Source organism: Phalangium opilio, unplaced genomic scaffold (genome assembly GCF_054372755.1).
Source record: "Phalangium opilio isolate 3A_F unplaced genomic scaffold, DU_Popi_V2 ptg000209l_1, whole genome shotgun sequence".
Taxonomy (NCBI): Eukaryota; Metazoa; Arthropoda; class Arachnida; order Opiliones; family Phalangiidae; genus Phalangium; species Phalangium opilio.
In genome coordinates, this window is record NW_028324217.1 from 21,431,649 (window position 1) to 21,575,827 (window position 144,179).

A 144,179-nucleotide genomic window follows, 5' to 3' on the forward strand; every position below is an offset into this window, starting at 1 on the left:
ATAAACAAAACTTAAACCTCCCTTTAAGTTTTATCAGGGATAGATAGACTTTTTTAAGACGGAATAAACAATTGGGCCAATCCCAGTTCCTTTGCTATTGGTACGATCGCTGGTTCAGCAAACGCAGCGGGGGGTTTTGGACTACCGGAAGTGGGGACTGGGGAAATGCTGCAGTCACAAGAGAAATTAACCTGATGTGAGGAACCGCTTTACAATCACGAAATAATTCCTCTTTAACGCGTTCTATATCAGCTGCTTACGTCAATGATTGTGAGGGGAGCGGGTCGGGTGCCTTTTCAAAACAAATTCAACGGTCCGCCGAACACTTTACAGTCCCTTGAAACTTAGTTGAGGAAAACATTTTTTTAAGTTTTAAGTTAATATTTTCACAACCATTATCCACTAGAATTAACTAAGGTCGAGACCCGGCCGGGCCCCCTAGAGGTACGGGCCCCGGGAAAATGGATCGAATTGCCCCCCTCTCTCGACGGCACTGAACCCCAAGCAGTGATGCCAGGTGGGAAAAATGGAATTTCCCTTTCCAGCCCTTAAAATTTCAACCTAGTTTAGAGACGCGAATGTGATATGCTGATTTCTTCGTATTTATGAAGAAACAAGTTGGGAAAAACTTATTTACCTAGATATGGAATTATTTCTCTTTTTTGAAGTAAAAATTTACGAAATATTGAAGCAGTATTCCAAGCATAGCGAATATGCAGTAAAGCAGACGACATTTTACATCCAATAAGGATAAATCTTGGACACATGGAAATCGGTCGATGGAGAAAAGAACAGGAATTGAAGTCTACGCTTCAGCTGTTTACCCTATAATCTGATATCTACATTCACAACTAATTTTCAGTGTAAACACTATCGTCTCGTCTCACCAACAATATTCTTAGTTTGCCAACATGAGTGTTAACGTTAAATAACACTAAATCTCAATTGCAGCTAGACGCACCATACAGAGAATAAAAACTCTGTAGCTACTACCCGTTTACCACTAGCCCTTTTACTATTCTAATTGCCACCATGATCTTTTCTTCTATTATAAAATCTTAACCCGACTATTTAAGAGTGTATTTAACTTTCGGCTCACTCTGAACCGTTGATGTCTCTTCATTTCAGACACGAAAATCAAAACCCAAAGTTTACTTCCCCTCGGGCCTCAATTATTTACTCTTTGTTTCACTAAGCCTATTGCGGATAATACTTAATATACCCGCCGGAGTCTAGGACAGCTTTCTTCATGAAATCACTAAATCAAGAATTTTTCTATATACATATGTAGTTTAGCTAAGGTAATATATAAACAGTATTTCAAATAACAATATTAAAAAAATCTTTGGAATATCAAAATTAAACGGAACTTTATAGCTACAAAAGTACTAAATGCATCATAATTACGAAAAATATTTCCACATATTCATTTTATATTATGGAAAAAGGGAATATTAAGGTTCTGTAGGATTTCTTTACACATCAAAACAAAACGAACTTCTAACGCAGTGCACTAGTGTAACAACGGACGGACAAACACATAGAATGCTGTTTTACCCTTTCCGTATTAATTTTGTGTTGAAAGACATGATTATCTTAAATACTAAAATAAATATAATTATTATAATAAATTTTCTTCGTTACTTATTCACCTTATTCAGCGTTACATCCTTTTCAGAAAGAACAATTAAACATTCTTGAGAGACTTGACTAATGTTGACGTTTGAATTGAAGGATACGGCTGTTGTTTCGCCTTACTCAAATAGGTAGTATATAAGGGTTTCGAATCGCAGGTATGGATAAGAACAGCGCAATTGCGTGAACTTTTGGTGGAAGCCCCGCCATTGGGAGGCCAGACGTTTGTCGTAACCCTGGCCGATCGCCGAGTATGTCTTAACCTTAAGGATGATGATGGAGTAGAATCGAGGTGTACAGACTGGTGTCCATGTGGGATGCACAAAAACAAAGACCAGAAGATGGTGGTGTTAGAAGCCAGGTGTACTGACTGGTGTCCATAAGGGATGGACCAAATCAAAGACCAGAAGATGGTGGTGTTAGAAGCCAGGTGTACAGACTGGTGTCCATAAGGGATGGACAAAATCAAAGACCAGAAGATGGTGGTGTTAGAAGCCAGGTGTACAGACTGGTGTCCATAAGGGATGGACAAAATCAAAGACCAGAAGATGGTGCTGTTAGAAGCCAGGTGTACAGACTGGTGTCCATGTGGGATGGACAAAAACAAAAACCAGAAGACGGTGGTGTTTGAAGCCAGTTGTATAGACTGGTGTCCATGTGGGATGGGCAATGATCAGAAGATGGTGGTGATTAGAAGCCAGTGTGTACAGACTGGTGTCCATGTGGGATAGACAATGATCAGAAAATGATCAGAAAATGGTGGTGATTAGAAGCCCGTGCGTACAGACTGGTGTCCATGTGGGATGGACAAAAAACAGAGGCTGGTGGTGTTAGACAGGCAATGGAGTGGAATACAATTTCCGGGAAATGCGGTCCGGAAATTGAGTACACGTTTGCTCCGATTTGCAAACTGCGAACGCGGTTACGTGGGGATAACAACAGACAGACACAGACACACACCTTCAAACACCCACAAGTAACCACAAACACACACAAGCACCTTCAAGCACCCACAAGTACCCACAAGAACCCACAAGTACCCACAAGCACAACAAAAATCCCATGTTATCTCTATGGAACAATATTGTATCTTTCACCAAATGTCGGATTAATTTTATGGATTCTAAAACCACCCTTAACAACTTTTTTCTTTATAGAGTTAACTATTAGTTGGATCTCTTTGAAATTTTAACCACAAAATTAGGGCCCAAATTTTAGTTCACTGGCAAAATTTCAAAGCAGCAAACACAATGCGAAAAAGGTTACGGCCAATCAAAGAACCCTCCTTTAGCATTAGAGGCAGTATCAAGTCTTATCTAAGAGAGCGACCGCTCTCCTAGAATACACTTTTAGTAGTACGCAACGAGGCAGAAAATCATAATACTAGGATTCTGATAACCAATACACTTTTAGTAGTACACAGTCATTATACTACGATTCTGATAGCCTTCTGAAAAATAAAAACCTTTTCACATTTTAAAATATTTTAAATGGTTTTTATTTTTCATTTTCTTATGCTATACAGTATTTGCGATCAAAATAGATCAACGTGATTTTTAGTTATCACAATAGAAAAAGCATTCAATGAGAATGATCATACTGAAAATCTAAACTTATACATTTTTGAGAATAGTTTTTTTTATGCATGGTTAATATCATTAACACTATTTGAAGGTTTTGGAAGTGGTTCGGTTGAGTTCCTCAATGTTGGATCACCACAAGAACCCTTAGCCATTAAACCTGTTAAATACGTTCTATTTTAAATTTTACTTTTATGTTTAACCCCGTATAAGCACCTTTTTTTTACTTTAAAAACTGTATAACACTCGAGCAACAAGTCTAAACAGGATAATTATTTTCTGTAAATCAAACAAGAGGAAAAAAGCCGATGTCTAAAAATGGTTATTAAATTTTCAGACAGTTGTTCAAGCACTAGAACCTCCCTATGCAACTAACTGCTTTGAGTACCAAGAATTGCATAAGATGAATGGGGACTTTAGCGCCATTAGTTCAGAGGTACAAATACAAAATTTTAGACCTGAATATTTCATGGAGAGTTTTAACGTTGATTTAACTTAGACTTGTTACTATGATTGCTTATGGACAAACTTCAACCAAACTTGCGGGTGCATACCTTCTCCTCTACCATTAATTGCCAATTATACGACCTGCAACAAAACTCAAAAAGGTTTGTGTAAGATGCTAAAAAAGAGGTTACGATAGTGTTTCTTCACACCGTAACATTTGCGTTCTAGAATATTGTTTCATAAAGAACAATATCAACTCTTTTAAAAATGAGTGTCATAGTCGCTGTCCCGTGTCATGCAGGTATTTGAAATATTTAATTCCATTTATAAAGTGCTTTTCTAAAAACAAAATTTATCATTTTCCAGAGAAGAATATATTGACTACATCATTGTTGAAACGAATGGATTTCGCAAGTAAGGAATATTTTTTTAAACTTCAATATAATTAGCTATAAAATGTGAGTGCAGCCTTTGAATCGAGAGGGTAATGACTAGCATATTAAAGATACCTAGTACCAAAGAGAATACATATGAGAAGTGCAAGCTCCACTTCTTCATAAGCGTAAATCACTTTATTGCCCCTAAATAAAACTAGAGATACGAGAGTTTCCGGCTTCATTTATTTTGATTGGTTTAACATCGCACCACCTACACTTTATCAACGTGTATGACGTCATAAGCGGACACTGTTCTGAAACGTTCAGGATGCGCCATAAAAGGCCAACAAGTTCTGCCCCACTTTCCACTCTCCCTCTGTGTTCTTTTTGAACTTACAAAAGATTCTTCAAAAATACGAACTTATTACGAGGTCGTTGGTTTTTGAAAGGTTACAAATACACGACTAGGTATTATTACATGATACACTAACTTAGATAATATGTGATCTTCTGTCTATTATCCCAGATTTAAATATTAAACGATACTCCAAATATACTTCAAAAATTGGCATATTGTACGATACTTCTTATACACTTCGAAATCTAAATGTTACTCCATACCCCGAATATAATTGGCACTACAATGCTTATGGCGTTCCCTGGGCTGCTCTACTTTCAAAAATGTTAAAATTTCCTAGGGTTTGTTTCCTTTTTTGGCCTCCCTTCTTATTACGAAAAAATTATTTATAGCTTGCAAAATATCGGTTCGAGGAGAAAGACATTACAGTGTCCGTTTTCTATCACACGGCAGCGCTTAATTAATGGGAAAAATATTATGTTGAGTACTCGATGCTACAAAACTAAATGAAACATTGCGCGAGAATGCTTTATGTTCGCAACATTTCGCAAAATTTTACGATTATTCTAAGAACACCAACACACCGTATTTCGCAATATTTTTGATCTTAATCACTTGAAATGTAACGAAACCCAATGCGCACCTATTGGGAGCAAGACAATTTGGTGAAAGACATTTGGATGACGACGACTGGGTTTCCGCCAGTTTGTAGCGCGACTATTAGGTGGACTGAAAATTGGGAGAATTTAAAAATGGGTGAACAACAAATGGGTGGCGATGAAACCGACTGTCAATTGTATGATTAAAAGTTTACTTTGTAAAAATACATACTTCTTAAAAGCCACAAAAATTGGATGCTCAAAATTTATGTATTGTGAGATCAGGTTAGGTTTGGTTTAGTTCAGCTAGGCTAGGTTTTGTCTTTCGCTAAACTTTTATGGTTTTATCAGATATATGAACTTTTTGAAAAATAAATTTTCAATTCCGCTCTGACGGTTCGATTGCCTTCCAATTGTCACTCACCCATTTTAAATTCTCCCAACTGTCGGACACTTATTTTTCAGTCCTCCAAATTGTCCTGCGCCCAATTGTCTCGGAGAGAACGACTGTATGTAATAGCCATGGTCAAGTAACTTGTTGACCACCGAACCGAACATAGAAATTGAACTCTACAATTTAGATTGTTTCATATTTTGACAGTAAATAATTGGAGAGGTGCCAAATAATTATTCTTGAAATAGTTGGGTGTAGTAATTTTGATGTCCGGATAGTTCAGTGAATTGTAATGTGAATGGAGAAGAAAAGAACAAATGCTGTCGTTCTAGGTAATATAGCTCGCAAAATATATTCCTGAAAGAAAAATACCATAAAACCAATGAATTTATATTAAAAAAAATCCCACAGTTCCTTATGTTGAATTCTATTTGGCCTGCACTATATCTGTCTATTAACTTAGCTACGCGGCGTTGACCTAATGTTTTAAGGGTGTCATGTCTATGTAGACACAAAACACTTAATGTCTTCAGGGCCACCCTAATGATGTTGTTTTTTTAAAACCAAATTTTCAAAACATTCAATTTCATATAAACCATATTTATTAAGGGGCTAATCATAACTCTAAAATGTTATCTACTTCTAAAATAAAACCTTCAGTTTGGTGAAAAATAAAATTGATAACGAATTGAGACTGTGCATAAAGAACGAACAAACATACCACTTTCTAAAATATATATAAGATTACATATTCTCATTATCGTAGGTCAGAAGAAAGGTATTTGAATATATCCGAAGAACTACGTGGTCAAAATTTAATTGTTTTTAAGCATAGGCCTCAGTATAAAGTAAGTGGTGTTAATATGTATAATCTATACATTTTTGGACATGAAAAACTAAAGTGTCTTTCGCACTGTTCAATAATTAATGCTCCAGGTTATAGACTTCTTCAGCTCAATAGGTGGTTTTCTAGGAATATGGCTAGGTCTTTCATTGCCAAAACTCTCCAGTCTTCTAACTAATGTGGTTGCGGTTTTATATCTTAGAGTAAAAATGAGGTTCTTTGTTTAATAAACTGTATTTAATTGCGAATATTTCTAATATTTCCTCAGTATCTTGTAAGAAGTAAATTTCCAACCCACAACTTAAATTTAAATTACGAAAAGACTTTTTTCACAAATGAATCGAATATTTATGTATTGCGACGGGAGCTTTTAGGTGTATAAAATTTAAAAATAAAAAAATGAATTGAATTTTCAAGCGGCTCAAATAGCATAGACTCTATTAATACTAAATTTTCTTTTGTTAATTTCGCCGTTTCATGTGTTTTTGTCAATGCTTCTTGTTGGTACTGTAAATACGAACTATAATTCATGTGACTTAATCTGAGCACGTGTTACATGATAAATTAATATATCCTTTTATTGTTGCTTAATTACATCACGCTGATGTGCGAAGGAATTGAGGGGGAACAACGTTGAGCGCAATTTCAACGTTCTTAGGTTCTTATATGGGTTCTTGACAAGAATAACGTAGCAAAACATTTTTTAAAATAAAAACTACAGTGACATACTTTAACGCACTCAAATCAATCAATAACCTGACATATTTTTCTAGATAAAGACTTCCATGCATTTAAAATTCAATCGACCGAGGTATATCTAGTAAGATATTTCCTTTCGCTGTGAACCACGCAAATGGTCAACACACACCCACAATGGTCCAATCGATGGAAAAAGAAAGACATACACAGTATAATTGTAGATAGCTGCTTTTTTCTCAATTATGGCTCTGTCGCAACCGAGGTGTGGCGTGTTATTTTATATTAAAATAAATATAGAGAAACAACTGACACAGTCCATGTTGTGATCGAATAGAATAAAATAATTGATACTATTTAATAATACTGGAAATACAATTATAAATGTCAGCTCTAGGTGTTTCGATAATTTTAATGTTAATGCTTCTACCTTACAAAGTTAAAACTCAAACGAAACGGAAAATGTTGTATCGTAACCGATTTCGAATTAAGCTTGTGGTTTCGATTCTGTGTACAATCTTGTGCGTTTATCAGTTGGTTGAATTTTTCGTTGTCTACTTTTCATACGAAACGGCAGTGGATGCGGATGTTCTCGTTCAAAGGACCCCAAAAATTCCAGCCACAACTATATGCTTCAATCCCATGTTCGTACTTTTTTGGCAAATTTTTTATTTTTCATAATGGTATCGAAAACCAGGTACTTATGTCGTTAATGTACCAAATTTTCTTAAATATCACTTTTCGTTTTTAATTTTGTCGTTTGCATTTTACTGTTAGAATCTAGGGAATTTATTTTCTTTAAACGTTTGGATGCTCTCGCTTTCAGTATTTTAATGGCTTTACTAGCAAATGTTTTGGTGTCTAAACTGTTCAAAAAGTACGAAGTGAAACCAAATATAACCAAAATTTAAATATTTTAAGGGTTTGATAGTAATTTCATTTCACTATTATGATAGATCAGACTATTATAAAATGAACCTGCAATTGCCTAATGATTTAAATCTAATCCATTCTAATTAAATTTTCAAATCAACCGAAATGAAACATTAAAATACACCTTTTTTAATAATAATAATAATAATATTTATTTCTCAAAAACTATACAGAAAATGTAAATTTATGTGTTCTTGGAAATTACTTTCCCGTTATATGAACACTTAAATGGTACAGACACCGAAACGTCACACACCGAATATTCTGTATACCATCAAGTTCAAATAGGCTCAGAATGTTCACGTGTTCTTTTTTTTAAGGGAAGCTTCTAATTTATACCAAAAAATATTATGGTCTAAAAGTGATCTTCAGTATATAAGCTCGAGTGTGAAGAATGTATATTTTAAAGTATTCAAATTTGCATAATTTCTTTGACATTGAGCCTCTTTTTACAGAATTTTGTTCAAATATTTCTGCGGAAAGAACGAGGGGTTTTGCAAAATGAAGGTGATACAATTATATTCATTAGATTAACTTATATCTTCATTCAATACATATATTCGAAAGAATTCACCAAGAGGGGATGACGCTCTCTCGTTCATGAGTAATCGAGAAAACTACTTAGACGTTTTATACGACTGCCAGTTCATTACCGTTGAAAATAGAACAAGTATTCCCATAAATCAGTGTAGAAGGTAAATTACGATTTTAAATGTGTAAATAAGTGTATTACCTGGTTTACACATCATTAAAGCTCATGGGTATCTTCAGGACACGAGCCTTGCGTTGTTATTAGTGTGATGTGGGGTGTTCAGTTAAATATTTTAATGAACTACACAGGTAGTCGAACGATACATGATTGTTCATCTTCCTAACTAATATTTCCTTGGTACATTTGCAGAATTTATGATTGGAGTTAAAATGCCAATTTTCACTTCTGATAATGATGAATACGGAGTTGATATATTTGTGCACAGCGCCTACATAGTGCCCAATAGAAACATAAGATCCTTCTATCTGACATTTGGTAATGTCTACAAAATAGTTTTCCAAAAGGTGCCTACACGTCTCAATATTGGAATTTCTGCTTGAAAAACTCAGAAAATGTTTTTCCAGTCAGTCATATACTCTCTTGAAGCCCCCTATAAAACAAAATGCTTGAACTACAGAAAAATGTACCAAAAAAGGAGTCAATTCAAAGCCGTCAGTGCTAATGTAATTGTGGTATTGCCTTCTTTCTATTACGTTTGCATGATTTTCGGTTAGGCAAGGAGTTGACCAAGGAGATCCACCGTCAACTCTGAGTAAGAGCAAAAGCCAGGTTATTTTAGAGATGTTTCAAGACTACACCAAGTCTGTAAAAAATAGCGCCACCTATACTAATTGGTGGCACGAAATGTATAATTAGGTATGGCCGCATATGAGCGGACCGCATAATAGCGGTTCTCACAAACACTGTCCCTAATAGCGGTTTCCCGAAATCGCAGTTTACCCGTTACTGCAATTCTCTAAACAGTGGCACAGCCGGGATATGAAAAATACTCATGTGATGATGTGAGCTACATCATATATCACTATAGCGTTACTATATAATTATTATAGGTAAAAATCGTAGTGTCATGGTTCAGAGTCGGACGTCTTTTAGGGTTATGACCCAATTAGCAACCCCAATATATTATGGCAGTAGGATTAGGTTGTGTTATTTGAACTCAAAAAAATTGTAGGTCAGTTTAGGTTGAGCTATTTGTACAAAAATATTAATAATAATAATACTCAAGTTACATTAGATCAGAATAGGTTGGGCTATTTGAAGTCAAAAGTAATAGGTCAGTAATAGGACCCTATGGTCAGGTTTTGTTATTTGAACCATATTTATGTCCGGTATAGGGTTATGTTGATTCATTTGAAGTTTTGAACCCCAATTAGGACAGTTTGTTTATTTGAACCCCAATTAGGACAGGTTGTTTATTTGAACCCCAATTAGGACAGGTTGTTTATTTGAACCCAAATTACGTCAGGTAATGTTATGTTGAACTCCAATTAGAATTATTCTTTTATATCATTTAGGTTAGGTGTGGTTATTTGAACCCAAATAACGTCAGGTAATGTTATGTTGAACTCCAATTAGAATTATTCTTTTATATCATTTAGGTTAGGTGTGGTTATTTGAACCCGCATAGTAATAGGTTAGGTGTGATTATTTGAAGCCGCATAGGTCAAGTCAGGTTTGAAACTACAAAAGTAATAGGTCAAGCAAGGTTTGGTTATTTGAACCCGGATATTACTACGTGAGATAAGGTTAGGTTAGATTATTTGATCCCCAATTCTACTAGGTGAATTAAGTTTAGGTTAGGAGTGGTTATATAACAAAACAACAACCGCTATTTCTAACAAAGCAGTTTTATTTACACCGCTATTTTTGGAACCGCGGTTGCTATTCAGGAACATGCGTTACAGGGTAAGCCAGTATAAATACTGCATTGAATTTATACATATCCATAGTGCCATCAACTTGACCAAATGCGCAAGATTTAGCGCGATTACACGAAATGTTATAGGCTTTAATATTACTTCATTTTATTTTCTGTCTAAATGATTCTATGTTGATTTACCGTGATCACGTTCGTTGTAATGAAACTATTTACACATTAATACACTTGTTTTAATTTAAGACATGTTTTTACTATTGCCTGTGGGGCAAACTTAATGAAAAATGTGGATGTATACCTTCGCCGACTCCTTTCATAAGCGGATACTTGGCTTGCAACGAAACCCAAAAAGGCAAGTGTGAAATAAGAGTGTTGTGTTGATTTGATTGGTTGCCAGTTCGAAGCGAGTGCAACTTCGTCGGTTCACAATTTAAGACGCTTCTATTTGTGGTTTGTGATAAGTATTTCCGTTAATATATCCAAAAATACCCTTTAAAATAGTCTCATCCCATGAAAAATACCCTAAAAACTCGGAACTATATAGCTTCGAAATCAGCTTTAAGTTGGTTCACGAAGCAACTTCAAAAATCCGGGTTTTCAACTAGATTCTTGATTACAAGTTTTAGTCTAAATTAACTTCGGAAGTGGCATGAATCGCTTCGAGACAGTTTCCCCTGTAACTCTAAATATGGGTTTAATGTAGAGTTGGACAAAGGTTTCTTCTAAAGGGCCAAATTTGAAAATTCTAACTATGTCGCCGGCTGCAAGTTTCAAATTCAGGCCTGAAACTAGGAGTTGATAAATAAAAACAAAAAATACGCTTTGTTCACAGTTTCCAGCCCTTGGCTGTAGATGCCTTATAAAAAGAAGCAAACACTCTCCTCTCAGCACCTACACTAACCAACCATTCAATCAGATATCCATGTGTTTGGTTCACTGTGCATACAGCCCAATATTTGGGAGATTAAATTACTAAATAAGAAATTTTAGTTAATTGCAAATCTTTTCGATACTAGTCGCATTGGATAATTTTCGACAGCATTCCTTTCGCCTCCGTTTAAAATATTATAGACTCAATTCCAAATGCGAGTTTTGGTACCCACGATACTAATATTTGGTGTATAATATTTTATTTGATGCTAAAATTTTGATTCAATTCTATTCGGTGCAATTCCTCGAAAATAAATTTCGACACTATTCTGGTTGGACTCTAATAATACGCTAAAAGTTAAACAGTTGTTTCTTTGTGATTTTTAATTTCTTGGCTTTCTTTTTTGAGAAAGTGGTAATCGATTAATAGTTTTTAGCATCATGGATGTGTATATAAAGTACTTTTCGTATTATCTACACTTAGTATTTATATAAATTAATGCTAGCATGTAGGATTTAGAAATGATGTACCCATATTTTTGCAGCGAATTGCTTTTCAGTCAATAAAAGAAATATTAAGGAAGGATGTCAATCAAAATGTCCATTGGACTGCAGAGTTGAGCATTTTGACTACAGTGTTGTTCAAACAGGAAAATTAATGTTAGTACCTTTCTAGTAAAATTCTATGATTAAATTTCAATAACTCTTTCTTACAATGGCAGGAATAGGGAAAGATTCATGGACATTTATCAGGAGCTACGTGGCCACACCATTATAGTTTTCAAGCATCGACCCCTAATTGAAGTAAGTTTCTAAATAAAACTTTTAAGGCAGGCTCATGCACCTTATTTTCCCAATATTTTATTAATTACCTATTATTTACGTTTATCTAGTACATATCTTAAAGAACGCCCCATTTATCCTTTTAAGAATTTTTATTCTCGAAACTAGAATTAAGATTGCATATCATAAAGTTTATATATTAAAACAAAGTCTTTATCAAGCAGGAGAAAGTTTCCCTAATTTCCTAACCCGTTTAAAGGCGTTTTAAATCGAGCCACGGTAATTCGATACAATAAAGAGAGATACGCCTAGACCTACTTACCGTATCTCTGGTTTCTTGTATATTATTCAACTGATGCCGAAAGGGGCTTTATGGTTCGCTAAACTTTAGTGAAATACTTTCAGTCTAATTTTTAAGATGTTTTAAATCTAAAAATCAGGGAGTTTTTTATAGTTTGGATTTTAATTAAAAGCTAAATTGCGTTTCCTTCGTATTAAAGTTACGAACCTTTGTAAAAGACGTATTGAATTCCCTAAAAATATTTACACTTAAAGAAATTATTTCACATAGAGATCGCAATCACTCATTCTACCCCATGAAATGAACAAGAACAGTACCGCCCAAAAACGTTTTCCAAATGACGTAGCTAAAACTGTTATTGGCAAAGACCTTGATTAGCATCGTCTGCTTCGTGAATATGATGGCGACACATGCAACACTCCTGCCCATACTGACACATTTTGCGCGTTCGCAGCTTCGCTTTGCTTGTTTGCAAGATCGCACTACTGTCCACATTGGGTTTTCGCTACTCTGCGTCCTCACCTCGCGAAATTACAAATTTCTTGCGACAAGGCCAAGAGTTTCGCGCCTTCGCGAGAAAAGCACCAATCACAGTCGAGAGGAAGGGTGGATGTGGACGCCGTCCATTAGTTTCCTTTTTGTTACTTTTTCACAATGGCAGAATTAAGCAGCTTGCAGCTCAGAAACTCCGTCGAGTCACTATTAATAAATATGGATAACTTAGATGGTAATGATTGCTTAAATTTCATCGACTATCAAAATAGGAAAAGCCAAATATTAACAAATATCTGAACAGTATAGCGAAAAAAGTTTCGTGATCTGTGCTTAAATTTCATCGACTATCAAAATAGGAAAAGCCAAATATTAACAAATATCTGAACAGTTTAGCAAAAATAGTTTCGTGATCTGTTGTGAAGATGAAATAGTCGAAGGTGCGAACACGCTAGCGGGAGCCTAATGTAGACAAAGCTTTAAACCGACTGTTATAACATATTCCTTTAAAAACGGGTTATTATGAAGTTAATTTATTTTTTGAACAAAAGGCTCTCAAAGGCAATTTGCTCGTTACTGTTTGACCAAGATTTTTGAAGACAGATATAGCTTATATGGTTTTGATACATATTTATTTTTATAATTCACAGGCTATAGATTTCTTCAGTTCTGTTGGTGGTGTTGTAGGTATTTGGTTAGGTCTATCCGTTCCTCGACTTTCGGATATTATTGTAAATGCAATTACTCTAGTATTTCTTAAGATAAAATTTATGTTTGTTGCATGATATTTCAATCATATGTCGTCACTATATCGTATCTGTTAATATTAAGTGAAAACAAACGTTAAATAAAAACTACCGACAAAACGTATCAAGAAGATATTTCTCCTGTAAAAAACATTATTGGAAAATGAAACCAAACTGACTGTTAGAAACAAAGTGCAAAATTCATATATGGATCAATTGAAATAATCGAAAATAGAGGTTCTGAACTTCGTTTCATAAGAGGACGAAGCCGAGTTTTATATTTCAGACTAACAAAAAATATTGAATTAAATATGAAGTATAGTAAATTTAGTCCATGGAGGGTTAACAAGTTGGGGGAAAAAATTTTGCCTCTCCTAGTGGAATATTACCGAACTATTAGTGTAACCACGGACGCACATAAACAGACACAAAGATACACTACTACATTACTTTTTCTATATTAACTCAGAGATGAGAAACAAGATTATCTTAAATATAAAAATAAATATATACTTTCTTCTTTAATTATTCACATGATTGTGCGCTACATCATTTAAAGAAAGAAAATTGGCAGTATCAGAAGGGGACAATAGAAGAACGATGACACTCAGTATTCTCTTAATACTTTAGTTATGTAACATGATTCTTCACTGGCTCGCTCTTTTGGTTTGCTCTACTGCTCATCAAACTTCAGATGGGGTGAGTTCTATAACTGAAATCCTCAGCAATCAACCCACAAACCTATTTCTCAGGAAGAGAAGTATTATATACTTCTGGTAGTATGCACCGGTTTCGAAATATAGTTATAGTTTTCGTCACGAACAGCGCAATTGTGTAAACCTTTGATGGAGGCTCCGCGACATCTAGTTTTTAAATTAAGAACTAAAAAAAGTTCCAGAATTTTGAATAACATACGGGGAACTTGTAAATGCCTAATTTGCTTCAAGAAAAGAGTGTCCAAAGTGCTTTTGGTGTGTGTTCGGAGTGCTTTTTGCTAGTTTTCGGAGTGATTTTCGTGAGTGCTCGAAGTTCTCAATTTGACGGGTGCAGTGTCGCACATCCAGATTAGTTGATTTATACTTCTCGTTTTCATTACGCTCCGTCAAATTCTTTACTTAGCAATCCTGCGAGTGCGAAATAATAGTGAGTTTGTTAATCGAATATTTATCTAATGTATGATGACGTCAATACCCTTTAAAACACTATCTACTCCTCTAATTGCATCACGTCTAGACTTTAGAAGGGAAGCCGTTTCCACCCCCATGTATACTAAATAAAAGGGAGCTTTCGGAAAATTTTCATCATCAACGTCGGTCACAGACTCACAGTATCACTTACACCTGATAACGTCGATTGATTCGATTCTCATTATGTATACTGGAATTTTAGCAATTTATGGGTTGCCTAACAAAAAAAATCAGAGGAAATTCTAATCCGACCAAGAAAAAAAGTTGATAATATTCTTATTGAGTTAAAATATTACCCTGTACTTGAAGATGACAAATCGAGGGCTAGGACGTTTTTGAAAAAGTTTACGGGATTTCGAAATCCAGCGTAATTTCTTCGAATTTCGTTTAATATTGTCCGATTTCTTTTGATTTCGTTTGATATCAAAATTCGATTAAATCCAACGAATTATGAGATTTTTCCGTGATTTCGTCGGATTTTGCAATTTTTCTCGTGATTTTGACAGATTTTGCGATATTTCCCTTGATTTCGTTGGATTTTGAGGTATTTCCATTGATTTTGTCGAACTTTGTGACTTTTTAGTCACATCGTAGTATACGATGAAGCTCTTAGTTTGACCCGAGCCGTCGTCGTCGTCGTAGTAGTAGTAGTAGTGGCCGGGGTTGTCGCTTCGTTATCGTTAGATTTTAGCTTAAAAGGAACTCTATAGTACCTCAACTCACCAATAGGGATAACTGAGGTCGGTTAGAGATTTTATATTAATTAAAATTTTTTCAGGTCAGACCCGGGAATCGAACCCGAGTCGCTCACACAGTAGTAAGACACTCTACCACTGCTGCCATAGAGACTTGGTAGAAAAGATGAGATTTTATGGTTTAGTTTTATCTCTTGGGGTTTTTATATTGATTTTTAAATTTATTTTCTTTTTGCTTTGCGCCATCTATCGGATGGTGCAAAGGTTTAGTCCGACTATTTGATTACGGCTGGGCGCGCCTTTTCCCTCCATTTCCCCCCTTTTTTCCCGTACGGAATTACAGAATTTTTTAAAAAGTACTCAGTATCACACTTAGGTGGCTCTGCAACGTGGAAAAAATATTTTTCTTTATGAAATTATTTTCCTCCTCGACCGGGTTTCAATCCCACACCATCGCACAGAGCTTTCACTCCACGGATTGACGCCTTTACGCTCTCGGCCGTCTAGTCATATTAACAAGCCCGAGTTATGTTGCTTAAACCTAGCCTTTCTCTCACGTCGGCGGCCGGCACGTTCCTCTCACGTCTTGCTTAGTTGGGGCAGGGAGGAGGGAAATTTGTTCGAGGCGGCGAGTCTCGCGTTTCCATGGTAGCGCGCCTATACAACTATACATGCCGATAATTGAAATCTCTTGGCGGGAAATTCGCGAATGGTAGATAGGCAGTTTAAAACGGGTAGCGCTACAATTATAAAATACGTCGCGTTTTTAGCATTAGAAGGTTTACAAAATTATTTTAGGAATTGTACTCGTCGGAAAGTCTGAAATATAATAAAAACTAAACACATTTTTAAAGTAAGAGATATTTGATTTGTAAGCCAAAAGAAATTAATAACGTAGTCTCTGGAGAGTGTATCAGGGAAACCTCTGTAACTAAGCAAGTTTATGATATTACCATCTCTGTAAGTGTTCGAATTAAATAAATATACAGGGTGTTTCTGAAAAGTCCATCACAAATTAAGGGGCGTGTTTATGGGACCAAACTGAGCGGAAAGTACCAAAGAACATGGGGTGTACAACATTTTGTTACGGAGATATGGCCTTCCAAACATTCGCCCCTAAAACAAGGAAATATCCAAAAATGAGGAGTAACACTTAAGACCGACTAACCAGCTTGTTTAAAATTACTAGACAATTTCAATAGCCTTTAATCGAACAATTGATTTCTACCTTTACTAATCAGAAGCGTATAAATGAGTAGAAGTATGCCTACGGTGGTAATGTAAAATTAATCCCAAGTGACATGATGTTTCAAGATCTTCCCAGCACCAAGTAAAATGGTTCTGATTGAAGGGACTTTTATTAGCACAGCGTAAACAACGTTATTTTCAGGAATTAGTCCAAATGTCCACGGGCGGCATTACAAAAACGAGGCAGTCTTTCGAATGATACTTGGACATGTTGGAAGATCCCTGGCTTGTTCCTGTTATCTCAAACCGTAAAAAGCTACGCAAATCTTCATCATCACGGACAACACTCTTGTACGTTAGGTATGACCTTGAGAAAACCTAAAAGGACATCTCGAATGTATTTGAAAAACCCATCTCCAATTAAGGGGCGTGTTGTTTGTTTCCAACAGAGTAAACTCGCCCAGAGAACAATTACAATGCAGAGCCACGTTTCGGCGTTAATGGCCCACAAAGGTGGTCCCAAAAACAAGAACAAACTTTAATTTGTTTCGTTCAGTAAGTGTTTCATGTGTCATAGATAAAACGCCATGATTAATGCACGAAGAAAATGAATTTATTGACAAGTTTTAACATTTAATTGCAACTAGTTACAAAAATTGTTCAAAGTGTTCACCACCCGCGTTAAGGCACACATTAGCACGTCTTACAAATGATTCCCTTACACGTTGAAAAATGCCTGGAGTTTCGCGAATTGTTTGACAGCCGTGAATTATTCGTCGACGTAGCTCTTCAACATCGGGCACTTCAGTCTGATAAACTAAGTCTTTCAGGTGGCCCCAAAGAAAGAAATCACAAGGGTTCAGATCGGGTGATCGAGCAGGCCACTCCACAGGTCCACCTCGACCTAACCACCGCAAAGGGAAGGTCGCGTTAAGATAATTTCGGACCGCGATGCTGAAATGTGGTGGTGCACCATCGTGCATGAACCACATTCTGTTTACCAAACCTAAGGGTACGTCTTCGAGTAGTTCCGGTAAATCGTCCCGTAAGAACTGCAAGTAAGCCACACCGTTTAACCTGGGCTCTAGGAAATATGGCCCAATTAAATTGTCACCCACAATACCACACCACACGTTTAAACTGAATTGTACTTGGTGACTTCTAACGCAAGTTGCGTGGGGGTTTAGCTGGGACCATTGATGTTTATTATGTAAGTTAATAATACCATCCCGTGAAAAGTTAGCTTCGTCAGTAACCAACAAATCCCGTGGGAAATCGATATCGTTTACTTTAGCCAGAAACCACTGACAAAACGCCGTGCGTCGTGGGTAGTCCGCTGGATTCAAACCTTGAACTTTTTGAACATGGAAAGGATGAAACCGGTGGCTTCTGAGGATTTTCCACACGAGCGTGTGGTTTACGCCTAATCGGCGACCAACTTGGCGGGTACTTGATTCAGGCTCGTCCTCGAAAATGGTGAGAACTTCGTCTTCTACGGCCTCTGGGATGGCTCTCGCTCTAGGTTGAGGTCCAGCCGGTTGGATTCGTCCATCTTGCCTCAAACGTCTGTCCACAGCCTCGAACGTCAGTCGATTTGGTAGTCGCCTCTGCGGAAATCTTTCCTGATACAAGCGTACAGCTGCAGCGGCATTCCCCTCGGCTAGTCCATACATTAGGTGCATATCCGCATATTCGGCATTTGTGAAGAAAGGCATTGTAACAGACTTCGTTGAATTATGAGTTTAATAAAACAAACACATGTACGTGAAACCTCTTTTATTCCTTTCTTAAAAAACATAGTGCTCTGTTTTAGTGCTCTGTTTTTTAAGAATAGGCGAAGTTCTCACTATTTTCGAGGACGATCCAAAAACAAGCAGCCGCCAATTGGTTTGCTGATTAAGAAAAAACCACACGCAACTTGCGTTAGAATTCACAAAGTACAATTCAGCTTAAACGTGTGGTGTAGTATTGTGGGTGACAATTTAATTGGGCCATATTTCCTAGAGCCCAGGTTAAACGGTGTGGCTTACTTGTAGTTCTTACGGGACGATTTACCAGAACTACTCGAAGACGTACCCTTAGGTTTAAAAACAGAATGTGGTTCATGCACGATGGTGCACCACCACATTTCAGCATCGCGGTCCGAAAACTTGTCAATAACATTTTCTTTGTGCATTAATCATGGCGTTTTATCTATGACACATGAAACACTTACTGAACGAAACAAATTAAAGTTTGTTCTTTTGTTTGGGACCACCTTTGTGGGCCATTAACGCCGAAACGTGGCTCTGCATTGTAATTGTTCTCTGGGCGAGTTTACTCTGTTGGAAACAAACAACACGCCCCTTAATTGGAGATGGGTTTTTCAAATACATTCGAGATGTCCTTTTAGGTTTTCTCAAGGTCATACCTAACGTACAAGAGTGTTGTCCGTGATGATGAAGATTTGCGTAGCTTTTTACGGTTTGAGATAACAGGAACAAGCCAGGGATCTTCCAACATGTCCAAGTATCATTCGAAAGACTGCCTCGTTTTTGTAATGCCGCCCGTGGACATTTGGACTAATTCCTGAAAATAACGTTGTTTACGCTGTGCTAATAAAAGTCCCTTCAATCAGAACCATTTTACTTGGTGCTGGGAAGATCTTGAAACATCATGTCACTTGGGATTAATTTTACATTACCACCGTAGGCATACTTCTACTCATTTATACGCTTCTGATTAGTAAAGGTAGAAATCAATTGTTCGATTAAAGGCTATTGAAATTGTCTAGTAATTTTAAACAAGCTGGTTAGTCGGTCTTAAGTGTTACTCCTCATTTTTGGATATTTCCTTGTTTTAGGGGCGAATGTTTGGAAGGCCATATCTCCGTAACAAAATGTTGTACACCCCATGTTCTTTGGTACTTTCCGCTCAGTTTGGTCCCATAAACACGCCCCTTAATTTGTGATGGACTTTTCAGAAACACCCTGTATATTTATATTGTAAGTTAATTAAATTAACTTGCAAGTGCTTCTAGACAGACACATTTTTGAGGTTAACCATACCTGTACATTTAATTTGGGAATTTAGGTTTTGGGATTAGATAAGCTAAAGTCTAAAAACTTATTTTTTCTCTTTAAGCGCGTTACAATGTTGGACAAACAAAAATGATAATTTGATGTAATCTTTCTATTAACGTTTGATTACTCAAATAATCCTAATAATAAATTTTACGAAGCACAAGCACTTTTTAAGGTTCTTTTCACTTTTCAGTAACAAATTTTGACAAAGAAAAATTATCATTTCAAGTTTAAATTTGCCTAAAAACGATAATGATAATTTATTTAATTAACTCTTAATTGGGTTCTTTTCAGTTACATATTTTCCAAAGACAAAATATCGTTTCATGTTTATATTTACCTATAAACGTTAATGATAATTTATTTAATAAACTCTTAATTTTAACTAATAAGAGTAATCAATTACTAATCATCACTTATGATCACTAACTTAAAGAAAAAAAAGTTCAATATTATTTTTATAAACGTAATCAAAATAAGCATTGCTAACATGATAATTGAAAACCTAATACTACAACTTCACATTAAGTAATGAGTTTAGAAATAAATGTACTTGTTTCTCTCACCAGAAGGAAAACCTCTATCTAGACATCAAGAAACAATATCAATATCATCATCCCATTCGTAAACGCAACAGTTATGAACCAAATTTCAAAATTTGCAAAAAATTATCTTCGAACTCACTTCCTTGCAGATTGCAGACGCTTTTCTATGCCTAGCAGCCTACCGGCCTTTCCCTATTGTAGCGTCATCTACGTACACTACTATTTTAGCAACAATTTGGAAGAAATAATTATTCATTGTTAACTATCTATTAAATTTAGATTTTTAATTATAAATTTTATGTATGAGCAAAACAGTTTAAAATTACTTTGGCATATGTATTAAAATTAGGCCGACATGATGGCGCTAAATAGAGCCTAGATCTGACTTAGATAACCAGCCTTCATTCCGACTCTCAGAGTATTCCACCCCTATTTTTCCTTATAACTACTCCCCCAGTTCAAAGAGTTCGATTTACATGTATAAGCGCGACTTTTGAAGAAAATTCGAAGGAACCGAAAATTAACATTAAGTTTTATGGGAGGAGGTAGGCATTTTTGCCAGATCCTTCCTTTGTCCTATTGATTTAAATGACCTTAAATTGTAGTGAGACTTGTGTTTCCATGTGTTTTATTATACTAAGAAAGATTAAAGCTTTTTTGTGTAAAAATTTGTTTCCAAGGCCAAACTGATGATATCTTCGGATCTACTGATCCAAATGTCCTGAAATTTTATCCTGAGGTGTGTTACAATCTATTCTATTATATTAAATAGGGTAAATATTTGAATAAAAATGAATTTCTAATGCAAAAATTTTAAGTTCAGTATTTCTAATGTAAAAATTGTAAATTCAGTATTTAATCCACAATTCAGTACTTACAACCATTTTCCAAGAAAGAAACCCATCCCCATCCTTGTCCAAAATAGGCCTTTTAGAGAGTAATAGATTATAAAACCAAGACCTCTTGAACCAATATTCTTAGATTTTTAAACGTGCAGAGGGGCAGGTCTCGCGAAACCTGATTAGTTGAATAACACATATAATGAGAACGTTCTGCGTTCGTTACCAAATGATACTGATAAAAAATTATTGCATTAAAATGTAAGGTCTACCTCGCAAGAAGCTTCAGAATGTCATCGAAAAAGTAGAGTACCGCTGCGAGGAATCTTTTTTCTTCTTGGACCTCCTTGACAACTAAGTATAATTTAAAACTATATCTCAAGTAAATCCTGTTTTATTTACCAACAGTAACTGATATTGTGATACTTTTCCCCCACCCTTTCAGTTAGTTTCTTAATCATGATTTTTCTACTCTTCATTGTTTTTCAAAATATGTAATATTTCCAATAAATACAGTTTTGAAATAAAATTGCGTTTACATAGTAACGTTTACTTGGTAGAAACACAAGGGCTCTTCTGAACTTTCCCATTTAGATGTGTTGTAAGCATAATGGTCTGTAATTTGGTTTAGTTACAGGATTTTTAGTGCCATGTGTAAGCGATATGTTTAATCTTGGAAAGGGCCTGAAAGTACTAAATTTATCATTTTGACAAAGCTAATTAATTTGAAAGACCTAAATATATTGTGGATTGAATACTGAATTTACAATTTTGGCATTTTATATTATTTATCAACAAGTGGAAAAAAAATGATACTTGAACTTATTTGTGTTTTTGCTTTTGCGTTTCGAGTTGCAAAACTATTGGCCTGACCCTTACTGGCAGGCTGGGTGGGTGCCTTTCCGCCCTTTTTTCGCGCGCGGAATTAGATTTAAATTTATTAATAGCATTTAGAACCATACTTATGTGGCTTTGCAACGTCAACGTATTTTATTTATTTAAGAAACTATTAAGATTAGTCATGGTAAGTAATTGACTACTCTTATTTTAAGTTAAAATCAACAGATTATTAAATAAATTATTAAGAATGCTTACAGGCAAATTTAAACTTCTAATAATAATTTTGGTTTTTCAAAAATTGTATGTGAAAAGAGCCTTACAAACTGCCTGGTCCAATTTATTATTAAGGGTTATTTGAGCAATCAGACGTTAATAGAACGATTTTGTTGCGAATACTAATGCTTATAATTTAATCTACAAATTATCATGTTTGTTTATAAAAAATTGTAACTGAAAGTAACCGTTGAAAGTGCTTTGTCGAAACTATCATTAAGTTTATCAAACCGCACAAGAAAGATTTTATTGTGAATACTAATAGGGGATTGTAAAAAAGAAGGAGGTCACGTGAAAGTGTTTTCAGTACTGCCAGATAACTTTGAAAAGAAGGCTGGACATATTTAAAACGTCCTACTACACCCCCTCCTCCGCCCACAATCTTTTTTTTTGGTGGGACAAGGTCTAACTGAAAACTTTATTTTGTGGATTTGGGCGCTGCAGATAATTAAACGTTTTAATTTAAAACTGAAGGTGAGTTTTTCTTTTACTGCGTGCAATATGAAGTACGTTTGCATTACATTGATGTTCATTTTTTATAAATAAAGGTCACACTAAAGGAGCGTCTGCTCAAAGGCTCAAAGCAGCTGCACCACGTGACGAAACACTTTTTAGTGCCTTCCCCCTATTTGTTTCCCCTCCTAATCTTTTTTACAATCCCCCATTCAAAAAAGGTTTGTATAATATAAAAACAACTGTAATAGTTTTTGTTAAAGAATTTATTTTAAGGTCAGTTTTTGTTAAAAAAATTATTTTAAGGTCAATGATTATATTAAACCAAAGCCATACTAAATTGATTTTGTTCATAATCGAAAGGATATTTGATAAAGAAAAAGAGAATACCGCCAAAAATATTTGCCGGAATCACACCAGTTCAAGCCAATAGAGGGCGCGCCTTGCATAACATGGCCGGGGCCATCTTGTTATTTATGTGCTAATTATATAGATACAGATTTTCCCCGTTTCCTACCGCACTCCTCATGTGTTTCGTTCTCTTTCGGTAGCTCTCGCCATCTATGTTATGTTGGACTCAACGTTTTGGCGGTTAATTCAAATATGGGTTTAGATAGAGCTAACATAGTGTTAAATGAGCGTTATGCGTTTGATCATTTTAGCATTGCTAAAGGTAATTCGAGGGGATAATCACTATAACTAAACTTTCTCTTTCAAACGTTTCTGGGCATAAGTCCTTGTTAGAAATTTATAAGATGCGAGAAGTGTGCATCGGCATTAGTCTATGTTGTAAACTCATCGAGGTGATTATCACTAAAGCTATCTGTTCTTCGATTCGCCGGAATATTAGAATTACAGCATAAGTAAGTTTATACGGTTATAATTTTTATCACTGTTTAGAGTAGGGTATCGAGGGGCTATTAACTCTGATTTTATGCACGGAAATCACTTAAGCATTGTAAAAGATAGCGCTATTCACTCATTAGGGTAAGGTATAGAGGGGCTATTCACTCGTACTATGTGGCTACTATTACGAGCCCTTGAGCCGTCTTGATTATTTTAGATTTCGCAATTTCATTACTGATTTTATGATTTTGCTTCGGTTTTTGTGAATTCTTTTTTGATTTTGTGTTTTTTTACTGATTTTGAGATTTTGTTACTGATTTCGGATTTTTCATGGAATTTCCAAAATCTGTTTGTTTTCTTTCCGTATTTCCGATATTGTTATTGATTACGGATTTCTCAAGTTGAATTTCACAGGTAGCGTACGGGATTTTGTGAATGACCGACCCCTCGGGACAAATGAATAAAAAACGAAATTCCACTCCACAGTGCTACTGATGATTTCTAGTGTCAATGAGATCCTAGCAGAAATGAAACCAAACACCCAGCGATTCAAATTGAATAAGTTTCGTTTAAACAGTATAGTTTACTTCGTGTGCATCGTGTTTTGCATCAGGCAGTTGGTTTCGTTCATGGCTGACTTCTTTGCATATGAAACGGCCGTTGATGCGGAAGTACTGATACAAAGGATACCAAAACTTCCAGCCATAACCGTTTGCTACAATTCAGCGAAGTAACAATTTTTATTTCAAATGTGTCAAGCAGTTTGTGCATGTTCAATTAGCTGCGTTGGGCTGTGGAACTCTTAAAACTCATCGTAACTCCTTGGATCTAATCGGTTTTTTTAAAATCGTAAGTAGTCCCACCCATAGTTACCTATGTAATATTTCACGAAATAATTGTCAGAGTTTAAAAACGTTCAGATTAATTTATTTTACATTGACATACCTTTACAGTGCGTTTAAGATACGAGGTTGAAATTACTTAACAAAACAAACAACTACGACTGACTCTCCTTCGCGATTACATGCCTAGACCACAACTCGGAATGATAACAAAAAATTAACGTTATCTAAATCACGTGACTGAACTTAAAACATTTTAAAGTCTAAGATAACAATTCTATATATTTTTAGACCTAAAAATATTCTATTTTTTGTAACAATATTTTACACTCCCCACCGATGGCGAAATGCTGAGTCCATCTTCTTGAGTTCTAACCAATTTCGAGGGAACATATTAGGTTAATTGGACGTTTGACGATGACACTGCTTGGCAGCCGGATTGAACAAGATCGGATTTTCCCGTCTCTGCCCTCATACACCTCTTCGACTCTGACCAATTTCCAGATGTGACGGAGAAGACTATCTTCTTTAAGCAATGCCATCTCGCCAGGTTGAATGACATGAGTTGATGTTCGTCTGGATATTTCGTGTGATGACTTTAACTCGAGAAGGTACTCTTTCCGCCATCTCGTCCAGAATTGAGACAGTAATTTTGTTGAACGGACTAAACGTTCGTAAAAATCGCCCCACCAGGCAGCACGCTCTATAATGTATTTTCATACGATTCCTTGTTGGCCAAAGAATTCCTTGATCTCGTCGTTTTTTATTCGCTTCCAAAGCAATCTCAACTTCCGATCCGCTCTTTTAAATGATTTTGCGTTATCGCTGTATATGACCTTGACAATGCCTCGCCTTGAAATGAATCTTCGAAATGACAGAAGAAACGATTTAGTCGACATGTCAGAAACCAATTCTAAATGGAGCGCTCTCGTTACACCGCAAGTAAAGAGTGCTATGTAAGATTTGCTCTTTTCCTTCGAATCCTTGGTGTAGATTGGTCCGGCAAAATCGAGACCGGTGACCTCAAATGGCTCAGCTTGTCGTATTCTGTCCGCTGGTAAGGGCGCAGTATCTTTTATGACCGGTTTTACACGAAGTTTCTTACAAATTAAGCATTGGCCGAGTCGTTTCTTGATCTGTTGTCTTGCTTTTATGATCCAGAATCGTTCACGAATTTGAGTTAATGTTGAAGTCGTTCCTAGATGCATCACTTGTTCATGAGCCAGGTCAATTTGCAGTTCAGAAAATCGGTTTCCCCCTGGTAAAATTATGGGGTGCTTTTGGCCAAATGAAAATTCGGAATGTTGTAATCGACCGTCATACGTATAACTTGGTCGTCGTCAAGAAATGTATTGTATTTCACCAATGAAGAGTTTTTAGGCATGATTTCGTTGAGCTGTAAGCATTTTACAACATCTGGGAAACTTTCTCGTTGAGTCTGTCTAATCCAGTAAATTTCCGCTTGCTTCAGTTCTTCGGCGTTCAGAACTTCGAGATTTCTAGCTTATTTGCGACTTCTTAAATTAGAGATGTAACGAAGAATCCATGCAGTTATTCTATTGATTTTCCTTATTGAACTGTACTTGTCCAATTTTAGCAACGGCTCGCGAGTTTCGACCTTGCAACATTTAGTGAAAGGGCGTCTTGATTGACTCGCAGCTCATGAAGTACTTCGTTTTCATCTTCTGAGGGTTTATTCTTCGGCCATTGAGCTTCCGGTTGTTTGAGCCAAATAGGACCATTCCACCAAATTTCATTTAATATTAAGACTTCAGCGCTTTGTCCTCTGTTAAGATAATCTGCAGGATTATCCACTCAGTTGCAATGATTCCAGGACGATTTGTCGGTCAACTTTTGTATTTCAATTACTCTGCTACTGACGAAAGGTTTCCAACGGGTAGCTTAACCTTTGATCCAATGTATGGTTATGGCAGAGTCGCTCCAAAGGTACATCGTAGGATTCTTGACATTGAAGTTTAGTTTCAGTCGGTTGGAAAGTCTTGCTCCAATTAGGGCGCCCAGTAACTCTAGTCTTGGGATTGATACTGGTTTGATTGGCGCCACTCTAGATTTAGAGCCTATGAGCCTGACATATATTTGACCATCCTTAGATATGCTTCTTAGATATTTGCAAGCTCCGTATGCCCTTGTGCTCGCATCCGTAAAACAATGTAATTGCAGCGAAGATTCAAGATATTGGATTTCTGATAGCAGGTAGTTTCGTGGTATTCTTAATTCGCTTAAATTTGACAATTATTTACACCAACATTTCCATTGTTGAGTCAGTTCTTCGGGTAATTCTTCATCCCATGTGCATTGTTTTTCCCAGATGGATTGAAAAATGATCTTAATTGTCACAGTATGGGCGTAATGAGTCCCAATGGATCGAATATTCTAGCTGAAGCGCTAAGAACACATCTGTTCGTGTTTTGACGCGATGATAAGTATCCCAGAAGTCCTTCAATGTTAAAGATAAAATGGTCCCTAATCTTGTCCCAAGATAATGCCAGTACTTTAAGTGCACAAGGCGATGAGAATAAGACTTGTTCTTCCTTAGATTCTTGCCAACCTTGTTCCTTCCACTTATATTCAAGTATTCTGAAGTTAGTGTGCCATTTTCTAAGAGACATTCCAGCTTCCGACATAAACTCCTTTGCCTCCTTGGAGTGTCGAAATGCATCGCCGTCACAGTGAGCGCCGGATATCAGATCGTCAACATATAGATCTTTGTTCAGCTTTTCACACGTCTCGCCATATCGTTCCTTATATTTCTTCAAGTGTATTCGGACTGTTCCAGCAAGTACAAATGGACTTGATGTTGTACCAAATACGATTCTTGTGAACCGATACGCGTCTATCTTGAGATTTTCCGTCGACGTTGTCGGGTTATCTGACCATAGGAAGCGGACTGAATTTCTGTCTTCTTTCTTCAACGATATTTGTAAAAAGGCTTGCGCAACGTCGGAAATAATTGCTACTTTGTAGGTTCTGAATCGTACAAGGACATCCAATATGTCAGGATTGAGGTTCGGTCCCGACAGAAGGCAGTCGTTTAGGGACGGACTTCCAAGGTCATGAGCGGATCCATCGAAGACAATTCTAATCTCACCAAAAACATCTCTGTAAAAATATGCCAAGTTGTTTGGCCGTAGAAAGAAGTGAGATCTAAAATACGGCCAAGTTATTATCTCCACGTGAACCAACATTTTATTCGACTTAAAACCTTTCAAGAATGTTTTTCTGACTTGGCCATTTGCATATCAAGTTTTCGTTTAATTCCAGATATGGATCGAAATTAAAATATTAAATCAAATTGGTTAAATATTCTTGATAAGCCTTTGTGGTTAAACTTGTAATTTCCGTTATTAACCTTCACGGGTGCAAAGAAGAAGGATGCAAGTTTGGAGTGCTAATGGCCAAGTCAGAAAAACATTCTTGAGAAGTTTTAAAGGGATAGGTTCAATGTTTTCCGACTAGTACAAGATGAGGGCAGTTTTAGGTAAAAAAATGTGCCTAAAATTGTGTGTGCCAAGAAAAAAATCGAATTAAAACGTTTAAAATTAAGAAAAGTACGTTAGATATTTTGAAATTCAAACTAGCCGCGAAATACCGCCCAACTTGTTTTTCACACTATGACGTTGCAAATGTCTCTTGATTCATTGGTTGTTTGGAAATAGGAGAATCAAGGGAGCTCTAGACCACTGTATAGTAGCTTTTCACTTTCACTATCACTGGGGAAGCGGCGCATATTTGAGAAGACCTTTGTAAACATAATTCTGATTTTTCATGTTTATTATCCTTTGTTCTCTTAACTTTCGGTTACGTTGTAGTGTAAGGATGATAGAGATTTGTCAAAATTGTTACAGGTAATGTCCAAAACACCACATTCTTGCGCTATTTTGGCAAAGGCTTAGCTTCCATGTATAATAATGGTATGGCCATATTTTAGCCTAATGGCCCTAATCTAAGCTTTAACATATTTTTAATTGTAAATAAACATAGTAAAACTATTACTATGAACACCAAAATTACAGTGAAACTATTTACCTTCCTTTATAACTTTCAAAGCATCCCCGTATCGAAATGAGTTATATTAATTTGGCGAAAATGCAGAATAGTATGAAAACTACTTTTAGGAGTAAATCTACTGTACCTCCGAGCGAGAGGAAAGTCGCGGGAGTAATTTAGTTTTTTCGCTCGTGTTTTTGCAAACGCCTGTAGAGGGAGCAGTGATCGGAGCGGCCCCGAAAACTAATACTTTTAAAAATTAATTAAAAATAGTTAAGTTATTAAAACTATCAATATCTATATATTTTTGAAAACGTAATTTTAGGTTCTATCTGATTTAAAAAAATGAAAGCTTTTCATTAGTAGTCAAAAGATCGATTCTATCCCTTTAAGTCGAATAAAATGTTGGTTCACCTGGAGATAATAACTTGGCCGTATTTTAGATCTCACTTCTTTTTACGGGCAAACAACTTGGCATATTTTTACAGAGATGTTTTTGGTGAGATTTCACTTCTTTTTGTACGTGCATGTTCTTGTAGATAGGATTATGAAGTGAAATAAACATTTGTACTTTTAGATTTTTATTTGTTCTTTCCAAGAGTTTTACTTGGCTTTGCCTTTTTCAACTTTTTTGCATTCAACTTTCTTTTTTTTCTCAGGCTGTGATAATTGTTAACCGTATTTCTATTCGAAGAACACAATATTGTGGCAAGTAACACTTTTAATCAACAGAATAGATTTAAGAAAAACTAAATGAATCAAAACACGCTTAGAACCATTTCAGACGAAATGAAAAGGAAATGAGTAAAAAATTTAATTACTAAAACATTATATAAAACACATAAATTTTGCAATAATACGAAAGAATCATATTAGTAAAAAATATTAATATTAAAAGACGAAAAAATTAAATTATAATGTCCTATTACGAGGGGAAATAAATTATAAAACCCCCATTTCAGGGGCTAACAGGGGAAAATTCCCGCTTTTGGGACTTTTTCCTTTCTTTGTATGCTAGGTTCTACTTGTATGCCAAATTTTATCATTCCCGCAACACCGGAAGTGCCCTAAAGGTTTAGATGATGACTCTAATTCTAAACCCCCATTTCAGGAGCTAAAAGGGGAAAACTCCCGCTTTTGGGACTTTTCCCTTTCTTTGTATGCTAAGTCCTACTTGTATGCCAAATTTTATCATTCCCGCAACACCGGAAGTGCCCTAGAGGTTTAGATGATGACTCTAATTTTAAACCCCCATTTCAGGGGCTAAAAGGGGGAAACTCCCGCTTTTGGGACTTTTCCCTTTGCTTGTATGCTTAGTGGTACAAGTATGCCAAATTTTATCATTCTAGCACCACCGGAAATGCCCTAGAGGTTTTGATGATGTGTCAGTCAGTCAGCCAGTCTCATAATGTGTCATTTTCACATAGGATTATCACAGAAACCAAATGAGTGAGAAAGCTGGAAGTTGGAGGACTTCCTAGGATTAACACTGTGCCCTTGAGGTGCAAATATGAGTGGTGTACTATTCCCCAGTACCGAGTTAAGAGGGGGTCAAAATGAGGCTGAAATGTTTCGGGTAAAGGATTGCTGGTAGTGCACGACAACTTGGCGGGTGCACTGCCGTGCACCCAGACCTTCGTTGTTAATCGATCTTCTTTGATTATAGGTTCCAGTATCTTTAATATAAGAATTGCAACGTGTTTATACGTCCACCATATCGCCCTTTTTCTTTTCGACGGAAGTCCCAGCCAACGTAAGTTTTGGAACGAAAACCAAGGAGCATAGATACCACTACGATATACTGTAAGGTTGTATGTCCATAAACAGGCTAATCCATTCTATGCGCAACGACAGAATCTTGTTGTTCGCGATTTTTACCATTAGCTCTATGGCCAGTTTCATACTTCCCCTCCGAAGGGCGGTTATTATGAACTCCTGATATTACTAACCAAACTTAACCAAACCAAACCTAACCTAACATAACAGCAATGTTTTGGAAAAGGCATATTATTTGAGAAGTCAATGAAGCTAAACTTCAATATTTTGGAAAAGGCTTACCCTAGTTAAATGATTTATAAAATATTACTAACATAACATAACAGTAATGTTTTGGAAAAGGCATATTACTTGAGAAGTCAATGAAGCTAAAGATCAATATTTTGGAAAAGGCGTAGCATTGTTAAATGATTTTTAAAATATAATTAACTTAACTTAACAAAACCAAACCTAACCTAACATATCAGTAATGTTTTGGAAAAGGCATATTATTTGAGAAGTCAATGAAGCTAAACATCAATATTTTGGAAAAGGCGTACCGTAGTTAAATGATTTATAAAATATTATTAACCTAACATAACCAAACCTAACCTACCTAACCCTAACTCAGAATTACTGGGGAATATTTTCCTTTCGAAGTTTTCAGCCATTCGACTACCATATTTAATAAATTACACTGATCAACAGTCTCTTATATACTAATTTTAAAATATTGCTTTTTTAATGGAAAATACGAATTAATAAAACGGGTATGTTATTTGTGCCAAATTCCTGTGTTATCGCCTTTTGTGGCAAACGGGAATTGGGAGAAATACATTTGGGTGAATCAGGAATATATGATTTAGGTTAAATTCTTCTGATCGGGACAAATTAGATTGGGTGAAATTACTAAACAAAACAAACAACTAGGACTGAAGGCCCGTTCACATTACCCAACTTTAGTCAGCTGACAAACCATAGACTTGTCAGGCCGACTTGTCACCCAATTTAGTCTAGTCAGGTCACTCGTTCACACCACCCAACCAGTCGGGCCGACTACCTTTGAAATAAGAGGGCGTAAAAAGCGGTACATAATAATAAAAGTGATTTGTTTTGGATTAAAAATGAACTCATATCTTGAAAAAATTTGACTACTTTACGCGCATCAAAACTATTCCCACTAAATTTCTGCAGTTTAGAGCATAATAAAGGTCAATAACATCGGAAGTAATATAGTAGGGAAGCTTCTTATATTACTTCTGTTAATATTCAATGAGGAACAACCATCAAAACGTAATACTTAACCCATGTTAAAAAATGGCCAAGGCCCGAAATAATTTTTCAGGCTTTCATGGACAATTAAATAATGGCCGATACTCTTGGTTCTCTCTCTCTCGAGCTGAAAGAAAACCAGCACGTGTCCCATGACGTAATAGCCAAGGCTTATTGTGATTGGTTTGCTTCCTCTCTGACTTTAGTCGGCCCGACCCGGCCCCGACCCGACTCCAATCGAATACCTACCCGATTAAAATCCGAGCTTGAACCTGACAATAGTACGGTTGGGGGAAACATTCATATTGCCTGACAATCTGGCCTGACTGGTCAGATCGGCTTTGTCAGATGACTAAAGTTGGGTAATGTGAACGGGCCTTGAGTTTAATCTGTACTTTGCAACTAAATTAGTTGGACGCGCAAAATTTATAATGACAATTAAGCTAGCTAATTGCCCTACCAATTTGATTATCCGCAGTTAAACGACGTAAGTCCTAGAATGACTTTCTTTATTACTTAACCCAAGCAAGAAAGTCTTAAGTTCCACAGTTTAAAGGTAAACCACGTAATTCAGAGCAGGTACTTAAAACTATTAAAAACAATACTTAAACTTTGTTTTTCTTAATGAAACAAAAATTGGCGCCCACTTTAAAAATGAGGCTTTCATTTAAGACCGTTTTCAAATCTATCAAACGTATAGTTATTTTTGTAAGGGTAGTTACAAAATGGGTAAGTTTGGAAAATTTCCCATGTTATTTCTATGGAGATTCTCTAGTTTTTCGCCAAATCTGTGATTAATTTTATGGAAATGAAAACCACCCTTAGCAACTTTATGCTTTATAAAATAAACTATTGGATGGATCATCTTGAAATTTTTACCACATATTAAGGGCCCGGATTTTAGTTTAGTAGAAAAATTTCAAAACAATAAACTTAATACGAAAAAAATTAAAACCAATCCAAAAACCTTCCTTATACATTAGAGCCGTCATCAGGCCTTATCTTTAGTGTTTCAGACCTTAGTATTTCAACCTTTTCAGAAAAATGCAATATCTGTAACCAGGGATAGATTTAATTTTAGAAGTAGGAATGGAGAGCAGAGTAATGTGGGCGCTTGTCAAAGTCCCGGACCCCCTTCCACGGGACGGAGGGGTATGAAAGAAGAGGTGGGTCATAGCGACAGAGGTATAAAGGAACTACGTATTTTTCGTCGTCCCCGTCAGCAACGTCATCAAAACGTAGTTTAAGTGAGCCAATAAAATAATTTACGTGTTGGAGGGAAGGGCTCCATACTGGGCTAGGAGTCAGACTGAAGTAAATACTAACCGTTCTCCATTCCTACTTCTAAAATTAAATCTATCCCTGGTCAGGTTTTATTGAATGCTTTCAAGCCAATATTACAATTTAATCTTTCAACTTTTTGAGAAAAATGCAATATCTGTAACTTCCTTGACTCGTGTGAAAAATAATTTTTCGTAATTTAGCTTGGTATGCATCTATCTTAATTGACTCTTTTTTAATAATGATAAAAATTTTAGACATGAAAAAGAAAATATAATTTTCTTATGACAAATTTAGAACAAATTCAATAATCAATCATTTCGGTATCCTCCATGTGAACAGAATTACGATTGGACTGAATTCTCATTCAACTGATATGCCAGTGAACTGGCGGAAAGTATTTGCTTAAAAAACTGAACATATATATTGAGTGGGTTTTTTACTGCTCATAATGTTAATCAATTAATTGAACAAATTACGCATTCGAATCACATAAAAGTCTGTGAATTTGACGCTTTATATGTAATGTTTGGGCAATAAAATTGTACCCTGTCTATGGACTACACATCAACTTTTTATTGTGACAAAAATATATATTCAATATAATTGAATAAATCGTGTGGATTTAATCAATAGATTTGTCCAATAAAGTTTTTAGGTTGTTTTTTTCTAAAAATTGGGCATTCAACATCATGATTTATTTTGGAGTATAACATGAACAATATTGTGCACATAATTAGAAAAAAAACTAAAAATGCCGCGTTGAGAACTTGAGACGATAACCCTTAAAATTATGTAACGCTTTTACCACGTTTTTCTGATCTCTATGCACGGCATAACACTATACATGATTGCCTAATTTAGTATGTGAATGCTACATCAATGCATGAATGAGGAATTCTTCATATATGCACAATTACAATTTCCACGCATTTTCCAGGTTTTCCTAGACATTTAAAACTCTGCAAGAACATGCATGTTTTGCGACTAACAATTTTACTATATATTTTTAATGACTGTTTATAATATCTAATCACATTCATATCCTAAATAATTATCCCCTATATGTGAAAGAGTGTATTTAAAATTACGTAACAACCAGTGATTTCGTTTCGAAAGAAATTGTAATTCCATTTCATGTTCTAAGTTTCTAACCTATTTAATGTTTAGCGATTAACGGAAGGGTGAAGAAGAAAATAACGTGATTTTTAATCGATTCTTCTACTAATTATAAGGCCAGTTTGCATAGTGAAACATTCAGGAAATACTTCCGAATGATTTTAAAATTTAAATTAGGTTCAGATTTTAAGGATAATTTTAAAGAAGGCCCTCCGACCAATCGCGTAACGCCCTGCCTTTTTGTAAGCAAAATTCTCGTGGCACGTGCTCCGTGTCTCGCGCCACGATTATCACTTCGCGCGCGAATTTTATCAAATCTCGTGATAAATTTCATTCAACACGGAACGTGCCACGAGAATTTTGTTAATAAAAAGGCAGGGTGTTACGAAATTGGTCGGAGGACCTTCTTTAAAATTATCCTTAAAATCTGAACCTAATTTAAATTTTAAAATCATTCGGAAGTATTTCCTGAATGTTTGACTAGGCAGACTGGTCTTATAATTAGTAGAAGAATCGATAAAATATCGCTTCATTTTCTACTTCACCCTCCCTTTCAGGGAGTTAGTAGAAGATTATTTCGGTAATGACAACGGCTACTGTTCCTGACAACAGCATGAGAAGAAAGTAGAAAGGAACACTGACGCTACTCAGGTCCGAGGCTTCAGTGCTTTTCAATGGTTTCTTCCACATGAACTGTTCAGCAAAGTAATCTCTCGCTTGTTCCTGATACTTGAAAACTTGCTTTTCAAACATCGGTTCCACCCTGAAATAAAAAAGGCCTTAAGGCTTTTAATTTTTGTATGAAAAAATTGGTACTGACATCAATTGTTTGTTCAATTGTGGTGTGCTTCTGATCCAAGAGGCGTTGAAAATGATGTGTTTGTAGTCGAATTTAAGAACTTGTCGTGAAAAGTAAAATCCTCCGTTTCTCACCATGAATTCTTCTATCCCAGGATATTGCAGGAAATATCTCATCAGCTGAATCATGAAGTCTGCTTCTACAATTAGCGCTTTTTCCCCCGAAAAAATAATATTGAACGCTTGGATCAATGATGCCACTGATGATGCTTCGACATAATTGGGCCGTTTCTTCTCATCGAATGAGTCTAGCCATTCCTTAACAACTGGGTCCCGGGCCGCCTGATATAAACCAATGACGTCAGAATAATAGTGGACTTATTAGTAACAAGATTATTCACCAAATCTTTAATATATGTGAAATCGTCTGGGTTTATAAACGCAGGCTCAATTCCCGATTTGATCAAGTCCGAAAGAGTGTCGATGCAGTTGTAGCTTTCCGTCGAGAAGTCCGTACGCAAGTGACAACCCAAGAAGAACAGAATGAAAGTCACTCCGATAAGCCACGACGAAGCGAGCAGACGGCAAGTAATGTGCGGCAGAACAGCAGGAATCGCTACAAAACATAATTATCCTATATTCTTTTATGTCTGATTAAAGCGCCGACCATCTTTCGTAATTAAGGGGATTAATTTTATCTACTGTACGAATTTGAATTACTTTTAAATTTTATAGGGATGGCCTATAATTGCTTACGTTCGGCGCACAAGAGTGACGCGTTTTCCCACACATTTTCCAGGGTTTCTTCGGCCACTTTCTTGGCAACTTTCTTGTTGGGCACCGATTTGTATTTGTTGGTTACGATGGAGTGAATGACGAGCAAAATTGACAGAAGGACCAACGTTAACACTAATAAAATCAGCACCTGAATGAATCAAGAAGAAAAACTTAATCAAATAGGTATCAAGTAAATTGTTATTGAGAAAATTTTACTTCGGTTTCCATATTTAAGAAGGACCAGGAAGTGGACTTGACTGTCACTTGGGGGCTGGACACGATAATCAGGTTGCTTATTTTAACGGGCGGAGACTGAGTGAAATGGTCCAATCGACTGCGGAAAAATGAGCTTGACATTGTTATCGGCAAAATATGAGATTTCTAGAACCGTCATACGAGTTAAAATATTTGTACTTTTATTTTATGCGATCTCTTAATATTAGCCGTAAAATCACATACTTTAAAAATATTTGGCTCATCGTACATTTTAAGAAAGTCCTTTGACTCAACATAGTTCCCTTCGAATTCCATCCTAAAATTCATCAACATAATATAATTACAAATCAATGTTAACATCGGTTTATTGCGGTCCATAAGCTGAGATACGTTTTTACCTCTCCGAGTGACGTATGTCACGGAGAGGTATTACACCGGCCGTGTCTGTCTGTGTGTGTGTGTGTGTGTGTGTCTGTCAGACCCCACGTGGCCGCGTTCGCAGTTTACAAATCGGAGCAAACAAATACCCGATTTCCGGAACGCGTTCGCGGTTCACGGAAATTTGGCCATTCATCTACCAACACCAGTCTTTACTAACTGGCTTCTAAGGACCACAATCTGCTAGTCTTTGTCCATCCCACATGGACACTAGCCTGTACTTGCTGGCTCGTAAGCACCACCATCTTCTGTTCTTCTTCAATCCCACATTGACACCAGCTTCTATGCACCACCATCTTCTGTTCTTCGTCAATTCCACATTGACACCAGCTTCTATGCACCACCATCTTCTGTTCTTCGTCAATTCCACATTGACACCAGCTTCAACGCACCACCATCTTCAGCTCTTTTGTCCATTCCACATGGACGCCAGTCAGTACATTCTGGCTTCTTTTCCACCCTCATCGTTTGGTTTCAAGATATACGCGGCAATCGGCTAGGGTAACGAGAAACGTCTAGCCTCCCAATGGCAGGGCTTTCACCATCGGTTCACGCAAATGCGTTATTATCTATTATTTGGTTTTAAGATATACGCGGCGATCAGCTAGGGTTACGAGAAACGTCTAGCCTCCCAATGGCAGGGCTTCCACCAAAGGTTCACGCGAATGCGTTTTTATCTATTATTATAATGGAAACGAATCGTATATATACCCCAAAATTTGAAAAAAACGGGCAAGAGGGGTACCCTTCACTTTAAACGTCAATATTAGCAAAGTTTCGAAAGATAATATGAACAACTTTATTTTAAACGATTTAACTATTTTTAAAGTTATTTGCTGGCGATTAAAATAATTAATATCATTTATATTTAATTAATTATTTAAGATAAACATATTTCTATGTAATGAAACAAGTGAGAGTTTATATAGAACGAGTAATGAAGATTGCATCCGAATCGAAACACTACACGCACATTAAAGTTAATATAAAGCGAGTAGGATCATAAGATCTCTTACAAAACGATAACATTTCCTTTTCGCAGAATATTAAATGGAAATATTTTAAATATTTTTCGGCATTACGATTCTTTAAGTATTTGTGTAGCTATAAAGCTCTGTTTCACCTTAATATTCCAAGAACATCTTTTGATATTAACATTTCAAATTTGGTGTTTACTTTTTAATTCAGCTTTACTACATTTATATATAGCGTAAACGCATTTTTTGTATTCATTAGATAATATGGATGTTAATTCTCCATCTATACACATGTGTTGAAACGATAGGGTCTGTGAAATAAGATACCCTAGATTTAAACTAGAAATGACCTTCTTCGCCTCCTTTTATAGGAGGTGTTAACGGTTCAGAGTGAGCCGAAAGTTAAATGAACCCTTCAGTGATACATTTTAGGTCCTCATTAGAATTATTGGGGATACAAAGGAATTTGTTAAACGCTTAAGCCTTTGCTAAAGACTTTGGCAATATTTCGCCAATTTGAACTACGTATTTCCGGTTTTTCTCCTTGGCTGGTGGACCTGTGTTTAGAAAGTAAATTCGTATCGGCTCGGAGAGGTTTATTTTGGTTTCCCAACTTGTTTAACGTTGCGTAGGGAACTTAGGCAAACGCTGTCATGAACATTTGAGGTACGTTCAGTAACCCTCTTTGATGACAGCGCTTACTAAGCGATGCCAGATTTTCCCCACTGTACGCTTTTTCGTGCTTCCGGTTTTGACGTCATGATTCTCAGCGCTTGCTCATCAAAAAAACCATCTAATCGATATGGTTTTTTGATGGCGTGACGTAGCGCTTGACTGTTGAACATTTGACAGACGAAAAGTTGGCGCGAGATTTAAAAATTAAATTCCAATAATGCTATTGCTACAGTAATTGTATTAGTTTGCTTTACAAAACTACTTCTACCATTCAAATAGACATAATTTTCTTAAACAATTTCATCATTTGCGAGCTCGTTAATAATTTAATAGAGCCATTTGCGCTTCGTAACGTTTTGAGGGCCAGTAAGACGTTTCCCCAACTCCAGTTTCGAAAACAGCGCTAACTTCAAAATGTTACTTTTCCGTACAACAACCTTTTACGTCACTGTGACGTCTTGAGCCCATCAACCAAACATCAAGAAAACAGCGATTTCCTTGAGATTTTCGTTACTGAACGTACCCTTGGTATATAACAACGAACCCAGAAAGCAGATATTACCCAAGCAAGGTTCGCTTTTTACTCGTGCGGGGGAGAATCCCCCCTCGCACGAGTATTAATCCCGGTTTTCAAGGTCTCTCTAGCATAGCTTTGGCAATACAAGGCGACAGGAATACCGTGTGTTTGGGGCTTTTCATCCCCATCACTCCGATTTCGAGTTTTTAAGTAAACACTTATTTGGTGACTCCACCAGAACGAACTCTAGTTGAAGACAGAATAAAGGATAAATAGACTCCGCCTCCTCCCAAGCCGGCGATGGTGTGGTGGTTTAGTGATGGTGTCGCACGATGGTGCGGTGGTTTAAGGATGGTGATGGGAAATAACATTCCTTCTGAAGACTTACGCTGTCTGCTACGTGTTCTACTGTTAAGCTAATATTTATTTCGCTCAAAACTGAAGTTATGGTGTCTAGTAAAGAAATTTTCACCTCATGCTTGCTTTTTTAGCCCCTATTTTTTCACTTTTTTATTATCTTACATATCCCGCACGAGTGTCCTTTCTGCTGGGGCAGCTTGTTTTCTTGCAATTTATTTTAACTTTTACCTCTCCGTGTGACGTAGTCCAGGAGAGGTATTACACTGGACGTACGTGTGTGTGTGTCTGTCACGCCCCACGTGACCGCGTTCGCAGTTTGCTTATCGGAGCAAAGGTGTTCCCAATTTCCGGACTGCAATGACAGTTCACGGAAATTTGGGTTTGTCTCCTCCGGCTATTCTACTTGAGTTCCAACACCACCAGCTTTGGTTTTCGTCCACTCCACGTGGATACTAGTCTGTTCTTGCAAGCTTCCAAGCACCACCATCTTCTGTTCTTCGTCAATTTCACCTTGACACCAGCTTCTATGCACCAACATCTTCTGTTCTTCGTCAATTTCACCTTGACACCAGCTTCTTCTGTTCTTCGTCAATTCCACATTGACACCAGCTTCTTCTGTTCTTCGTCAATTCCACATTGACACCAGCTTCTATGCACCACCATCTTCAGGTCTTTGTCCATTCCACATGGACGCCAGTCAGTCCATTCTGACTTCTTTTCCTTCGTCATCGTTTGATTTCAAGATATACGCGGCGATCGGCTAGGGTTACGAGAAACGTCTAGCCTCCCAATGGCAGGGCTTCCACTATCGGTTCACGCGAATGCGTTTTTATTCTACAGGGCCGGTAGGCCCTTGTAGATATGACATGACACCCTTCCGTAATGTTAAAAGAAAATTCACAGTTTTTAGGGTTAGCGTCCCATAGAAAAAGCATTAAAAAATTTTCGGTTTTTTAAGGCAATTGAGACAGGCCATACGGAAAAACTATAGCGAAGTTAGTTTTCGGAATACTTCTAAATTAACAAGCACTTCTTAAATGAGAAACTTACCTGTTTCAATTTTTAATTAATGAATTCTAATTTTTGTAATTTAACTAATTAAGATAGTACGTCAAAAAATTACTTTTGGGTCAGATGTCAGCCTAACCTTATAGCGCGCTTAAACCTATTTCTTCATTTCGTTCTCGTTGACAACTAGAAGGGCCTAGGTTTGTGGGTGCTAACAAGTTACGTTGACAAATTTCAAATGTTGGATTTCTTGCTGATTTTCCTAATTTCTTAGCAGTAGACGCTAACAAATTACTTTGGTATTTCATCCGAGCTTGAGCACCTTTATATGTATTTTCTAATTAACTATAACACCCTTAATAAGAAATACGTCGTTATCAGGTCGAATTTTCGTCTAGATAAATAACTCAGGTAAATAATTACAGTTAATAGAGGTTTTTATATCATTTAAAGTAAGCTTTTCGACGTTCTTTACGGCCAAGGCTTAAGTTTTAGTTTGTCTATGTAATATAGTGTCTTTCCTTTTAAAGATTATAAGAAAGTTTATTTCCAGCACTGTTTTGGATTGGAATTACAAAAATACGCAGTCTGCTTCGATTCATGCTACAAATCCTAACCCTAGGGCCTAGGTTTTACGCTACGTAACGTAACTTAATACTGTATTCATCATGACTGTTTGTTGGCGCTTCTAGTTTTAAGTAAAAAATGGCAAATCTATCCAAGTTATTATGGTTTAGAAATCAACGGTAGTGTTTTCACCTGTGAAGAATTCAACTTCAAAATATTACAGGAAAGATGACAAAATGCTCAATGTGTTTTCCCTACGGCGGTTAAAAGAGTGGTGTTTTCGTTAGTGCTTTTAATTCAACATTCTCATTTGAGGACAGGTATACACGGTTTCATTATTTGTTAATCTCACTAAAATGCTACTAATTGTGAAGGTGTGTGATATAATTCCTGAAACTAAACCAATGTTGAGGACCAGATTATTCGTTAAAACAATTTTGATCCTATTGAGTCAGTCATACAGTGATGTTACGTTATTATTTTATAAACTATTTGTTACCAACAGTGGATTGTTTAATTCATAAGTAACAGTGGTACTGGTTAATGCAGGAAGACAGTGTCGTTATATAATTTCATTAGTGAAATAATTTTCAGGTTTACATCACAGATTCTCATAACGTAACCACGTTAGAAACGGAGGGCTACGTTGTTTGCTATTTCCACAGTCCACATTGCCGTTTGTTTATTGGTTTAAATTGCTATGAATTGTATAGGTATTTGATTTAATTACTGGTATAGAGTAAATTCTTTCCTATATACGGCAACGTCATAACCCTCTATCTCTTACCTTAGTGATATCCCCCCTCCCATTCCCTTCCGGGGGCAAATAGTATTCTCTAGTACAAAGTTGCCCTTAACGTAGGGGATACACAGTTCACTCCCCCTCTCAACCGAAATTACTCTATTCAAGCTAAACTATAGAATAACATCATTCATTAACATATTGTACAGATAATCTTTACCACAAACCTAGCACAAGATAAAAATTGAACGCGATGTGTTGGAAATAATCAAAAACTCCTCTAAACATTAGAATTAAGGTGAATTAATTGTTGAAAGTCATTTAATAAGCTTAATGAGCACTGACGACAAGTTAATTTCAACGTAATTAAGTATAATTAACGTGAAATTAAACCCCAAATATACATTTTTTGGATGAAAACTCCGATAACTCTTAAATGATGTTCTTGATTACGATTGTATCTTCCCAAGCCGTTAGTAAAGCCCCATGTTTTCTCTTTCACACTTAAGCTAATTTAAATTATCTCCAAAGTACCTTAATAGGCGCGAAATTCAAAAGTTTAGCGTAAAATGAGAATCGAAAACTCCACTAAAAATTGTAATTAAGGTGATGCATACATTTAAACTCATTTTATAACCTAAATGTACACTGCCAAAACACAATCCTACGTTAATTTTAACACAATTTAATATAATTAACGTGAAATTAAACCAAAATATACATTTTTGGATAAAAGCTCAAATAACTTTTAAATAAACTGTTTAATTATGATTAAAACTACCCAAGCCATTGGTAGAGCCCAATATTTTCTATTTCACACTTAAGTTAATTTAAACTATCTTTAAAGTACATTAATTGCCGCGAAATTCAAAAGTTTAGGGTACCATAATGATGAATATTTCAGAGCTGTGCTAATTAATTAGTTAGCTAATTTAATTTCTAATTAATTAGCAACATTTACTAATTGAAAATGGTAATTGAATTTTAATTACCTTAGTGCTAATTGAGAAGTAATTCTAATTAATTAGTATGAATCGGAAAGGCAATATTCTAATTAAAATTTAATTAGATTTAGGATTAACTAATTCGCCAATTGGATTTTCAATTAATCTTTTACGCCAATTTGTTGTAAAAAAATCGAGGAATTAGCTCTTGATTCATCTATTTGAATATGAAAAAGCCTTATTATATCAATGAGGAAACCTTAGTGCTACTCTAAATTTTTCAGCTCCTCAAATATGAGAGAATAGTACTAGTACTAGTAGAAAATTTCGTAGTTCGCAACTGTCCCATTTCGAAATTTCGATTGTTTTACCTACTCGAATTAATAGCAGTGCGCATGTATTTACTACTCAGGAGTCCAATATAGGTAGGGCTGTGCGAGCCTTGAATTTTCGGTTTCGAGTCGAGTCTCTAGTATTGAAATTTTCCCTTATCGAGTATCGAGCCGAGTCTCGAGTACTCGAATCGAGTATCGAGTAGTTGGAAAATTTGTTTCGAGTATTTATCGAGCAATTTGGAATTGATTTTCTAGTATTTTCACACTTTCTGTTAATTTATTGCTCTCATAATAGACACTTGGTGTAATTTTGATCATCGACAACTACTTCAAACAATTCCCAGACGGTATTAGTCTTCTTCCTTTTTAATTTATCTAACTGAATTCCTCATTAATATCTTCTTCGGAATCTCATTCCTCACCGAAGTCACTTCTAGCCATTGTTATACTTCGCGCAAAGTTCCAAACGAAAATTACTAAACTAAACTTAAAAAAAAAATAAATTAATTAATAAAATAATAATAGTAAACGCGCCTTTAACTGTATTTCATTACTTTTACTTCCACTATTTTACCAGCTAGGAGCTAATACCCTACTACATTGCACTGGCATTATGATCTAACGTCCCAAATGAGCACTAATGTGTGTCTGTTAACCAATAAGCGTGACTTTCTTGTAGATTTTTATAGCTACTACATCCTATTTTCAGAGTTGAAGGCTTTCCAAAAGCAGGTTCGAGTATTTATCGAGCCTTGGTTTGATGCTCGAAACTTTTTCGAGTCTCAGAAAATCTCTTATCGAGTACTCGAGTCTTATCGAGTACTCGCACAGCACTAATTATAGGAACTGTGGCAAGAAAATGAAGAAATGAGAAAAATTTTAACATGACGGAAGGCTCGAGGCTTGTCTCATTTTTCGAGAATAATTCATGCCTTCCGTACCCGTTTTTCAATGGCATTAAAACATTAAACTTGGCATTACCAAAGTACTAAAACCATGGGCACTTTTAAACTTTTATGTTTACTTATGGTTTCTTTTTTACCTTAATTAGAAAATAGTAATTCTAATTAATTAGTTTGATAAATAAATGTCTAATTTCTAATTGAATTGAATTAGTTTCTATGTCTAATTGCTAATTGGCTAATTAATTAGTTCATAAATATTTCCCTAATTGCTAATTTGCTAATTAATTAGCTCATCCATATTTCCCTAATTGCTAATTTTAATTCAATTAGTTGTCAGCTAATTAGCACAGCTCTGGAATATATGGCAAAAATATTAAACTTCACTAAACATATCAATTAGGGTAAAAAATTCAAATAAATTTTAAGCTTAATCCACTCTCACGAACCACGCTCAAATTAAGATTAAAACCTCACAAGTTTTTCGTACAGCCACAGTAGTTTCCTATTTCACTTTCAAATTAATTTAAATGATCATTAAAATACAGGGTGTTTCTGAAAAGTCCATCACAAATTAAGGGGCGTGTTTATGGGACCAAACTGAGCGGAAAGTACCAAAGAACATGGGGTGTACAACATTTTGTTACGGAGATATGGCCTTCCAAACATTCGCCCCTAAAACAAGGAAATATCCAAAAATGAGGAGTAACACTTAAGACCGACTAACCAGCTTGTTTAAAATTACTAGACAATTTCAATAGCCTTTAATCGAACAATTGATTTCTACCTTTACTAATCAGAAGCGTATAAATGAGTAGAAGTATGCCTACGGTGGTAATGTAAAATTAATCCCAAGTGACATGATGTTTCAAGATCTTCCCAGCACCAAGTAAAATGGTTCTGATTGAAGGGACTTTTATTAGCACAGCGTAAACAACGTTATTTTCAGGAATTAGTCCAAATGTCCACGGGCGGCATTACAAAAACGAGGCAGTCTTTCGAATGATACTTGGACATGTTGGAAGATCCCTGGCTTGTTCCTGTTATCTCAAACCGTAAAAAGCTACGCAAATCTTCATCATCACGGACAACACTCTTGTACGTTAGGTATGACCTTGAGAAAACCTAAAAGGACATCTCGAATGTATTTGAAAAACCCATCTCCAATTAAGGGGCGTGTTGTTTGTTTCCAACAGAGTAAACTCGCCCAGAGAACAATTACAATGCAGAGCCACGTTTCGGCGTTAATGGCCCACAAAGGTGGTCCCAAAAACAAGAACAAACTTTAATTTGTTTCGTTCAGTAAGTGTTTCATGTGTCATAGATAAAACGCCATGATTAATGCACGAAGAAAATGAATTTATTGACAAGTTTTAACATTTAATTGCAACTAGTTACAAAAATTGTTCAAAGTGTTCACCACCCGCGTTAAGGCACACATTAGCACGTCTTACCCTTACACGTTGAAAAATGCCTGGAGTTTCGCGAATTGTTTGACAGCCGTGAATTATTCGTCGACGTAGCTCTTCAACATCGGGCACTTCAGTCTGATAAACTAAGTCTTTCAGGTGGCCCCAAAGAAAGAAATCACAAGGGTTCAGATCGGGTGATCGAGCAGGCCACTCCACAGGTCCACCTCGACCTAACCACCGCAAAGGGAAGGTCGCGTTAAGATAATTTCGGACCGCGATGCTGAAATGTGGTGGTGCACCATCGTGCATGAACCACATTCTGTTTACCAAACCTAAGGGTACGTCTTCGAGTAGTTCCGGTAAATCGTCCCGTAAGAACTGCAAGTAAGCCACACCGTTTAACCTGGGCTCTAGGAAATATGGCCCAATTAAATTGTCACCCACAATACCACACCACACGTTTAAACTGAATTGTACTTGGTGACTTCTAACGCAAGTTGCGTGGGGGTTTAGCTGGGACCATTGATGTTTATTATGTAAGTTAATAATACCATCCCGTGAAAAGTTAGCTTCGTCAGTAACCAACAAATCCCGTGGGAAATCGATATCGTTTACTTTAGCCAGAAACCACTGACAAAACGCCGTGCGTCGTGGGTAGTCCGCTGGATTCAAACCTTGAACTTTTTGAACATGGAAAGGATGAAACCGGTGGCTTCTGAGGATTTTCCACACGAGCGTGTGGTTTACGCCTAATCGGCGACCAACTTGGCGGGTACTTGATTCAGGCTCGTCCTCGAAAATGGTGAGAACTTCGTCTTCTACGGCCTCTGGGATGGCTCTCGCTCTAGGTTGAGGTCCAGCCGGTTGGATTCGTCCATCTTGCCTCAAACGTCTGTCCACAGCCTCGAACGTCAGTCGATTTGGTAGTCGCCTCTGCGGAAATCTTTCCTGATACAAGCGTACAGCTGCAGCGGCATTCCCCTCGGCTAGTCCATACATTAGGTGCATATCCGCATATTCGGCATTTGTGAAGAAAGGCATTGTAACAGACTTCGTTGAATTATGAGTTTAATAAAACAAACACATGTACGTGAAACCTCTTTTATTCCTTTCTTAAAAAACATAGTGCTCTGTTTTAGTGCTCTGTTTTTTAAGAATAGGCGAAGTTCTCACTATTTTCGAGGACGATCCAAAAACAAGCAGCCGCCAATTGGTTTGCTGATTAAGAAAAAACCACACGCAACTTGCGTTAGAATTCACAAAGTACAATTCAGCTTAAACGTGTGGTGTAGTATTGTGGGTGACAATTTAATTGGGCCATATTTCCTAGAGCCCAGGTTAAACGGTGTGGCTTACTTGTAGTTCTTACGGGACGATTTACCAGAACTACTCGAAGACGTACCCTTAGGTTTAATAAACAGAATGTGGTTCATGCACGATGGTGCACCACCACATTTCAGCATCGCGGTCCGAAAACTTGTCAATAACATTTTCTTTGTGCATTAATCATGGCGTTTTATCTATGACACATGAAACACTTACTGAACGAAACAAATTAAAGTTTGTTCTTTTGTTTGGGACCACCTTTGTGGGCCATTAACGCCGAAACGTGGCTCTGCATTGTAATTGTTCTCTGGGCGAGTTTACTCTGTTGGAAACAAACAACACGCCCCTTAATTGGAGATGGGTTTTTCAAATACATTCGAGATGTCCTTTTAGGTTTTCTCAAGGTCATACCTAACGTACAAGAGTGTTGTCCGTGATGATGAAGATTTGCGTAGCTTTTTACGGTTTGAGATAACAGGAACAAGCCAGGGATCTTCCAACATGTCCAAGTATCATTCGAAAGACTGCCTCGTTTTTGTAATGCCGCCCGTGGACATTTGGACTAATTCCTGAAAATAACGTTGTTTACGCTGTGCTAATAAAAGTCCCTTCAATCAGAACCATTTTACTTGGTGCTGGGAAGATCTTGAAACATCATGTCACTTGGGATTAATTTTACATTACCACCGTAGGCATACTTCTACTCATTTATACGCTTCTGATTAGTAAAGGTAGAAATCAATTGTTCGATTAAAGGCTATTGAAATTGTCTAGTAATTTTAAACAAGCTGGTTAGTCGGTCTTAAGTGTTACTCCTCATTTTTGGATATTTCCTTGTTTTAGGGGCGAATGTTTGGAAGGCCATATCTCCGTAACAAAATGTTGTACACCCCATGTTCTTTGGTACTTTCCGCTCAGTTTGGTCCCATAAACACGCCCCTTAATTTGTGATGGACTTTTCAGAAACACCCTGTATATCAAAAGCGCATACATTAAACTTTTAGGGTAATTGCAATTAAAGTTAATATTTTATTGAAACTTGTATTATAAACTAAATCCACACTAGATTACACAAGATAAGCCGTTAAATTAAACTCGATCAAGTATAATTAATGTGAAATTAACCCAAAATACGAATGTTTTGGGTAAATTCATGGATACCTTATAATTAAACTAACAAATTAAAATTAAAACTACACTTATCTTTCACCCAGCTTCCACTTTCCTGTTTAATTCTTACGATTAATTAAATTGTCATTTAAAAGCATTTTTCCCCATTTTGAAAAGAGAGCCATTGAAAAGGAGCGATATTTAAAAGTTTTGGGGCAAAATAGTGATTGTTCCGCAAGAGTCAAACAGTCACGCCTCTAAAGTTTGCAGTTAGGGAGAATTTCTTGTTCAAACTCGTATAATAAACTGAAATAACACTAGTAAAAGAAGATAAGCCGTTAATTTCAACTTAATAACCATATTTAACGTGAAATAAATCGAAAACAATAGGTTTTTTGGGTAACTATAGATAACCCTGAACTGAAATAATAAAATAAGATCAAACTACGCGAGTTGTTCTTTCAGCCTAAATTTTTTCCTATTTAACACTAAAATTAATTACATTATCACTATAATACATTAAAGGGAGGGTGAAGTGGAAAATAAAGTGATTTTTTATCGATTCTTTTACTAATTATAATACCAGTCTGCATAGTGAAACATTCAGGAAATACTTCTGAATGATTTTAAAACTCAAATTAGGTTCAGATTTTAAGGATAATTTTAAACAAGGACTTCCGGCCAATCGCGTAACGCCCTGCCTTTCTGTTAACAAAATTCTCGTGGCACGTTCCGTGACCGGCTCAAGCTGGCAATCTTTGAAAACTCAACTTTGAGGAACTTCCGGTCTCTTTAGATATACAGGGTCTTTCAGTGTCGCAGCTAAGTAGTAGAATTACTGTAGTTAGTCTCGTTTCCTAGCAAAATGCCAACCTATTCTAACCAGGACAAATTGGACAGCACGTTTATTTTGGGTGAAGGTCGCGGTAACGTTCAACTAAAGGCAGTGCTTTATGCCGAGCGGCATAATCATATCCCCCTACATCAAGCCTTAACGGCAATACCATTAGTCTTACCATGTGTCATGAGTTTAGTGGTTGCACAAGTAATGAAAGACACGGACAATCCTCTGGAAGAGTGCCTCAACCACAATGGTAGACACTTTGAATATTTACGTTGAGTTGTTTACCAAACAGTTTAGAGGTTGCAATTTGAGACCCAGGTTCTAAGAGACTAAGACTAATCGTAGGACTGTGCTTTAATATATTTTGTTGCATTCAGACATACAATAAAACATGAATTCTAAACATTTATTTACACCCTGTATAATTTAGTATGACATCTCCCGTTGGCAGTATTGGGGGTTTTACATAAAGGAAGCTGTTGGTCTGATCTCGACAACACTGTATATGTATACAGTGTACGAAACAAACATTTTTCTTACATATTTCAAATACCGTCGTTTTAAACTTCTTTCATAAATAAAGTACAACATTATTTGCTTATCGAAATCAATGTTTTTGAATATAAGTTAAATGTAATTAACGATACTTAAGTACTTCTTTAAGCAATTAGAAATAGACCAACCCCAAATGTACGACGGTAAAGGAAAAATAAAATTATTCAAATTTTAATTACAATAAGACTGAAGTGACAGATATTATAAAAAAACGTCTTGGTTTGGACCAAGGCCGAAAAAACAAACGATATGTGTGAGGTTTATCATTTGACTGAAGTTTCAGATATTGCAATTGTTTTAGTTATTTTTATCCATTTAGTCCTTAATCAATATTAAATTCAATCAAATGATTTTACCGTTAATCGATCCCTTCCCTCTAAATTAATTGAAAAAATTACATATCTACGCTTTTTCAAGAACAATTACATTTTCCGAAAACATTTTATCATGAAATTAATTATTTTGAAGGGATTTCGTGTCGTTGATCACTAACTTGTAAGCACCTTGACGGACATAGTTTTAATTGTTGCTGGCTTAACAAATTTTCAAGTTTGCACCAAAAAAGTTTAAATCTGTAGTAAGTTTCTGAGAAGACTGATGTTAGAGAAAATATGATAAAGAACTTTTTTCTCAAACTAATTTATAAACTAATGTCGTCTTTTTGAGACAAAGCAAAAATGTTTATCCTGTGTGGTTTCGTTTAGCAGGTGGCTCTCTGTAGCACAGGAAAAATATGATATTGGTATAAATATAACCAGCAGTAAGATAAGGGACTAGAATTAAAGTGCCCTAGCATTGGTAATAGAGCCTAGCACTAGTGAACAAATTTGACGATTTTATGCCGCTTCCATCGCCAAGTGAAGAGTTTGGTTACCTCGTTACATCTAGTCCCTTATCTTACTTCTGATATAACCAAAGGTAAGGGTAAAGATTACATAAAAAGAAATACTTCTCAGTACCAATGACTTGTTATATTCATTTCATGCGGAAATAATATGGGTATACACATTATTCATTACCAGTTATGCGAAGGTCACACTTTACTCCGACCCCCCTTCCTCTATTTTCCCAATATAAAATTTTTTAAAAGCACTAGTGGTTCAAGTGTATGGGTCATCTGAGCCGTCGCAACACACTCAGCCAATAATACCATATAGTTCGAAACCTTTTCACATTAGTGAATCTCCGGACTTCCCGCCAACCTTAATAACCTAAAACTATAAAACATTCATTTACATGAGTGATTATGGTTGTGGCTTGTTACTCGCTAGCGCCTGAAGGACCGATCACTAAGTGTAATTTGTGTACATTTGTAAGTGAGTAGACCATTTTAGAAATTACATACAGAGAAACTAAATCACAAGGGTGATGACGCCATTGGGGTCTTCATTCTCTCGCCTAGAAGCACCGCTATAGGCAGAGCGAGTTGACTAGCCTCCTGCCTCTAGTGAACTTTGGCACCGTCTGGCGGTGACCCTTGGTGCGAGGGAGAATACCCCAATGGTGGCCTCGCCCCTGTGTGTTTTCCGAAATGGTCTTTAAGCGTGCTAAAATGATTACGCGTAATACGTAACCGGTGTTCAAATGAAGACTGAGTTTTGACCAAGAAATTCTAAAGCACGGAGAGGGAAATTGCAGTGCAATGCAATCTTTTCTTCATAGAGGCGACAATAGAAATGTAGCATTTCGATTAAATTTTTTCATTTTCCTTTCGAATTATGTCAAAGTTCGCTTGCTCTTTTTAGAAAGTCAATAGAATATTTCAAATATTCTATGTTGATTTCTCAACACGTACTCCCTTCAAAATAATTAATTTCATGATAAAATGTTTTCGGAAAATGTAATTGTTCTTGAAAAAGCGTAGATATGTAATTTTTTCAATTAATTTAGAGGGAATGGATCGATTAACAGTAAAATCATTTGATTGAATTTAATATTGATTAAGGATTAAATGGATAAAAATAACTAAAACAATTGCAATATCTGAAACTTCAGTCAAATGATAAACCTCACACATATCGTTTATTTTTTCGGCCTTGATCCAAACCAAGACGTTTTTTTAATTTTACACGGAATTTTTCCGTGTAAAATTTAAGAAACGGCACCAAAACCCCTGTCCCTGTCCCTGTGCCGGACGCGTCCGCGAAACGAACGCTTACGATAAGAGAGGGAAACCGGTCGCGTCCGCGAAACGTACGCTTACAATGAGAGAGAGAGATCGCTAGCGTACGCGGTGGCGATACGAAGCTCCGCGTAGAGAGAGAACTGCCTGCCTGGTATATTAGTGAGAGGGGGAAGAGGGAGAGGGGGCATCCCGCTCGGAGAGAGAGGAAAGAAAGGTAGTTTAAATCTCGCGGGAAACAAGATGATAAACGTACGCTTACGATGAGAGAGAGAGATCGCTAGCGTACGCGGTGGCGATACGAAGTTCCGCGTAGAGAGAGAACTGCCTGCCTGGTATATTAGTGAGAGGGGGAAGAGGGAGAGGGGGCATCCCGCTCGGAGAGAGAGGAAAGAAAGGTAGTTTAAATCTCGCGGGAAACAAGATGATAATTTTCGTGCACTACTGCACTTTGTGCGCGTGATACATCAGAGATTATGCTGGATGGTTAGGTTAGGTTTCGTAAAATAGAGGGGACGCTTTAAGGTCATAGTGATTTCTGGTTTAGGGGATCCAGGATTTTGTTTAAATACCTTATTTGATTCGTATGGTTTTTTAAAATTATACTTTAGTGGGGTGCACAATATAGTTTCATTAATATTATTTGAAATGTGACGTTGGCTTTTTTGAGTGAAGGGAAACAAGATTATAATTTTCGTGAACTACTGCACTTTGTGCGCGTGATACATCAGAGATTATGCTGGATGGTTAGGTTAGGTTTCGTAAAATAGAGGGGACGCTTTACGGTCATAGTGATTTCTGGTTTAGGGGATCCAGGATTTTGTTTAAATACATTATTTGATTCGTATGGTTTTTAAAAATTATACTTTAGTGGGGTGCACAATTTAGTTTCATTAATATTATTTGAAATGTGACGTTATTAGAAATTAAAGGGATACACGATTGTGTTTCAGAAATGTTTTTAGTTGTACGATTTATTGGAAATCAACTATACGGGGGGTCACGTGAGCCGTGTAAAATTACTATTAAGGCCCAGCCCTTGGCCCATCTTGTTATATCTATTATTGGTTTCAAGATATACGCGGCGATCGGCTAGGGTTACGAGAAACGTCTAGCCTCCCAATGGCACGGCTTCCACCATCGGTTCACGCGAATGCGTTTTTATCTTTTATTATAATGGAAACGAATCGTATATATACCCCAAAATTTGAAAAAAGCGGGCAAGAGGGGTACCCTTCACTTTAAACGTCAATATTAGCAAAGTTTCGAAAGATAATAGGAACAACTTTATTTTAAACGATTTAACTATTTTTAAAGTTATTTACTGGCGATTAAAATAATTAAAAATAATTATATTTAATTAAATATTAAAGATAAACCTCTCGTGCAAAGAGAGAGATTAAATCATTGCCTCCTATATCTACCAAGGCCCGTGAAAGCGATATTTTTCTTTCATTGCCTCCTATATCTAGCAAGGCCCGTGCATTGTGATATATTTCATTCATTGCCTCCTATATCTTTCAAGGCCCGTGCATTGTGATTATTTCATTCATTGCCTCCTATATCTTTCAAGGCCCGTGCATTGCGAAATATTTTTCAAAACAACAACCAAAATGGGAAGCTCCTCTCAGAAACATAATAATTTCTTTTCTCTGTATATGAAATGAAAATATGGATAATATTGCGCTCCTTCTTTAATGGTATGAATCCTTGCCTGTCTATTAATATTTTACGTAGGAGTAATACGTTTTTAGCGAAGTCTAGAGAGGATAAACATAAGCGAGATTGTTTCGGAAAAAAAAAATACTGCTTCCACTAATGGGTTTATACTCCTTGTTACTGTTGTATAGAGTAATCATGATACAAGCTTAAAAAATTACGAGTGGACAGACCTTTTTTATCCTCTTGTTTTGTTCTTAATAAGAATATAAAACATTTATTTTGTATTAAAAATATTTTTTGGTGCTAAGATTGCTTTGGAAAAAATCCAAACGGTTAGGCATTGGTAAAAAAGACATGTGTATTGTGTAAGCTATTTGCAGAGATGATAATTGTTTTACATGTTTTAAATAAGACTGAAGCTTCCACTATTGTGTTTATGCTCCTTGTTTGTTTGACTGAAAACCATCTAGGTGTAGATAATAGTTAGACCAAAAATTTCAAAATTATATATTTTAAATCTAATCAGATACGCCCAACTAGTTGAAAATAGACCTTTTAAATTTGCGGGAGCCATTCTTGAGAATTTTTCTTTGCTTGTAGGTTGTCAATTTATCTACCAGTAAATATTTGTGTTTGGAAATTGGATATTAAGTCAAATTAAGTGGTTGTAAAGAGCCAGCAGGTTTTTGCCGCTTCTTTTTGTGAGTATTTGACTTTTGTATGTAAAATGGAGGAAGATAATGTTGAGAGTAAGGATGAAATGCGGAAGCGCAAAGCGCGGGGAAGGTTGGGGGCAAAAAGGTCGACGTTTTCATTGGATACTTAAGTTTATATAATCTTCTCGACACACGGAGAGGTAATATTTTGGTTTTCCCAACTTGTTACCTCTCCGAGTGACGTATGTCACGGAGAGGTTCTGTAACGATCGTGTGTGTCTGTGTGTGTGTTTGTCTCTCTGTCTGTGTGTGTGTCTGTTGTTACACCCACGTGACCGCGTTCGCAGTTTCCAAATCGGAGCAAACGTGTTCGCCATTTCCGAACTGCTTTCACAGTCACGGAAATGGCACCTCTACTTGAGGTTTCACACCACCATCTTTTGGTCTTCGTCCATCCCACATGGACACCAGTCTGTACATACTGGCATCTAATCACCACCATCTTCTGGTCTTCGTCCATTCCACTTGGACACCAGTCTGTACATACTGGCTTCTATTCATCACCATCTTTTGGTCTTCGTCCATCCCACATGGACACCAGTCTGTACATACTGGCTTCTAATCACCACCATCTTTTGGTCTTCGTCCATCCCACATGGACACCAGTCTGTACATACTGGCTTCTAATCACCACCATCTTCTGGTCTTCGTCCATTCCACTTGGACACCAGTCTGTACACCTGGCTTCTACTCCATCGTCATCGTTGGGTTTAAGACATTCGCGGCAATCAGCTAGGGTTACGAGAAACGTCTAGCCTCCCTAAGGTGGGATCGCCACCAAAGGTTTTCGCAATTGCGGTTGTTCTTGCTTTTAGCTGTAGTTCGACACCCTTATATACTACCTATTTGAGTAAGGCGAAGCAACCGGCGTATGCTTCATTTCAAACGCCAATATTAGTCAAGTCTCTCAAGAATGTTTAATTGTTCTGTTTTAAAACGATGTAACGTTCAATAAGGCGAATAACTAAAGAAGAAAATAATAAATATTAATTATATTTATTTTAATATTTATGATAATCTTGTTTCTCAATTCAAAATTAATACGGAAAGAGCTAAAAAGCAGTCTATGTTTTTGTCTGTGTGTGTCCGTCCGTTAGAAGTTCGTTTTGTTTCGATGTGTAAAGAAATCCTACAGAACCATAATATTCCCTTTATCCATAATATAAAGTGAATATGTGGAAATATTTTTCGTAATTATGATGCATTTAGTACTTTTGTAGCTTTAAACCTCTGTTTCATTTTGATATTCCAAAGATTTTTTTAATATTTTTATTTGAAATGGCTGTTTATATATTACTTAAGCTATACTACATCTGTATATAGAATAATCCTTGGTTTAGTGATTTCATGAAGAAAGTTAAGATCTAGACTCCGGCGGGTATATCTAGTATTACCCGCAATAGGCTTAGTGAAAAAAAGAGTAAATAATTGAGGCCTGAGGTGAAGTAAACTTTGGGTTTTGATTTTCGTGTCTGAAATGAAAAGACATCAACGGTTCAGAGTGAGCCGAAAGTTAAATACACTCTTAATTAATCAGGTTCACATTTTATAATTGAAGAAAAGATCATGGTGGCAATTAGATTAGTAGGGCTAAGCTACAGAGTAAACAGCTGAAGCGTAGACTTCATTTCCTGTTCTTTTTGCCATTGACTGATTTCCTTGTGTCCAAGATTTATCCTTATTGGACGTAAAAGGTCGTCTGCTTTACTGTATATTCGCTATGCTTGGAATACTGCTTCAATATTTCGTAAATTTTTACTTCAAAAAAGAGAAATAATTCCATATCTAGGTAAATAACTTTGTAGTAGTAGACCTCTTGACTAGGAGAGGTAATATTTTGGTTTTCCCAACTTGTATATATTTAATGCCCTGGAGCATTTTGTGGGCAGACAGAGTAAAGTCAAGAAGTGATATCTAGTTTATTGGGGAGAAGTGATAAATTCGCCACATTTCTAGCTTTATCTCCATTCCAAACGTAGGTCCGGAGTTAATCCACGCCTCTAAATTACAACCAGCATCTCATTGGTTCTTGAAAACTCACATCAGCGCGACGCGAATGACGAAAATTACGTATTTTCCGACTGAGGAGAGGCGAAATAGCCCGGCCTCCTTTTAGGTCCCCCCCCCCCATGTATTTTGAAAGGGGGACTGGCACTATGTCGCACGAGTACTTAGGCATCTTAATCTTCTCCCTAATAAACTAGATATCACTTCTTGATAACAATTAATATGGTGGGTTTCCCGAATATTTTATAATTTCACTATTTTTCTCGAAAATCAATGTCATTCATTTTGATAAATCGTTGAAAATATCTGTTATCATCTTTGGTAAGATTATACCATCAAATATTTCTAGTTTTCCAATTTTTCACACCCATTTGCTCGAAGGTGACAGCGAGGAATAGGGAATTGAGTATAATTAATATTCGAATCAAATTTAAAGTGTAAAATTTACTTTATGTTGAGGAACCGTTTTAAATATTCTGCCATAAACTTCAGCTGTGCATCAGTCACCAAGTCCTGATAACAAATGAAAATAAAATTGTCATCACGAAAGCAATCTTTATTAAGAGAGACTCAAGACTCGCTTCAACAACGCCACCGATTTTGAGAAACTCACCTCAGTAGACTTAAGTGTCGAGCAATTAATAGTTGTCTCATGGATGTACCTTTAATAATAAAGTTATTTTCAAATCAACGAAAACATTTTGGATTTGATATCTCAAGTTCTACCTGTATTTGAAATATCGATCATTTCCCACAAATTCAATTTCGTTCAGTGCCATTTTGTCGTCCACTTAAATAATGCTAACAAGAACAATTCGAAAACCTCAACGGCTGTAAAGAGATGATGAGAGTTTTTTGATGGTTCATCAGTAACAGAATGAGACTAGTTAGTTGTGTTTGGTTTGAAACTATAAAACCTCTCTAATGTTAATCAAGACAGCGTTACAAGATCTGTTCGATAAAATGAAGCCAAGATAGTCTTGTTTTTGAGTATTTTAAACTTACCAGTGATGGTGATAATAATTGAAAAGTTGGTATCCGGTGTTTTTAGATGCAGAATTCGAATGATACGTAACTCCCTGATCACGTTAACTATCGCTCACTAAAAATCTCGCGAAGGTTCAAATCGAAACGGTGAGTAACTTTTAAATCTCTTGGAGCTTAAAAGAAATTATTGGATTTCCATGATTACTTTTTTGTGACAATTTTTGAAATATAAAATAAACCAAGATTTGAAATGTTGGACGTGTAAGGTCCAAAAAGAGAAAAAGGGGTTTCCATGGGAATATTTACCATTCAAAGACTGAGTTAACAAAATACGAAATTCAATCACGAAGAAGAAACATAACGGTTGGAAGCTTTTTCATTAATTTTACTTAATATCACGAGTTCATAAGATTTGTTTCCATAAGTTTGTCACTGTTTCTGACAGCTTGTCATGACGTGACGTAGGTGAAACGTCATAGATTCTCGTTAAGCGACGCCTGGTGAGGCGCTGTCAAAGGCTTAGAACAGACTAAATATTAAGGCGAAATAATGTAGGTCAGGTTTTATTGAACGACAAAATTTGGGGTCTCCTTATCAAAGACTGCAAATTTTCGCTCATAGATTTACCATTTTTCTCGAGTAACAGAGGAAACCGCTTCAGACTAGAAAATCGTTGGCGTTAAGCACTCAAACTTTGTTGACTGCAACATCAATAAACAAGTTGGGAAAGCAGAATAAACCTCTTCGGTCCATACAAGGGCTATCTACCCAATTAAGAAGTTTACTAGAATCAGGGACAGATTTAATTTTAGAAGTAGGAATGGAGAACGGTTAGTATTTAGCTCCAAGGTGGTATGGGGATAGCCTTAGTCGGTTTCCATCTGCACTGATTTTTCTACCCGGAGTTCACCCAAAAACACACACACACACCCAAAACAGCAGGCCAAGAAATTTCACATCGATCAGCGCCATTTTGGGGTCTCCTTATCAAAAAGTTGTAAATAGCTGCTAATAGATTTACGATTTTACTCAAGTAACAGAGGAAAACGAAAATCGCTCGCTTTCAAACTAGAAAACTAAAACATGTTTTCAAGCTTGTCTTTAATTTCCTTTCCGAGTTCTACCCACTAGACTACTGAAACTTGCTGTATCTCTTATACCAGAAGTGTGATGAGACTAGAAGTGAAGGGCTCTAGCATTGGTAATAGATCCTGGCATTAGTGAACAAATTTGAGGATTTTACGCCGCTTCTATCGCGCCTACGCTAGAGAGAAAAAAATTGGTCGAGTTCCAAAAAACTTTCTTACCCCTTTCCCCTCAACCTAAAGCGGCGAAACACGGACGCGGGTGCTTGAATCTAGTTCGGCCGTCTACCACCGCGAGCGTCTCACGTTTTGGAGGGGAAATTCTGAAACCGCCACTAGAGGGCCAACCGGTGGTGTGTTATCAAGAATATTCACTTTCGCCGAGTGAAGAATTTGGTTAGCTCAGTACTTCTAGTCTCATCTCACTTCTGCTTATACTTACTAGCAAATAACTGAAAATTTGGTGTCAGGTGTTTTAAGAATGCGGAACTTGCGTGACACGTAACCCCGTGATCACGTTCACTCTCGAGAACTGAAACTGTTTCGCGAGTTTAAATCGAAATTGCGGATATCTTTGAGAAATCTCGTACCTTAAAAGGAGTTATTGGATTTCCTTGATTACTTCTTTGTTAAGCCTAAACAATTGGCAAAATATTTTTTTGAAATAAAAGTAAACCAAGATTAGAAAGGTTAGACGTTTACGGTTCAATACGGCTAATGGAGTTTCCTGCTTGAATATTTACCTTTGAAAGGCTTTATAAACAAAACACTAAATTCAGCAATGAAGAAGAAACAAAATGGTTGGTTGCTTTTACATTAAATTTATTTCAAATCAAGGCGAAATAATTTAGGCCTAGGTCAGGCTTTATTGAATGTTTTTACAACATAATCTTTAACTTTTAGAGAAAAATGCAATATCTGTAACTTACTTCACTATAGTGTGAAAAATATTTTTTTGGTAATTTAGCTTGGTATGCATCTATCTTAATTGATTCTTTCTTAATAATGATAAAATTTTAGACATGAAAAAGAAAATATAATTTTCTTATGGCCAAAATTCTTTAATCAATCATTTCGGTATCCTCCATGTGAACAGAATTACGATTGGACTGAATTCACATTCAACTGATATGCCAGCGAACTGGCGGATTTTCTAATAATCCCACTCTAATCCGAATGCGGAATATTTGCTTTCTAATCAATAAGTTTTATGACTTAATCCCATCGATATAAAACAACAATAGATCAATGCAAGAAGTGATATATAGTTTATTAAGGAGAGGGTATAAAATCGCAACATTTCCAGCTTTATCTCCAGTCCAAACGTAGGTCCGGAGTTAATCCCCGCCTCTAAATTACAACCAGCATCTCATTGGTTTTACAGATAGAAATATAAACTATGAAAGTACATAAAGTAATTAAACGCTGTTAAAGTAAGAAATAAAATTTAATTCGAAGGCCTCTATAGGCACGTTTTTAAAAATTTGGAGGCCCCTCAAGTAGGCCAAAATTTTCCAACGTAGGCACGTGCCTACCCGTGCCTACTGCTGGCGGCGCGACTGATTGGCGCCCAGAAATGTGAAATTTCTTCCCTATGCAACAAAGTCCGCGCGTTTCAACCGATTTCGCAAATATTTAGTACACTGGTTTCCTTTAACCATAAGTGGATCATATTACAGCTCCCTATAAGTACTGGACGTAGGTTGTGCTTTTGTAAACAACGTTTTCTTCCAAGACATCCAAGCCCGCCATCTATAGCTCAGTTTTACAAGTTTAGTTTGCCCGTTAACCCGGATCTGGAGTTACGTTAGCCTACGGGAGTTCCGGTTGATGGTAATGGCTGTCAGACCGCCGCCAGTGTCGTGATTAGTGTGAAGCTTGTTATCGCGTTATAATTTTGTTTAGAATGGCTTATGATTCTTTGCTAATTAGGAAAACGCCTAGGATCAATGTAACTAATTACAATCGTCGCATGCCCAAAAAGAAAGACACATCTGAACGCGATTTGTGTGATATGAAAAGCCACTAAAACGCTTTGTTAAACTGAAAAATATTGACCAGCATCTGTCACAAACGGAAAACATTAAAGCATTGAAAAAATTTGTCAGACTTAAAAAAGGAAATCAAATTTCTGTCGACGCACATAACCTATTATTATAGTCTGTCAAACGAAAGAAGAGCCCTGAGAAATTTGTCCAAATTGGTGTCGCCACCATCGACCCCATAGTACTTTATCAACTTGTTTTGTTTTGTCATTAGTCGTCTGTAATATAGTCTGCTATAAACAGATAGGCTTAATCGCAATAGAACCAATACATTATGCAATATATATTTAATATGTTTGTTTCATGGTTTTTTACGATCATCGAGTATTAAAGAAAATAAAACAAAATTAACGACAAGACACCAGTCTTATCTTTGTTGAACTAGCATTGCAATATATTTTAATGACATAAGTTAAAGCATGAATCGTTAAAGTACTTGTCATATATTGCAAAATGTATTGGTTATATTGCGATTAAGCCTATCTGTTTATAGCAGACTATATTACAGACGACTATTGACAAAACAAAACAAGTTGATAAAGTACTATGGGGTCGATGGTGGCGACACCAATTTGGACAAATTTCTCAGGGCTCTTCTTTCGTTTGACAGACTATAGTAATAAGACGGTCCAACTATCCCCGCTAAAAACCTTTAAATCGGTGGGAACTGAGTGCTGTATTAGGTATATATTAAAAATGTGCTAGCTTGATGAAGGCTATTTTGAACATTTGAATTCATATTAATTTTCTTTTCAACACAAGCGTTTAAAAATTGCTCGAAATACCAATAGACCGTCAGTTATTTTTTGAAATCGGAAAAATAAAGTGGACTTTTACAATAGGCCTTTCTATAAATTATTTCGCGGGAGGGTACGAACGCCCTTCATCTCTGCTTTTTCCCCCGGCAACATTTTCTTTTCGCGGGAGGGAAGAATAGCCTTCGTCTCTGCTTTTTCCCCCGGCAACATACGGATTTTATGTAAAGGCCTATTACATTCACAACCCAACACTATTTATGGAACAACTTGTTTCCTTTCGCGCTCTTCTCTCTCGAACCTTTCCTCATTGGCTACCACTTACTTCCGTTTGCTTGCCCCGCTTTTTAAAAATTTCTTTCGCGCCAAAATTATTCCTCTGGTTTAGTTCACAAATTCGCCGCTGCGTTTCGCATATACCCTTTAAACTTCAGTGCTGGGAGACAATGCTGATGCACAGCGATGTTATATCGTCCTGTACTTCTAGGGAGCTGTAATATGATCCACTTCTGGAAGAAGCTATCGGCGGGCGGGTAAAAATTATTTGAAATACGTCACAGGCACCACCTGACAACAACATACAAAGACTCCACATAGAGTGGGACTGGACACCTTGTCCTTGTTTTTCACGAGATTGCAGCGCAAATTCCATGAAGTGCTAGTTTTCGAAATAAAACGAATTAAGCTTCTTTGAACCACGCCTCTCCTCTGACGTATTTCAAATAATTTTTACCCACCCACCGATGCTTTCTTTACAGTCCCTTTAACCTGGTCTCGTTAATTGCAACTCGGTCATTCTAATTGAAATTAATTAAAAAAATTGTTTTTTAAGGTACAAAAAAGTTTTCATTGTTTAGTTTATATACAGAATCATCAGAATGCAAGCTTAACCCAATAAACGTATGATAAAATATACGTGACAATATGAACAAACAGTAATATTCAGCCATTAAACCTCTATACGTGATACACCTACTAAGTACTGAAAAAGCAAGAGCATGAATTCAACGGTAAAGCTTTAAGCTAGATTCCCACTTGACCAAAAAAACCGGCGGAAACCACACAGCCGACGGTAGAAATTTTAACTTACGCCGGCGTCCGGCGGTAGACCGTTCACACTACGACTGAATTTTGAGTTTGGCGGTAGATATTTTTGGGTCACGTGACAGATTTGAGTTTTTTCCTCAATATCTCTTTCACACTCTGAATTGGTATCTTTGTCCCCTTGTCGCTTAGATCGTACAAGAAGGGATATTTTCTAACCTTCACAGTAAAGTCTTCCTTATTGACATCTAATCTGTTTGCTTTCATTATTTTCATTTTTATTTCTTGGTTGCATGTTTCCGATAACGATAAGCCTTGGTTAACCACAAAAAAATGGCGGCTATCAATCTATCTCGCGTATGCGTGCGCTCTTAAAATTTATGACGTAGTCAGTGGGGTAATTTCATTGGCTGAGACACCGGCGTAACGCCGAACACGACCGAAAAAATAGAACACAACTTACGCCCGGCCGAACGGAAATTCCGTCGGGCTCGGCGTAAAGATTTTTCGGTCGAAGCCCTTTCTGCCGGGTTTCCGTCGTGTTTTCCGTCGAGTGGGAATCTAGCTTTAGCGACAATTTTCCTGTATCTCTGGTTTCTTTTGAAACCATCTACTACCAGAGCTGATGACGAAGTTAAAGTAATTAAAGACGCAAATGACGATCTAGGACACTTAGCAAGGACTACGTCAAAACCTGAAGAAACTTCAGACAATTTAAGTGGTAATGAAAGTTCCGAGGAGTCTGGTGGCAAAAATGGAACTCGTTCGAAAGAAGAAAAGCACAAACGTTTGGAAAAGCGCTTGGAACAATTCGAAAAAAGTATCCAAAATCGCCAGGAAAAGGTTATGAAAAAATTTGAGAAGAGATTGGCAAGAATTGAGAAAAATATCAAGGATGATAGGGGGTGGACATGAATTCTGAGAGAAATACAAGCCGTAACTTCGGAAACGATCGGGTCTGGTGGGACGCTATAAATGGGGGAGGAATACTCGGGACAAAAGGCAGGTGGGGTACCACAGAACTAGACCCTATTTGGCGCCATCGTGTTGGCCTAATTTTGCATACATATTGCCAAAGTTATTTTAAACTTTTTTCTCATAAATAAAATTTGAAATTGAAACATTAAATTTTATATAGAGTTAATATTTAATAATTATTGTTTCGAAATTATTGCAAAAATAATAGTGCACGTAGATGACGCTGCAATTGGGAAACGCCGGTAGGGATTTATTTGAACGCGCTGGGCGTCACCTAGAGTTGTTACTTCCTATTTCAAGGACAATTGAAAAGATTAATCATTTGATTAAAAAATGGAATTTAACTTCTAACGCATAGTAATGAAACCAAACATGATTTTACTATGTTTGAAAAAACTTACATTGATTATTAAATCTTCTCTTCTTTCGCGCATAAAAATTATCATTTTACGCCATAGTTAGAAGTTAAAATCATTATTTAGTCAAATTTTTTATCTTATAATCCTTTCAATCCCCCTTGAAAGCGGAAGAAAGAACTCTAGGTGACGCCCAGCGCAACAATTTGAGAAACAATAATTATTAAATATTAACTCTAGTAATATTGATATCGCCAGAAATATATAATACTTCTCTCCGAGAGAAGTGTACCACAAAGCGGGGTAAGTGTAACGTCATTATTCCCAACATCAGAACATTTGTAGCAAGGTTACTAAACCAAATCACATACGCGATAAATAGTTCCCTCATCATTACTCTACTACGCTTAATTATTTGCCAAGGCATGCTTGTGAAGTCAAGATGAGGATTGTGGGTTGATTGCTGAGGATTTAGTACCAAAAAGCTATAGAATTGACCCCACGGTGCGATTCCCATCTGAAATTTGATGAGTAGGAAAGCAAACAAACAGGGTGAGCCTGGAAAGAATGACCTTACATAACTAAAGTATTAAGAGGATACAGAGTGTCATCCTTCTTCTATTATTCCCTTCTGATATCACCCATTCAAAAATATATTAAGTATATCGCAGGTGTGTTTCATTTCATCCTTAACTTTGTATTTTGTATTGTTTGTTAAACGCTAAACCTTGGCGAAATTTATACAAGCTGTCAGCGGACAGTCGCTACTCTCCCTGGCACCACGAAGATGGCGGCCTGGCCTCCTCCTTTCTGTTCCCAAAAATTTCGACAAATAGGTGAGAAATCCCTCCATGTATGTAGACTGTACACTTGTGTTTGAGGCAATTTAATTAAACTTACGTTTTACTCCATTTAAACTATTCCACGGAAATATAGCTTGCCAATATGGAGCAGTAGAAAGGAGACAGAGATACATTTAAGGCAACAGGGACTTAAGCAGTAATACGACACGCAACGTCACGCTACCTTCCACTATTGCTAAAATTTTACCAGGAGGAGTGGCTTAAATAGCTTTTATTCTGTAAAATAACATACCAAAATGGCGCTGGAGGTGGAACTAAGCTCAAATTGCCTAGTCCCCATTTTTAAGGAACTTTCGTTGTCACTGCAATAAAATTTCTCAATGGAAAATACCAACAGAAACGTCAACGGTTTTTCGTGTGAAAACGTTTGCTTTTTACAATTGCAATATTTTCGTGAAGTAGTTTTAATGGAGTGCAAACAAGTTTCAATTCAGTGCCACAGTAGAGCAATATTCAACGAGACGTAAATGCATTAAAAGAAACTTAATTAAACTTTAATTAAAAGACAATTTAAAACAAAAAACAATTTTTATTTTGACTTCTTCTGTACTGGATAATAAATGTAGTTTCTCATTAAGGAAATATTGCGTTTAAAATTTTTCTTAAAATTACATTAGGACTAGGTCTAATATCGCTCGGAATTACAGTCCTGCAAAGGGAACACTCGAATTGTTTTGATTTTAGTTGCTTTTTTATACAATTGAAACAGAAAGTGTGGCTACACTTTAAACTCACGGGATCTCTATTCATTAAAATGCCACAAATAGTGCACTGGAATTGTTCGATCACTTTTTCAATGAATTTCTTAAATAACAATAAATAATATCATAAGTTAATTATACCTCTAAGTACACAAATCGCTTCCACTTCTATGGCAATAGTGTTTGTCTGGCTCCCTTTAATGAAACCCTATACTATCTCCGTATCATTTATCACCTCAACTTCAATACAAAATTGTACTGCCTAGCCTAGCGTTTCTTTTATCCCTTTTAGAATGTTTCAGGACTGAAACCGCCTCTATCTCACGAGAGAGAGAGGGATTTGGGGTTGCTTAAGTAAAATTCGTTCCCCCCCAGTGCCTGCCTATACGAAACGTAAAACTCTCCTTTATTCCACTGGATGATTTTATTTTTCGTCTCGACCGCTTGGTGGCTGCACCGCGACAGAAATTTTAAAATTTTCTCTCTTCGGATCTTAGCGCTATACGAGTTCTGACGTCACAGTAGCCTGCCAAAGATGCCCAGTCGTTCCCCGAATTTGTGTACTTAGAGGTATAATTAACTTATGATAATATTAATTTCGCAAAAACAATTCGCTGGCAAGCCTATAAACGGGAAGGTAAATTATAAGTCTTTAACGGGTGGGGGGGGATAGAGAATGGTCATTATTAGGCCTGGGCTGGTACTCAGACTCGGACTGCAACTTGTTTTCCCTCTAGAAATTTGCGAATACTCGCGCGAGTACTGGGTAAAGCTAGTAACTCTACTCGAAGAGTTCATTTTTCTTTGAACTAGTCTAATTTTGTTGGGCAAGTCCATTTCTTCTTCGCGAGGAAACTAATCAATTAGGTAAGACCTTCTTGACGTCATGAGTTTATAGAAAGTATAGTACACGATGTTGGCGATCCAAAGGTTAATTAATTTTTAAGAAAAAGGGGCGATTTCTCATATTACACAGCGCGAACAAGTTTAAACAACAATGTGTAAGTTTACTTTTTATTATATCTATATATTTTTTGGTATAATCATTAATCTCAGCTAGTTTTGATGGAAAGGATAAATGAAGAGTTCAGGGGTGTGGCTTAAGATTATAAGATAACTCCTCCTACTGAGGGAATGTGCCTAATTGGCTTAGCGTGGAATTTCACCATTTTACTACTACCTAGAGAGACAATTCTAATTGGGGGATAGCTATTTTCTTAGTTCATTAAAGAATGGGAGTAAGGGAGGGCGAATACTCGTGACCGTCTATGACGAATAATTCGATCGAATATCGAGACGAATAACAGTCTCGGTATTCGTTTGAACCCATTTTTACTATTCGATAAATATTCGACAACCAATTTCGCAAAGGGCCTTGGTACATCTTTGTACCAAGGTGTGTGCAAAATCAGTCAAATATTAACCCCTAAAAATGTACTTTCACTAAAAGCATAGTCATTTTGTAAAAAATGGCTACTAACAACCTCCTTTAGTACTGATATTCGCCAAGTATTCGCGAATAATAGGCCTAATATTCGACGATTAGTCGATAAGACTATATTTTCGTTAAGCCTAATTATTCGATATTCCATTAAAAAATCATTATTCGTCTCGGTATTCGATAAGAAAATTTTTGGGTATTCGATATTCGTCTCGATAGTAAAAAGTGGTATTCGCCCATGCTTAAATGGGAGCCAATGAGTGATCAAATTGTAATAAAATATAAATTTACTAATTCGCCTTTCTCACAAACCAAGCTGCACTCTTCCCAAATCCTTTTATTAACGCTATCCTTTGACATCAGGGCCGCTACTCTTTCGGGTATAACGTAAGGAATCGGTTTCGTTTTCTTCGGTTCGGGAGCATCAGAGTCTTGAGGAGATCTCTTCCTTTTCCGATTGTTACTAGAAGGTTTTTCCTCAATTTCTTCGTTAGTTTGTGAAGATGCAGATTCATTTAACATCTACAGAGAAAATATTAATTGAGCTCTTTGCTAAAAAAATTAGTACTATTTATATTCAAACCACAATATTTCGTTGCTTCCAAATTAATTTACCTGCATTTCTATTCCGAGATCTTCGATTCTTTATTTCCCTTCTTCAGTCCATGGGGCTGGTGTTGGATCGTCCCTTTGTAGAAGAAATCTCCAAATTTTAAATCCAGAAAGGCCTTTCTCGGGCCAGTATTTCACCACCTACAATTTTAACTTCAGTTAGCTACAGCTAAACACTAAATAGGTTCATAAAATACGAATCTTTATGTTATTTCTTCACCTTGTATATTCCATCGTATCGATAACCTTTCTCGGGACAATACTTGGAGTGTTTAAAACCCTTGAAACCTCTTAAAACCCTAATGGGTTTCCCTCTCCGCCAGTCTTTGGCTTCGGCTCCCTCCTTATCATTAAACGGCGCTGCGCAACTTTTGGCTAACGCTCTAGAAAAGTAAATTAAATATTTTTTGGTTATTTAAATGATGGCGACTATCAACTAATGTTAACCATAAAGTGCTAATAGCGTGTAAATCTGTCATTAAATTTGAAATTAGTTTCTCAAGATAGAATATAAAAATAATACATTTTATATACACTATGAAATAGTGATGTATACCGATGACTGATATCACAATTTTACTGTTTAATCGGTTCGAGGTTCATTTTATTTAAGGTGCACGGTTAAAAAGATAAAATAAATCAGTCGAAATCCGATTCACTGGGTTTAAGTAATCGGTTAAAAAAAATCAACATTGATTCATTTACGTGGACCGTCATAGATTCTCGTAAAGACTAAAGCGACGCCTGGTGAGGCGCTGTCAAAGGCTTAGTGTAGAAGGAAGTGTAAATGGGAAGATGGACTGCAAAACCGAGTGAAGTCAATTCTCGCTTGTCGTTCTCGAACTAGCTCTAAATTAAGCCTCTAGCATTATAAAAATTTTTGGTGTTATCTTGATGTTAACGACACTGTTATGACATCAAAAAAGTAGCAATAATAACAGTTCACCCGTGTTTAAGGCCAGCGCGAACTACAGATCTTTAAACCGGATGGTGACAACATATTTATGATGTCATAAGCTTGTATGCCTAAATTATTTTCCCGTCTCGATTTTCAAATAACAAAACTAAACTCGAATGAGGCTCAGTTTCCATATTTTCTTTTTGGTAGATCCCCAAGGGGGGGGAAACGTCACAGTTGGGCCTGCCAATAAACGGAGCCGCTTTTCACCCTCCCTCCGTGCGGGCCGCTGAAGAACTCTATGCTAAATTTCCCGCACAATATGGCGCCTAGGCGGGGACTGGCGAAACCCCGCCTCAAAAGCTCTTCTTTCCCCCGAATTGAAATAGCTCTAAGCCTATACTTACTTGTTATCTCTGGTTAGAACTTGATCGCAAGATTGCTCCGCCGTTCTCTTATTGCCCTCTAAACTTCGGCCTCCACTTCCGGTGTAGTAGAATTGGTCTCCTTCATCCTAAAAAGAAATGAACCTGTTCATATATCCGTGATGAAATGGGCCAAAAATGTTGCGCTTCTATCAAATAGGCGTTTCCCACACGCAACAACAACCACATAAGTGAAGTTCAAGCTGAGTATTTTATTCACTAGAGGAAGTGATATCCCGTAGAAACGACTGTATGCGGGAGAAAATAGCGACTTAAAGGGGCTGGCCGGAGCTGTTGGGGTGAAGGGGGGATCAAACTGTTGCTTAGCATATTGCATACCCGCCCACCGCGACGGTGGCGCCATTTCTTATGGCCAAAGAGCTGGGTGTTTTCCCCCTGAACTAAGGGCGGACTTCACCCCAACAGCGCCGGTTAGCCCCTTTAAATCACCAGTAGCCCTTTTGTGAACATTGCAGCAACACTTACTACGCTAAAGGTGGGTTTCAATAATAATAATAATCTAGGCTTTCTCTATGAAGGTATTTACACACTAAGCCTGTGGCTTGTTTACAATTCATAGAGGGGTGGTGGCTAGCCCTATGCCTCACAGCTAGCCTACAGCGCCCAGTATACTAACTATTACCGTTAACCTCGGCCAGTTTTGATGGAAAGGAGAAACTAGGTTAGACCGCGGAGGAAAACTCCTTTTAACAAGCGGGAAGAACTTGCAAACTCTACGCAGAAGGAAATCATTTGTACCCAGATTTCCACCCGGTGCCACAGTCCGGGCTCGAACCCGGGACCTCTTGCTGCGAGACGAAAGCGCTGGTTCTTGCTGAGGATAAAATCGACCGGGTAGGATAAATTTATTTGAATTTTCGCGATAATTTTTAAAATTTCCTTGCACTCGCTAGATTTTTGCCCTCAACACACGCTTTTGAAAATCCATCTTTAGATAGAGCTCGGCATTTTCTATCCATTATCCACAAAGTGGTGGACAACCCGATTATTTATAAACTAAGTTGTGGATTATAATACGATTTAACACATAAGTTCTGTGGATAATTTTCGAGTATGGATAAAGATAAAATAACGTGGATAATGGATAGATATTGCCGAGCTCTATCTTTAGAGAACAATGCATTAGAAGCGCAATACAATTAAGCTTCGCTTGAAATTTCTACACGGATTTTCGATCTACGCTGCACTTGAAAAATGGGCCATTATTTTGAGAGCAATCTAAATACGTTATGATCGATCAACATTATTTTAAGACTAGGCGTTGCATTTGAGCCAACACATCATGAAACGATCTTCTAATTCTAAAGTCAGACACCCATTTTCCCCTCTCACTGGAATTAAGAGACTCCATCAGGCGTCCTATTTTTTTCAACAAGCTCTTTTTTCCAAGATAGAGCGTACATTGAAAATCGGGACTCTACGAATACTAACAAGATCGTCTTCATAGCCTCCAGAGAGCACTATCGAAAAGGCGCCGTCCTCTTCCCGTCCATGTATTCCACCAACTGGTAGGCGATGAACGCCAGATCCAGCGGCTAGATTCCTGTACTGCCAGGACATTCCTACTACTATTCCCGGTATGGGTCCAAAATGATCCATGGGCACAATCGTGCATTCTTTGGTGCTTCCGGCGCAAGCCATGCCTTTACCCCAATCACGAGTGGATGGTCCGATGGACACTCTCGAATTTTTTTAATTTTTCCCTTTTTGTCCGGGTCTGACAATTTTGCAATCTCGGCAGTAATAATCGTCCTCTGGTACCGAATCCAGTTTTGGTTTCAAACACCAGAGGTGAAAGAATTTCAAACAGCGATTGCACTGGATTTGTTGCTCAGGTGCTTCTTTACCACCACACAGTGAACACGAACATTCACGGCACTTAACATCCGGTTTATCATCGCAATTATCACACTCGGGTTTTTCAAGTCCTATATGAAGGAAGGATAAAGTGAAGAATTTAAGCGATATACTAAAATTGGCTGACAACAGGGTTGGCACGCTGGTATCCAGTCCGGTTTTATCCACCTGGATTAAACCGGTTTAAACCACGATGAAAAATCCAGTGGATTTTTCAAAAAATATAATAATAGAGTACAGCGCAGGCACCATAAAGTGAGATGGAAGGAAACGTTTGACCCACATGTCTTTACCTCTTTATTTCATCGAAATGGTCGATTCCCATACATTGTGGGTTAGTTTGACGCGCCCTCCTCCCACTGACCCACCCGAAACTCGTGAGACTGAGTTGAATTTTTCGCAACGCTATATTGTTGGGTCGGACCGCGCATTTAGAAAAATCTTTATCAGACCCTACCCTATTGATGATCACAAAAAGCCTACCCGGGCCCGACCCTAGCTGCCCTATTGAAGATCACAAAAAAGCCTACCCGGGCCCAACCCTGCCCTATTGAAGATAATAAAAATGTCTACCCGGGTAGACTTTATGATAACCCTACCCGACCCGACCAGCAAAATATTTTAAGTAATTTTCTCACCCAACCCGACATAGGATTTTCCGACCCGGTATGGGTCGGGTTGGATTGAAAATCCCGATTAAATCAGGGGCCCTACTCATCTCTAAGGGAAATGTCTATAGTTTTATCAACGTTTATGTACAATAAAACTGATTCTCAATTAGACGGCCTAGCAGAAGACAACTAGCGCACTAAATGTAAAAAGAAGTGCTAAAATTAAGCACTAGAGAGTAGTTTAAAAAAGCCAGATAAATCCAATAAAATCCGGTTTAAACCAGCAAAAAACCATACCAGTGGCTTTTTCAAGAAAAATCCGGATTTTTGCCAACCCTGGCTGACAAACAAACAAATTGTACTTTTTAGACTAGAGCCCTTGAGCATCAGTTCATTTAAGGCGGCGTCTCTATCTGCCAAGAGGACATTTTCTTCTATAATATACATTTCATCCACTAGATGAATTTTGCAGTCCTGTAGCGCAGTGTCGTCAACTCTGTTGGGAAATAAAAATACGATTGAAGGAACTGAAACCTTTTTAAATCTTTTTTCGAGTCTTAACATAAATTAAGTATTGTTAAGTTTTGTTTTTCTTTCAAGGAAAGATAGGATTTTATGGGACTTCATCGTGAATGAAAGGATCAAACCATTAATTTAGGAGTTTCAGAAGCGATTAAGATGAGAAATAAGTGAAATTAAAAACTATAACATCCTCTTTTACTCTAGCGCGTGCGTTAACGGTGGACTAAATTAATTAGCTCAATCAGCAGTTGCTAATTAACTCTTAGCTATAATTACAAAATTCATATTGAGCCTTTGAAGCTCAGCTTAAACGCGCAATTGGTTTAAAATATGAAACTAGGAATTTTAGAGAAAATATCGGGGGGGGGGGGAAACTGGGGTTGACAAGAAATTGGGTGTTCGTTGATTAAAGCAAACCTGCCAATAATTATGATAAACGAGAAAAAAATAAAATACCCAAGCAAGACGGTTCCAAAGACAAATTTCAGTCTCCTTGCGCTTTTACGGTTGACGATCATATCGTAATAATATCCAATTTTAGTTGGAGCATCATCGTTATAATTCACCATAACCTTCGAGCCAGGCGTCACTTTGTCAAATGGCACCTTTCGTCGAGCTCTTGGGCGAATACTTTTTAAAGGGAGATCAGCCTTGGTTTTGCTAGAAACAAAACGAAACCAAACCAAAAAAGGGGGTTGGCATTAATTTCGAGAAATGGCCATGAATATGGAGTAGGCAAAGGGGTGCAAATCTCCCCTACTAAGCGTCAGACCCTCACTTTGCCAATCAGGAGCCTTCCCCCCCCACTAGCCTTTCACTCTGAGAAGCTTGCCGCCATTTTGGTGGAAAGGGGAGGAGCCATTTTAAGCCACACCTCTCTGGCGGCTCCCTATAGCTTCTGAATATACTCACTCCAGTTCAAACTCAACGGAGTAAATCAGTGAGTCTCCTGTACTGTTTGAGGTTGAAGGTTGATGGGCTTCCTCGGCTTGTCGAGCAATTCTGACAATTTTGGCCTCAAGCCAAGCCCCTTTAAACTCCTCCTGGAAGTTTTTTGCATCAACGAGTTCACCAACATTAAAGTACAGACTGGTTGCTGGTTCAAGAGTTGGCGAGTTACTAATCTCTTCCTTCAAAGCAAAAAAAAATAAATAAAGATGTGTTAAAGACTTGATGCCATCTTTGAGCGCAAAATTAACTGAAACGCGACAAGGAAAGTCAACTTGTTGTAGGGGAAGCACGTGGCCCGCGCTTTGCTTTAAGCCCGTGACTATTTACAACAACAAATAATGTAAAGTTCTCTAAAAGGGGGCGCTGCTTACAATCTACTCTATAATGGTATCTTTAAGAATTGATGCCAGTCTGGGAATTAAGAATATTTTTTAAACTAGTTCTTGGGATCAAAAATTTTGATCTAGTTCCCCCCCATAGTTTTCCTACAGATTTGCAATTAATAAACTGTTTCCCCCAGGACCAGTAACCTCCACTTTTTTAAAAACTGGTCCAATCAATTAGTTTAACAGGTTTTGCTCCAAAGAAAGACCTACGCAATTTCCCCCAGCGTACTTGATGCCATCTTTGTGAGAAACGCGACAAAATCTTAGAAATGGTATTCCTAACATTAAACCCTACTAATTACAACAAATAATGTTAAGTCAAGAATTGGGGCGCTACTAGAAAATACTCAATTAATTTTGGCAACTGCAACTTGTCTAAATGCAATGTTGTTACATATTGCCCCTTCATGAACTAAGTATGATTAAATTTCAGTTATGATACGTGGTTGGTTCCATTACTGCCCAAAATGTAAAAAGTTGTAACGTTACGTACAATGTCGTTTGTAGTGGCTTCTTCATTAATGGCGGTTTCATTGTCAGTTCCAGTTACAGAACTACTTCCCTTTTTACATCTGACTTCAGCATCGACATTAACCTTTACGAAAACTTGCAACGTATGCCTTTCTTCAATCCCATAATGATATAGAAAGGCGTCTTCGATGGTACCACATTCATCGGTGTGCTTATCGGTAAGCTGTTTTCATTCATATTAATTTAATTAATAAAAAAAAGGTAGATGAATACCAGGACAACAACGGAAAAAGCGCAACTTACCACTTTCCCTTGAAAGATTAAAACAAACCTATTTATAGGAATATCTATAGTTTGTGATACATCGTTCCTGAATGTAAGAACCGTTTTTGTTTTAGAAAAATCACTCGAATTAATCTTAAATATTTTGCCCGAAACCGAGCCATCAGCGTAGGAGACTTTAACCCGCATGTTAAATGAACCAAGTCCAAGCCGCGAGTGTCGGAGTGCGGGTTACTTCGCGTGTGTTTCGCAACTGCCGCCGACCGCCGTGCGCTTCGCCCTAGGCTACAACAGTTGCAGTTATGGAATTTCCCGCCTTTTCTAACCCACCAGGGCCGCGCCCCGGAATTCAAATCGCCGGTAGCGCTAGGGGAATTTCCCGCCTTTTTAAAAGGAGAGCCACGGCCAACTCTAATAACGTGCAAACTATAAAAGCAACCTTAGCAACAGTCTGTAGTCCAAAATAGCATTAAAGCCGCAGCTTCGCAAAGCAATAAGCGGGTCAATGATCTTAAGCCTTTTTCCATTTTGCGTGATAGTGAAAAGAAGTTATTGTGCAGCGAATTCTAAATTATCTGACATTGTTTTAATTGTTATAATTATTATTATTTAATTGTATAATTATTATTATTTAATTGTATAATTATTATTATTTAATTGTATAATTATTTTTATTAATTGTTATAATTATTATTATTTTTTTAATATTACATTATTATCCGTTTTTTGTTCTCATATTACTGTACTCCCTTAGTGTCTTTCCGTAACATGCCTAATGTATCGATTTACGATGTTCACACATACGTCACACCAGTTGACTTGTGAACAACACATTCAAATAAATAAATAAAACCCGAACACAATGAGTGTGGGTAAATGCCTACGTCATTTCATGACAACCTTTCAGTAACCAGTGACGAAGTTATGGTACATATATTATGAACTGATGCAAAAATGTAATAAAATAGGAAAATTTTCTGAGAAAAAGGTTTAGGGATAACGCACCTCGCCAAAATATGGAGCTTCATGTTTTCGATGTCTAGTCAAATTTAATCGCGATAAAGGAACGAAACTTTTGTAAATTTGATATTAAACTGTACCAGAAGTATATAATACTTCTCTTCGAGAGAAGTGTACTACAAAGCGGGGTAAGTGTAACGTCATTCTTCCCAACATCGGAACATTTGGAGCAAGGTTACTAAACCGAATCACATACGCGAAAATAGTTCCCTCGTCATTAGTCTATTTGCTTTAAACTATTTGGCAAGACGCACTTGTGGATTTTTGTCTCACCCCAAGACGAGGTTAGGGAGTTGATTGCTGAGGATTTAGTACCAAACAGTTATAGAATTCACCTTACGGTGCGATGCCCATCTGTAGTTTGATGAGCGGGAGAGCAAACAAAAAGGGTGAGCCTGGGAAGAATGACGTTTAACGTTACATAACTAATGTATTAATCCCCTTCTGACTGTACTAACATTTCGAATAAGTCTGAAATTAGGATATTAAAGGACCTTTCGTAAAATTAATGGATGATATAGGACAGGTTCAAACTTTAGGATTTTATAGGAATTATAGGACCGCTGGGCTTCCAGTATTGAAAATAGTTTTCTGAAACTCATTTACTATTTTTGAATTATAAGAAGGGCAAAAAATTTTTTTGCATCACTCAGTGTGGTTTCCAATGTGCTAAGGTTGTACAGCACCATAGCCCACTCGATCACGCACTCGACAACGCAAGCTGCTCGCGTCGTGTATGCGTGATCGAGTGGGCTATGACAGGACTAAGGCTATTAATAAAAACTGTCTTTGTAGACAAAGATGGGAAAAAGTAAGAGATAAGTGTAGAAAATTAATTGCCTGAAGTACAGATATCCAATTTTCACTTTTGAACACATGATTATAAAACATCAATTATTTGAAAAAATTCTTATCTTAGTTTTTTTTCACCAAAATTACTTCAGTAAAATATTTTAACAGGAAACATGCGCTTCATTTTAAAAATAGTACGAGTTTACATATTATTTTCTATGAAAAATTTACAATTAGCATGAATCTATATAACTATGAATATACAGCTGCGTTACGCTGTCTAACCTCTCGATAAGGTTTGGGCTGGACTTGTGCACCAACACATGTCTTAGACTTAATGTGCACCAACACATGTCTTAGACTTAATGTGCACCAACACATGTCTTAGACTTAATGTGCACCAACACATGTCTTAGACTTAATGTGCACCAACACATGTCTTAGACTTAATGTGCACCAACACATGTCTTAGACTTAATGTGCACCAACACATGTCATATGCTTACCGGTAATCTAGCTTAATTACCTGCAATCGGTAATCTAGCTTAATTACCTGCAATCGGTAATCTAGCTAAATTACCTGCAATCGGTAATCTAGCTAAATTACCTGCAATCGGTAATCTAGCTAAATTACCTGCAATCGGTAATCTAGCTAAATTACCTGCAATCGGTAATCTAGCTAAATTACCTGCAATCGGTAATCTAGCTAAATTACCTGCAATCGTTAATCTAGCTAAATTACCTGCAATCGTTAATCTAGCTAAATTACCTGCAATCGTTAATCTAGCTAAATTACCTGCAATCGTTAATCTAGCTAAATTACCTGCAATCGTTAATCTAGCTAAATTACCTGCAATCGTTAATCTAGCTAAATTACCTGCAATCGTTAATCTAGCTAAATTACCTGCAATCGGTAATCTAGCTAAATTACCTGCAATCGGTAATCTAGCTTAATTACCTGCAATCGGTAATCTAGCTAAATTACCTGCAATCGGTAATCTAGCTAAATTACCTGCAATCGGTAATCTAGCTAAATTACCTGCAATCGGTAATCTAGCTAAATTACCTGCAATCGGTAATCTAGCTAAATTACCTGCAATCGGTAATCTAGCTAAATTACCTGCAATCGGTAATCTAGCTAAATTACCTCCAATCGGTAGTCTAGCTAAATTACCTGCAATCGGTAATCTAGCTAAATTACCTGCAATCGGTAATCTAGGTAAATTACCTGCAATCGGTAATCTAGCTAAATTACCTGCAATCGGTAATCTAGCTAAATTACCTGCAATCGGTAATCTAGCTAAATTACCTGCAATCGGTAATCTAGCTAAAATTACCTGCAATCGGTAATCTAGCTAAAATTACCTGCAATCGGTAATCTAGCTAAATTACCTGCAATCGGTAATCTAGATTAATTACCTGCAATCGGTAATCTAGATTAATTACCTGCAATCGGTAATCTAGATTAATTACCTGCAATCGGTAATCTAGATTAATTACCTGCAATCGGTAATCTAGCTTAATTACCTGCCATCGGTAATATAGCTTAACTACCTGCCATCGGTAATCTAGCTTAATTACCTGCCATCGGTAATCTAGCTTAATTACCTGCAATCGATAATCTAGCTTAATTACCTGTCATCGGTAATCTAGCTTAATTACCTGCAATCGATAATCTAGCTTAATTACCTGTCATCGGTAATCTAGCTTAATTACCTGCAATCGACAATCTAGCTTAATTACCTGCAATCGACAATCTAGCTTAATTACCTGCAATCGATAATCTAGCTTAATTACCTGTCATCGGTAATCTAGCTTAATTGCCTGCAATCGTTAATCTAGCTAAATTACCTGCAATCGTTAATGTAGCTAAATTACCTGCAATCGTTAATCTAGCTAAATTACCTGCAATCGTTAATCTAGCTAAATTACCTGCAATCGTTAATCTAGCTAAATTACCTGCAATCGTTAATCTAGCTAAATTACCTGCAATCGGTAATCTAGCTAAATTACCTGCAATCGGTAATCTAGCTAAATTACCTGCAATCGGTAATCTAGCTAAATTACCTGCAATCGGTAATCTAGCTTAATTACCTGCAATCGGTAATCTAGCTAAATTACCTGCAATCGGTAATCTAGCTAAATTACCTGCAATCGGTAATCTAGCTAAATTACCTGCAATCGGTAATCAAGCTAAATTACCTGCAATCGGTAATCTAGCTAAATTACCTGCAATCGGTAATCTAGCTAAATTACCTGCAATCGGTAATCTAGCTAAATTACCTGAAATCGGTAATCTAGCTAAATTACCTGCAATCGGTAATCTAGCTTAATTACCTGCAATCGGTAATCTAGCTAAAATTACCTGCAATCGGTAATCTAGCTAAATTACCTGCAATCGGTAATCTAGCTAAATTACCTGCAATCGGTAATCTAGCTAAATTACCTGCAATCGGTAATCTAGCTAAATTACCTGCAATCGGTAATCTAGCTAAATTACCTGCAATCGGTAATCTAGCTTAATTACCTGTAATCGGTAATCTAGCTAAAATTACCTGCAATCGGTAATCTAGCTAAATTACCTGCAATCGGTAATCTAGCTTAATTACCTGCAATCGGTAATCTAGCTTAATTACCTGCAATCGGTAATCTAGCTTAATTACCTGCAATCGGTAGTCTAGCTAAATTACCTGCAATCGGTAATCTAGCTAAATTACCTGCAATCGGTAATCTAGCTAAATTACCTGCAATCGGTAATCTAGCTAAATTACCTGCAATCGGTAATCTAGCTAAATTACCTGCAATCGGTAATCTAGCTAAATTACCTGCAATCGGTAATCTAGCTAAATTACCTGCAATCGGTAATCTAGCTAAATTACCTGCAATCGGTAATCTAGCTAAATTACCTGCAATCGGTAATCTAGCTAAATTACCTGCAATCGTTAATCTAGCTAAATTACCTGCAATCGTTAATCTAGCTAAATTACCTGCAATCGGTAATCTAGCTAAATTACCTGCAATCGGTAATCTAGCTAAATTACCTGCAATCGGTAATCTAGCTAAATTACCTGCAATCGGTAATCTAGCTAAATTACCTGCAATCGGTAATCTAGCTAAATTACCTGCAATCGGTAATCTAGCTAAATTACCTGCAATCGGTAATCTAGCTAAATTACCTGCAATCGGTAATCTAGCTAAATTACCTGCAATCGGTAATCTAGCTAAATTACCTGCAATCGGTAATCTAGCTAAATTACCTGCAATCGGTAATCTAGCTAAATTACCTGCAATCGGTAATCTAGCTAAAATTACCTGCAATCGGTAATCTAGCTAAATTACCTGCAATCGGTAATCTAGCTAAATTACCTGCAATCGGTAATCTAGCTAAAATTACCTGCAATCGGTAATCTAGCTAAATTACCTGCAATCGGTAATCTAGCTAAATTACCTGCAATCGGTAATCTAGCTTAATTACCTGCAATCGGTAATCTAGATTAATTACCTGCAATCGGTAATCTAGATTAATTACCTGCAATCGGTAATCTAGCTTAATTACCTGCCATCGGTAATATAGCTTAATTACCTGCAATCGATAATCTAGCTTAATTACCTGTCATCGGTAATCTAGCTTAATTACCTGCAATCGATAATCTAGCTTAATTACCTGTCATCGGTAATCTAGCTTAATTACCTGTCATCGGTAATCTAGCTTAATTACCTGCAATCGACAATCTAGCTTAATTACCTGTAATCGGTAATCTAGCTAAAATTACCTGCAATCGGTAATCTAGCTAAATTACCTGCAATCGGTAATCTAGCTTAATTACCTGCAATCGGTAATCTAGCTTAATTACCTGCAATCGGTAATCTAGCTTAATTACCTGCAATCGGTAGTCTAGCTAAATTACCTGCAATCGGTAATCTAGCTAAATTACCTGCAATCGGTAATCTAGCTAAATTACCTGCAATCGGTAATCTAGCTAAATTACCTGCAATCGGTAATCTAGCTAAATTACCTGCAATCGGTAATCTAGCTAAATTACCTGCAATCGGTAATCTAGCTAAATTACCTGCAATCGGTAATCTAGCTAAATTACCTGCAATCGGTAATCTAGCTAAATTACCTGCAATCGGTAATCTAGCTAAATTACCTGCAATCGTTAATCTAGCTAAATTACCTGCAATCGTTAATCTAGCTAAATTACCTGCAATCGGTAATCTAGCTAAATTACCTGCAATCGGTAATCTAGCTAAATTACCTGCAATCGGTAATCTAGCTAAATTACCTGCAATCGGTAATCTAGCTAAATTACCTGCAATCGGTAATCTAGCTAAATTACCTGCAATCGGTAATCTAGCTAAATTACCTGCAATCGGTAATCTAGCTAAATTACCTGCAATCGGTAATCTAGCTAAATTACCTGCAATCGGTAATCTAGCTAAATTACCTGCAATCGGTAATCTAGCTAAATTACCTGCAATCGGTAATCTAGCTAAATTACCTGCAATCGGTAATCTAGCTAAATTACCTGCAATCGGTAATCTAGCTAAAATTACCTGCAATCGGTAATCTAGCTAAATTACCTGCAATCGGTAATCTAGCTAAATTACCTGCAATCGGTAATCTAGCTAAAATTACCTGCAATCGGTAATCTAGCTAAATTACCTGCAATCGGTAATCTAGCTAAATTACCTGCAATCGGTAATCTAGCTTAATTACCTGCAATCGGTAATCTAGATTAATTACCTGCAATCGGTAATCTAGATTAATTACCTGCAATCGGTAATCTAGCTTAATTACCTGCCATCGGTAATATAGCTTAATTACCTGCAATCGATAATCTAGCTTAATTACCTGTCATCGGTAATCTAGCTTAATTACCTGCAATCGATAATCTAGCTTAATTACCTGTCATCGGTAATCTAGCTTAATTACCTGTCATCGGTAATCTAGCTTAATTACCTGCAATCGACAATCTAGCTTAATTACCTGCAATCGATAATCTAGCTTAATTACCTGTCATCGGTAATCTAGCTTAATTACCTGCAATCGGTAATCTAGATTAATTACCTGCAATCGGTAATCTAGATTAATTACCTGCAATCGGTAATCTAGCTTAATTACCTGCCATCGGTAATCTAGCTTAATTACCTGCAATCGATAATCTAGCTTAATTACCTGTCATCGGTAATCTAGCTTAATTACCTGCAATCGATAATCTAGCTTAATTACCTGTCATCGGTAATCTAGCTTAATTACCTGTCATCGGTAATCTAGCTTAATTACCTGCAATCGACAATCTAGCTTAATTACCTGCAATCGATAATCTAGCTTAATTACCTGTCATCGGTAATCTAGCTTAATTACCTGTCATCGGTAATCTAGCTTAATTACCTGTCATCGGTAATCTAGCTAAATTACCTGCAATCGGTAATCTAGCTAAATTACCTGCAATCGTTAATCTAGCTAAATTACCTGCAATCGGTAATCTAGCTTAATTTCCTGTAATCGTTAATCTAGCTTAATTTCCTGTAATCGTTAATCTAGCTTAATTACCTGTAATCGTTAATCTAGCTTAATTACCTGTAATCGTTAGTCTAGCTAAATTACCTAAAATCATTCAGTTTTTGCAACGAAAGAGAGTAAAATCATATAAAAGTCCGCGGTAAAACAGCGTATGTGCAAGAGTGGCTTTCTCCTCGGCTTTATCCACGGTAAAACGCCGTAAGTCCAACAGTATGACATATAGGGTGCAACAAAGCATTATTAAAAAAACATGAAATGTAGCACTTAAACTTAATTTTTCTCAAAAATCTTAAATTTATTCCTAGAAAAAGGTTTATATTTTGATATAAAACCGTTCCCAAACGTAAGAAACGAATATTTCATTTCAAAAGGGTGGCGACAAAATGGTTAAATTTGAGAAAAACTCCATGATATTTCTATGGGAAAATTTAACTTTTTCCCCAAAAGGGCTGATTAATTTTATGGAAATGTAAATAATGGGTGGATCTTTTTGAAATTTTAACCACATATTGAGGGCCCGAATTGTAGTTCTGTGGAATTTTTTCGAAACAATTTATACAATACAAAAAAAACTAGATCCAAACAAAAAACCCTCCTTATACATTAAGAGCAGTATGAAGTCTTATCTAAGAGAGCTACCGGCTACCGCTCGCATACAGTGTCTCGCATACACTATGAAGTTACGAAGAGTGGCACGTAAATCCGAGAAATGCTTTCTAAATTCAATACTCGTGGGGGTGGGGTACACTGACAACGACACTATGAGGTGGAATTTCTAGTTTAGCATACATTTTTGGTCTTTCTGTAACTCATAAATAAACCCTTGCAGTAAGAAATTTCACAATTTCGTTTGCCAGAACACTAAATCCATCAACATACGGGTCAATTGAAGGTATTCCCGATATCTAAGAAAGTTCGAAGCCAACCTCACCGTGTCTAATCGCTTCCAGTGAGGAAGGCTTTCTATACATATACATGCATACAAAATCTGGCTCAGAAGACAATATAAACTCATACGGGACTAGCAAACAATGCTAAATTCTTCATTTCTAGGAGGAGTTCAAAAATGATTCTACACTTCTACAAACTCTTATCAGAAACGTTTCAGAACTCCTTTTAGAACCCTATCTTTACACTGAACTTCAAAACTAATTATTGAACTATCAAAGCCGTAACTTTTACCAGTCCCTTTTACGATTGAAATATCCATGGCATCGGGTACATTGCCTTTGTACGTTCACACTAACTAAATAACTAGTTATCAGCGCATTACTCCGTTGGTTATTAGTACTAGCAGAAGGGGATAATAGAGGAAGGATGCCACTCTGTATCATCTTAATACATTAGTTATGTAACGTCATTCTTCCCAGGCTCACCCTTTTTTGTTTGCTCTCCAGCTCATCAAACTACAGATGGGCATCGCACCGTAAGGTGAATTCTATAATTGTTTGGCACTAAATCCCCAGCAATCATCCCACAAACCTCGTCTTGACGTGGGACAAAAATGCGCAAGCGCGTCTTGCCAAATATCTAAACGCTAATAGAGTAATGATGAGGGAACTATTTATCGCGTATGTGATTCGGTTTAGTAACCTTGCTCCAAATGTTCCGATGTTGGGAAGAATGACGTTACACTTACACCGCTTTGTGGTACACTTCTCTCGAAGAGAAGTATTATATACTTCTGGTACTAGGGGTGTGCGAATACCACTTTTTGGCTATCGAACCGGTTACCGAATACCAAAACATTTTCCTAATCAAATACTGTATCGAATAGTTTATTCCAAATCGAATACCGAATAGTTAGGCCTTGGTAAATTTTTTACTAAACGATTAATCGTGAATAGTTAAGCACAGTATTCGTGAATAGTTAAGCATAGTATTCGCGAATATTCGCGATTAATCGGGTAGTAACGCTAATATTAACGAATAGTTAATACAAAGCAAAAGATTTAGAAGCTTCTAAATTTCAAAATACCTCTCCTCATTGGTGGCCAAGCAGTTCTTAAAATTTTCCTAGGCAAATGGTATTTTTTGATGAGAGACAAATAAAATCGGGATGATTTATTTTTAAATAAGGTGGGTCTCTCAATTGTCCAGGACCTAAATTTATGGTAGTCGAACTTTAACCGAATAGTCAGTTCGGTATTCGATATTCGTATCGAATAGCGAAAATCGGCTTATCGAATACCGGATCGAATTATTCGGTTCGGTATTAGGTTGGAACGGTTAACCGCACACCTCTAGTTATTACATAACCACACGGAGTATGATAGAAATTGGTTGTAAATGAAATAGTTTTCTTAAAATTCAAGTAAATTTTAATACTCGTTAAAATTTTAAATAAAGAACAATCTACAACTTATAAATTTATAAAATTATAAATCCTTTCTCCAGCCATTTTTTTTTTCTCGGTAAATTTTATACCACGTTTTAGATAAACAAGTTATTTTAAAAATATTCCACTACTTGGGAAACGTTCAAGATATTTTGTTATTTTTTTTCTCTCCAAAGTGAATACGTGAGTGAGTACGTCGTTACTCAACGGATTAAATTTCTCAAAATTTCTCTTAACATTTCGTTAATGGTAGGTTGGAAGTCGTCGCGTAGAACGTCTCTACAATGTACGCATTCATATTGCTTTACACTCAACTGTCGTTTCACGCATGTTAAACAAAAGGAGTGGCTGCAATTTAGAGTCACGGGGTCTGTAACAAAATCTTGGCAAATTAGGCAATTGAAGCTCTCCATTACTTTTTTCTTAAATTCCTGAAACGAGAATAATGTATAAGCGTGTAAGTAAATTTCAAATGGTTTTAAGGGGAAGGGGTAATACTGAATTGATGATTATTTGATTAATTTTTTCATGGTAGTTGAAATTGAACGCTGCTATATTTCTAAAATAACAAGTTGGGAAACCAAAATAAACCTCTCCAAGTCCGGACGAAATTAAGAGGTTTTTCTTGAATAATTTAATAAATATAATTGATATTAATTATTTTAATCGTCCGTAATTTACCTTAATTCTAGTTAAATCGTTTTAAGGGACTTTATTCCTAAAATCATTTTAAACATAGCTATTGTTGACGTTTCAATTCAAGCGTATGCCTCTTTAAGAATTATTGGAAATTTAGGGTATATAAGGCACATGATTCGCAATAAATGATGAGAAAAAGCCCATTTGGTGGAAGCCCTAGCTGCCATTGGCAGGCTAGACGTTTCTCGTAATACTAACCCTAGTATTTCTTAATCCTAACGAAGGGAGTAGAAGCCAAAAATTGCTTTCTGAGATCAAGTTTGTTCCGATTTGCGAACGCGGTGACAGACACACAGACACGTCCAGTGTAATACCTCGCCGTGACGTCATCGTCACTCGGGGAGGTAAAAATCTAATCTTACTTGGTTATTATCCGCTTATGTTAATTTTAATATACGGAGCTCTCTTACAACAACGTGAAGTAAGATTAATTTTACAAGTGGGAACAGAAGTTGCAAACTCTACACAGAAGGGTTTGTTCCCAGGATGCCATTGTCCAGGATCGAACCTGGGACCTTCTTGCTGAGAGGCGAAAGAGCAAACTCCACACCACCGTAAAGCAAGAGGTCAGGGGTATGGCTTAAGATAGCTCCTCCTACTGAGGAAATATGCCCAATAGACCCAACCAACGAATAAACAAGTTGGGTTGGTCTAGTCTCCATCAAAGGGATAGGATCACGTGACTAGCAAAGTTTACTGTAGTACCATATGTCGTTGGGTGACGAAAATAAATCTTTTATTTTATTAGAGTCTGATTCTTGGGGTAAAACGGGTTCTGCGCGTGACAATTTCAAGCCAATCAGGTTATCCCTTTCTCACCTCAAAACCCGAGCTCGAGATCTTGAGCTGTTTTAAAAATTAAAAAGATTTGTTGGTTGAGTCTATTGGCTTCGTTTGGAATTTAGCCATTTTGACACTGCCTACAGAGATAATTCTTACGATTCTAAGATTTGTTGTGGAAGAGCCTTATTTTCTTAGTTCATTAAGGAAAGGGAGGGGATGTGTGATCAACTTGTAATAAAACATAAACTTACCAATTCGCCTTTCTCGTAAAACGAACTGCACTCTTCCCAAATCTTTTCATTAATACTATCCACCGACATCATGGCCGCTACTTTTTTGGGTGGAACGTAAGTAACCGGTTTGTTTTTCTTTGGTTCGGGAGCAACAGAGTCTTGAGGAGATCTCTTCCTTTTCCGATTCTTACTAGAAGGCTTTTCCTCACTTTCTTCGTTAGTTTGTGAAAATTCAGATTCATTTAACATCTGCAGAGGAAATATTAATTAAACTCTTTGCTAAAAAATTAGTAAGGATGGTCGACCTAAGTATTTCTTCGCTTCCAAATTAATTTACCTGCATTTTTATTCCGAGATTTTCCATTATTTTCTTCCCTTCTTCAGTCCATGGGGCTGGTGTTGGATCGTCCCTTCGTAGAAGAAATCGCCAAACTCTAAATCCGGAACGGCCTTTCTGGGGCCAGTATTTGACGACCTACAATTTTAACTTTAGTTAGCTACACCTGAACACTAAATAGGTTCATAAAATATCAGTCTTCATGTTATTTTTCACCTTATAGATTCCATCGTATCGATAACCTTTTTCAGGACAATACTTGGAGTGTTTAAAACCTTTGAAACCTCTTAAAACCCTAATGGGATTCCCGCTCCGCCAGTCTTTGGCTTCGGCTCCCTCCTTATCATTTAACGGCGCTGCGCAATTTTTGGCTAACGCTCTATAAAGGTAAATTAAATATTTTATGGTTATTTAAATGATCGCGACTATCAACTAATGTTAACCATAAAGTGCTAATAGCGTGTAAATCTGTCATTAAATTTGGAATTAGTTTCTCAAGATATAATATAAAAGTACATTTCATCAGGAATAGATGTAATTTCAAAAGTAGGAATGGAGAACGGTTAGTATTTACTTCATTCCGACTCATAGCCCAGTATAGATCCCCTCCCTTCCACACGTAACGAATATTTTAAATTATCTTATTGGCTCACTTAGACTAGGTTATGATGACGTTGCTACTAGAAAAATGTGCTTAAAATTATAGATTTTGGGGGGACATCTTGATTATAACCACACTGTTATAACATCAATAAAGTAGCAATAATTGCAATGCACCAGAGTTACTTCGAAGCAAACGACAGCGCGAAATACTTATCTTTAAACCGGATGGTGACACCATTTTGACATCATTAGTCTTTATGCGTAATTTACTTTCCTGTTTCTAACTAGTCTCGATTTTCAAATAACAAAACTAAAATGAGGCTCAGTTTCCACATTTTCTTTTAGGTAGCTCAAAACCTTATATTTGTCGAAAAATGCTATCCCTAATGGTTCCCCTTAAAGATGGATTTTCTACTACACAGTGTTTAATCTTTCTAAAGGCTAGTTAAGCCAAAGGCAGGAATCAATGGGACCTAGTGTATTAGGTCTGATTGGTTCCTGCCTTTGGCTAGATAAAATTCGTGTCCAGAAGGCTAGGGGCGATAATGGAGCCGCCTGTTGCTTTAAAGGCTTTTTCAAACGAAACAACTTCCGACACAACTAGATGGGTCAATGATCAGTTTTTAATTTGGTGATTCAACTTGTCCAACTTCTGTTCATAAGCCCCAACAAGTTAACTCGGGTTGACTCGTCTTAACAAGTCAAAAAGTTGTGTCGTCTGAAAAGGCCATAAGAAGAAATAATTATTACTGGTTTTTATCAGTTAGAACTTGATCGCAAGATTGTTCCGCCGTTCTCTTATTTCCACCGAGGTCCCTGCCTCCACTGCCGGTGTAGTAGAATGTGTCTCCTTCGTCCTAAAAAGAAACGAATCCGTTCATTGCTATCGTTCCGTGATATTGTGGGCCAAAAATGTTGCGCTTCTATCAAATAGGCGTTTCCCACACGCAACAACAACCACATAAATGAAGTTCAAGCTGAGCATTTTATACACAAGAGGAATTGATCCCGTAGAAAGGACTGTATGAGCGAGAAAATTGCGACTTAAATCACCAGTAGCCTTTTGTGAATAATTTTTAGCACCACTCACTACACTAGTGGGTTTTCATAGGCGCTTATTCCTTGCTTTGTATATACATCAACAGGGTACGAGAAAAATTTAAATTTTTACGATAATTTTTAAGATTACCAAGCACTCCCTAGAATTTTGCCCTCAACACAAGCTTTTGAAAATTCATCTTTAGAGAACAGTGCATTAGAAGCGCAATCTTTATGAGAAATAAACTTTGCTTGAAATTTCTTCACAGATTTTCGATATACGCTGCACTTGAAAAATGGGCCGTTATTTTGAGGCCAATCTTAAGTCCATCTAACAGACCGGAGTTTCAAAAATACGTCATGATTCATCAACACCATTTTAAGATTGAACCAAAAAACATCTTGAAACCTCCTTTTTTAAGTAAGCAGGCTTCGGACGAAATTTTTATATTGAAAATACCTGACTTTTCCAGCTTATCCCTGACGAATTTTTGAAAATATCCCAAATCATTTTAAGGTGTTTACCAGAGCCCACTTCATCACACCTGACCCATATTTACCATTGCTAGAAGCATGGTTTGATATACCAAAAGAAAAACTTGACATATCCTTGACATTTTAGGACAAAACTTAGGACAAATCCCTGACTTATTCAGGTTCTGGTGGTAACTGGTAACCCATTTTCCCTCTCATTCGTATTATGCGCGTCCAAGAGGCGGATCTTAGCATCACTTTTTTCAAGATAGAGCGTACATCGAAAATCTGGACTCTAAGACTACTAACAAGATCATCTTCGTAGCCTCCGGAGAGCGCTATTGAATACGCTCCATCCTCTTCCCGTCCATGTATTCCACCAACTGGTGGACGATGAACGCCAGCTTCTGAGGCTAGAATCCTGTACTGCCAGGACATTCCTACTACTATTCCAGGTATGGGGCCAAAATGATCCATGGGCACAATTGTGCATTCTTTGGTTCTTCCGGCGCAAGCCATGCCTTTACCCCAATCACGAGTGGATGATTTCATGGACCCTCTCGAATTTTTTTTGCTTTTCCCTTTTTGTCCGGGTTTGCGGATATCATCCTTATTTTTGCAACTGGCGCAGAACCAATCACCCTCTGGTACCGAATCCAACTTTGGATTCAGGCACCAAAGGTGAAAGCACTCTTGACACTGATCGCACACTATTTGTTGGTGAGGTTCATCTTTTCCACCACACACTGAACACGAACATTCTCGGCATGTAACGTCAGGTCTATCCTGACAATAGGAACACTCGGGTTTTCTAAGTCCTATTGGAGCGCAAGAAGAATAACGTGAAAAATATATATACTAAAATTGGCTGATCAACAAGCAAATTGTACTTTTTAGACTAGAGCCCTTGAGCATCAGTTCATTTAAGGTGGCATCTCTATCTGCCAAGAGGACATTGTCTTCTATAATATACATTTCATCCACTAGATGAATTTTGCAGTCCTGTAGCGCAGTGTCGTCAACTCTGTTGGGAAATAAAAATAACGATTGAAGGAACTGAAAGTTTTAAAACCTTTCTTTGGAGTCGAAATTTATGTGTTAATATAATTGATTAAAGCATTATTTAGGGCTTGAATCAGCTTTTAATTTTTGATTCCGGTGGGTTGAAGGGTCACCAGTCGACTAGCTCAAATCTTTTTAAAGGAAATGCTATTTTTTTAGTGGAAATGAAGGATTTCACGGGACTTCTTCCAGAATGATATAGGATCAAAAATTTTAGGACTTTAGGAAGCAATTAAGATGAAAACAAAGTGAAATTGAACTTTGACAGGATCTTTAACCCTAGCACATGCGTTAATAGTGGACCAAGGTAAGTTAATTTCCTCAATCATCAGTTGCTAATTAATTCTTAGCCATAATTACAAAATCCCCAATGAATGAGCCTTTGAAGTTCAGCTTTAATGCAATGCGTGCCAATAATTATGATAAACGAGAAAAAATAAAATACCCAAAGAAAACGGTTCCAATGACATATTTCAGTCTCCTTGCACTTTTGCGATTGACGATCATGTCGTAATAGTGTCCAATTTTGGTTGAATCATCAGTGTTATAATTCACCATGATTTTCGATCCAGGTGTCACTTTGTCATATGTCACTTTTTGTCGAGCTCTAGGGCGAATACTATTTAACGGAAGCTCAGCCTTGGTTTCGCTTGAAACAAAACAGAACCGAAAATATATAAAGGATGTTTCTGAAAGTCTCACAGAAATTAAGGGTGATGTTCTTTGAGCCATTTTGAGTCGAAAATGTTCTACGACATTTTACCGTCCGAGTCACTGTTTTCGAGATATGATTGGAATGTTTTAGGGATGACCCCTTAATTAAATCAGAAATCATGGTCTTTAAATTTCTTAATTAAATTTAAGGGGTCTTCCGTAAATTACTCCAATCCTTACTTGAAAACAGTGACTCAGACGGCAAAATGTCATGGAACATTTTAGACTCAAAATGGCACAATAAACAGGCTCCTTCATTATTGATGGACTTTTGGATTAAAGAAATGAATAGCTTTCAAATATTCTCACTCTGATTCAAATTCAACGGAATAAATTAGCGAATCTCCACTATTAGTTAAATCATGAATGTTGCTTCTCACTGCATCTTCATTGCCTGAGGATGGTTGAGGTGGCTCTTCCGTTTTTCGAAAAATTCCAATTATTTTAGCTTCCATCCAAGCTCCTTGAAAATGCACGTTTTTCGCGTCAACGAGTTCCCCAACGTTAAAAAATTGACTGCTAGTAGGTTCCAAAGTCGCTTGGGATTCTGAAGAATTGCTATCCTCTTCCTTAAAAGCGGGAGAGAAAAAGTTGTGCGTTAAGACTTGATGCCAATCATGCCATCTTTGTGCGCAAAACGCACTAAAACACAACAAAACCATAGAAATGGTCTTCGTGACATTAAATATGACTAATTACAACAAATAATGTAAAGTTCAATAAAGGGGCCCATTGCTTTTAAACTACTTTGTAAATCTTGGTATAGTTAAGATTTGATGCCAATCATAGGATTATATAGGACTCAGGAGTGTGGATATCTTTATTTTAAAGTGATCTTACGTCTCACCTTGATCTATTCAAATATTGAAGGGCAAACACAGACACAATTATTATTTACTTGAAAAAGCGACTAATAATTAAAAACACTAAAAGGTACTTTCAGACGATCCAACTAAATGACTCAAAACGTTTTATGAACTTTTGAAGCGAAAAGTTGAGTAAATCCTTTTTCACGCGACTAAACTTTTACCACCAAATAAAAGTGCCACCTACTTCAATAATAACCCGCGTTTTTTTTCTAATTCGTTTTGAAGAAATGAAATCAAAGAGTTGAGTCGACAGAAGTTGGATCACTGATACAAATTTTCTTAGCTTTCTTACTTTTTAGGTGACTCAAATCATACAGTTTCTATTCACACGATCAAACTAGTTGATTCAACTCTAGTTGACCCATCAAGCTTAGTCAAAAAGTTGGATCGTCTGAAAGAGCTTCAACTTAAAAATATAGGTTTTTAATATAGGAATTCGTAATATAATATGGGACAGATTCAAAAATATAAGATTTTATAGGAATTATAGGACCGCTGGGCTCCCTGAACTACTCCTTGGAATCAGTGACAACCCTAGCTTCCAAAATAGTAAACTGGTCCTTAGGACTACTCCCCCTTTAGTTTTCCTATAGATTTCTAATTAACCAGTAATTTAAAAACAGGTTCGAACAATTAATACTTCTCCCAAACCGCTTGATGCCATCCCTTGTGCGTTAAAGTCAATCATTGGAACACTGCTAAAAATACTCTTATAAAGTTTGGTAACCTCAATTTTTGTGAATGCAATGTTGTTACGTATTGCACCTCCATGAAATTAGTAAATGCGAAATATTAGAAAAGGTTAATTTATGTATGGTAAGTTTCAGTTATGATAAAAGGGTGGTTGGTTTTCCGTCTTAATTACTGCCGAAAAGCTAAAAAGTTGTGAAGCTACGTACAATGCAGTTAGTGGCCGCTTCCTCGTTATTTCCATTTACGCCACTAGACAAGTTGATTTTCTTTTCATCCTTGACATCAGCATCGAGGTCAAGCTTTACACGAACTTGAAGAGTATGCCTCTCCTCGATACCATAATTGTGTAGGAGTGCTTCTTCGACGCTACCACTTTCATCGGTGTGTTGATCAGTCAGCTGTTTTTGTTTTGATTCATTTTAATTTAATTAGTAAAAATAAAGGTAGATGAATACCAGAACAACAAAGAAAAAAGCGCAACTTACCACCTTTCCTTGGAAGATTAAATCAAACTTATTTATGGGAATATCTATAGTTAGCGATACTTTGCTCCTGAAAGTTTTGACCCTTTGAGTTTTTGAAAAATCCTTGGAACTGAAGTGATAAATTTTCCCAGAAACTGAACCATCAGCGTAATCTACTTGAAGTCTCATTTTTTTTTCTCGACTTTAACCGCTAATGTTCTCCAACCTAGCAACTTTGATATTGTTAAATGAACCGAGCGGCGAGCGCGTAGTCACTGAAGTATTCCACGTGCCTCACGATTGCAACAACAGTTGCAGTAGTCGAATACCCCGCCTTTTCTAACCCGCAGAGTTGCTAGACTAGATTAGAAGATTTCGCCCAACCAATGCAGAAACCAGCCCAAATTACCGCCTGCGGCCCTAACACAATCTTGTTTTTTACAGAAAACCGCCCAATTCCTACTACCGACAGATAGTACTACTATTTCATCACCACTTCTCACTTAAAAAAGTGTAGTTTCCACCCCCCCTCCTTCCCTACAACGGTAAAACCCCTATTTACATAGAGATAAGTGATGTTGAAAGTCCAATTCCCCCTTTCCTGGAATTTCAGAAGGGTTGAAAACCGTCCACAACGTTATTTTACTAACAGTAAAAAAGCAGCGGTTGGCCAATTTATGGAATATCTCCTTGGGAATATGGAGTCTGATTTTTTAAGAGGAGCGGCAATACAAGCCCGCGAACCAATCGCAGTATGAGGTGGAATACAAGGTCATTTTAGAACAAGTTGTGAAACCGAAATAAACCTCTCCGAGGCGAGAGACCAGTGAGCCCCCCCCCCAGTGTCCGAAATCTCTGACCTGATCCCAGCCTTTGTTCTGCTATAGATTTGCAATTATTAAACTGGTCCTGAGGACCAGTAACCCCCACTTCTTGAATTTAAAAACTAGTCCAAGCAATTAATAAACTGGTTTTGGACCAGAGGAAGTGTGGTATTTCCCAGACTGATTGGGAGGCTAACGTTTCACCCGATCGCCGCGTACTTCTTAATCGAAACGCTGGGAGAGTAGAAGCGAACATGTTTGCTCCGATTTGCCAACTTCGAAGGCGGTTACAGACACACGCACACCACGTCCAATGTAATACCTCTCCGTGACGCTACTCCTTGACAAGTTGACAGTCACACAGGGCTAGAACTGATCGAATCGAGGGGAACACAAATTTTACTGTGGTGGCCTAACGCTGGTGGCGCCTCTACACGCTGCGAGGTGAACTAAATTATTACAAACCATTTGAAGTTAAAGCGTCGAGCTCGGTCAGTACCCTGGTTCGAAGTTCTTCGAACCCCACCAGAGACGTTTTATATAGAGAATGGGTAGATTTTACTGATGATTAGTATTTTTGTAGCACCCTAGGAGCGAAGGCACTCGGTGTTGCCCGTCAGCCCGTCAGGACATTTTATATTACTTTTCATGCGGACATTACTCCACAAAGAAGGATTTTTAAATTTCTGTACGCGCTTACTACTTATGAGTAACGTACCTGCAAATTTTCAGCCTCCTAAGGAAAGTGATTTGGGCTGGGCGTTGATTATCAGTCAGTCAGGACTTTGATTTATATAGATATAGATAGATTAAATTTATTTTTTTTCCGTATTATTTAATGGAAGAAAAAGTGTTTGTAGGATGCAGAGAGGTCAATTAACAGAGAATTAAAACACTTGCAAGACGCAACGCCACACCATTTGTTTGGAGTAGAGATTTCGGCCACAAAAAGGCGCGAGATTGGCCTAGAAATAGTTTTTCTAGGATTCCTAATACACGTTCAAATCATAAAATGTCTAGGACAAGGAAAGTCAATTTGTAGGGGAACCATGGCCACTAGGGTTCTAAATCGGTTAATTACCATGGTAATTTACACGGTAATTTACCACGGTAACTGTAATTTACGATTTTCTCGGGTAAATTACCACGATGGTAATTTACCACCGAATTTTCATTTCTTTCACTTGGAAAACGGTCTAAAAGCTCCATATTTTGCTCTACCCGTGCATGCACACATTTCTTCCCATGAGACATGATTAAGTCATAAAAGGTCGAACGGCAAGCGTGGGAAAAATTTGATTAAGGAAATGAAATTTGATTTTCTCGTCTATTGTTGTTGTCGAGTTCGTTTACGTCAGCTGGAAAGCTGTAGTTGTTAGAAATTTCTAGAGATGGGTCAATACCAATATCGGTACCGAAATTTGACTAAACCGATATATCGGTATCAGTTTAAACTGGTTTCGGCCCTACTCTATAATTTTGATCTAAAATCGTGAAATAGCAATAATTAGCAAAATTGGTAAGAAGAAGCAAGTGGATGTTGCTGTTCAAAAGTATTTGGAGCTGCAAACATCAAAACTCGGTGTTTAAATAATGTACGATACTACGCTATAAAATAATAGCTGTGTTCAAGTGATATTTTTCATTATTTAGCTTAGAAACGATCAACATAATTTAATTTTTGAATTTCGTAAATTACCGTGAATGGTAATTTACGAGGTAAGTTACGGCGTAATTTACCATTTTCCAAAATTACCGTCATTTTCGAACCCTAGGAACCACGTGACCGGCGCTTTTCTTTAATTAGTCAGTGGCGTAAACTGATTAGATTTTGGAAATCTTGCAAGACTAAAGCGGAGGGGGAAACTGATTTGGGAAGGCAGAACAGGTACTTGTTCCACCCCCTTTCATAGGAAGAATTTCAGAAATTTGATAAAATTATTTGAAAACTTTTATTTATAAAAAAATACGCTAGTCACAAAGAGGCGACATTATGACTTTGAACACCTCGAGTATCTAAATGTTAATTTTTTCCCTCGTTTTGAAAAAAAAACAAAAATGAACGCGAACAGTATCTTGTAACGTTAACGAATATTCACTATTTACATATTAACGCGCGACCGCACTTTTCACTCGCGCTTTTTCGAAACTAGCCAAATTTTTGCATAAATTAATATAAAAACACTTTAGGTTTGTCTCTGAAAAAATGTTCATATCTCTCAAATTCGTAGGAAGTCGTGTATCACAGTTATTCGTGCCCGAAAAACAAAAAAAAAATCGCTGTTAAAATACTTTTGTTAAATTAAATTTTAACAAATTCTCTCGTACGCTGGGGAAAAAATATCAGATTAATTAATAATCAAATTAAAAACGTTTTAAGTACATTTTACACTTAAAATTTCCTTATAGAGTTAGTTTAAAAAAAATAAAAGAGAAAATAAGTTTAAATATTACATAATAAGCGATACAGTAAATTCTTTGGTTTTATATTTCATCAATTAAACTTTCGGTTCACGTTTCAAAAAATTAAAAACTGCTGCTGAGTTATTAAGAATTGAACCTATTTGTATTTGTTCATGACCCACGAAAGGAATGATCATTTATTTAACACTCTTCAAACTCTAAAATTAATTACTTACTTAAAAAAAAGTGGTCAAGAAATAAAATTTGCATACTTTTTGTTACCGGTAGAGTGATTTCTACATTCGGATTTCTTTTATGCATAGGCACATTTTTTTAAAACCCTTTTTGCTCCTTTTATAGTTTATTACTTTAATAAAATTCAAAAGTTGCCACGCACGCATTTCGAATAATGTTTGGCACTTTTAAAATTAAAATTATCTTCTTTAAAAACCGGTTGTTAATTTCTATAAAATGTTCATCGTATATCAGCAAAGCGAAGTCTCTTCGCCTTCCAGGGTAGATGCTACCGATTCTAATTTGGCCGATAAGTGCATTTTCACGCAATAGGGGTCTTGTTCTAGCGCTTCCAGTAACTGACAAAGAAATTACGGACAAAATCAGAAATCAAGATCGTGTGTTAATCAGTGGTGTGCGAGTCTCATCATAAAAAAAATTCATATCGAGCCGAGTATCAATTCTTTTTTTGAATATTTAGATTAGGTAATTTTTTACTTGTCTATTTATCGAGTCCCAAATATTTACGCCTCGAGTATTAATCGAGTCCCAAATATTTACGTGTCGAGCATTATTTAGTCCCAAATATTTACTTGTCGAGCATTAATCGAGTCCCAAATATTTACGCCTCAAGCATTAATCGAGTTCCAATTATTTACGCCTCGAGCATTAATCGAGTCCCAAATATTCACTTGTCTAGCATTAATCGAGCTCCAAATATTTACGCCTCGAGCATTAATCGAGCTCCAAATATATACGCCTCGAGCATTAATCGAGTCCCAAATATTCACTTGTCGAGCATTAATCGAGCTCCAAATATTTACGCCTCGAGCATTAATCGAGCTCCAAATATTTACGCCTCGAGCATTAATCGAGTCCCAAATATTTACGCCTCGAGCATTAATCGAGTCCGAAATATTTACGCCTCGAGCATTAATCGAGTCCAAAATATTTTCGCCTCGAGCATTAATCGAGTCCCAAATATTTACGCCTCGAGCATTAATCGAGTCCAAAACATTTTCGCCTCGAGCATTAATCGAGTCCGAAATATTTACGCCTCGAGCATTAATCGAGTCCCAAATATTTACGCCTCGAGCATTAATCGAGTCCCAATTATTTACGTGTCGAGCATTAATCGAGTCCCAAATATTTACGTGTCGAGCATTAATCGAGTCCCAAATATTCACGCCTCGAGCATTAATCGAGTCCCAAATATTTACGCCTCGAGCATTAATCGAGTTCCAAATATTTACGCCTCGAGCATTAATCGAGTCCCAAATATTTACGCGTCGAGCATTAATCTAGTCCCAAATATTTACGCCTCTAGCATTAATCGAGTCCCAAATATTTACGCGTCGAGCATTAATCGAGTCCCAAATATTTACGCGTCGAGCATTAATCTAGTCCCAAATATTTACGCCTCGAGCATTAATCTAGTCCCAAATATTTACGCCTCTAGCATTAATTGAGTCCCAAATATTTACGCCTCGAGCATTAATCTAGTCCCAAATATTTACGCCTCGAGCATTAATCGAGTTCCAAATATTTACGCCTCGAGCATTAATCGAGTCCCAAATATTTACGCGTCGAGCATTAATCGAGTCCCAAATATTTACGCGTCGAGCATTAATCGAGTTCCAAATATTTACGTGTCGAGCATTAATCGAGTCCCAATAATTAATTTGTCGAGTAAGTATTTCAAAATAAATGCTCATGAGCGCATCGTCTGCTAAAGTTACAATTAAGCCTTGGTTTCGAGTATTTAAGAAGTTAAAAACTACTCTAACCTTTCTCGAGTATGTTGAAATACCGAGTATTGAACCGAGTACTCGAACTTAACGAGTACTCGCACACCACTGGACTGTTAATACATTAAAAAAAATTTGAATGAAAATTTCCTTACTTCGTCGTTATATTTCGCAGCATAAACATATAGTTCCTTGAGTGCACTGAGAGAATCAAATTCTCCACTATGCGCCTACAATTATACACATTTAATATTAGAAAAAAAATAATTGATCTATATGAAACTGTAGAAATAATTTTACGTTAACGTAAAACTTAATTTTGAGTAATTATGTTATTTATGGTATTAGTTATCGAAGTGCCCACATAAGATCTTTGTTTTAAAGACATATATTTTAAAGCAGAGGGCTGGTGATGTGGTTCCCCTACAAGTTGACTTTCGTTTATAAGGAACGTCAACTTGTAGGGGAACCACGTGACCGGGCCTTTGCTTTTCCCAGGTTCAAGCCCCGGCCACACTAATGCTATGTTTAACCGTTACTAATCATGTTTTGCAAGGTTAGGTGTCAGTGTTATTAACAGACAGACAGATTAGATTTATTAACAATCGCAACATGTGTGCATTCATGTTTAAAGGGAAAGTTTAGCTAACACGACATTATACCTCAAAAGAACAGCATTTTTCAAAATATTAAAGGAAAAACTTCGATCTCTCTATTACAAAATAATTAGCAATTAATTAGTCTTGAAAACGAGGGCTACTGTGCCTCCATTGCTTTATTGTAGTCTGCTAGCCAGAACCCCTTACCCCTAGTCCCCTACGCGATTGGTTGAATTTTAACAGGCTGAGGGAGGTAAAGGGTAAGAGAGAGGGGTTTAGCAGACGACACTAAACCAAAGGCGGCGTAGTAACAGGGTTCATACAACTTTTGGAAAACAAATTTCCCTGAGATTTCCAGGTTTTTCCCGTATATGGAGTATCCTATAGAGCAAATGTTAACGTAGGAGGGGGGGCAAATATGACTATAACATAATCAAAGGACATCCCCGTATCTCTAGTAGAACCAGAGTTATAAGCCTCCAAAGTATAGTGTAATGTTAATCCTACGGAGGGGATGTTTATGGACATTTTGCTTAATTACTCTCCCCCTGTTTGACGCAAATTTCCCTGATTTCCCTGAATTTTACTAAAAATTATAAATTTCCCTGAGTATTAATTCCCTGAGGTTTTTGTCAACTGTTTATTTCCCTGATTATTCCAGGTTTTCCCTGAATTTTACTAAAAATTATAAATTTCCCTGAGTTTTCCCTGAGGTTTTTGTCAACTATTAATTTCCCTGATTATTCCAGGTTTTCCCTGTTTTCCAGGTTTGTATGAACCCTGGTAGTAGTCCTCATTTTAAAAACTCGTTCTTCTTTTAAGGCATAATGTTGTGTTACGTTAACTTTTCCTTGAATCAATGGATAGATAGTGCCGAGCTCTAAACTTAAAAAAATGAAAGGAAATTTACCAGTGACAAAGCTTGCATAGTAGCGCTCATTTCTTGGTCCGTGACGGGTGGTAAATTCGTGATATCATGATAAAATTGTAAAACAGCTTTTCGATAAGAGGGAATGTCTTTAGCAAACAATAATTTATTGGATGGAGAATCCTAAAACAGAACGAATATAAATGACTTAATTGTTTTTGCAGAAATTATCTCTTTTTTAGAAGACTTACTTTTCCTAGTCGGTGTTCCGTCATTGAACAGGCGTCCATCAAAGTTTGGGCCACGACAGACAAGCAGGAATCAACGATGGGTGTCTTTTGAATGTCCAAAATGAAATCGGGGTTTTTGATGAAATTAACCCAAAATCGTAATGGAAGGCTGTTGCTTTTCCAAGCGTGAACGACTTCGGGGTCTGTTATGTTATGTTTTAAAGCAGCGTCATCGAGCAAATCAAAAACCCATTTGATGGCAGGAGGGAGCATTTCATTGGCTGTTAAGATTGTCTGCAGGAAATCATCTACGAATTTCTGGACTGTTCCCTGCATTAAATAAATCGTGTCCATTTCTCAGATATTTCATAAATAATTAAAAAACACTTTTAAAATAACTATAAGGGATATTAGATGTTTAATGAGGGATAAGCAGCTCGAGCCATTTGGCGTATATTCCGACGCGCCGGCGGTAAAAGGTTATTTCGGAGCCTCTGAGATGATTTAGGCCCGAGCGTATCGATTTTTATGTAGGGAAATATCCATTTTCATAGAGGAAATATTTTCACACAATATGTGTACCAGATGGCGCTTTTATTACCGTTGCGAAGCGCAGGGTTCGTACGAAATTTTTACATTGAAAATCCCTGACTTTTCCAGGTTATCCCTGACCAAATTTTGTCAATATCCCTGACCATTTTAAGGTGTTTATCTGAGCCCACTTCATAATGACACCTGTCTCATATTTAGCATTGCTCGAAGCATGGTTTGATATAACAAACGAAATCCCTGACACTTTTTAGGAAAATGTTTTAAATCCCTGACTTTTTCCCCTTTTTTCCATATCCCTGACTTATCCAGGTTTTCCGAACGAACCCTGGAAGGGGGTCTTCCATAACTAAATTGTCGTTGATATTTTAGGGGTCAATTATAAAACGTTTATGAAAGAGAAAGGTTTCGCCCTTAAATTAACGTAATTGTTTTTGGGGCTATTTATTTTTTATTGAACCTTTTGGTTAGATTGTGTGGACAACAAAATTAATTAATTATGAGATTTTAACATTGTTGTTTTTTTAGAAAAACAAAACTTCTTGAAGTTGCTAAGTCACAGTTTTATTATACTATAAATGCAATTTTTTGACCCCTTCATAACCTTTAACTTTTTTATCCTTTACTTCTTTGGCATGATTGTTTAATAAAGGTCTTTGGAAATTTTCTAAAACATTTTCTTACTATCCGCGACCTCGGCTTCACCGCTCTACGTCTATGCCTTGCCCTAATATAGTAGCAGTCGACGCGGTCACGAGGCTGAACTTATTTTTATTTTACGACACTAAAAGCGCCCCCAAGTGAGAAAACACGGCGAACTAAATGAGTTAAAAAAATATTCTCGTTTCGAGATAGGCACGGGCCTATATCATCTCGGAGACTCTGGAACTTATTTTAACAGGAGTCTAAAACACAGGCGTCAAATTGTTTTTCCCCTTTTCAAGGACAAATTGAGGTTGTATTCCGAGTATTGCTCCCCCATTTTACGCGTCCCACCGGACCTAAGCCATTCCACAGTTAGCTCGCCTATTTCTCTCAGATTTCGCATCCCCAGCGCTATCGATAACGCTTCCACAATTTCCCTCTCCCTTGAAACGGGCGTCTTGTTTTCCCCCTTTGAAGGACAAATTGAGCTTGTATTCCGAGTATTGCTCCCCCATTTTACGCGTCCCGCCGGACCTAAGCCATTCCACAGTTAGCTCGCCTATTTCTCTCAGATTTCGCATCCCCAGCGCTATCGACAACGCTTCCACAATTTCCCCTCGGTATGGTCCCATTTCTCCCAATTCTGTGTTTCCCAAAACATATTTTTATCCCAAACTTTCCGATTCCCAGTTCTCCCAATCTTATATTTCCCAATCGGAATTTTTATCCCAAAAAATTCAATTCTCATTTCTCCCAATCGAATGGTTTCGTCTAATATTTTATGCTGCAAAGGGTTGCTTTCAAAACGACTTTGATTATTTTTAATGCGAAAAGATTAGGTTAGGTTAGGTTAGGTTTCGTTAGGTTAGGTTAGGTTTGGTTAGGTAAGGTTGGGTAAGGTTAGGTAAGGTTTGGTTAGGTTAGGTAAGGTTTGGTTAGGTTAGGTAAGGTTTGGTTAGGTTAGGTAAGGTTAGGTTAGGTTAGGTTAGGTTAGGTTAGGTTAAATAATTTTCCTACCAATTAATGTGAAGTGTTATTCTAAATGTATTATATTTTCTGCTAGATCCACGAGAAAGTTCGTGTTTTATAAATCATTTAACTATGGTACGCCTTTTCGAAAATATTAATGTTTAACTTCATTGACATCTCAAATAATGTCTTTTCCAAAACATTACTGTTATGTTAGGTTAGGTTTGGGTTGGTTAGGTTAGTAACATTTTATAAATCATTTAACTATGGTACGCCTTTTCCAAAATATTGACGTTTAGCTTCATTGACTTCTAGCTTCATTGACTTCTCAAATAATATGCCTTTCCAAAACATTACTTTTAGGTTATGTTAGGTTAGGTTTGGTTTGGTTAGGAGGACGTCTCTTCCTCTTTGGAGCAGTTATGCACTTCAAGTAAGTGTATCCCTTATGAAATGAAAAAATAAATTAAACCATCAAATTCTACTCTATTTGGGTATGCAATATTGGGTTAATTGGAATAGGAGAACTGGGAATTGGGTTGAATGAGGTTTGTCTAAATGGAAATTGGGTGTTTTAAATTGGGTGAAATGGGGGGAACCTGTTCAACCACCAAAAAGAAAATACAAGATTCAGGAGGAAAAAATAAAACAACTAAAAAGGAAACTGGATGCGGAGAGAAAAACTCCATTTGAATATCTAGAAATCATAAAATGGAAATTCAAACTAAACTGAATATGTAAAACATATCATTGTTAATAAAACAAAAAAAATTCTCTTTGAACTTATTAACATATGTTTTTTGCTGAATTGGGAGAAAAGAAATTGGGGGAAAAGACATAGTGTTGGGTCAAATGGGATTGGGAGATATGGGAATTGGGAGAAACGGTTTGGGTTAAATGGGAGAAAATCTTTCCCTCTCCCTTGAAACGGGCGTCTTGTTTTCCCCCTTTGAAGGACAAATTGAGGCTGTATTGCGAGTATTGCTCCCCCATTTTACGCGTCCCACCGGACCTAAGCCATTCCACAGTTAGCTCGCCTATTTCTCTCAATCACTATTCGCATCCCCAGCGCTATCGATAACGCCTTCGCAATTTCCCTCTCCCTTGAAACATCTAATATCCCTGGTACAATAAAAGACTTTCGTGTACGAATTAGTTTGATCAGAATTAATTAAATATTCATACCTTTGTTGATAGTAGACGAGTTAGGAAAATTTCGGGAATTGACTTGTGATTATTGTCTTTGCTGAACTGATCGTCGAGGCTTTTGACTAGATGCCAATATCGAATTCCTTGTTCCATCTCGTAGGCACTAACAATTGGGCTAGCCGAGTTCAGGGAGGTGTTTCCCGTACCTGGTGGGCAGTGTAACAAAGAGCCTATAAGAGATACGGAGATCCAGCCCTTACTCAAAAAAACAACACGATCCGTGGTGGCAAATAAAGAAAACCTCGTCGACTTACAATTTGAACTAAAGCTGTCATTCTGTTTAGTCACCAAGCCCATAATGGCCGTATCTTTCACTCCGTAATGTTTCAGAGTGTTTATACGTCTCCAACCGTTTTGGACTTTTGTCGTTAAGTCTTCATCCGCTAAAGTTAAGTGGCCACCTCGGCCATGCCGCCATTCTGAAGGTACAGACAGAACTACTCGAATTAAGGTAACGGGTTTTTTTTGCAAAAGCGAATTTATAATTTACATTCAATAGTACGTGTTTTAATTCAACTATAAATTTTGTTAGCGACATATTTTTAATTAACTTTGTATAAGCTGAATTCGTTAATTATTTGCAGGTTTATCCAGTGTTTTAAATATCAAAAGTTATATTTTCCACTTTTTACCGTTATTTTACCACAGGGTTCGAAAAAACCCCCGGCTCATTAGATTTTATTAAAAAAAACCAGCCAACCGGATTTTATTAAAAAAAAACCAGCCCACCGGATTTTATTAATAAAAAAACAGCCCACCGGATTTTATTAATAAAAAAACAGCCCACCGGATTTAATTAATAAAAAAACAGCCCACCGGATTTAATTAATAAAAAAACAGCCCACCGGATTTTATTGAAAAAAAAAACCAGCCCACCGGATTTTATTAAAAAAACCAGCCCACCGGATTTTATTAAAAAAAACCAGCCCACCGGATTTAATTAAAAAAAACCAGCCCACCGGATTTTATTGAAAAAAAAACCAGCCCACCGAGTTTTATTTAAAAAAAAACCAGCCCACCGGGTTTTATTTAAAAAAAAACCAGCCCACCGGGTTTTATTTTAAAAAACCAGCCCACCGGGTTTTATTTTAAAAAACCAGCCCACCGGGTTTTATTTAAAAAAAACCAGCCCACCGGGTTTTATTTAAAAAAAACCAGCCCACCGGGTTTTATTTTAAAAAACCAGCCCACCGGGTTTTATTTTAAAAAACCAGCCCACCGGGTTTTATTTTAAAAAACCAGCCCACCGGGTTTTATTAAAAAAAGAAAACCAGCCCACCGGGTTTTATTAAAAAAATAAAACCAGCCCACCGGGTTTAATTAAAAAAAGAAAACCAGCCCACCGGGTTTAATTAAAAAAAGAAAACCAGCCCACCGGGTTTTATTAAAAAAAGAAAACCAGCCCACCGGGTTTTATTAAAAAAAGAAAACCAGCCCACCGGGTTTTATTAAAAAAAGAAAACCAGCCCACCGGGTTTTATTAAAAAAAGAAAACCAGCCCACCGGGTTTAATTAAAAAAAGAAAACCAGCCCACCGGGTTTTATTAAAAAAAGAAAACCAGCCCACCGGGTTTTATTAAAAAAAGAAAACCAGCCCACCGGGTTTTATTAAAAAAAAGAAAACCAGCCCACCGGGTTTTATTAAAAAAAGAAAACCAGTCCACCGGGTTTTATTAAAAAAAGAAAACCAGCCCACCGGGTTTTATTAAAAAAATAAAACCAGCCCACCGGGTTTAATTAAAAAAAGAAAACCAGCCCACCGGGTTTTATTAAAAAAAGAAAACCAGCCCACCGGGTTTTATTAAAAAAAGAAAACCAGCCCACCGGGTTTTATTAAAAAAAGAAAACCAGCCCACCGGGTTTTATTAAAAAAAGAAAACCAGCCCACCGGGTTTTATTAAAAAAAGAAAACCAGCCCACCGGGTTTTATTAAAAAAAGAAAACCAGCCCACCGGGTTTTATTAAAAAAAGAAAACCAGCCCACCGGGTTTTATTAAAAAAAGAAAACCAGCCCACCGGGTTTTATTAAAAAAAGAAAACCAGCCCACCGGGTTTTATTAAAAAAAGAAAACCAGCCCACCGGGTTTTATTAAAAAAAGAAAACCAGCCCACCGCGTTTTATTAAAAAAAAACCAGCTCACCGGGTTTTATTTTAAAAAAACCAGCCCACCGTGTTTTCTTTAAAAAAAAAACCCGGATCACCGGGTTTTATTGGGTTTTTTATATTTAGCACCATTTTTTAATATTATTTATCACAAAGTTCGAAAAAAACCGGTTTTATTAAAAAAAAAATCCAGCCCACTGGGTTTTATTAACAAATAAAAAAGAACCAGCCCACCGCGTTTTCTTCAAAAAAGAAAAAACCCTGATCACTGGGTTTTATTAGGTTTTTTACATTTAGCAGTTCCGTGCATTATAGAAATTTTCACTCAAAAGTCACTGCTTAGTAAAAAAATGTCTTAAAATGTTTCATAAAAAATAATAAATATTATTGAAAAATGCTTTTGAAGTTGAAACTATAAATATCTTAAACTGTCTTCAAAATTAAATTACTCTAGCATTCGAATTCATCAAAATTCAACATCATAATGATGGGTTTTATTAAGTGGGTTTTTTTTTGTGGGTAAAACATAGAAAGACCCGTGGTTTTTTTAGTTCGAACCCTGATTTACACAACATTCAAAAACAGCGGAATATTTGGAACACTGGCTTTACCCTTAAACCTAAATAGACTTATTTTACGACACCTTAAACATGTAGAAGCGGCCAAGCCCGCGTTTATATACTTGATACGAAAAAAATAAACAAGACTTACCTAAATCAACATCGTGAACGGAGGGACGTAAGGAGAACGGAGTGTTTTTGTATAAGGCATCTAAAATTTTGCTTTTCACTTGCGTGATCGTATCACAGTCGTTCATTTTGCAAAGTACTTTCTCATCGAGATCATCTTGGACCACTTGCACCGTCTGCAATTAATTGCCAAAATTTAACTTAGAAACTTTTACAAACCAAAATAACATGAGAAGCTTCGTTTGAAAAACCTCGGATTTATATAACAAAAGATAGAATTAATTTTGGTGAATTCAAAAATATCAAGCTTTAACTTCTCCCTCCGATTTCTGGTTATTCTAAGGGAGCGGTAGCTCCCTTAGATAAGGCCTGATGACGGCTCTAATGTATAAGGAAGGGTTTTGGATTGGTTTTAATTTTTTTCGTATTAAGTTTATTGTTTTGAAATTTTTCTACTGAACTAAAATCCGGGCCCTTAATATGTGGTAAAAATTTCAAGATGATCCATCCAATAGTTTATTTTATAAAGCATAAAGTTGCTAAGGGTGGTTTTCATTTCCATAAAATTAATCACAGATTTTGGCGAAAAACTAGAGAATCTCCATAGAAATAACATGGGAAATTTTCCAAACTTACCCATTTTGTAACTACCCTTACAAAAATAACTATACGTTTGATAGATTTGAAAACGGTCTTAAATGAAAGCCTCATTTTTAAAGTGGGCGCCAATTTTTATTTCATTAAGAAAAACAAAGTTTAAGTATTGTTTTTAATAGTTTTAAGTACCTGCTCCGAATTACGTGGTTTACCTTTAAACTGTGGAACTTAAGACTTTTTTGCTTGGGTTAAGTAATAAAGAAAGTCATTCTAGGACTTACGTCGTTTAACTGCGGATAATCAAATTGGTAGGGCAATTAGCTAGCTTAATTGTCATTATAAATTTTGCGCGTCCAATTAATTTAGTTGCAAAGTACAGATTAAACTTAATTAAACAAAATAAGCAATTAAAGATAATTACCAATTATAGGTATTTAAATTTTCACACGAGTCTAAGCTATAACATCTGTTTGTGTACAAGTCTACGGAATCTGTTTAAGCGCAGACCTACAGAATGTTTTTGTGCAAAGGGGTATAAAATCTCTTTGTGCAGAGGCCTATGCAATCTTTTTGTGCACAGGTTGGTGGAATATTTTTGTTTCCAGGTCTATGGAATCTTTTCGTGCACAGGCCTATGGAATAATGTTTTACACAGGTCTACGGAATGTTTTTGTGCAAATCTGCATGGAATCCTTTTGATTATAGGAGTATGGAATCTTCTGTGCACAGGTCTATGGAATTTTTTGTGCACAAGTTTGAAGAATCTTTACGTGCACACAAGTCTGAAGAATCTTTATGTGCACATAATTCTGAAGAATCTTTATGTGCCCAAGTGAAAAATCTTTATTTGCACAGGTCTACGACTTCTGTTTGTGCACAGGTCTATGGAATCTGTTTTGCTCATATCTATGACATCTCTTTCTGCGCAAGTCAATAACATTTGTTTATGCACAAGTCAAAAACATCTGTTTGTACACAAGACAAAAACATCTGTTTGTGCACAAGTCTAAAACATCTGTTTGTGCACAAGTCTAAAACATCTGTGCACAAGTCTATTCCATCTGTGCACAAGTCTAAATCATCTGTTTGTGCAAAAGTCTAAATCATCTGTTTGTGAACAAGTCTATAACACCTGTTTGTGAGCAATTCTATAACACCTGTTTGTGAGCAATTCTATATCACCTGCTTGTGAACAAGTCTATAACACCTGTTTGTGAACAAGTCTATAACATCTCTTTATGCACAAGTCTATAACATCTGTTTATTCACAAGCGAGTGACTTCTGTCTGAATGACGGGTCTACGGATTATTTTTGTGCAAATGGGTATGGAATCTTTTTTAACATAAGGGTTTGAAATCTCTTTGAGCATAGGGGTATTGAAAATGTTTGTGCATAACTCTATGGAATCTGATGTGCACATGTCTATAACATCTCTTTTTGCGCGTGTCTACGACATTTCTTTGTGCACAAGCCTGTGATTTCTATTTGTGCACAAGTGTACGAAAATTTTTTATGCACAATTGTATGGAATATTTTTGTGCACAGGTGTACGAACTGTTTTTGTTCACAGGTGTACGGAATATTTTTGTGCATAGGTGTACGGAATATTTTTGTGAAAATGGATACTGAATATTTTTGTGCACAGGTGTACGAGATATTTTTGTGCACAGGTGTACGTGATATTTTTGTGCACAGGTGTACGTGATATTTTTGTGCACAGGTGAACGTGATATTTTTGTGCAAATGGGTAAGTAAAATTTTTGAGCATAGGGATATGGAATGTTTTTGTGCAGAGGTATATGGAATATTTTTGTGTTCATGTGTTCAGGTATATGGAATGTTTTTGTGCAGAAGTCCGTGGAATATTTTTTGTGTACAGGTATATGACTCATGTTTGTGCACAAATATATAGAATGTTTTGTACACCGGTCTAGGACATATGATTGTGCAAAAGTCTAAGGGATGTGTTTTTGCACAAATATTTGACATCTATTGTTGCACAAATGTTTGACATCTATTTTTGCACAAACATTTGACATCTATTTTTGCACAAGTCTATGGTATCTGTGTGTGTACAGGTCTACAAAATATGTTTGTGCACAAGTCTGAAGAATCTTTATGTGCACAAGTCTACGGAATCTCTTGTGCAAATGTCGATGACATCTCTTTTTGAGCAAGTCTATGAAATCAGTATTTTACACAAGCATATGACATCTGTTTGTGAACAAGTCTATAACATCGGATTGTGCAAAACCGTGTGACTTCTGTTTGTGTACCATTCTGTGGAATCATTTTGTGCACGAGTCTACGTAATATATTTGTGCGCAAATCTATATAATCTATTTATGCGCTAGTTTAAGGCATCTGTTTGTGCACGGGTCTACGGAAAATGTTTGTGCAAATGGGTGTGGAATATTTTTGAGCATATAGGGGTATGGAATGTTTCTGAACAGGTCCAAGGCATGTTTTTCTGCACAGGTCCATGGAATATTTTTGTACACAGGTCTATGTCACATGTTAATACAAAAGCCAATATAATATTTTGGGCATAGGTCAATGGAAGCTTTTTGAGCACAGTTTTATGAAATATTTTTGTGCGCAGGTCTAGGGAATATTTCTGTGCAAATGGTTATGGAATAGTTTTGTGCTATGGGTATGAAATCTTTATGTACACAGGTCTATGGAATCTTTAGTGCGCAGGTCTAAGGAATCTTTATGTGCACAAGCCTATATAATGTTTTGTGCACAGTTCCATGAAATCTTTTGTTCACATCTCCATGAAATCTTTTGTGCACAGGTCTATGGAAACTTGATGAGGACAAGTCTATAGAATGTTTTTTGTGCACAGGTCTATGACTTGTGTTTGTGCACAAAACTATGGAATCTGGTTTGAACATGTCTATGACATCTGTTGTGCACAAGCCTGTGACTTCCACTTGCGTACAAGTCTACGGAATTTGTTTGTGCACATGACTACGGAATCTGTGCTCAGATCTCCGGAATCTGTTTGTACACAGGCTTACGGCATCTGTTTGTGCACAGGTTTACGGAATCTGTTTCTTTACAGGTCTACGGCATCTGTTTGTGCACAGGCCTACGGCATATTTTTTTGAGCACAGGTCTAGGGAATCTTTTTGTGCACAGTTTTATGGAATCTCTTTGGGCACAGGTCTGTGGAATATTTTTGTGCACAGGTCTTTGAAATCGTTTCGTGCAAATGGGTATGGAATCGTTTCGTACAAATTGGTATGGAATCGTTTCGTACAAATTGGTATGGGATCTTTATGTAAATAGGTCTATGGAATCTTTTTGTAAACAGGTCTATGACTTCTGTTTGTAAACAAGTCTAAGACTTCTGTTTGTGCACTAGTCCATGGAATCTGATGTGCACATATCCATGACAGCTCTTTTTGCGCAAGTCCATGACATCTGTTTGTGCACAACTCTGTGACTTCCGTTTGTGTACAAGTCTTCGGAATCTGTTTATGCACATGTCTACGGTATCTGTTTCTGCACATGCCTACGGTATCTGTTTATGCACATGTCTACGGTATCTGTTTGTGCACATGTCTACGGTATCTGTTTGGCACAGGTCTACGGAATATTTTTGTGCACAGGCCTACTGAATCTGTTTTTGCAAAGGCCACTGCATCTGTTTGTGCACAAGTCTAAAGAACATTTTTCTGCAAATGGATACGGGATATTTCTGTGCAAATGGATATGCACTATTTTTGTGCACTGGTGTACGAGATATTCTTGAGCATATTTTTGACCATAGGGGTATGGAATGTTTTTGTGCAGAGGTCCATGGAATCTTTTTGTGTACAGGTATATAACATCTCTTTGTGCACATGTATATAACATCTCTTTGTGCACAAGTTTATGACATTTGTTTGTGCGAAAGTCTATGACATCAGTGTGTGCGCAAGTCTATGACATCATTTTGTGCGCAAGTCTATGACATCAGTTTGAGCTCAATTCTACGGGATCTGTTTGTACACAATTATATGACATGTGTTTTCACAAGTCTATGGTATCTGGATGTGTACAGCTCTACGAAATATGTTTGTGCACAGGCAGGGTGACCACAACAAAGCCTTGTAATAGTTATAGGAAAATAGGAAATTTACAATTGATTTACAGGAAATTATAGGAGACTAGCTGTTACCCGCGGCATCGCTTCAGTGTAGTAAGAACTTCCATCAAGTATGGGTACATTATACTGATTCGACTAATATTTTTGTAGCATCCTAGGAGCTAAGGCACTCGGCGTCGCCCATCAGCTCGTCGGGACATTTTTATTACTTTACACGCAGTGTAAAATATCTAAGCGTCCTTAACTAATTAAGCTTCATGATGTAAAATTAAATAAATTAAAATTAACTAAAATAATTTCTCTTCTAAAATTTAAAGTAATCTTTTAAACTTAAAAAGAATCTTTTCTATTTCATTGTATAAAAGCTAAAACTTTCCATGTTTTCTTCAAAACCTGTATCAATGTAAACAATCTTTTTTTTCTGTAAAAGTTTCAAAAAAAAACGGTCTCTCTTGCCAGCTCACCTCTACTTCTTAAATAGAAAAACCCCCAAAAAAAGAGAGGAAAAGTACCCAAAAGGCCACCTTGTAAAAGCAAATAAAAGGATTAACAAAAGGCTAAGAGGTGAGCGGGCGAGGGGGAGAGTTTTTACCTTTTATAAAATCAGAATACCAAAAACTGTACTCTCGCTAGGACCTAACTGGTCATTCTCCTGCAAAAGCGGAGCAAAGAAAATAAAAACAGAGTTCAAGAAAACTAACTAAATTATTTCGCCAACAAAACTTAACTTAAGCAACAGCAGTTAACTCTTTAGATTATCACAAAATATTGCGGTGTTTCAGTCCGCCGTAATATTCAATCCCCAGCTCTCCCAAGAACCAGAATAGAGAAGAAACAAGCCAAAGCTAAGGGGCAAAAATACCCCGATTCTTCACGCAGACATTCTATAAAGAAGGGTTTTTAAATATCTGGTCGCCATTTAAAATGATGGCAACAAATCGATCCTGAAAGACCATTCAGCCCGTCTATAGGTTAAAGGAATCCAGTGTACTAAATATTTGTGAAATCGGTTGAAACGCGCGGACTTTCTTACAAAGAGAAGATTTGTTACATTTCTGGGCGCCATTTAATAAGATGGCGGCGGATTGGAAAAATCTTTCTTAGTACGCGCCTACTACTTAGGAGTAACGTTCCTCCAAATTTTCAGCGTTCTGGGGCCAGCGGTTTGGGCTGGGCGATGATTATCAGTCAGTCAGGACTTTGATTTATATAGATATAGATGAATATTTAAAAAAACAGGAAAAGACAGAACTACTCTTGAAAAAATAGCAAAATACATAGGTTGCAAATGCTTTGAAAGTAATAAGACAAGATTTACAAAGGAACTTTGGTTTAATTATAATCATAAGTTCGTAAGATATGTTACATAAATTTGTCACTGGTTACTGAGAGCTTGTCTCGAAGTGACGTAAATGAAACGTCATAGATTCTCGTAAAGCGACGCCTGATGAGGCCGTGTCAACAGTGGCGCCGCTAGAAACTTTTGCGGGGTAAGCGGTATTTTGTGTATGGGCCCCCTACCCAGCCGTGATCCATGCGTGGTGAAAACGGGGGTAAATCTAAGGTGCACCGCGGTGCCTGAGCGCTGCTTTCTCGCGCACAGTTGACGTAGAGGATGACAGAGATAGGGCGAGGAGGTCAATCCCCCCTGCGCAAAGGATGTGCGTCCTAAAACTAAACGTACCGAAAATTGTTTTTACTACCCCCCTATTTTCCCATTTTTCGGCGGATTTTATAAAGCGCGTTTCTATCTCCCTCTTTCTCTCCTCTTCGTATTTACTATTTCGAAATAAGAAGTAACAGTAGAGAGTTTAAGTTGCAATACGTGTAAGGTTCTACAGTGCATTGGACAAATGCACCGTAGAAGCCTAAAAGTAGTGCAGCATAAACTCTCTAATAATAATCCTCGAGTCAGCGCCGTCCCGTTGACGATCCTTATCAGTACACAAAAAGTAACACAATAGAGCTGGTCGAAGTGAAAAGTGCTCGGTTTAGCTACCTCTTTCGCTTCCAATAAATTCCTACCAGAAGGAGGTTTCGATCAAGTGAAAGTATTTTCGCCTCTCACTTCTAGGCCCGGTAGGACTAAAGGTCCCCATCCCCAAAGCGCATTCTTTACTAACCTAACCCGATCCCATTATGATAGCGATAAAAGTCGGCCAAACCTGTAAAAGCCACCGCGGTATTCCACCTGCGACTCCAGGACTAAATTTTGAATATTTTCAGTAAAATCGTATTTTTGTAAATGAGGCCCTTCCTCCAAAATTAGGCCCCCTTCAAAATTTGAAGTAAGCAGTCGCTTACCGCGATTACCTCTGGCGGCGCCACTGCGTGTCAAAGGCTTAGTACAGACTAAATAGGAAGATGTAGTAGAAAATCGAGAGTAGTCAATTCTCGCGTCGTTCTCGAACTAGCTCTCATTAAGTCTCTAGCATTTCGAAATATAGGAAGTGTCATACTTATGGAACGTAATCTTAGAAACATATGCTATAACCTTAAAACATCACAGACTTCCGTGACAAGTATTTTTAGAGGCTTCCATAGCTTTAGCTACATACCTCATGGAATACTAAACTTAAACTTAAAACACGATCGGAATATCTGAATCACAGAAGCGTTAGCCTGTATTGTAAATCCACGGTATCTGATTGCTAGTAGCTAGTGGAAATCGCCATTACTTTCTGTCAAATTTCTGTTTTGAGTGATATATAACAAAACCAAAAGCGAGAGCGCACAAAATATCTACAATTTCAAAAAATAGGAAAATATAGGAATATTATCGAAATTATGAGAACTAATATAGGAAGACATCCGAAAATTGGAAAAATTATAAAATTTAGGAAATGTGGTCACCCAGCACAGGTCTATGGAATATGTTTGTGCACAGGTGTATATATTGTTTATTTTTTTTAGCCTAAGTCTAAGAATTATTGCATCCACTGTGCTTTGCACGTGAAAACGACGGGAAGGCAATTTGAGTTGGACTGGGCGTTGAAGCAATCAAGATTAATACTTCTATAATAGATGGTTAGGGCCTTGTTAGTTCAAACGCGGTAACTAATAAACGCGCAACACCACAAGACTTAAATAGAGCGCCTGCTTTTCAGTACAAGTTTTAAAATAATAGTTTCTAAACAGTTTTAATTCATATTAAGACTGAAGTGACAGATATTAATAACAAGTTGGGAAAACCAAAATATTACCTCTCCGAGCCGAGACGAATTTACTTTCTAATATAAACACAGGTCCACCAGCCAGTGTGAAAAACCGGAAATACGTAGTTCAAATTGGCCGTATGTCTAATCAGCGCCACTAGCGGATGGTCTGAGAACTACTCCCATAGAGACTAGGTATATTTAAGACGGTTTGCAGAATTATAGCCAGGTGGCTCGAACGCCGCGCCATCTGACGGAAATTTTGCAAACCCGCTTAAATATACCTAGACTCTATGGGAGTAGTTTTCAGACCATCCGCTAGTGGCGCTGATTAGACATATGGCCAATTGGCGGAATATTGCGAAGGTCATTTGTAAAGGTTTAATTGTTTAACATTTCCCTGTGTATCCTCATAATTCTAATGAGGACCTAATATCTATCACTTAATTGTGTATTTGACTTTCGGCTCACTCTGAACCGTTAAAACCTCTTGTAAGAGGACACGAAACAAGGTCAATTCTGGTTTAAATCTAGGGTATCTTATTTCATAGCCCCAATAGTTTCAACACTTATAGAGGGCCGAAGTATTAAAACCCATATTAAGTAGTGAAGTTAAAAGTTGTGTTTACACTATATATAAATGTAGTAAAGCTGAATTAAAAAGTAATCACCAAATTTGAAATGTTAATATAAAAGATGTTCTTGGAACATTGAGATGAAACAGAGCTTTATAGCTACGCAACTACTAAAAGAATCGTAATGCCGAAAATTATTTAAAATATTTCCATTTAATATTCTGCTAAAAGGAAATGTCATCGTTTAGTAAGAGATCTTATCATCCTACTCGCTTATTATTAACTTTGATAAGCGTGTAGTGTTTCGATTCGGATGCAATCTTCATTACTCGTTCTATATAAACTCTCACTTTTGTCATTACATAGAAAGAAGTTTATCTTAAATAATTAATTAAATATAACTGATATTAATTATTTTAATCGTCAGTTTTTTACGTTAATTATAGTTAAGTCGGTTTAAGAAACTTAATTCCTAAAATAATTTTAAACATAGCTATCTTTAACGTTATACCTCTAGGGAACACCTATATCAGAACTTTTGTAAATTTAGGGTATATAAGGCGATTGATTCACATTAAGTGGTAAGAAAATGCGCAATTGCGTGAACCTTTGGTGGCGATCCCACCTTAGGGAGGCTAGACGTTTCTCGTAACCCTAGCCGCTCGCCGCGTACATCTTAAGCCTAACGACGATGATGGAGTGGAAGCCAATGTTACAGATTGGTGTCTATGTGGTATAGACGAAAGACCAGTAGATGGTGGTGTTAGAAGCCAATGTTGCAGATTGGTGTCTATGTGGTATAGACGGAAGACCAGGAGATGGTGGTTGTTAGAAGCCAATAAATACAGAGGGTGTTGAGTGAAAGAATCTGCGGTCAGTCAGCAGATGAAGGCGTAACGACTAGTCAATGATTGGCGTTAAATAAGATAGATAAAGTTTTTCGGAATTTCTGTGTACTGCGAACGCGGTCCGGAAATTGCGAACACGTTTGCTCCGACTTGCCAACTGCGAACGCGGTGACAGACACACACACAGACACACACACACACACAGACAGACAGACAGACAGACAGACAGACACACACACAGACAGGTCCAGTGTAAAACCTCTCCGTGACGTCATCGTCACTCGGAGAGGTAAAAACTGTCTTTGTACACAAAGACGCGAAAAAGTAAGAGATAAGTGTAGAAAATTAATTGTTTGAAGTAACAGATATTCAAATTTTCATCTTTGAAGACGTGATTATAAAACATCAATTATTAGAAAAAATTTCTTATCTTAGTTTTTTTCACAAAAATTTCAGAGAAACTACCTTGATACTACTGTTTATTTTCTAGAAACATTTGCTTCGAGGAAGTTCAAATACTCGGATATCTGAAAAATAGAGCTAGAAGCATTTATTTTAAAATTGAAAATATTTCGAACCGAAAATTACATTCGCCCTTTGACTGTGATGTAGTTATTAGAGTCAAAAGGATCTGTAGCTTGATCATGATCTTTGGAGAGATATATAACACGTCAATTTTTGAAACCTCGAAAACTTTAAAATTAACGAACACGTTTTGTTAAGTTTTCATGCTTATTTTATTTTGTCTGCTATCAACGATTTTCTGTCCATTTTATTCTCCTTTTAGGCCCGAATACTCAAACTAACTCTAAATTTTAAAAATAAAATAAAATGCGTACGTTTTCTATTTCTAAAATGATGCACATGTTTAAGGATAAAATATTTTACTTAAGGAATTTTGGTGAAAAAAACTAAGATAAGAAATTTTTTCTAATAATTGATGTTTTATAATCACGTCTTCAAAGATGAAAATTTGAATATCTGTTACTTCAAACAATTAATTTTCTACACTTATCTCTTACTTTTTCGCGTCTTTGTGTACAAAGACAGTTTTTATTAATCAAAGAACGACTTGATGCCTTGCGTAAGATTTAAAAATAATATTAAAATTTATCTTCTTCCTTACGAAGATAGACGAAATTATTTTAGAATTAATCAAATACATTTTAATATAAAAATTGAAAATGTATCTTTAATATTAAAACCTATACTTTTAAAGAAAATAAATAACTTTTCACTTTATATTATGGTCTTCATTTTTTTCACTTTATATTATGGTCTTCATTTATAAGCCTACAAATTGAGAACTTATCTTTAATATTAGAACTTTTAAAGAAAATAACTTTTTACATTATATTATGATCTTTATAAATTTACTCCTACCAAAAATCCTTTAAGCATACAAAATCAATCAAAGATTGACAGGTATTCCTCCCCAAAAAAGAGAGAAAACGTAGAAACTAGGCTCCCCCGCCTTAACAGTGGCCGCCATCTTTGTAGCTCATACTGGCGTACTACTCTCTAACCGCAAATCGTACCGTACAAAATCAAAGATTCCATTGGTTGTTCACTTACGTCCGGTGCTGTTTTCATCAAGTATTGACGCAAATCTTCATAGCGTACGAAATTGGGACTGACGTTATGATGAATAAGGTCGTCGATGGTGTCCAGATAAATGTAATTCGTTTCGCAAAACTCTGATTTCAAATGACATCCCATCTCGACGAGGAAAAACGTCATTCCAATTAACCAAGATATCAACAATAATCTCTCGGATAAAATTCTAGTGATGACTGGATAAGCTAGAAGGGATTATGTTTATTTAAATCATTCCAGTTAGTGTTGGTCTATATAGGGGTCTAGTTTTTGAATAACCTTATTACGTTCTAATAAAATGATGAATGTGACGTCCCACAGGGTTTGAAAATACTTGTAAACGCCCATTTCTCGACGACTGAAACCCGGCAGCGTGTTTTGTCCAGTACTTGTTTTACTTAATCTTAATAGAACAGAAATTATAGCAATGATTGAAAGAAGGCAAATTATTGTCTGAAAAGATAAAATATCTCATTTTTAGTTTAGATCAGTACAATGAGATTTACGCTTTACACTGAAATACAAAACGATTAAGTACCCTGAAAACTAAGTGTCGGAATTGACATACTTACGATCGAATCAATATTTAAAAAAGCGAAGGACTTCGTCAAAATTTGTTTCGGTCTGGACATGATAAATGATTCTGTAAATCTGCATAAACCTGTAGCTGAAATGTTTGAATTATTAAAGAATGTGTTCAGAGAAAAGGGTGCCATCACCAAATGGTATCGACCACTCTCTTTTTGAGCGTAACGAAGAGTCTAAAATTTTAAATATTCCTGCTTATTCTTTATGTAAGCGTATACAAAACAATAAAACTTACCTGAAAACTTTCGGCATTCATTCCCATAAAAACAGTCAGTTGATTTAATCTATTAAAAAAATTGCTCGTTAAGACATTTGAAGTTGCTTTCGGAGTGGTTAGCCCCTCGATATGATCTAATTTAATTTTTTTTAATTGTAGCTGTTAAAGTAAGTTTACTTACCTACTAAATTTGAAGAGACTTTTTAGCCATATCGTAGTATACGATAGGCTCTTAGTTTGACCCGAGCCGTAGTAACAGTAGTAACAGTAGTAATAGTAGTAACAGTAGTGGCCGGAGTTTTCGCTATCGTTATCGTCAGATTTTAGCTTAAAATGAACTTTATATTACCACAACCCACCCATAGGGGTAACTGGGCTCGGTTAGAAATTTAATTTTAATTAAAATTTTTTTGAGATCGCAGCCGGGATTCGAACCCGGGTCACTCACTTAGTAGACGGAAATTCTACCACTGAGCTATAGAGACTTGATAGAAACCCCGAGTTTTTTATTATTTATTTTTATCTCTAAAATGTCAGGGTGATGTGGGGTGGGGTACCTCTTAATCTGTGGGGTCGGATACTTTTGAATTTTTATCTGTGGGGTCGGATACTTATGAATTTGTATGTTTGGGGTTTTTATATTTATTTCCTTTTTATTTATGTGCTAATTAAATAGATAACGATTTTCCCCGTTTCATGTGTTTCGTTCTCGTTCGGTAGCTATCGTCATCTATGTTATGTTTGACTGGAACGTTTTGGCGGTTAATTCAAATGTGGGTTTAGATAGAGCTAACATAGTGTTAAATGAGCGTTATGCGTTTGATCATTTTAGCATTGCTAAAGGTAATTCGAGGGGATAATCACTAAAATGCGTAATCACTATAACTAAACTTTCTCTTTCAAAAGTTTCTGGGCATAAGTCCTTGTTTGAAATTTATAAGATGCGATAAGTGTGCATCGGCATAAGTCTATGTTGTAAACTCATCGAGGGGATTATCACTAAAAACTATCTGATCTTCGATTCGCCGGAATATTAGAATTACAGCAAGTAAATTTATACGGTTATAATTTAATCACTGTTTAGACTTTAGAGTAGGGAATCGAGGGGCTATTCACTCTGATTTTATGCACGGTAAATCATTTAAGCATTGAAAAAGATAGCGCTATTCACTCATTAGGGTAAGGTATAGAGGGGTTATCCACTCATTAGGGTAGGGTATAGAGGGGCTATTCACTCGTACGATATGGCTACTATTACGAGCGCTTGGGCCGTCTTGTTATATATTGCATTTCGAAATCGGCCTTTTGTTTGATGCTTCGTCGAGGCATGGCGAAAAACTGAAATTAGTATTATTTTTGCATTGATTAAACTGATCTCATCAAGTTGTAATAGAATCGGTTACTCTCGTATATATCACGAGAAATTCAAGGGCAAGTTAATCGCTGTTTTTTTAACTATTATTTTAAGGATAAAACATCTTTAGGAATAACAAGTGGATATTCAGATTCTAAATGGGGGGTTCCCATTCAACCGAATCTCAATGGACAGAATCGCATTCGACAGAAAATGTTGGCTAGAATTTCAAAATCTAGCCCAATGGCTATATTCCCGATGGACCGAAATCCCAATCGTCCGAATATGCCCTAAAAATACATCAATATAACTTGAAACACGATAGCCGTCAGCGATTTGGTGGTGTAGTTTTAAAATATATAAATTAAATGTTTCGTGATACTAATTAAAACGCTCACTTTCATTCCTTTCAAGGCAAGAGATATTTAGAATTAATTTAAAATGAAGTATAATCTTATTGGTAGTTACATCAATTTTTAATTTTTAAATTAGAATTTTAATATTTTGGTTTCGGTTAGGGTAGGTTAGGTTCAGTTCGGTTAGGTTATTTTCCTATTCATTAGCTACCACCTTTTCCAAAACATTCTCCTACTAATTAGCCAGAGCTGTGCTAATTAGCTGACAACTAATTGAATTAAAATTAGCAATTAGGGAAATATTGATGAGCTAATTAATTAGCAAATTAGCAATTAGGGAAATATTTATGAACTAATTAATTAGCCAATTAGCAATTAGACATAGAAACTAATTCAATTCAATTAGAAATTAGACATTTATTTATCAAACTAATTAATTAGAATTACTAATTTCTAATTAAGGTAAAAAAAGAAACCATAAGTAAACATAAAAGTTTAAAAGTGCCCATGGATTTAGTACTTTGGTAATGCAAAGTTTAATGTTTTAATGCCATTGAAAAACGGGTACGGAAGGCATGAATTATTCTCGAAAAATGAGACAAGCCTCGAGCCTTCCGTCATGTTAAAATTTGTCTCATTTCTTCATTTTCTTGCCACAGTTCCTATAATGGACTCCTGAGTAGTAAATACATGCGCACTGCTATTAATTCGAGTAGGTAAAACAATCGAAATTTCGAAATGGGACAGTTGCGAACTACGAAATTTTCTACTAGTACTAGTACTATTCTCTCATACTTGAGGAGCTGAAAAATTTAGAGTAGCACTAAGGTTTCCTCCTTGATATAATAAGGCTTTTTCATATTCAAATAGATGAATCAAGAGCTAGTTCCTCGATTTTTTTACAACAAATTGGCGTAAAAGATTAATTGAAAATCCAATTGGCTAATTAGTTAATCCTAAATCTAATTAAATTTTAATTAGATAATTGCCTTTCCGATTCATACTAATTAATTAGAATTACTTCTCAATTAGCACTAAGGTAATTAAAATTCAATTACCATTTTCAATTAGTAAATGTTGCTAATTAATTAGAAATTAAATTAGCTAACTAATTAATTAGCACAGCTCTGTAATTAGCTACCACCTTTTCCAAAATATTATCCTTATAGTTAGCTGCCACCTTTTCCAAAACAATGGTTCCAATAATTCGTTGCCACCTTTTCCAAAATATTCTCCTATTAATAAGTTGCCACCTTTTCCTAAATATTTTCCTATTAATTAGCTGCCGCCCTTTCCAAAATATTCTGCTATTAATTAGCTGCCACCTTTTCCAAAATATTCTGCTATTAATTAGCTGCCACCTTTTCCAAAATATTCTCCTAATAGTTAGCTGCCACCTTTTCCAAAATATTCTGCTATTAATTAGCTGCCACCTTTTCCAAAATATTCTCCTATTAATTAGCTGCCACCTTTTCCAAAATATTCTCCTACTAATTAGCTGCCACCTTTTCTAAAATATTCTCCTAATAGTTAGCTGCCACCTTTTCCAAAATATTCTCCTAATAGTTAGCTGCCACCTTTTCCAAAATATTCTCCTATTAATTAGCTGATAACGTGATAAATATGACTTAAAATAATTAAAAAAAACTACAATTCCCTTTAAAAAGTAGATTTTCGGGGATCTGAAAGTATTTGGTTCTTCTAAACTAAAATAGGTGCTTAATATTTTACAGAATGTTCGCATATGGTGCTTAATTTCTTTGACCATTATTTTATTATAAGTCCCGGGAATGAAATTCCTTTTAGTTCCATCGGGTGTATATGCGCATGCATTCTTGTCCCAATGAACCGAATCCGAAACCCGGAGAAGTGCGGGTTTTCTCTCCAATGGGACTGTCCCATTGGACCGAATCCGCCAAAAGTGCGGGTTTTTCGGTTGATTGGGACTGGTTTCGGCCGAATGCGATTCGGTCCAATGGGGCAGAGCCTTCTAAATACATTAAATAATCTACTTTCAAACGGAAAATAAGAAAATTAATTTGCCAAAAATTGATGTGTGAATATCCCTTCAAACTGCATGTAGGAACTACTGTCGTTGCTGAATTTAATGGAATGTGTTTAGCAAGAACATGGATTTCTACTTAATTAGCTAACCTCAATCTCATTGAGGAAAGAAACGAAACGTTTTGTGACGTAATAAATTAAAAATACTCACGTCATCCACTAAAATAGTCATTGCACTTTCGCCTGTAATCCTTTAACGAAATATTAACAATAATTAAGGCATTGTAGGTTGAATTAGCATCAAGAATTAATTAGCTTTTAATATGTATCAATAGAGATTCAGTAATTGTTAAAACATTATAGTACTGTAATGCACTGGCTAAATTACCTCGTTAAAGATTGGAGATCGGAAATATGATTTTAACTTAATAACATTTCTTTAAATCTTTTAAACCAAACATAATGAATTCAGAGTTTCATTAATAATCTTGAAACATACCTGTATTTGAAAATGGGGCTTTCGTTGGTCAAAGTGTAGTTTAAGGGTTTTATGAAAGGCATCTCCCATTTTGGCATTTAAATAAATTTACACTTAATTAGTTTGAATATAAAATATTGACGTTTGAGGAAAAGATTTGTTGGACTACCAATGCCAAGTGTCTTATTCAATACTCTGGCACCATTATGGTGTAAACCAAGTATTTTTTATTCAAAAAGCAAAGACACAACGATATCTGTCGTTAAGTGTGCATGTCGTTAGCGTTCGCTAATCGCATTTATCCGTTTCCCCAGTCGATTACTTTGGAAATCAACAAGTTTAATGGTACTTGCAAGTTGCAACACAATATTTCGAAACCTTACATAAAATTAGCCCTTGCTAGAGAACTATATTTTTATTTCAAATTGCACGCGTACCACTTAAGTTCTGTATTTGTGGCATTTATTATGTAAAGTATGTATAAGTAGGATTTCGAAACGATAAACACTGTATTTTTCGACGATCTCAATTTATCAAAATACAGAAATAAATAAATAAATTGGCAAAATAAGCGTCGACATTTTAAGAATAAGTAGAAACTGTGAAACAGTTATGTAACCAAGAGCAGTTGCTATGAATCATTATTTCGGCAATCGATACCCTCGTTCTTGACAGTGAGGGGGTAGGCTGGGTAGGCTACAGCCTACCCGTAAATTTCAGAGGGGCCCCGAAATTAGGTTCCCATAATATTAAAATACCATTATTATAATAATTTGATCTAAGCCTACAAGGCAATTCACTTTAGATAAAGTTTCACAAGGATGACGAACCTTTTGGCATCTGATTTTTACAATATTCTACAAAATGGGAAATGGGTTCACACTTTCGTGTTAAAAGTTTTTGACTATAGCCAGAAAAGTGAGGTTAATGATTGTGAATTGTGTTTTACGTTTTCTCGATATATCTAAGGCGAAAGAAACGATTATTGGATTGCCTTAATATAATGGAAGGTGTTAAACTCTCCCTTTAAAATTTCTGTCACCCGTCGACAATAAGGATTTCACGCATTCAATCCCGCTCCTCTATTCAAGGAAATAGAGGCTAAACTTTAAATTCAAAAGCAAGTATATACTGATGTTATATTTTTTTCAATGGTCTTAAGGCGGTGTTTATCACGATCCCAGAATTTACGTGTATTTCTCCAGAAAGCGAAAATAATTTTAAAAGCAAAAGGAAGTATACAGGGTGTATCTGAAATGGACGTAGGAGTGGAAGTATTTGGGTTCCTGGGGCCAATATAAGGCGAAACTGTTTTATGACATTTTGTCGTACGCCAACCCATTTGCAAGTTACTTGAACCTAGCCCTTGCTAGTTTGCATAAATCACAGCATGTTGACTTCGTCTAAAACAGTAGGAATTAAGTAGGACTGTTCACGAGCACGAGCCAGCTCGGGCTCGTGACGAGCGAGCCGAGCCGAGCCGCCACTTTTGCGGCTCGATTAATTAACGAGCGAGCTTTTTTATGGTCGAGCCGAGCCGAGCCGACAGGTATCGAGCCACTACGACTCGCGAGCCGGCTCGCGAGCTTAGTCACTGATATAGTGCTTTCCTTTTAGTTTTTATTCTCTCCACCAATAGCGTTCCGTTGTATTTTTACATGAAATAAAGCTTGGAAAAAATCTCTCGTCTCTAACCTTGAGCATATTTTACCGAGCGGGTTTTACTGAACCACTACATTCCTAAATATGGGATGGCATTTATAGTCGTTCTCAAGTTTGACGTTGGTAGTAGGAATTTTTTTAAACATGTATATATTAATCGAGCCAGCTCGGCTGGGCTCGATCATTTTCGAGCCGAGCCGAGCCGCCGTTTTTTTGACTCGAGCCGAGCCGAGCTTTTAAAAAGCTCGCTCAGCTCGGCTCGTGAACAGTCCTAGAATTAAGTTCAAGATAGGATGATTATTGCAAATTAGTGGTTGCCAGCTAAAACAAAAAAAGCCTCATAGCCATAGAGTTTATCGTAAATGTTTAAGGAGTAGAAAGTTGTACAGTTGGTGACTCATATCGAATATCATTGTTAAACAACATGTTACGATTAGTTTGTTGAAACAACTGACCGATACTAACGGGAAACTGACAGCGATAACTAGCGGAAACTAATAAGGAACACCGACATTTTGCTTCATTCTTCAAACAATCGAAAGGTTGTAAAAGCGTTCATTTTGGTTTGTGTACAGACTGTTAAAAAAGTCTTTGCGCGTTGCGTTTTTCGCACATGTTTTACTATATTTCAAAAACTATTCAAGCTAGCGCTCTGGAATAAAGTGCGTTATAAAAGTTTTGCATTTCTCTTTCATATTTTACCCGTTCCAAAGTTGTCCTTTGCATACTTATACCGGAAACCGGAAATGTCAAAATTATCAACTTTGAAAATATTGATTTCTCGAGGATATAAATGCGATTTTCGGATTCCTTGGGGTCGATTCACATTTGAAAAGTTTTCACCAAATTCAATTCCGATGAATCGGTCACGAGTTATCAGCCTTTATTCAAAATCTGGCAAACCTGGTTAGAGTGGCGATAATTCATAATCGAGTATCGAATCTTTGTCGTTGTCTTAGCTTGTTAGATGTTATGGCACCTTATGCGTATATATATGATTGGTCTTGTGGCGCAATACTTTGAAACAAATCAGACGTTCATTAAAGGGATGGTGAAGTGGAAAATAAAGTAATTTTTTATTGATTCTTCTATAAGACCAATTTGCATAGTGAAACCTCCAGGAAATAACACCGAACGATTTTTAAACGACAATTAGTTTGAAATTTCATGGATAATTTTAAATAGGGATCTCCGACCAATCGCGTAGCGCCCCGCCTTTTTATCAACAATTTTCTCTTGGGACGCTCTGTGTTGAATCAATTTATCGCGAGATTTGAAAAAATTTGCACGATGTGACAATTGTGGCGCGAGAAATGGAGTGTGCCACGAGAATTTTGTTAACAAAAAGGCACGGCGTTACGGGATTGGTCGGAGTTCCTTATTTAAAACTATTCTTAAAATCCTAGCCTAACTTGAATATTAAAATCAATGGGAGGTATTTCCTGAATTTTTCATTGTGCAGACTGGTCTTATAATTAGTAGAAGAATCGATAAAAAAACCTTGATTTCCACTTCCCGCTCCCTTTAAGAGAAAACTCGCGTCTTTTGAAGAGGAGAAGCGGTTTGAAAATATTGTTATTTGGGCCATGATATCATAATATTTAGAACTCATATTAATTACGTTTGGGTCTTCAGCCCGACGCAATGCAGCCCAGTGAAAATCTCATTCATGATGGCATATGCGCTGCACGAGATCCCTTCAAATAGACAAATTCGACTATTCCATACATGAAACAACTTCAGAGAAGAGGGCTTCTATGCTAGGAATGTTCGCTACGCGATTTAGCTTCTTTAAACGGAGCCTGAGGCTGGCTATAGCCTCCCGCGTTTATCGCAAATGTGAGGCCAGGGATAGATTTAATTTTAGAAGTGGGAATAGAGTAATCTAGGAGCGCGTCAAATTCCCGGACCCCCTTCCACGGAAAGGAGGGGTATGAAAGAAGAGGCGTGTCAAAGCGACAAACGTAAAAAGGAATAACGTTTTTTTGCCGATCCCGTCAGCAACGTCAGCAAAACGTAGTTTAAGTGAACAATACGAAAATTTAAACTTTTCATCACGCGTTAGAGGGTGGGCTCTATACTGGGCTATGAGTCGGACTGAATTAAACACTAACCCTTCTGCAATCCTACTTCTAAAATTAAATCTATCTCTATTGAGGCATAATAATAAAGCCGACCGCAACCAAAAATGGGCAAAGGCGTATTTCACAATTACAGACGTTCAAAGCTACCGATGGCAAAACCTAAAAATGAAATGAAAAAAAAAAATGAATGCCGGTAACAATGATCACATCTGAAAATAACAGCTAACAGCTAAAACGAACCCGAACGGTAAACGCTTGAAGTTGGTCTATCTGCGCTGCTGGTCTGCTACTCCTTTCATTTATTTTCTATGGCAAAAATACTAACTTTGGGAGGTATTGGGATATTAGGCCATTTTGCGTTTAAGACTTTTATTGTGTAGGAAAGAAAACTAGCCTTTTTAAAGAAATTTTGGATAACTATTAATATCATTATTGATTACTAGTTAAAAGTTGAAAAATATTTATAAAATCTGGACGAAAATTTTCAAATAACAAGATTTCCTTCGAGTTTCAAATTGAAGAATGCTCGTGTGCTTTATTGAACTATTTTATACAAATAAGACAGTCACTTTCAGCTTGAATTATGCTTGATATTTTATTGGACATTCCCTAGCCCTTAAAGGGAGGATGAAGAGGACAATAAAGTGATTTTTTATCGATTCTTCTTCTAATTATAAGACCATTTTGCATAGTGAAACATCCAGGAAATACCGTCTGCGTTCTTGATCTATTTATTACAAACAAGACTGTCACTTTCAGTTTCAATTGTAGCCATATATTTTACTTAACCTCCCTTAGCCCTTAAACACATTTTTAATCTTTTATTAAGTGACAGACATAAACGCTAAATCGGGTTCAAGTCGGGCGAGAGAGCGGGCCAATCCAAAGCGTCAATTCCTTCGTTCTCCAGAAATCTTGCAACGAGTCCGGACGTATGGGCTGGGCAATTGTCCTGCTGTGCCTGAAACCATACACTAAAACGATGTTTTAAGTTAGTCAAGAATAATTATCAGGTTATTAATATTAATACCGTTCATGACGTGGGCTGGTTACTCATACGGACAAAACAATACCAGCGAACAGGGCGGATCTCTATTTTTAATATTACAATGCTTTACCTCCTAACTTCACTAGAGTTTATGTCTGTCTTTTAGAATACGATTAAGAATGTGTTTAATGAGATGGTGAAATGAAAAATCAAATAATTTTTTATCGATTCTTCTGCTAATTATAAGACCATTCTGCATAGTGAAACATCCAGGAAGTATATCGGAATGATTCCAATTAGGTTCAGATTTTACGGAAAATTCGAAATAATGACCTCCGACCCATCGCGTAACGCCCTGCCTTCCTATTGACAAAATTCTCGTGGCACGCTCCACGCCGAATGAAATTTATCGCGAGATTAAGATTTAATAAAAGTTGCTTGCGATGTGACTATCGTGGCGCGAGATATAGAGCGTGCAACGCAAATTTTGTTAACAGGAAGGCAGGGCGTTAAGCTATTAGTCAGTGGTGCTTATTTCAAAATATCTTTAAAATCTGAACCTAATTTGAATTTTAAAATCATTCGGAGACTTTATTTCCTGGATGTTTCACTATGCAAAATGGTCTTATAATTAGAAGAAGAATCGATAAAAAATCACTTTATTTTCCTCTTCATCCTTCCTTTAACGGCTAGGGGATGTCCAATAAAAGCAACAATTGAAACTGAAAGTGACTGTCTTTTTTGTAAAAAATTGTTCAATGAAGCACACGAACATTCTTCGATTTGAAACTCAAAAGGAAGTCTTGTTATTTGAAAATTTTCGTCCAAATTTTATAAATAAATTTCAACTTTTAACTAAATATTAAAAATTATCCAAAGTTTCTTTAAACAGGGTCGTTTTCTTTCCTACACAATAAAAGTCTTAAAACACAAAATGGCCTAATATCCCAACACCTCCCAAAGTTAGTATTTTTGCCATAGAAAATAAACGAAAGGAGTAGCAGACCAGCAGCACAGAGAGACCAACTTCAAGTGTTTACCGTTCGGGTTCGTTTTAGCTGTTAGCTGTTATTTTCAGTTGTGATCATTCTTACCGGCATTCATTTTTTTTCATTTAATTTTTAGGGTTTTCCATCGGTAGCTTTGAACGTCAGTTGTGAAATACGCCTTTGCCCATGCTTTGGTTGCGGTCGGCTTTATTATTAAGCCTCAACAGAGATAGATTTAATTTTAGAGGTAGGAATAGAAAACGGTTAGCGTTTAATTCAGTCCGACTCATAGCCCAGTATAGAGCCCCTCCCTCCAACACGTAATAAAAAGTTTAAAATTTCAGATTGGCTCACTTAAACTAGGTTTTTTTGACGTTGCTTACTGGGACGGCGAAAAATACGTAATTCCTTTTTACCTTTGTCGCTATGACCAGCCTCTTCTTTCATATCCCACCATCCCGAGGAAGGGGGTCCGGGACTTTGACTCGCGCCCACATTACTCTGTTCCCTATTCCTGTTTCTAAAATAAAAATCTTTCAATGGCCTCACATTTGCGCTAAACGCGGGAGGCTATGGGCAACCCCAGGCTCCGTTTAGCGAAGCTCAATCGCGTAGTGAACGTTCCTAGCATAGAAGCCATCTCCTCTGAAGTTATTTCTTATATGGAATAGTCGAATATGTCTATTTGAAGGGATCTCGTGCAGCGCATAGGCTGCAATGAATCGGACTGAAGACCTAGACGTAATTAAAGTGAGTTCTAAATATTATGATATCATGGCCCAAATAACAATATTCAAAAGACGCGAGTTTTCTCTTGAAGGGAGCGGGAAGTGGAAATCAAGGTGTTTTTATGGATTCTTCTACTAATTATAAGACCAGTCTGCACAATGAAAAATTTAGGAAATACCTCCCATTGATTTTAATATTCAAGTTAGGCTAGGATTTTAAGAATAGTTTTAAATAAGGAACTCCGACCAATCCCGTAACACCGTGCCTTTTTGTTAACAAAATTCTCGAAGCACACTCTATGTCTCGCGCCACAATTGTCACATCGTGCAAATTTTTTCAAATCTCGCGATAAATTGATTCAACACAGAGCGTGCCAAGAGAAAATTGCTGATAAAAAGGCGGGGCGCTACGCGATTGGTCGGAGATCCCTATTTAAAATTATCCATGAAATTTCAAACTAATTGTCGTTTAAAAATCGTTCGGTGTTATTTCCTGGAGGTTTCACTATGCAAATTGGTCTTATAGAAGAATCAATAAAAAAATTACTTTATTTTCCACTTCACCATCCCTTTAATGAACGTCTGATTTGTTTCAAAGTATTGCGCCACAAGACCAATCATATACAGGGTGTTTCTGATAAGTCTGCCATAAATAAAGGGGCGTGTTCTTTGGGTCAAACTGAGTGGAAAGTGTCAAAGAACATGGGGTGTACAAGAATTTGCAACGAAGATATGGCCCCCCAAACATTGGCCCCTAAAACAAGAAAATATTCGAAAATGTAGACTAAAACAAATTCAGCCTTATCAACTTGTTTAGAAATAATGAGACAATTTCAATAGTTTCCCTCTAACATCGTTATTGAACTTTCACCTGGCAGAAGTGTATTAAATGAGTAGAAGTATGCCTACTCTAGTAAAGTAAATTCAAAGTATCATGGCACCTTTCGGTTGGTATTACTTTTATTCTTAACAAGTTAACATGGACGTTACAGGTATTGTTCAAAATGTCCACCAACGGCGTTAAGACAAACATGAACCCGTCTTTCGAAAGATTCTTGGACATGTTGGAAGATTCCTGGCATGTTCCTGACTTCATTCTTGTACACGATGTCTTTGAGATGACCCCAAAGATAGAAATCGCACGGATTTAAATCCGGAGATCTGGCTGGCCACGCAACTGGTCCTCCACGCCCAATCCACCTCAAATTAAACGTAGCATTAAGATGTTCTCTAACTGCACGGCTGAAATGTGGGGGTGCCCCGTCGTGCATAAACCACATGTCACGAAGTAATGCTAACGGTATGTCCTCGAGTAGTTCAGGTAAAGTGTCTCTTAAGAACGTGAGATATGCTTCACCATTTAGTCTGGGTGGAAGAAAATGCGGACCTAGTAAATGATTACCGACAATGCCGCACCATACGTTTAAAGAAAATTGCTGTTGGTGACTTCTAACACTAGTTGCGTGTGGGTTTAATTGGCGCCATTCGTGGTGGTTGTGATAGTTCAGAATTCCATCCCGGGAAAAATGTGCCTCGTCGGTTACTAAAAGGACCCGTGGAAATTGATTGTCCTCTACTCTGGCCAAAAACCACTCGCAAAAGTCGATGCGTCTTGGATAATCTGCCGGGTTAAGAGCTTGCACCTTTTGAATATGATACGGGTGAAACTGATGTCCGCGGAGAATTCGCCAGACCAAAACGTGATTAACATGTAATTGTCGTCCAACTTGTCTGGTACTTGTCGAGGGGTCCTCATCGAACATGGCAAGGACGTCTTCCTCGATTTCCTCCATGTCTTCTGGAATGTCTCGCTCTCGAACGTTGTTGGGTTGTACTTGTCCGATGTCCCTCAAGCGCCTGTCAACAGCCTCGAACGTACGACGATTTGGCATGCGTCGTTGCGGAAATTGTTCCTGGTATCGCCGCTGTGCTTCCATTGAATTGCCCTGCGCCAGTCCATACATGAGATGCATGTCTGCATATTCTGCATTGGTATACGCCATACTGTACTACCACACGTTCGTTCGAAGTGATACTGTGACGTTATCAACAACATCGCGTTACTTTATAGCAAACCACCGTTTAGTTTTTACGTTTGCGTCATGACTGTCAGCATTGTTTTTTATTCACGGACTTCATTCTTGTACACGATGTCAAAAAAATCTTTGAGATGACCCCAAAGACTTTTTAGCAAACCACCGTTTATTGTTTACGTTTGTGAATAAAAAACAATGCTGACAGTCATGACGCAAACGTAAAAACTAAACGGTGGTTTGCTATAAAGTAACGCGATGTTGTTGATAACGTCACAGTATCACTTCGAACGAACGTGTGGTAGTACAGTATGGCGTATACCAATGCAGAATATGCAGACATGCATATCATGTATGGACTGGCGCAGGGCAATTCAGTGGAAGCACAGCGGCGATACCAGGAACAATTTCCGCAACGACGCATGCCAAATCGTCGTACGTTCGAGGCTGTTGACAGGCGCTTGAGGGACATCGGACAAGTACAACCCAACAACGTTCGAGAGCGAGACATTCCAGAAGACATGGAGGAAATCGAGGAAGACGTCCTTGCCATGTTCGATGAGGACCCCTCGACAAGTACCAGACAAGTTGGACGACAATTACATGTTAATCACGTTTTGGTCTGGCGAATTCTCCGCGGACATCAGTTTCACCCGTATCATATTCAAAAGGTGCAAGCTCTTAACCCGGCAGATTATCCAAGACGCATCGACTTTTGCGAGTAGTTTTTGGCCAGAGTAGAGGACAATCAATTTCCACGGGTCCTTTTAGTAACCGACGAGGCACATTTTTCCCGGGATGGAATTCTGAACTATCACAACCACCACGAATGGCGCCAATTAAACCCACACGCAACTAGTGTTAGAAGTCACCAACAGCAATTTTCTTTAAACGTATGGTGCGGCATTGTCGGTAATCATTTACTAGGTCCGCATTTTCTTCCACCCAGACTAAATGGTGAAGCATATCTCACGTTCTTAAGAGACACTTTACCTGAACTACTCGAGGACATACCGTTAGCATTACTTCGTGACATGTGGTTTATGCACGACGGGGCACCCCCACATTTCAGCCGTGCAGTTAGAGAACATCTTAATGCTACGTTTAATTTGAGGTGGATTGGGCGTGGAGGACCAGTTGCGTGGCCAGCCAGATCTCCGGATTTAAATCCGTGCGATTTCTATCTTTGGGGTCATCTCAAAGACATCGTGTACAAGAATGAAGTCCGTGATGAGGAAGACTTGCGAAGACGAATTATTGAAGGTTGTCAAACAATCAGGAACATGCCAGGAATCTTCCAACATGTCCAAGAATCTTTCGAAAGACGGGTTCATGTTTGTCTTAACGCCGTTGGTGGACATTTTGAACAATACCTGTAACGTCCATGTTAACTTGTTAAGAATAAAAGTAATACCAACCGAAAGGTACCATGATACTTTGAATTTACTTTACTAGAGTAGGCATACTTCTACTCATTTAATACACTTCTGCCAGGTGAAAGTTCAATAACGATGTTAGAGGGAAACTATTGAAATTGTCTCATTATTTCTAAACAAGTTGATAAGGCTGAATTTGTTTTAGTCTACATTTTCGAATATTTTCTTGTTTTAGGGGCCAATGTTTGGGGGCCATATCTTCGTTGCAAATTCTTGTACACCCCATGTTCTTTGACACTTTCCACTCAGTTTGACCCAAAGAACACGCCCCTTGATTTACGGCAGACTTATCAGAAACACCCTGTATATACGCATAAGGTGCCATAACATCTAACAAGCATTATTACGACAAAGATTCGATACTCGATTATGAATTATCGCCCCTCTAACCAGGTTTGCCAGATTTTGAATAAAGGCTGATTACTCGTGACCTATTCATCGGAATTGAATTTGGTGAAAACTTTTCAAATATGAATCGACCCCAAGGAGTCCGAAAATCGTATTTATATCCAAGAGAAATCAATATTTTCAAAGTTGACAATTTTGACATTTCCGGTTTCCGGTATAAGTATGCAAAGGACAACTTTGGAACGGGTAAAATATGTTAGAGAAATGCAAAACTTTTATAACGCACTTTATTCCAGAGCGCTAGCTTGAATAGTTTTTGAAATATAGTAAAACATGTGCGAAAAACGCAACGCGCAAAGACTTTTTTAACAGTCTGTACAAGACTACATATCCGGCGACGTCATGTTTCCATTAAATTAGTAAATTATTTTTAACATGCTTTAAAACACTTTGAACCTTTAAAAGAAGTACCCTTTTTACCGTTTTTAATGGCAATTTTCATAGAATAATTCTAAGGAGTAAGAATGTACATTTTCTTATGGGTACATTACATTGCATCTCGCATTGCACGTATGTCTCCTGTCGTTCTCAACGCTGGCAGATTGCTACCAGTTAGTAAACGTCATATGTCTAAAGTTTTATTGTTACTAAGGTTTAATCGTTTATTAATTTACTTGCGAAGATTTTTTCTTAGTTTTAAGTTAACCCTCCACTTTTGGTTTTTTCTCAAATTTTCTTTAGTTTTATTTGCGGTCATCCGTTCGGTTCCGAGGTTAAGAACGAAAATTTCTTCTTAAAATTTTTTCTCTGCTTTTACTTTTGGTGATACCTCGTAATCAGTGTAGGCCAATCACGAGCCTTTCAACCCTTTCTTGAACAAGTTAGTAGTGTGTGACCTTGAGAAGGAATGCTAGGTTTCATGAAGCCCACTCCTAAGTACGCTATTCAACATAGCGTACCTAATTTGTTACGGGTGAAGTTTTGGGTGAGGCACCAAGAAAAATGCCATTACTCCCTCACTGTGATTTTTTGGAGAAAGGAATGTTCCCTTTTTTGGTCACTTTGAACCATAAAAAATTTTAATTCATTTTCGACATTTAGGTTTCATCAGCATTTGTTGATTTTTATAAGAGTTTAATTCATTTTCAACATTTAGGTTTCATCATTATTTGTTGATTTTTATAAAGATTAAATTTTACAAATTATGCATTTTACTGCTCAGTTTTAACAGGCGTTGCCCAACATCCCATCCCAAACATTCGCCCAGTAACATTTATTCACGAATACCGATTTCGATAAGTTGCAACATTAACTTAATCTTTAATCTAAATGCAACCTTTCGATTGTCTGAAGAATGAAGCAAAATGTCGGTGTTCCTTATTAGTTTGCGCTACTTATCGCTGTCAGTTTACCGTTAGTATCGGTCAGTTGTTTCAACACACTAAATCGTACCATGCTGTTTTACATTGATGTTCCTTTATGAGTCACCAACTGTACATCTTTCTACTCCATAAAAATTTACGATAAACTCTATGGCTATGAGGCTTTTTTTCTTTTAGCTGGCAACCACTAATTTGCAATAATCATCATATCTTGAACTTAATTCCTACTGTTTTAGACGAAGTCAACATGCTGTGATTTATGCAAACTAGCAAGTGTTAGGTTCAAGTAATTTCCAAATGGGTTGGCGTAAATGTCATAGAACAGTTTCGTCTTATATTGGCCCCAGGAACCCAAATACTTCCGCTCCTACGTCCATTTCAGATACACCCTGTATAGTATCACTATAATTATATATTTAATTTAGTGTATTACAATTTTAACATAAGTAAATTTTTGAAAGTATGGATTACAGCCCAGGTAATTTTTTTTAGGTCAAGAAAACGAGGGGCTAATCACTTGAATTTTCTGTACTCCAATTAAGGTTTAGGTTTGCGTTATTGTGGGGCTTCTCACTCAAGTTTTCCGTTTGTGTCGCACTTTTACAATTATAAAAGAAGGTAAATTATTGATGTACAGATTACGGGAAATCATTTTAGCACAGTTAAAGAGAGCGCATCGAGAGACCAATCAGTCTGTTTTCTCTACTTCAATTAAGGGTTTACTTATGTGTTACGATTAATAATTTTTGCACTGTTAAAGGGTGGGCAAGTTTCCTATTTGTGTCGCACTATTATAATTATAACAGAAGAAAATGAATTGAACTTAGGATTACTAGTAATCATTATATCACACTAAAAGGTAGCGCGTCGAGGGGCTATTCATTGAAATTTTCTATTTGTTACGATGTGGCTAAAATTATGAGTCCAGCTCTTGGGTCATCTTGTTTGTCCTGGTCAATGGTCATGGATCAATTTATTTATTCCAGACCAGGGGGTGGCTGGCCCAATTTCCAGTTTTAAAAATCCTTATTTCACACCCTGTTCTCCCAAGGACTAATTTAAAAAATATCCTTATTTCCCAGACTGATTGACGGCGGTTAGGAAAAAGTTAATAAGCTGTCTGCTAGACGTTCCCTTTTCTGGCGTTTGTACTTTGTAGTGAAATTGAATAGAGTAATATCGGTAGAGAGGGGGAGTGAACTGTGTATCCCCTTCGTTGAAGGCAACTTTGTATTAGAGAATACTATTTGCCTTCGGAAGGGGGGATATCACTAAGGTAAGAGATAGAGGGTTATGACGTTGCCATATATGTGAAAGATATTACTCTATTCCTTTGTTACGGTAACGGCTCCTCCTTTGAAGGCTTTAATGTATTTTTATTGATTATTAAAAAGAGTATCTATATACAAGAAAAGCTCTTAAAAAAGTTGAAGCTTTTTCTCATTTTTAACCCCAAAAACATAACAGTGTGAGTAACTGTTAAAGAAAAACTTTTATATAAGCCTGCCCTGGTAAGAATGTATATTAAACTGAGGGGAATCGCCCTTTTTAACACTAAACCATTGTTTATGGCCATACTTTTTATTATTATTAAAATGTTACGTATTTTATCATAACAGGAAAACTGTACATAGTATGATGGAATTTGTTAAAGAATGTCGTGATATGGTCGAACGTTTAAACTGGTAAGTGATGACTATAATGCAACTTGGATCATGTCAATAAGGCATAACGGATCCAAACCTATATTCCTTGAAAAGAAATAGATCTTTCTTGCTGTTTAAAAAATAAAAAATGCTAGCAGAATAAATAGGCCTGTGCGAGTACTCGATAGGACTCGAAAGCTCGATCGAGTCTCGAGCCAAGTACTCGGCTCGAGGCTCGATAAGCAACCATGGATGAAGGATGCGCGTGAAAAACATTCGACGCTCTACAGGATGTGCAACTCCCTACACTAAAAAGTAGACAAGTCGATACTAGCGCCGCCTGGCTACCAGCGCTGGAAACCCTCGTGGGGAAAAAAAAAATACTGGACATAAGAAAAAAAACCACTGTTTTGCTTCTAGCAGACGACGCTAAGGAAAAAAAACGACAGTAGCGCGTGTTTTTTTCTCGTGTCCAGTATTTTTTATTTTTCCCGCGAGGGTTTCCAGCGCTGGTAGCCAGGCGGCGCTAGTATCGAGTTGTCTACTTTTTAGTATAGGGAGTTGCACATCCTGTTGAGCGTCGAATGTTTTTCACGCGCATCCTTCATCCATGAAGCAACTTTAGAAAGGCTCGACAAGTTTTCGAGCCTGGGAAAAAAGCTCGATAAAAGCTCGAGACCAAGGCTTAAGGTTATCGAGGTTCAGTCAGTGGTCTGTGAGATTCTAGATTAGGTTAAAGGTCAAGAATTACAATCTAACACAGACTATTAAATGTTGAGACGCTGCAGTGACTCGCGAAATAGGAAATTATTCTAGTGGTACCTTTTTTGTAAGCCCACATTTGATTGGCGTAAGTTTTACTTCCACTTTTGGGCAAAGAAAAAAATGAAAAATCATTCTTGAAGTTTAAGTTTTACTTTTATGTATAGAAAAATACGCTAGGTTTGTATTATCAATGCGATTGTCAGTGCGCGTAAGTAATTTCGATTAGTGATAATAGGATTCAAGTTTAATTATAGTGAAATTCAAGTTTATCTGTTATCTTTACGAATTAATAGGGTTTTTCTTTACTAAGGCCCAGTAATTGAAAGTGTAAAATAATATCATTCCAAATTAAGAGCTAAAATTGAAAGTCGTTAAGGCTCGCCATTGAAATTTTAGGCTCGATAAAAGCTCGAAACCAGATTTTGAACATGCAGCTTAAGGCTCGAAGCTCGATAAGAAACTCGAGGCTCGGCTCGAAGCTCGATAACCGAAAAAAGCAAGGCTCGAGGCTCGGCTCGAACCCAAAAAATCAAGGCTCGCACAGCCCTAAGAATAAATAATTTATACGAAGCTAGTTGTAGTTGTATTCAGAAAATGTGCTTGAGAAATTCCCTAGTCTTGAACAAAAGTGTCACAATTTAAGCATTGCTATGTTTTTCTTAGCTTTTTATAGCGAAAGCTACAATGTTTGGGGAAACTTTCCTTGTCCGTTTTTGATTTACCTTCAGTTTGAAAAATTATTTTATTTTAGGGTAGATTTACAATCTCACCAACTCTCTTTTCTAAATTCCGAAATGAGTTTAGTAAATCTGCAAAGGTTGGCGATTAAAGAGGTATTTTGTGAAATTATTGGAATATTGCACGTTTAGGACAAACTGAAGATGACGAAAACTTTGTTTTTAGGAAATTAAAGATGAGGAAGATTGTAACTATGATCATTTGAGCAAAGATGATCTAATCAATGAAGTAAAAGCTAGAGATGATCGAGTGAAACTGGAAGCCAAGGTATTTTTCAAAGCATATGGTTTTTTTTAGCAGTGTGAAATTAAGCACAGAGATATGAGAAACTTTAAATGGACAGTTGTTGAATGAGGTGTCCCTTAAAATAGAACCAAGCTCTATGAGTGGGTTAATTAATTAAGGTTATTGAAGAAAACACCTATCAGGATTGGCACAAAGCTAAGGGGATTGGCAACACGTCCTTCGTTTCTTTATTAACAAAGAAACCCGACGAGGGCCTTTGTTGCTGATCCCCTTCTTGCGTGTCATTATCTTCCCCTTTTTCTTGCTTGCCCCTTTAAAATACTTTCAGCCAAAGAAACTCCGAAGATTGTTTTGTAATGGAATCTCATTTTGTTTAGTGTAATGTTTTAATTTCAAAAATGGCAAAAGAGAGAGTGAAAACATCATTAACGATAAATAAGCTAATAGACGAAATTGAAAGGCTTAAAAGGGTCATTAAAGGGTTGGAAAATAGAATCAAAGATCTGATGGTATGCAACATCCTTCACTTTCATACTCGATTGGAAAGAGAATTACTTTAAGAATGAGAGTTATTGTTAATTGTTTAAAAAATAGGAGAAAAGTGGAATACATCAATTTCCTAACGATGAATTAGTGAAAACTGAACCCGTCGAAAATGATTTGGGAAATAATGGCCAGGAGTTAACCCTTCCAGTTGTGATGCACAGTGTCCAAGCTGTCAATGTCCAAGGCATTCTGTGTAAAGAAAATATTAGTCAAGAATCACCTGTTACTGAGGTTGGCAATACAAACACCGAAACTACCTTGAAAAAAACTGAAAATATGGGGTTTATAACGCGAAATACGAATCCATGTGTCCCTAAACTGAAATACAGTGACAGTTTGCCTCAAAGTGCGCCTTCACCAAAAATTAAGGTTGAACCTATTCGAAATGAGAGAGATCCGCCACGAGAACCTCTTTGAAAACAATATTACTATTAACGATTCTTATCGTAAATCGCCAAGTGTCTCGACAGAGGGGGACACTGAGGATAATTCAACTCGATCGAAGAAATTTCGTGTTCCTGAATTGAATGTTGAATCCGAGAAACATTTGCATCTTTCTCTTGATGCAAATGTCGAAAGCGATTCATTAGAAGGAGCCCCAGAAAACGAACTTGATGAAAACCAATCCGAAATCGCCGTGACAGATGCAAAGAAAAGTGATGGTCAAAATCAAAGTGATATATTGTTTGTCGATCTGAGTTCATTGAGTGTGCCAGTGTTTGTTCCTCAACTTGAACGCAACCCAATTGAACTATCAGAATTGACCCCCGTCTCTATGGAAAGCGATTTACCCGAAGTTCCAATTGAAGTTGAAAATAATAGTTTGGTGTCCAACTCGGAGACATTTGAAGATGTCGCTCCAAAGAATCCAGAAGGTAAAACCTCATCGCCTCGTTCGGAAGTTGCAGGTAAGTCATTTCATTCTTTAATTGTCTTGAGTACCTAGATTGAGATATCATATTTCTAAGCAACTATTTCCGACTCCTCGGTATAAAGTCTAGTGGCGTATTCCATTTGAATACTTTAAGATCGCTCTCGATTTGCGTAATAAAGTCCGAATGTATTTTTTATCATCTTTCAAAAATCGCGAATGTGGGAGACACGAACTTCCTACCGGAAAATCAGTGTTCAGTTTTAGAATCTAATTCCGCTTTAAACTTAGATGAAAACTAATCTTGGGTTATATTAATTCAAAATCTATAACGTCACATTAAAACGCGAAGCAGGAAAAAAATCTTCAACTGTTATTAGTGTTTCTTTGGAAGCACACAGAAAATTAATTTGGTCAAACAACAAGCCATTTACAAATGGGGGGGGGGGAACCTTGTTCGTGATCAATGTGCCTTAGGAAGAACGCTCTAGACTTGGAAAAAGCATCTGTAAATAGAATGGATTTGAAGGCTACAGAGCCGAGTAAAATTTTATTTATATCCTATATGGAACATATTTAAATTTGTTGGACAAAGCGTTCACACTTTTATGTTATTTTTAAAATTCTACATAACATTTATTGAATTGAACAATGAAACTTTCCCAAGGGTCTTCACTCTTTTCTTATCATCGCTGGTACTTATTTCAGCCAAAAATACTTTGACAATAGAGAGTGGGTGCGATGACGAATTAAAGGGGTAACTTTTCATCATGCAGCGTCACCTAGCATTTGATTCCCTAAAAATCCGTTGAATATTTTGAGGGCAAAGCAGTAGCGTCGCTAGGGTTTGAAATTTGGGGGGGGGGGCAAAATCTGGGCAAACTAGTTATTATAAGAACTTAATATAAAAAATTGAATAATGGGTTCATTGGAAAATGTGTAGACCTTTAAAACTATTAGTAAATTTGTGTCAACGTGAAATTATTCGTATTTTAAAGATGTACAACCTTTTATATATAAAGACTACGGAATCGATTATGTAGGATTTTCTCTTGTCTTAGGTTTATTTTTAGTTGTGGTTAGCTTTTGGAACACACTACTGGGACTCCCTTCGAAAGAACATGAAACATTTTACTTGTCTCCATCTGTTTTTTTTCTTCAAAATTTTACTGTTTGATGTTTAAAAATTTTTTTATATTGCTACAGAATTTTACGTTGCTAACAGCAATTTTTTGGTAGGGTTTACGAATTATTTTGGGTGGGGGGGGGGGCTAAGTTTGGAATTTGGGGGCTATAGCCCCCCCCAAAAAAAGGCCTAGCTTATAAAACCTGATTATAAAAGGGGTGTACAAAGTCATATTTCAAAGGGTAACGAAGAAAAATGCTTCAAATGGGATCAGTGCGAATATAGATTCAAGCGCAAGTGTCATTTAATCGCGCATAAACACATTCATAGCGCTGAAAAACTCTTTACATATGATCAGTGTGACTATGGGTGTTTTTAGCTTTTTCCCTCGGTAAACATTTTTAATCAACGCTACTATTTACCTCTCCAAGTGACATATGTCATTGAGAGTTACTGTCTGGGACGTTTCCGTGTCTGTCTGTCTTTTATTACACTAGAGCGCGTTCGTAGATTGCATATGGAAGTAGAAGTGTTCACGTTTTCCGATGGTTGATAAAAATTGTATTTCACCATGTTAATTTTTCTACTTGAGTACCAATCCACACTATTCCTTCATCTGCCTAGTCTCTCGTACATTCCACATAAACCGAATCTGTTGCATTGGCTTCTGAATCCACCACCTTCTGGCGTCCATCTACTTCGTATATTTGAGATAAGCTTCTACTTCATCACCATCGTTAGGGGTACTAGGAACGTCTTGCCTCCAAGGGGCGGGGCTTACGCAAAATGTTCACGGAATTTCGCTATTCATCATCAAATGATTGCCTGCAAGTCTGCAACCCCATTATAATCGTTAGGGGTAAGATTACGGGAACTGTCTAACCACCACACGGAGGAACTTACGACAGATGTTCGCATCAGTTCTAATCCTGCTCTTTAATGATTCATAATTATTATGAACCTCGTATTTTTGTTATTAAATCAGTCCTACATACTTCAACATAAGTTTCATCTTGCAATAAGTTCTGATGAACCTGTCTTAAAACGATTGAACGAAAATTAATTTGAGAGCAAAGAAAAATTAAAAGTACAACCTTTCGGGTTTCGAGCCAAGGTTTCTCCTCCATTTAAGTTGATCTTCATCCCCTTTTTTGTTGATATGCTCGTTTACTCATCGGCTAACGCCTTTTTATCAATACTCCTTTTTTTCTGCAACACAGCGTTTTCGAACGCATTACCTTTTTTATGAAGTTCGCTTGAATATTATTGAATTTTTGATACTAAATTATTAATGATGTTTATGGTTTTTATATTTTCTGTAGGGAATTTGAAGAAGAGACGTAAAAAGGGGTTCAAATATTCAACTGAATATAAAAGGGCTCTACAACGTCGCATTAGAATGGGTAAAGAAAGAAGCTTCAAATGTGATCAGTGTGACTATTCATGCAGGTATAGATGTGAATTGATCAAGCATCAACGCATTCATAGCGGTGAAAACCGTTCAAATACCATCAGTGTGACTATGGATGCTCGCAGAAGGTTCATTTGATTACATATCAACGCATTCTCAGTTGTGATAAACCCTTCAAATGTGATCAGTGTGAATGTAGATGCACCCAAAAGATTGATTTGATCAAACATCAACGCGTTCACAGTGGTGAAAAACATTTAAAATGTGATCAGTGTGAATACGCAACTACGCGGAAGAATACTTTAGAGTCACATCTACGAATTCATAGTGGTGAAAAACCTTTTACGTGTGATCAGTGTAACTACGCGTGCACGCGGAAGAGTTCTTTGTTCAGACATCAACGCATTCACAGTGGTGAAAAACCCTTCAAATGTGGTCAGTGTGAATATGCAAGTAAGTGGAAGAGTTCTTTGATCATACATCAACGCATTCACAGTGGTGAAAAACCCTTCAAATGTGATCAGTGTGAATATGCTAGTAATCGTAAGAATCTTTTAATCGCGCATTATCACATTCACAGTGGTGAAAAACCCTTGAAATGTGATCAGTGTGACTATGGATGCACTCAGAAGAGTAATTTGATCCTACACAAACGCATTCACAGTGGTGAAAAACCCTTCGAATGTGATCAGTGTGAATATAAATGTACGCAGAAGAGTAATCTGACCGTACATAAACGTAGAAGACGCATGCACGAATAGTTGGATTTACATTTTAAATGTGTTGGACAAAAACCCTAGTTCATCCACTTCTGAAATGAATGGGCCAAAACTGTGTCGCCATTTGAATTGAACTGAGTTTCATTTTCATATCATATAAAACAACATAACAGTAATGTTATTTTTCATAGTTAAACAAGATTAGCACAATTTTTTAAAATACAATTTTTGTTAATTTAGCGTTATTTAGATTTAAGACAAAATATGAGTTTAAAAATCACGAAAATTATTCTTTAATGGTATTTGTATTATCAATTTTAAGGTAGCTACATGTAAAGCGTGTCTTTTTCTTTTCGAAACAAGTCTATTTTCAGTAACGTGACTTGTTTCCCATTCTTTTTATGAATTTGTTCCAGTTGCCTATGTAAAATGTTTTGTAGTCACGGAGAATCTTGCGCGATACTTGAAAATGTATTTTTTCTAATAATATTATACAATCTATTTGAAAAGTTACGAGCTTATTTAAAAAACTCAAGTTCAGGTAAATAGCCCCGGCCTCCTTGTATTTTGAAAGGGGGACTGGGACTATGGCACGCGGATCTTTTACCTTCTCCCTAATAAACTAGATATCACTTCTTGCTTTTACTATTTATAAAAATATCCTCCCAATTTTATTTATCTCCTATCAAAACTATCAGCAATTAGTGCCCAGGAAAATTTTAAGAAATACACGGCGACCAACGAGGTGGAGTATTCTTCTATTCGCCGATGTTAGGGTTAACTATTCCCGAATGTTAGGTTGAATTATTCGCGATTAATCGGATAGTAAAAAATTTACCAAGGCCTAACTACTCTGTATTTGATTAGAAAAATTTTTGGTATCGATACCCAAAAATTATTATTCGCTTACCTTTATATTATACAGGGTGTTTCTGAAAAGTCCATCACAAATTAAGGGGCGTGTTTATGGGACCAAACTGAGCGGAAAGTGCCAAAGAACATGGGGTGTACAACATTTTGTTACGGAGATATGGCCTTCCAAACATTCGCCCCTAAAACAAGGAAATATCCAAAAATGAGGAGTAACACTTAAGACCGACTAACCAGCTTGTTTAAAATTACTAGACAATTTCAATAGCCTTTAATCGAACAATTGATTTCTACCTTTACTAATCAGAAGCGTATAAATGAGTAGAAGTATGCCTACGGTGGTAATGTAAAATTAATCCCAAGTGACATGATGTTTCAAGATCTTCCCAGCACCAAGTAAAATGGTTCTGATTGAAGGGACTTTTATTAGCACAGCGTAAACAACGTTATTTTCAGGAATTAGTCCAAATGTCCACGGGCGGCATTACAAAAACGAGGCAGTCTTTCGAATGATACTTGGACATGTTGGAAGATCCCTGGCTTGTTCCTGTTATCTCAAACCGTAAAAAGCTACGCAAATCTTCATCATCACGGACAACACTCTTGTACGTTAGGTATGACCTTGAGAAAACCTAAAAGGACATCTCGAATGTATTTGAAAAACCCATCTCCAATTAAGGGGCGTGTTGTTTGTTTCCAACAGAGTAAACTCGCCCAGAGAACAATTACAATGCAGAGCCACGTTTCGGCGTTAATGGCCCACAAAGGTGGTCCCAAAAACAAGAACAAACTTTAATTTGTTTCGTTCAGTAAGTGTTTCATGTGTCATAGATAAAACGCCATGATTAATGCACGAAGAAAATGAATTTATTGACAAGTTTTAACATTTAATTGCAACTAGTTACAAAAATTGTTCAAAGTGTTCACCACCCGCGTTAAGGCACACATTAGCACGTCTTACAAATGATTTCCTTACACGTTGAAAAATGCCTGGAGTTTCGCGAATTGTTTGACAGCCGTGAATTATTCGTCGACGTAGCTCTTCAACATCGGGCACTTCAGTCTGATAAACTAAGTCTTTCAGGTGGCCCCAAAGAAAGAAATCACAAGGGTTCAGATCGGGTGATCGAGCAGGCCACTCCACAGGTCCACCTCGACCTAACCACCGCAAAGGGAAGGTCGCGTTAAGATAATTTCGGACCGCGATGCTGAAATGTGGTGGTGCACCATCGTGCATGAACCACATTCTGTTTACCAAACCTAAGGGTACGTCTTCGAGTAGTTCCGGTAAATCGTCCCGTAAGAACTGCAAGTAAGCCACACCGTTTAACCTGGGCTCTAGGAAATATGGCCCAATTAAATTGTCACCCACAATACCACACCACACGTTTAAACTGAATTGTACTTGGTGACTTCTAACGCAAGTTGCGTGGGGGTTTAGCTGGGACCATTGATGTTTATTATGTAAGTTAATAATACCATCCCGTGAAAAGTTAGCTTCGTCAGTAACCAACAAATCCCGTGGGAAATCGATATCGTTTACTTTAGCCAGAAACCACTGACAAAACGCCGTGCGTCGTGGGTAGTCCGCTGGATTCAAACCTTGAACTTTTTGAACATGGAAAGGATGAAACCGGTGGCTTCTGAGGATTTTCCACACGAGCGTGTGGTTTACGCCTAATCGGCGACCAACTTGGCGGGTACTTGATTCAGGCTCGTCCTCGAAAATGGTGAGAACTTCGTCTTCTACGGCCTCTGGGATGGCTCTCGCTCTAGGTTGAGGTCCAGCCGGTTGGATTCGTCCATCTTGCCTCAAACGTCTGTCCACAGCCTCGAACGTCAGTCGATTTGGTAGTCGCCTCTGCGGAAATCTTTCCTGATACAAGCGTACAGCTGCAGCGGCATTCCCCTCGGCTAGTCCATACATTAGGTGCATATCCGCATATTCGGCATTTGTGAAGAAAGGCATTGTAACAGACTTCGTTGAATTATGAGTTTAATAAAACAAACACATGTACGTGAAACCTCTTTTATTCCTTTCTTAAAAAACATAGTGCTCTGTTTTAGTGCTCTGTTTTTTAAGAATAGGCGAAGTTCTCACTATTTTCGAGGACGATCCAAAAACAAGCAGCCGCCAATTGGTTTGCTGATTAAGAAAAAACCACACGCAACTTGCGTTAGAATTCACAAAGTACAATTCAGCTTAAACGTGTGGTGTAGTATTGTGGGTGACAATTTAATTGGGCCATATTTCCTAGAGCCCAGGTTAAACGGTGTGGCTTACTTGTAGTTCTTACGGGACGATTTACCAGAACTACTCGAAGACGTACCCTTAGGTTTAATAAACAGAATGTGGTTCATGCACGATGGTGCACCACCACATTTCAGCATCGCGGTCCGAAAACTTGTCAATAACATTTTCTTTGTGCATTAATCATGGCGTGTTATCTATGACACATGAAACACTTACTGAACGAAACAAATTAAAGTTTGTTCTATTTGCTTGGGACCACCTTTGTGGGCCATTAACGCCGAAACGTGGCTCTGCATTGTAATTGTTCTCTGGGCGAGTTTACTCTGTTGGAAACAAACAACACGCCCCTTAATTGGAGATGGGTTTTTCAAATACATTCGAGATGTCCTTTTAGGTTTTCTCAAGGTCATACCTAACGTACAAGAGTGTTGTCCGTGATGATGAAGATTTGCGTAGCTTTTTACGGTTTGAGATAACAGGAACAAGCCAGGGATCTTCCAACATGTCCAAGTATCATTCGAAAGACTGCCTCGTTTTTGTAATGCCGCCCGTGGACATTTGGACTAATTCCTGAAAATAACGTTGTTTACGCTGTGCTAATAAAAGTCCCTTCAATCAGAACCATTTTACTTGGTGCTGGGAAGATCTTGAAACATCATGTCACTTGGGATTAATTTTACATTACCACCGTAGGCATACTTCTACTCATTTATACGCTTCTGATTAGTAAAGGTAGAAATCAATTGTTCGATTAAAGGCTATTGAAATTGTCTAGTAATTTTAAACAAGCTGGTTAGTCGGTCTTAAGTGTTACTCCTCATTTTTGGATATTTCCTTGTTTTAGGGGCGAATGTTTGGAAGGCCATATCTCCGTAACAAAATGTTGTACACCCCATGTTCTTTGGTACTTTCCGCTCAGTTTGGTCCCATAAACACGCCCCTTAATTTGTGATGGACTTTTCAGAAACACCCTGTATTTCGAAAAAAATTAAGTCTTTGTGTGAGGAACATTTTTATTATACAGTTAAATAATCATATAGTGATAGTATGATACTGACAGTGTTATTATAGCTTAGTTTATCCAGTTGTCTTATATTGCGATTGAAATTTTGCTTGATCCTCTTCCCATTTTTTCTTCCACTCTGCTTGTTGCTCTTCTAATTTCTTGGCGTCAAAACCCTGACCTTGATTTTTCGCCATTTCATCCTGGTACTGTTTCATCATTTCCTCTTGTTTAGCTTTCTGTTCAGCTTGGAATTTCTCCATATCGAACCCTTTCCCCCCCTCACTTTGCTGTTTCCACTTGGCTTGCATTTCGTCTTGTTGCGCCTGCAAGTAGACAAGATTTTTTTATAGGGAAATATATGGGAGAAAACCTGGAAAACTCGGGGAAATATATTAGGGGTTAAAACCTGGAAATCTCTGGGAAATATATGGGGGATAAAACCTGGAAAACTCTGGGAAATACATATGGGAGAAAACCAGGAAAACTCTGGGAAATGTATGGGGGATGAAACCTGGAAAACTCAGGGAAATACATATGGGAGAAAACCAGGAAAACTCAGGGAAATGTATATGGGGGATAATCCTGGAAAACTCTGGGAAATATATATGGGGGAAAAAACCTGGAAAACTCAGGGAAATATATTTGAAGGAAAAAAATTGGAAAACTCTGGGAAATATATGGGGGGGGGGGAAACTCTGGGAAATATGTATGGGGGATAAACTTGGAAAACTCTGGGTAATACCCCCGAAGGGGGGGTTATTATGAACTCCTGGTAATATATATGGGGGAAAAACCTGGAAAACTCTGGGTAATACCCCTCGAAGGGGGGTTATTATGAACTCCTGGTAATATATATGGGGGAAAAACCTGGAAAACTCAGTGAAATATATATGGGGCGAAAACCTGGAAAACTCTGGGAAATATGTATGGGGAAAATCTGGAAAACTCTGGGAAATATATTTGGGGGAAAAACCTGGAAAATTCGGGGAAATCGGTTTTCCAGAAGTTAATAAATTTTCAACTACTACATTAATTATTATGTTAATACTATCTTTCCAATATACTTACTTTAAATTTCTCTTGCCATTCGTTATTTTGTTTAGTAAGATCAAATCCCTCTTGCTGTTGACTAGCAGCAAGAACCGTGATTGTTGCCAAAACCAAAAAGGTTACGTAGATTTTAATTTTCATTTTATATCAGGGTTTTTCCTGAATTTATTATACAGTATGTGATTTTTATCTTTTGTGAGTAGAGTTTGAAAAAATTTTCCCTTATATAGTCCTACTCCATAGTGCTTTATTAATTGACGTGGCGCACGAGACACGAGAGATGTTATTAATGAAATAATCCATTCTTATATTATTTCACTTTTGTGCCCACACAATTGTGTCAATAACTCTTAATTCAATTTCGCACGAGATGTTTTTCCCAAAACTTTATTTCCTTCTCACTAAGATCAAAGACTTTTAATCAAAAATTGGTAGTACCAGAAGTATATAATACTTCTCTTCGAGAGAAGTTACCCACAAAGCTTGGTAATTGCACGAATAGATTTAATTTTAGAGGTAGGAATGGAGAACAGAGTAATGCGGGCGCGCGTCGAAGTCCCGGACCCCCTTCCACGGGACGGGGTATGAAAGAAGAGGCGGGTCATAGCGACAGAGGTAAAAAGGAAACTTCGTATTTTTCGCCGTCCCCATCAGCAACGTCATCAAAACGTGCTTTAAGTGAGCCAAAAAGATAATTTAAACTTTTCGT

The 144,179-nt window shown here is 37.0% G+C and overlaps 6 protein-coding genes and 1 long non-coding RNA gene across 11 annotated transcripts; all 7 read right to left on the reverse strand.

Annotated features, from left to right (window-relative positions):
• Window positions 1-23,995: 23,995 nt before the first annotated feature.
• LOC149621244 (uncharacterized) lies at window positions 23,996-34,625 on the reverse strand. Its single transcript, XM_089854738.1, has 8 exons — window positions 34,510-34,625; window positions 34,332-34,452; window positions 31,562-31,641; window positions 26,613-27,374; window positions 26,162-26,493; window positions 25,578-25,742; window positions 24,977-25,512; window positions 23,996-24,127 (listed from the first exon to the last, which is right to left on the reverse strand). Exons 1-8 carry the CDS (start codon window positions 34,623-34,625, stop codon window positions 23,996-23,998), a joined length of 2,244 nt encoding a protein of 747 aa, XP_089710864.1.
• Window positions 34,626-34,783: 158 nt separating this feature from the next.
• LOC149621245 (uncharacterized) lies at window positions 34,784-35,374 on the reverse strand. Its single transcript, XR_016375161.1, has 3 exons — window positions 35,244-35,374; window positions 34,889-35,103; window positions 34,784-34,829 (listed from the first exon to the last, which is right to left on the reverse strand). It is a non-coding gene; the product is annotated as an uncharacterized LOC149621245 (long non-coding RNA).
• Window positions 35,375-63,327: 27,953 nt separating this feature from the next.
• On the reverse strand, window positions 63,328-65,695 carry LOC149621246 (E3 ubiquitin-protein ligase UHRF1-like). Of its 3 annotated transcripts, XM_089854306.1 has the most exons (4): window positions 65,570-65,695; window positions 65,246-65,476; window positions 63,548-63,616; window positions 63,328-63,475 (listed from the first exon to the last, which is right to left on the reverse strand). In XM_089854306.1, exons 1-4 carry the CDS (start codon window positions 65,573-65,575, stop codon window positions 63,386-63,388), a joined length of 396 nt encoding a protein of 131 aa, XP_089710432.1. In that variant the 5' UTR covers window positions 65,576-65,695; the 3' UTR covers window positions 63,328-63,385. The 3 variants fall into 3 exon arrangements, with proteins under 3 accessions (XP_089710432.1, XP_089710431.1, XP_089710430.1); XM_089854305.1 differs by having other exon boundaries at window positions 63,328-63,616; window positions 65,267-65,476; XM_089854304.1 differs by having other exon boundaries at window positions 63,328-63,616; window positions 65,570-65,690.
• On the reverse strand, window positions 65,600-68,794 carry LOC149621247 (E3 ubiquitin-protein ligase UHRF1-like). The gene is made up of 4 exons (XM_089854739.1): window positions 68,342-68,794; window positions 66,872-66,978; window positions 65,787-65,949; window positions 65,600-65,707 (listed from the first exon to the last, which is right to left on the reverse strand). Exons 1-4 carry the CDS (start codon window positions 68,549-68,551, stop codon window positions 65,600-65,602), a joined length of 588 nt encoding a protein of 195 aa, XP_089710865.1. The 5' UTR covers window positions 68,552-68,794.
• On the reverse strand, window positions 68,603-72,208 carry LOC149621248 (E3 ubiquitin-protein ligase UHRF1-like). The gene is made up of 6 exons (XM_089854740.1): window positions 72,012-72,208; window positions 71,731-71,931; window positions 70,813-71,030; window positions 70,357-70,560; window positions 69,741-69,874; window positions 68,603-68,838 (listed from the first exon to the last, which is right to left on the reverse strand). The coding sequence occupies exons 1-6, from the start codon at window positions 72,177-72,179 to the stop codon at window positions 68,603-68,605; spliced, it is 1,161 nt and encodes a 386-aa protein (XP_089710866.1). The 5' UTR covers window positions 72,180-72,208.
• A 9,430-nt stretch (window positions 72,209-81,638) lies between these two features.
• Window positions 81,639-90,158, reverse strand: LOC149621249 (E3 ubiquitin-protein ligase UHRF1-like). Its single transcript, XM_089854788.1, has 11 exons — window positions 89,658-90,158; window positions 89,379-89,570; window positions 87,920-88,179; window positions 87,342-87,545; window positions 86,725-86,858; window positions 86,144-86,652; window positions 85,073-85,179; window positions 83,936-84,098; window positions 83,720-83,857; window positions 83,401-83,631; window positions 81,639-82,098 (listed from the first exon to the last, which is right to left on the reverse strand). The coding sequence occupies exons 1-11, from the start codon at window positions 89,823-89,825 to the stop codon at window positions 81,871-81,873; spliced, it is 2,334 nt and encodes a 777-aa protein (XP_089710914.1). The 5' UTR covers window positions 89,826-90,158; the 3' UTR covers window positions 81,639-81,870.
• Window positions 90,159-93,009: 2,851 nt separating this feature from the next.
• LOC149621250 (plexin-B-like) lies at window positions 93,010-102,907 on the reverse strand. Of its 3 annotated transcripts, none has more exons than XM_089854164.1 (7): window positions 102,730-102,907; window positions 100,169-100,333; window positions 99,891-100,084; window positions 96,564-96,872; window positions 96,355-96,495; window positions 95,001-95,075; window positions 93,010-93,456 (listed from the first exon to the last, which is right to left on the reverse strand). In XM_089854164.1, the coding sequence occupies exons 1-7, from the start codon at window positions 102,833-102,835 to the stop codon at window positions 93,349-93,351; spliced, it is 1,098 nt and encodes a 365-aa protein (XP_089710290.1). In that variant the 5' UTR covers window positions 102,836-102,907; the 3' UTR covers window positions 93,010-93,348. The 3 variants fall into 3 exon arrangements, with proteins under 3 accessions (XP_089710290.1, XP_089710289.1, XP_089710291.1); XM_089854163.1 differs by having other exon boundaries at window positions 100,169-100,351; window positions 102,730-102,906; XM_089854165.1 differs by having other exon boundaries at window positions 99,891-100,060; window positions 100,169-100,351; window positions 102,730-102,905.
• Window positions 102,908-144,179: the final 41,272 nt, after the last annotated feature.

Excerpts from the sequence above, each read along its gene's own strand:
- LOC149621244 (XM_089854738.1), bottom strand. The coding sequence starts at position 34,625 with ATGGTGAGAAACGGAGGATTTTACTTTTCACGACAAGTTCTTAAATTC. Across the intron at positions 34,453-34,509 it reads CAATTGAACAAACAATTGAT|GGTGGAACCGATGTTTGAAA; the intron begins GTCAGTACCAAT and ends TTTTTATTTCAG. Across the intron at positions 26,494-26,612 it reads GGACTCATTACGCCCATACT|CGAATTAAGAATACCACGAA; the intron begins GTGACAATTAAG and ends GTCAAATTTAAG.
- LOC149621250 (XM_089854163.1), bottom strand. The coding sequence starts at position 102,835 with ATGAACGACTGTGATACGATCACGCAAGTGAAAAGCAAAATTTTAGAT. Across the intron at positions 95,076-96,354 it reads CTATGCAAGCTTTGTCACTG|GCGCATAGTGGAGAATTTGA; the intron begins GTAAATTTCCTT and ends GTATAATTGTAG. Across the intron at positions 93,457-95,000 it reads CTGCGAAATATAACGACGAA|TTACTGGAAGCGCTAGAACA; the intron begins GTAAGGAAATTT and ends TTTCTTTGTCAG.
- LOC149621248 (XM_089854740.1), bottom strand. The coding sequence starts at position 72,179 with ATGCGGGTTAAAGTCTCCTACGCTGATGGCTCGGTTTCGGGCAAAATA. Across the intron at positions 71,031-71,730 it reads AAGCCACTACAAACGACATT|GAAGAGATTAGTAACTCGCC; the intron begins GTACGTAACGTT and ends TTTGCTTTGAAG. Across the intron at positions 68,839-69,740 it reads CAAGGGCTCTAGTCTAAAAA|GACTTGAAAAACCCGAGTGT; the intron begins GTACAATTTGTT and ends TCCTTCATATAG.
- LOC149621247 (XM_089854739.1), bottom strand. The coding sequence starts at position 68,551 with ATGGCTTGCGCCGGAAGCACCAAAGAATGCACGATTGTGCCCATGGAT. Across the intron at positions 66,979-68,341 it reads GAGGCTATGAAGACGATCTT|GATGAAGGAGACCAATTCTA; the intron begins GTTAGTATTCGT and ends ATTTCTTTTTAG. Across the intron at positions 65,950-66,871 it reads GTTCTAACCAGAGATAACAA|AGCGTTAGCCAAAAGTTGCG; the intron begins GTAAGTATAGGC and ends TTACTTTTCTAG.
- LOC149621249 (XM_089854788.1), bottom strand. The coding sequence starts at position 89,825 with ATGAGACTTCAAGTAGATTACGCTGATGGTTCAGTTTCTGGGAAAATT. Across the intron at positions 86,653-86,724 it reads CAAGGGCTCTAGTCTAAAAA|GACTTAGAAAACCCGAGTGT; the intron begins GTACAATTTGCT and ends GCGCTCCAATAG. Across the intron at positions 83,858-83,935 it reads GATACGATGGAATCTATAAG|GTCGTCAAATACTGGCCCCA; the intron begins GTGAAAAATAAC and ends TTAAAATTGTAG.
- LOC149621246 (XM_089854304.1), bottom strand. Across the intron at positions 63,617-65,245 it reads TTTGTGAGAAAGGCGAATTA|AAATTCATTGAAAAAGTGAT; the intron begins GTAAATTTATAT and ends TTGTTATTTAAG.